General features: G+C 42.1%; 2 protein-coding genes and 1 long non-coding RNA gene across 13 annotated transcripts; 2 read left to right on the forward strand and 1 right to left on the reverse strand.

Annotated features, from left to right (window-relative positions):
- Positions 1-2,914: 2,914 nt before the first annotated feature.
- On the reverse strand, positions 2,915-33,270 carry FOXK2 (forkhead box K2). 2 transcript variants are annotated; one of them, XM_082213188.1, is made up of 9 exons: positions 32,837-33,270; positions 17,507-17,701; positions 11,526-11,673; positions 9,787-9,933; positions 8,372-8,565; positions 6,646-6,821; positions 5,641-5,937; positions 5,255-5,449; positions 2,915-4,391 (listed from the first exon to the last, which is right to left on the reverse strand). In XM_082213188.1, the coding sequence occupies exons 1-9, from the start codon at positions 33,244-33,246 to the stop codon at positions 4,195-4,197; spliced, it is 1,959 nt and encodes a 652-aa protein (XP_082069314.1). In that variant the 5' UTR covers positions 33,247-33,270; the 3' UTR covers positions 2,915-4,194. The 2 variants fall into 2 exon arrangements, with proteins under 2 accessions (XP_082069314.1, XP_082069313.1); XM_082213187.1 differs by having other exon boundaries at positions 5,240-5,449; positions 32,837-33,267.
- A 6,820-nt stretch (positions 33,271-40,090) lies between these two features.
- On the forward strand, positions 40,091-45,128 carry LOC309526881. The gene is made up of 2 exons (XR_014217008.1): positions 40,091-41,337; positions 44,876-45,128. It is a non-coding gene; the product is annotated as an uncharacterized lncRNA (long non-coding RNA).
- A 2,324-nt stretch (positions 45,129-47,452) lies between these two features.
- On the forward strand, positions 47,453-107,572 carry WIZ (WIZ zinc finger). 10 transcript variants are annotated; one of them, XM_082213168.1, is made up of 13 exons: positions 47,453-47,594; positions 58,563-59,023; positions 80,384-80,444; positions 82,409-84,957; positions 85,201-85,566; positions 95,653-95,820; positions 97,212-97,718; positions 100,413-100,895; positions 102,448-102,975; positions 103,570-104,079; positions 104,768-105,223; positions 105,675-105,867; positions 106,136-107,572. In XM_082213168.1, exons 2-13 carry the CDS (start codon positions 58,645-58,647, stop codon positions 106,290-106,292), a joined length of 6,357 nt encoding a protein of 2,118 aa, XP_082069294.1. In that variant the 5' UTR covers positions 47,453-47,594; positions 58,563-58,644; the 3' UTR covers positions 106,293-107,572. The 10 variants fall into 10 exon arrangements, with proteins under 10 accessions (XP_082069294.1, XP_082069295.1, XP_082069293.1 ...); XM_082213169.1 differs by lacking the exon at positions 47,453-47,594 and adding an exon at positions 47,689-47,732; XM_082213167.1 differs by lacking the exon at positions 47,453-47,594 and adding an exon at positions 48,201-48,401.
- The last annotated feature ends 1,965 nt before the right edge of the window (positions 107,573-109,537 follow it).

Below are 109,537 nucleotides of genomic sequence, written 5' to 3' on the forward strand. Positions count from 1 at the left end.
GAGTAGGATGCACGTAATCTATGGCGCTAATAGATTGTATTCAAGAATGTTGCTGAGATTTTTAATTAGTGGACCAGTGAAGGGAAACGTGTTTGTTGAGTCTAAGTGGACAGTCTGTATAAGGTAGTTTTCTCTTTCCTATCTGTGTCTCTGGCCAAATTCTTTGACACCAACTTCCAATTCTTATCATTCCCCTTTGTTCTAGGGGTACCCTTTTATCATATAGTTTTTAAACAGTAATGTTATCTTTAAAAAACAGGATAATAAGGGGGGGAAACACTTTGAAAAGTGTTGTTTCTTTGCTGAAATCCATCACTGCAAGTCCCTTGCAAATCTCATAAAACTCAGGTAGAGAAGTAATGTTTGCTGAATTTTTCAAGGAGGATAGGTATGCTGAAGCAAAATAACAGGAAGTTCAGTTCCATCACCCACAGGTTGAAGTAAGGTAACATTTTTAAAAAATCCCAGTAGTTATTATTAACACTAGTTTGTCAATTGTAACAGCATTTACTTCACACACATTTAAGACTTAAAAATGCTCAGTCTTCTGTATTTCACCTTCCATGACCCTCACTGTTATGCATATTGTCTATAAGGATAGTGTGTGTATACACACACACACACACACACGCCTACCTCTGCCAACCCTAGGATAATATTATCTACCAAAGTAGACTTGTTTGAAAGCTTATAATGTAATATACTTTTGCTCCACCATCCTATGAATGTTCAGGAAAAGAAACTTAAATGTAACATTTGTGTGCATGCAAGTCTCCTTTCTCACTAATGCCATATTCCCACTTGACAGATTAACCTTCTCCTGTCACTGTTAAAATGAGTTGAGAGGTCTGCTCCCACAGCACATGAAACAAGATTGGATGAACCTTCATCTCCAGTAGGGGCATGTCTGACTGGTTTTGAAAGAAATGCCGATTAGACTACAGTGGTACCCCAAGTTAAGTACTTAATTCGTTCCGGAGGTCTGTTCTCAACCTGAAACTGTTCTTAACCTGAAGCACCACTTTAGCTAATGGGGCCTCCTGCTGCTGCTGCCGCCGCGCCGCCGGAGCACAATTTCTGTTCTCATCCTGAAGCAAAGTTCTTAACCCGAGGTACCATTTCTGGGTTAGCGGAGTCTGTAACCTGAAGCGTCTGTAACCCGAGGTACCACTGTACTTACAAACACAAGTACAACCCAGAACAGCTATTAATAGTTAAATGCATATGCCATTTCTCTGCACCTGAGCCTTGGCCATGGAAAACACTAGCTAAAATCACAATAATTCATGCATAAAGGAAAGTCAAATTCTGATGAAAAATAAGCAATGCTCAGTGCAGAAACAACTTTTAGCAACTGTAGTAATGGTAGTATAATCCAAACACTAGTAGGTACATCGGCTAAGTACAACATCGATACGGTAAGAGACTGTGCCATGCTGTTCAGAAATGACCCAGAGCTCCTTTTCTGTGCAACACCATTGGGGAAATATATAAACCCAGATGTTGATATAACTAGCAGGCATTTGCTCATGTGACTCAAATTGCTCGGGGGGGGGAATAGTCTGATTTTGTATTAGCTACTTCATCCAGGCAATTGGCCACTTGGTCCAAGTGCCTTTGGAAACCTAAAATGGACTTGTATGAAATTTTCTTCTGCAAATGACATCAGCACTGGTCTCAAGTAGCAGTCACACAAGGAGACAGCTGCAATGTCAGAGACTCGTAATACACACTTCCATGAAATCCTAGTATTTTTGTGCAATTACTTGTTTACAAAGGCGACTGAAGTAAAAGCTTCACGTATTACATATAATAAGGGAAAGTGAGTAAGACAAGCAAAGATAGCAGACAGGATACCACTAGCAGACAGGGTAAGGAAGAATTTCTGTATTTGGTAATATTTTATGTTATTACTTCCGATGCCTATCCTACTCATGCCCTCCTGTTTCACTTGTCTCAGCCCTGGCAATTGGCATTTTGACACTTTAAAGTTATATCTAAGCTTTCCCCAGTGCTCAAATAGCATAGCATTACTTAACCAAGTTTATGGAATGGAAATGCAAGCGTTTCTAGAGTACCCTGCCCTTGGAAGAAGGGGTAGGTCAACAGCAGGTAAGTTCAAAGATTCTTATATTGAAGGCTATCATTCTATGCGCCCTTACCTGGAACCATGGCATTCTGACAGATGTGCATAGGACGGCAATGTAAATCTTGCTCCAAGATTCCTACACTGACTATATTGGGTGCATAAGAAAACTTCCAAGTGTGAATAAATTTTGACTGACTTAAGAATTTCACCAGATTTTTTTATTCAAAAACTTGCAGCAGTTTGCCTAATACTCATGAAATAGTAGGTTTATAACCAAATGTTTTGCCAATAATTCAGTTTAATTATTTCTAAATTAAGTGACCACAGCACAAAAAGTAGAATGCTGCAGTTACATAAATTCTTTTGCTTTACCCAGCTTATAGTGGCTGTTATAAATCCAGCTAGTGTACAGCATTTTTTCATAATCTTTTAATATGTATTATCCAGATTGACACTGTGACAGCTCTACTGTGTGGGTTAACATGATACTTGGTACAGATTTCTCATATTTGGTCTTCAGATAAACAGTTTTCAAAAACTGACTAAATATAAGCCATTCCAAGCCATTTCAGTCCATCATGAAAATACAGATTCTTCTCAAAATGAAAAAATATATATAAATAATGGTATTGCCAAAAAAGGGCAAATCAAAGGTTCAAGCCAGTCTTTACCTTTAACTCACCTTAATATGAAGGGACAAGACAGCATGTGAATGAAAGACAAAAAACAGTCTTAGCTTTTAGTTCAGTTCTGAAATGTAAGGTGGATTCTACAATCACAACTCTGAGAAGTATCCTTTAAAATGTTCAACTGCAGAACACACACTTTAAAAAAAACCACATTTATTATAGTATGGTAGCCACTGTTAGAAAACCTCAACAGCTACTCTTAATGCAGACCCCAGAAGGTCTGTGCAGGACATCAAAAGTTAAAGATAAACTCATCAGATTAATTTCTACTGGTGGGCGCTTATGCTGAAAAATATTGGATATACCTCTGACAAGTTTTTTTTCTCTTTTTAAAAGGACTTGTGATAAAGAATTTTCTCTTTTCTAAATGAAGAACAGTCTGCCATTTTAAACATACACAATATTAAGCGAGACTCTTGTTTTACTTTAGACTGGAAAAATAAGCCAGGGACAATCAAAGTCAACACAAAGTAACAAACAGCAAAAGGTAGCAAGAAAGAGAAACAGATAAGTGCAGCTCTGGTCAAATTCATCGTAGCAGTTCTTTAACGTCAGTTAACGGCTCATTTACACTGTATTTCTAATCAGTAACATGCAAGCCCAAAGAAGCATTTGATCACTACACAAGGTAATAAAATCTGATTAAATTTTATCAGGCAACTGCTAAAATATGAAAATTTGCAGATGTAACAAAGTAGCTTTATCTGAACTTTAACAGGACAAAATTAAATCATTCCATTGGTTAAAAAACCCTACATTCAGTTTTACCAAACAAAATTTCACATGAAAAGTACTGTGTGATTCCAAAGTTTCTGGAGTAGAAATGGAGTGATTTGAAATGTCAAAGACCCCATTATTTTGAAAATAAAATGAAAGTACACATCAAAAATTTCTAATTCCACATGTGAACAACAAAATACTGCATATCTACCAACAACTGCATTGGGTAGGTCATTATGAAAGGCTAGCTGCCAAGATGTAGGAAATGGCTCCTTGCCTCTGTTCCCTTTGAGGAATATACAATCGTTTGAAATCCAGTCACATGAAGTACTTATCATGCTGTGATATACTGAGATACTCAATCCTTAAAGTAATCAATCCAATAGAGCTTTTTAAAGTTGCAGACTTCCAACTTTTGTATCTCTCCTTATCTATAAAGAGTCACTTCAGAACGGCAAGGAGGAGTGGGGGGAAAGGGGTCACAGCCTCTGGAACAAGATGTTGGACAGTTTGGTTTCGATTTTTAAATTAAGGAGTTCTAAGGCCACCTGTGTTTTTTTTTCTCAGTGCTGAAAGTTGAAGTCACAGGGCCCCTTTCCCCACCATGTGAGAACATGTTCAATAGTTTAGGTGTTTCAATGTCTCCTTTTGGCACCACGGAGCATCATTCTAAAAAGAAATATTCCTCTTAAGTTCCTAGTTCTGGCTGCCTTGTTCACTCACTGCCACAGGTGGAGTTTCCACATTCACAGCTATGACTATGCTCTCTCCATCCTCCGTTTTGATACGTTTCAACTCTTGCTGATCAGACTGGTCTCCGTTCTGACGTTTTGTTGGAAGAGAAGCTGATGCAGATGCATGGGTTGCTAACATGTGTAGGGGACTTGCAGCAGCTGAAAATAAAAGAATGGAGATACATTAAACGCAGGCAAAGCAAGAGGAAGCCCAATTCCACGAATGGCTTTAGTATTACATGAAAGCTTGATGCGGCACACATTCGAGAACGACCCTAGGATGTTCTTGCATGGGTGAAAATATCTGCAGTGGCTGACCTCATGGCTAAAGAGGAAGAAAAACATTATTGTGATAAAGGGAACTTACTGCCAGAAAGTGTGAATAGGATAGCAGTCTATATTCTACCGGGAGCAGATGGTCCCAAAGGATTGTGAAACGACCAAGAAAAAAGCATGAGTAAATAACTATAATATATTGTAAAGAACTGCTTTTTCAAAGTTCAGGACAGCATGTGGGGGGAGAGAAAGAAATAAAACAACACCAAGATCATTGAGTATCTAAAGCTTAATTAAACCATGAATCAAACCAATGTGGGGATCGAAAGAGTTACTTTAGGCATGCCCAAAGCCTTGAGCATAACTAGTGGTGGTTCCCGACTCTCCCACAGAAGAATTCCCTAACTTTCAACAGAAACATCCTTTTGATTTTAAAAGCAGACTGCTATCTGGGATGGGAAGCTATTCCTCCAGAAATACTAATGCACAGCACAGTTACACAGGTCTTTGTATCACAGATCAGTTCCTAACTTAACGTGAAAGGGAAAGGATGTAGACTAAAAAACAAACAAAAAACCCCTTAATTTTCCAAGGTAGTAGTTACCTCAAAATAAGCTAAAGAATTAAGCACAAATCTGTAACAATTTTGAGAATCAAGAATCCACAGATACTGGACATCACTGTGACAAAAGAAAATTTGTGACACTAAAGACACCACTCCAAATGCTTACCAGTGTTGGCCTGACCTTGAATTGCTGTGGTGATGGGTACTATATGTGTTCCATTCTGAGTTACAGTTTTTATTGGTAGCTGGTGTTGACCTAGAGGTGTCTGTTGCACTAGAGTAACCGTCTGTAAAGGTGCCGTCTGAGATGTCTGAATGATCCGACTAGCAGCTCCTATGGTTGTATGGCTAACGGCAGGTATAGGCTCCACTTTAACTGGGGTGGGAATAAAAATAAAAATCTGTTAGAATGAGTTTGGAAGCACTGAATAATTCATGCTTAAAGCATCAAAATTAGCACTTCTTAAGAGAAATCAGTATTATGTAGTTGTTTTCACTACTTGCAACAAATACAAAAAAATATTTGGACTGTATTACTTCCAAGGGGAACCGGAACCAAATTCTCACCTTTCGTTTCATTGTGGTCTCCATTCTCTTGAGGTTCTCCCTTAGGTTGGGCCACCATCGCTGCCTGTGTGACCACGGCTTGTCCAGCTACAGTGAAAGTATTTGCTGGTGCTAATCCAGTCACATTTGTGACAGACACAGCTGGGATCTGATGAACAACATGAACTGTCTGTACTACAGGCTGCTGGGATGTTGATGTTGTCACAGGAGTTGCAACAGTGTATGTGACAGGTTTCATAGTTTGTGGTAGCTGCCTCTGTACAGTAATTAAAACAGGCTGGCTAGATAAGGGTGAGCCTATCAAAAAAAGGCAGGGGAGGAAATTAGTTAAATCATCTGCTTTCCAAAAGTCTATGAACATATTGTTTACTTGAATTTTTAAAAAAGCCTACTCCTTCCTTCAACAGTTTCTTCAGCTATCCTAAGAGTAAATCCAGTTAGTTCAGTATTACTGACACTGTTTTCAGCAGTAAAAAAGTAAAAAAAAAACCGTTGCTGTGCCACAAGGAGAGGGTTGCAACTACTGGCAACACTAATAGTTAACATAACTACATTTCAAAATAAAAACAAAAAAATGGAAGTGTTGTAGATCCGTAGTTCAGTGGCTTGAACACATTTTGCAGGAGGTCACCAATGTAATCTCTGTGCTCCTATGAAACAATTTGGTTTGCTTTCCCCTTTGGAGACCTCCTAACACAGCATTGGGGAAATTCAGAAGTTGTTAGACTCCCAACTTCCATCAACCCCACCCAGCACCTTCAATTGTCATAATTTCAGCATGACAATTCCATTCAACCCCAACTCATAAATCTTAAAAGTATTTGGAAAAGGGGGTTCTATTAGCCCTTCACAAAGGATAGAGTACTTATATTTTTAATTTTCATTCATAATTTCTTTCTGCAAACAAACTTGGCTTTTGAAGTGAAGCCTACATTATACTTTCCATTAGTTTGGTACAGTTTTAATATGCATATTAAATACATGAACACTATATGAATATTTCACCTGGGGCACTCTGTGCAAATCGTGCTTCTTGTATTACTGCTAATTTTGGCTGGATAGTACTCGGCTCAGGTTCCATTGGGACAGGTGACCCTTCCCTTGACAGGCTCTCTGGGGTCTGCACACCACTCGAGTGAGCAGATAACACTCCAGAGTGATTAGGGGAAGCTGGGGCACTTCTGCAAATGAAGAACAAAAGCAGCCACTTTCAGATTGAGAATTGACAGCTACGATGAGTAGTCAGCCTCAAAAACCATTTAATACATATACTTTCCACAAGGAGGAGCTCTTTGACTGAGAAGTACTACCAATTCCTGACTTCGCAGACTTTTGCAGAGGTAATTCAAAAGCAGACTATGGTTGCTATAGTAGCACAGAACAAGGAGTAGGATGTGGGGGGCATTGAAACAAATGTCAATAAAAATGAATGAGTTATTCAGCATGCCTTAATTTAGAGGTTCAGTGTGCTGAAGCCCCTGTGTGGGCACCAAAGCAGACACTGGCAGGCACACAGGCACCCTAGACGATCAAAAGTTATGGAATTCCCTAACTCAAATACCTTGATCTTTGTTACTCTGTCATATACGTTCTCCTTGGATTTCCCTACTTCTCTAACACACAGGATCTGCTTTAAATATTTTTAGATACATCATTTTTGAGACAATACCTAAAAAATGAATGGAACTGTTAAAAAATTATATTTCTGTGATTTCCATCTTGGTTTAAGCAGCACCAGAGTATTCTCTCTATTAGGAAACTACTAACTATTCATGTTCTATTCGGAAATGCATGCCTAGCCACTATGAATTTTAGTTAAATGATGGAACACATGAAGCTCTTAAGGAAAACTTTCAAAATCTGTGCTTAAGTTTCTGCCCCCTGCGCCACCAATACAATCCCTGTGGAACAAGGGAAGATTTTGGGGGGAGGGGTGAAAGAAGTCCCATTGTACAAGCAGAATTCATTGGACAATTGGGGGAGCACGGCTGGGTGTCACCCATTTAAAATATTATATAATGTATTATACACACCCAGATTTAAGCAGAGTGGGTTAGGTCCAAAAGGTAAATGGATACTTCTCCAGAAGGCTCAAGCCATGGGGCAAGCCAATGGTTTAAAAAAATGCAATCAAAAGAGCTGCTTGCCATGTAGAGCTGATTGCTAGCTAGCTACTACAGAAGAGTGAACAGATTGAAGGGAAAGAAGAGTGTGCCCTTGCTGGGCATTATCCCTGAGCAGCAACTGTGGAGCAAGAGGGCAGCTTGGCAGGTGTTATGTTAATAATGCAAACTGACAACATTCAATGTGTGAAAGTCGATTCTTGTGACACTACATTACCTGCACTGTGTGAATCTAGCCCTCCACAGCTATTGTTTTGAGGTAACTGCAATGCACTCGAAAGGGCTACAACTGAGAAGGAACAACATTACTAGCCAGCCTAAACTTTGGGGGGGGGATTTCAAGCCCCCAAAATGGCAACAGATCCTTAGTATGAAGCAAAACCCACCAAGTCTCCTCAAGAAGAAATTTTAATGGCTCCTTAGTGCAGTCAATTACAATGAACACCCGTTCTCTATTTAGGAAAAGTCCTTTATAATTGTTATACATCTAGCTCTAACAACATTGCGATCACTTAGGACTGCGGTTACCCTATGCCCAGCAGAACGAGTCACACTTAAGGTGAAGCCTCTGAAAGTGTATTTTTAAACCCCCAACTTTGATTCCTTACCTAGAAGAGAGAGGTCCCAGTGGGGTTCTAAAGCAAGGTACTCCTCTCGGCCGCCTTTTCCTAAAAGCCTGCTCTATTAATTTGCTTTCAGAGGCAGGGTCTATCCTCCAGAAGGAGCCTTTGCCTGGTTCTTCCTGGGAACGTGGTACTTTGATGAAATAACGATTCAGAGAGAGATTGTGACGAATTGAATTCTATGGAATATAAAAATATATATACAAATCATCCATCTCTTCAGCATCAAGCAGGAATATGGCCTAATGCAAAGGTTTCCGCTCCTTGTGAAACCAGTCTCCAGTCACCACATATTCATTTGACAGCAGTCACCCTTCCATCATAACCAACTTTTTCAGCAGTGGAACTATCACTAATATAGCCCCACATATTTAGTTCTTGCAGTTTCTCCCTCTTTAACACATGGTTTTGCCTTTTCCTGGTGCTTCAACTGTATTTTTACCTTCTGTCACCTGAAATACTTCAAATTTTGCTTAGTACAGCAGTTTTAAATTTTACATGCTGAAAAGTCATTTGACATTCTGGTGGCCTTCCCTGACTTGATCTTTCAAGCTCTTCACATTACACTCCTAGGATGTACTGAACAATGCCTTCTAGTTTCTTAATAACCAAAACATGAATTTTCCTTTTAAAAAGCTTGGAAATATTCAGGCAACATATGCTGTTCAGGCATGAACAAATACACGAGGATGGCCAAGGATTTTGGTAATAAAGAATTCTCCTCAAACTTCACTGTTTCTCTCCCATTCCATGTCCTCTTTTTTCCTCCTCCTTAAAAATTCCTGCCTCTTTTCCTCTCCCATCCCCTGGAATATACTGGAATATCCCAAGTTTTGCAACCTAACAATAGCTGCCTACAGACTACATTATAAAAACTAAAGCACATGTTCAAGTTGGTTTTATTAGATGAAGAGGATAAGTAATCCAGTTTGGGGGTTTCTGGAAATAGCATTTGGAGAAGCTGGCACAGAATTTGTGACTCCTACTTAAACCGCTTTGAGGTTTTTTACAATCAAGCGATGTATAAATTTTATGAAATACATACATACATACATACATACATACATACATACATAACATTCATCTACCAGACATTTAGGGATTTCTCATTTCTCAATTACAATTTTGAAAAACCCTCATCCATTACTACAAATACATCCCTTACTAACCTTTCTATGCGGAAAAGGGTCATGGGAAAAGGGTTAGTTTTACTGAAAGAACCAGTGTACCATTTTAGGTTACTGAAACAGCTAATCATTTTCAAAGCTCCAAAAACCTATTTCACAAAGTTAAACATATAACCAGGGCAGGAGGGGGGCTGTGAAGTCCGTGTCTGAAGTAGTAACTAAACTAAGTTGTTTTCTGTTTATTTTACTTAAAACAATACTAGTTATGTTTACCTGCCAGCCCTTGTCTGCTGTCCTGTAGTAAGGATAGTTTTTAGTTATGTGCGTATAAATTCCATTTAGTGTAAGTTGCTTATCAGGTGCCATCGTAATTGCTTGTACTATTAGTTGTGCATAGGAATAAGGTGGCTTTGAGTCATCCTATAAAAGAAGATGAAAATGAATACAGTAAAGTTTTCTACAGCATCTTATCCATTCAGTAACGTAAGAAATACATCAGTTGTGTATTACAATAAAGCTTGAAAATATCAGACAATTCTGGAATAGATTTGCATTGGGAGATATTATGTGTTTGAGAGTTGGGACTGATGTTAATCACAAGTGGAACTTGAGTCAACAGTGTGATACAAAAAAGGCTAATGTGAATATATGCTACATTAATAGTTTCCATAGTTTCCAAGTCATGGAAAGTAATCATTCCATATTATTCTGCACTATTATTATTCAATCTCAAGTGGAACACCATATCCATATTAATAACAAAACTGGAAGATACACTGGAAGTCAGCCCCCCACTCAACGTAGGATAAAACTACATTATAGCATAGCTGACAGCTGACCATCAAGTCTCTGCTTAAAAACCTCCTGCAAATAAAAGCCCTCTTCAGACAGTTATATTCCATGATCAGATAGTGCTCGCCAGTAGAAAGTTTCTGCAATGTTTAGCAGACTGCATTCTACTTCCCTGCAGTTTCCATCGATCGTTTGCAGTATTGCCCTCTACAGCAACAGAGAACAGGTCTGCCCCATCTTCTGCATGACGGTCCTTCAAATATTGAAAACTGCTATCTTCTCTTTTCTTGGCTAAACAGATCCAGCTCTTTCAAGCATTCCTCATAGGATGGTTTCCAGACCTCAAAATTCCATTAGCGTGCAAACACTCAAGCTTGTCAATACAGCACCCACAACTTTAAACTACATTACTATGGTGTACTGAGATGTTTTTAAAACGAACAAAATATGAATGAATGAATGATCCAGTACAGAAGTGCTCAGAACAGTGACTTCCCATGATATATAGACATATTGGAATGAGTTCAGAGGAAGGCAACAAATACAGCTGCTGCTTTGGAAAACAAGTCCTATTATTATAAAGAAAGGTTGAAAGAACTTGGCATGATTAGACTGGAAAAGAGAGGACTGAGGGGTAACAAGATAGCACTCATTCAGATACCTGAATGGCTGTCACACAGAAGAGGACAATGACTTGCTCTCTATTGCTCCAAGAGGGCAGATCTAGGAGGGGTAGTGGGCTTTTCTTCACTGAAGGTCTCCAAGCAAAAGCTAGACAGCCATCTGTTGAGGATGTTCTAGCTCTGGATTTCTTGCATCAAGCAGAGAGTTGGACTACATTGCCTACATTGCCTTTGACTCTGTGGTTGCATATTTGATGCCTCTCCTTTTTGAAACTAACTTTTATAGGCTTTAGCATTTTCAATATTCCAACACACAGAATGGATATAATTTGAAAGATATTTTAGAAAATCACTTGACAACAAAAAAGAAAATTGTGAAAGTATAATCTTCTAGCTTTATGATACTTTCACAGCATTCTGTAGCATCCAAACTAAATACAGCACAGATATACAGGATACATGTTGTTTTCTATTTCAAACTACTAAACCACATATAGTTATTATTGCTACTTTTGCTTTTTCCAACCAATACATTTCCATTAGTGTAACACAGAACTCAAGAATCAATGTTACAATATTGATTCCAATCAAGCTTACCTTTGGGCTATCTCCACCAGATGCTTCTTTGTCATTTTCTGACTGTGAATTGTCAGCCACTAGATGTAGGTCAGATGGTATTACACGGCCCATTTTGTACCCTGAAGAACCTGCACCACGAGGGCTAGATGGGCAGGAATTTGCAGCACTGTAGAATAGGAAGAGTATATCCATTACAGAGTATATCCACCCACAAATTAAAAATATCAAACACCCCTGGTTACAAAATAAATCATGCAGTTAAGAACCTCAATCATTTCCACAATAACCCTTATAAGTCTCTCAGCATTGTGAATTTTAGTAGTTATGGGGGAAGGGATCACTGGGATCCCTATCAACCACTATTTTATGAATGTGATGTTTCTCTAACGGAATTGAACTTACATGTAAACATTTTTAGAAAACTGTTCTTCAGAGTCTAGTGCTTTACTTGTGTCTACAACAGTATATATGAAAATGGATGGACAAGCCTTAAACAAGGATGTGGCATCTCAAAATGTAGAACTACACAAGTAGGACAAGAAACTGCTCAGTTGAAACACATGGAGTACAACATTCAATGTGGTGAGACAAAGAGCCTTGACAAAGCCTGGGTAAAAAGATCACACTGTCAAATCCAGTTTCTTTTATAGAACATAGTGCTTGGAAAAAGATATGGAGGCTAAATTTGCCAATTCACTGACGCCTTGATGAAAATACTCCATGTAAACAGTGGTTACATCACAAATCTGAATGCTCTTTTTGAGGGGAAAAGAGAGGGGTCACTCACCAATGAAGGCAGTAGTGAGTGACATATGGAAAGAAGCAGGCTTTACTTTCCTGTTACTATTAGATTAGGAAAATGTTAACATCTTGGCAGAAGTCTCACATGCTCTCAATATAGAGAAAACAATCCCTCTTAAGGTCAAGAAATGTTTGATTCTACCTAGTTTTTCAAAAAATGTGGTGCTGCCCTCTAGCAAGTGTGAAGAGCAGCCAGCCTTCGTTTCAACTTGGAAGCTGCGAGGTCTTCAAGCAACATCTTCCAACAGCACATGGGAGGCTTGACAGGTTGAGGGAGGGAGGTAATTTTTGTTTTAGCGGTAAAGTGGTCCAAATGCTGGTTTTTAATGCCACAGCTGCATCCTCCTGCATGACTGCAAGACTGTAAAGAGACAGAAGAGTCTCCAGGCTGCAATCTGGCAATCTTGCTAGATGCCAGGATTGCTTGTTAAATATGGAAGTGGTTGCATATAGGTGCCAACTGTCACATATTAGTTTGGAATAGATATCTGTACGCGTAGGCAAATCTCTCACATGTGTCCAGTGACTACAGTCAGATCAAATGAGGAACTACATTCAGGATGGTAACTTTAGGAATGCAAATAATTGTTTTAGGTGCATATCCCTATCTTCAGTAGATTAGATTTGAGGTAGCTGAGGACACACCAGTAATGCACACCAGTTACAAAAGAAACGCTACAATGATCTAAATCCTCTTCAGGATATATTGGGCAATGGTGAGAAGGGCAGTAAACCAATCCAAAAGATTTCAAAAAAGGATGATATAAGTAAACATATAATTTGTTTATTCTTCACAATGAACAATACCAAAAACTTTGTTAGATCAGATAATACAACAGAGACAAAAGATCAACCTGTGGAGAAAAGGGAACCAACTGACTCCTGAGCTACGGTTGTTAAGAAGAAGAAGAAGAAGAAGAAGAGTTTGGGTTTGATATCCTGCCTTTCACTCCCTTTAAGGAGTCTCAAAGCGGCTAACATTCTCCTTTCCCTTCCTCCCCCCCAACAAACACTCTGTGAGGTGAGTGGGGCTGAGAGACTTCAAAGAAGTGTGACAAGCCCAAGGTCATCCAGCAGCTGCATGTGGAGGAGCGGAGACGCGAACCCAGTTCCCCAGATTACGAGACTACCGCTCTTAAACACTACACCACACTGGCTCTCGAAGTCTGTTTTGCTGCATGCCCACAATAGTACTGGCTTATAGGCCTGTTTCAGCATTTCAAACTGAATACCTATCAACTTTATTTGTGGAAGTTTTCAGAATGAACTTAATTTTTTTAAAGCATTCAAAATGTTGACTATATAGCTTCTAAAATGTACAACTGATAAACAAATCAGCTTTAGAAAAGCACCTGCATGACAAAGACACACCCACCCCTGAACAGGATCACTATCCAGACAACAATCAACTATTGCCAACCCAGCTATTAGATGGAGAATAAGCCCACATAATGGCTCCATCTTCCATTTAATTTTCAGCAAACACTATGGTGAGATCCAAACACACTATCTACATGTGTGAGTGGAAAGAGCTTCCTTTCATGTGCAGGGGGAAAGGCAGTATCTCCGTTGACAACAGTCCCTCGTGAGATTCTGCTCCAAAGGATCTTCAGCCTTTGGATGGGATTTTCTGGGTGGAGGCTGACACTTAATGTTGTGGAAAGCTTAAAAGTTCCTGTGTGGAAAAGGAGCAGGGATTTATATATATTTTGACCCTTGCCTACAGGTTCTCAATAGGGCCTCCACCCAATTAAAAGGAAATTAACAGCATGCGATTTTAAATTAATTAAATTTGTCTATGACAACAAATAGTTTTGAAGAGAACAAAAGGTCATTTGATGATACATGTGCATGTCATAGAAGATAATGTCTTAGAATATTACAGTAATTCTTTTTATGTTAAACAAAGAAAATGAATGCTTTTTCTAAGATGGTGCCTGCCATGTGTAGGTGGTTTTTTTAAAAAAGTACTTATATATAATTATTATTTTTACATGTGCTGCCCATTTAATAAGGGCACATTTTAGTCAGCCAATTTAAACTTACCTTCGACAATTTAGCTTAGTTTTTAATATAGATCTTATCTGGTAATATAGTTGGAGTCAATAATTTATGCAGCTCCAATCAGTACTGTGAAGATGCTGTAAGGAGGAATCTTAAAAGCCTGATTTACCCTTGATCTCTCATAATTAATGCATTTTGAGTCTTTAAACACAGAAGTATGGTATCAACATTGGGGGGAAAGTTCCATGAAAAATATTTGCATCTCTGGGTCTTCCTTTTACCTTGTTCATATAAATGTGCAGGGTAACACACAGAAGTTCTAGTCAGTTCTCCCTTGAGAAAGATTATATGGTCACAATTGCTTCTCTTGAGATATGTTGTTTATGTTTTGTTCTGATAGGAAAGAATTTGCATGGACGAATGTTTGTTTTGATACCAAGAATCAAGCAATGTGATTTTATATTTATGTGCCTCAGAAGCTGCTGGACATGCTTTATTTTGACAAAGCAACTGGAATAAAATGTGTAATGTATTATAATTTCCCCAAAATAACACATGCACAAAAATGTAATTTAAAATAAAACTCCAGGGTGCCTGTAAGCAGCCACACTGTGTGATTCTCATTTTAGCTACAGAACCTCACTGCCACTCCAGCTCCCCATGACCTCCAGGAGTAGCTTTTTCGGAGGCAGGGCAGTGATGAGAGATTGTGGTAAGAAGAGGAGTTGGGAACACACACCAAAGTCACAGCATGTGCACAGAATGCTGCATGGACAATTCTTTAGATTTCAGCATTTATAATGTAGTGCCTTTCCTAAAAAAATTTCAAAACAGCCGTGACTATTATTTTTAGTGCTGTAAAGCTGAAAAGCCTTGTAATGTTTTCGAAGTTATTTTGAATACTATTTTTAATGCTATAAAGTTGGAAAGTCCTCCCTCTCCTCCCTACAATCTGCTCTGGAGGATTGGGAAGAAACCCAGAAAAGGTATGTGGGGTGCACAGGAGCACATGGGGAAAGGCAAGGCAGGGGAAATTCTACTGCATGAACAGGGATGATCCTTTAAAGTCAATGACTTCATTGGATACAGCCCACATACTCTAGGCAACACAAAGACAACTGTAATAGATCTACAGAAGCATTTTGATTCAATACTTGTTATGTAGACACGGCAGTCTGAGTTAAAATCAACCACACACATTTTTCACTGAACATACTACTACACACAAATCATGATTCCAAAGTCTCAGCTCAAGTCACAGTTCTGCCACCTTTGTGGTGCAAAACCAACTTAAATATTCTTAAATGTACTCTGCACATTCTAGCTGCTTAAAATATTTTGCAAATGACATCCAAATTGCCTTTGCATCCTTGGTAAAAATGATTTAGTTAAATTGCAATTAGAAATGCCTGTATACCCAACTTTTCTCCCCAAAAGAGATCAATTCTTTGCAAGTGTTCCAAGTGAACGCTCACAAAGGATCAAGACCATACAAGCGATCACTTTCAGCTCTTGCAAGGAACCAGAGTCCTCTGCCATCTCATCCCCTTCTCCTGCTTTAGGGTCTCAAAACTTACCCAGGGCAGGGATGTGGCAGACATTTTCCCACATCCCAACCCAACCTCCAACTGGAGAAGGCACTGAGGGTCAGGGACACTGAGAAATCCCACAGAACAAAAACAAGAAGGACATGCAAGCTGGAACTAATACTTTTCTTAATCTAATACTTTTGATTTTAGTATTTTCTTTTTGAAAGTGTTACCATAAAACACAGCATTGCATTGCATCCAACTAAGTCACTGCTTAAACAGAATGACACAGTGGAATTTCCCTTCCGTTCCTCCCCCATGTGCTTCCCCCTCAAATCTCCAGAGTAGATTTGGGGGTACAGGGAAGACGGAGAAGTTCAGTTGTATTGTTTGACTCATGCAATTGCTTAACTGAATTCATAATAAAGATGGCTTATTAGAGAGATGGTACATGTTGTTAAGTGACTTTGAGCATGCCCACCACCCATATAAAACCAGCTATTAGGTTACTACATAGTCAACATTTATCATGGTTCTTAAACTCAATCTAATGTTCCCAGGAATCCCAGCAGGTATGAATCATTGGTTCACAAAATGTTCCAAGTCTGACAATTTCTAAACACTCACATATTGAAAGCCAAACTAGACACAACAGCAGCAGACCTCTCCTTTTACATGCAGATTTCCCCCAATCATGTAGTTTAGGAGCAAAGGGGGCATGTGAGTGGGAACTGCAGAACCTTCCTTCCACTTCCACCGTTAAAACTCCCTGCTCTCAACCATTCCAATTGTTCTCTCAGCCAGGCTCCAGTAGCAGAAGCAAGCCTGGCTGGGAGAAAAAGCACTGGAGGGTAGTGGCTGCAGGAAGTTAAGTGATCCTGGAAGGTATTCAGACCACTCATCTGTCAGCACCCACACTCTTGTTAGCGTCTTCCTAATCCATCAAACTAGCAGCACCAAAAGTAAAGGTGCTGGAGACTGGCCCAGGCCACAGTGGTTTAGATCTGGCACCCTTGAACCAGAAATACTTGGCTTGGATCCTCCAGAGCCTAAAACTCAAAAGCCTGAACCCACCCAAGGAAGTAACTCTCTTCATGACAGGAACCCGAATCACCATGTTGGCCCACCCATCACTACAGGCAGTTAGCCCAGAGAAAAGTGTTATGAGTGGAGAAGGAAGAATGCTAGGCTTCAAGCTAAGAGTTCTGCTGCTTTAAGGTCTTCTACACCTTAAGGAAGAGAAAGTGCTATGGAAGCTGTTCTGCAGACATAAAAGGATTTAGTTCAATCCTAGCTTTTGTAGTTAGTTTGCTCACTTGGAGCTTTCCATGGTACTCTCTTGCCCCATGGGCGTACTATCAAGGTAAGCAAAGGGCATCCTCTCTTACCTACTTTATATATAATTGGGGCAAACCCACAATGAAAAATATGTGTCTGAAACCATCACCTCTAGTTTGGCCTTGAGTGATCCATAGTACTGTAAATTCAAGTAAGACCAGCACAATTAGGTGGCTGAAGAGAACGTGCAAGTCTACAGTTTATTCCCAAGTTGAGCTGAGCTCCAGGTTTTATTGCACAAATGAAAACATCAAGTGATGTATTACTTCGTATTAAATTCTGTGGTCCTATATTAATTGTGCATGCAGCATCACAATGTCTAAATACCTGATGGTTCCTGTGGGAGAAGGGAGAGGGCTGATCAGGTGAGCCATGTTGTCTGGAATGTTTATTGTTAGGGGAGAGATCTGGGGTTGCACAGGTTTCACTGGGGACTGCGGGGACTCCTGTTTTTCTCTTTTTTCATTGGATAAAGCTGTAAATGTTATCTTGATGTTTGTGCTGGGAAACCTGAATGTACATCTGCAAAATAAAAACAAAATGCACTTATTAATTGGAAGAGTATAAATTTTTATTTGCATAATTTCATCAGTATTACTTTACTCTAATAAAATGTTAATTGTAAAGTGTTATTTCAGGTTACAAAATGAGCAATTACTATTTGCAGTTTTTAAAAAGTCTTAACACAGAGAACTGAACACACATATAAAGACCAAAACTAGCATTCACAGAAATAGCATAGTATCATGAAAAGCTAGGTTTGAATCAAAAGCCTTAGTCCTACACACTGACCTAAAATTGGTTAGGAAACGATCCATACTTCATAAAAGGGCATACATTAAAAACCTCAAGAACTCTTCTTTTTCTTTCTTTTTTTAGGTTGCTGTCCTTTTCTCTAGTTTCTGGAGAAAATTTCAAAATGCAGTACATAGCGTCTTGGGGTGTGTATGTTATATTCTGGGTGGAGGGGTAGTGTGTAAAACTGAAATCACATCTAGTCAGAACAACTCCCTAGAACCACTTCTACATGAAAAATCTTACCTGCCGGAGCCAGTGTAAGATCTCACAGGGTCACGTGAGATATTACAAAAGCATCCATAGCCCACACAAGAGTTTCCCAGAGTCTAAGGTTGAGAAATTAAAAGCTTTTTCCATGCAGGAAAATTCAGCAAGCAAACAGCTTTTAAACTCTCCGCCTCACATGCATTTAATTTGTGTGATATCAGCTGGCCAGCTGCCAAGCGCATAGAACTGTGATTGTGCAAGTTAAATGTGTGCAAGTTGTGATCCTACAGTATGGCAGGGTTCCAACCAACTTGTTCAGCTGAGATAACTCTGACAACCAGGGGCTGCTTCAAACAGTTGAATGTCATGGGGTGGAGGAAGAAATAACCGTATAGAAATGCTGTGTTCTTTATTCCTGATACATTTTGAAATCTGCTCTTTCAGGGACATAGGCCTAGTTTGTTAAAGCTATAATTAATTGTTATCCACATTAGTCAATAATATAAATACATACACATTCACACAAAATAGCTTTCTTATCTGAATATTTCAAAGGATATCTCCAATATATATTACACAGTTACAAAGGTACAGAAATCAGAAACCAAAACAATCCAGTGATTGGAACACCTACGAAGGTAACAAATAATGAAAAGCATACCCCACCCCACCCAAAAATCTCCTTCTCATAGTACTAGAACTCTGGGTTACTCAGTGAATCACGGTAGGTTCAAGATGGATGACAGTGCTTTTCACAGTGCTTAAGTACGGCAATGGTAATACTGTGTCAGATGGCTTTAAAAGGGAATTAAGACAAAATCGTGGAAGTGAAGTCTATAAAAAGATATTAGCTATATTTTCCTAGTGCTGCAACAATAAAGCTGCTAGCACATTTGCAAAACCAGCAGGGTTGTGAATGGTTTCAAATGGGATGGGGGACCATGTGTTGAGATTCCTGCATTGCAGGGGGTTGGGCTAGATGACCCTCAGGGTCACTTCCAACTCTACAATTCTATGATTCTATGACAAGCAAACGGACTCAGGTTCAGAGGCACTATACCAGATGTTGAGGACAGGCAGCAGGGAAGGGTAGCCCTAACTGAAGCCCTAACTGTGAGCTTCCTAGAAACATCTGGCCTCTGGAAGCAGAATGCTGGACTAGATGGAGAGTTGGAGTGATTCAACAGAGTTCTTATTTAGGCTAAAAATAAGATGGACAACCAACTCCTCCATAGACTGGACCAAATTTCCTCCCTACACTATATGTATTTATTTTTACAAGCATTGACACCCCACAAGTTTAGCTTATACCAATTTTTCAATAAAAATAATTTCAGGCCAACAGCAACTAACACCAATTGAAGCCACTTCTGGAAAACATACTTCACTTGCAATTACAAATCCTACCATACTTTGCAACATTAAACCATATAAAATTTAAACCTCCAAGGCTACCAAAGAAAAGAGCTCTAAAGAAACCAAACACAGCATCCTTGCACAGACTGAAAGGAACCCTGAAAGAAATCTGCCTGCAGGCAGTAGTTACTGTAGAAACCAAGCTCTTCATCGTTTTCCTCCAAGCAGAAGACACAAAAGAGCTGGAAAGCAGGGATCGATGGGAAGCAGCTTATAAAGCTGCTTGTCACATCAGCTGCAGGAAAACCAGACACTAATTCATTAAAACTACCCATGTAATGCCTCTGGAATTTGAGGCTCCATCGTCTGCGAGTACAAAAGAAACTCTGCCTATGGAAATGCTGCACTTTTAAGTATTTGGCATCTTTCAACACAAAAGCTAAACACGGGCTGGTTGTGTGGTCTCTAAATTTCATCTTCAACCTTAAGAACATGAATGAATATAATTTGTCTGGAAGAAGACTGCATGTCTACACTTGCTTCAGATTTATAAATGGCTGTTTCAGCATCTTAAACAACTTACGCCACTTTGAAGTAATAGCACAGTTGCTTCAAAATCAAGCCAACTTTTCCCCTTTCAGTTTATTATTATTTCCTGCTGTTAAATTAATTCATATTGTAAGCAGAAAAGGATTTTCTATTCTATAACCACTGTAAGTATCTATGTTTCCATGTGAGAAGGTCAACAAACAAAAAGCTGTGCCCTTCTATTAGACACTTACCTAACTTTTCATTCATATGCAAGCAGGTAGGTGTCTCTTTGGTGTAGTAACATTTAGCCCACATCACACCATTCAACAGCATACATCTCAAGCAGCCACTTGTAAGTTTTGACTAAATTTCTGGATAAACACTTTTTTCTGTCAGAAAAGTTCTCATAATACCAAAAAGAAGACAACAAGCCAGATGTTTTTAGGAGTATGAAGGGTGCATATAACTTGGCAGCTTCACCTGAACACAAAATTAAGGCTATATACTGAGATAATGTGGCTGTGTTTACTGTGATTTGGAGAGTACATTATTTATATCCCACCTTTTTCCATGCATGACATACATACAAAGCAGTCATTATTCAAAAAGTCATCTAAGAGAAGATTTTTTTCCTTTTGGTATCTGTATTTTATCTTTTAAAAAAATAGTGATCAGCCACTATTTCTTGCCAAAGGCATCTCAAAGCAACATACAACCAACCAACCAACCAACCAACCAACCACCCATACAGATACGTTAAAATGAAGAAGAAGGAAATACTATTATATACTACCCTAATTTTCAAGCAGTGAGAGATTCCAGGCAGGGGTTCCATGCACTTACCCAAGGCTTGGTTTCCTGGAAATAAGAGACAGCAGAGACTGTGGTGTCTTTAGGGTATTTGGTTTATTTACACATATATGCAACCTGAACATAAGCTGGAGAGGCTTACAGCATTAAGAACACCCCAAAATGTATTGTTTCTCCCATAGTCACAGGCTTGGATTCTAGCAGAAATCAAGCATGTCTCTCTCCCAGCTTCTGCTGCTGCCAGGTTCTGCCCGTATTGGACGTAAATTGCTTTTATGTATCTGCTGGTGCTTTAAATTGTTTATATATATGCGGTTTTAATTGCTTTTATTATAAAAGTTTTATAATAAAAGTTTTATACATGTAACTGTTCTGGTGTGTTTTATACAAGCAATTGCTCCACATGTTTTTATTGTACAGTATTGTAAATTGCTTTGGGGTGTGTCATGGGAAGTGTTCACAAATGAAATAAAAAATAATTACAAAATAATGAACACATCAGATTTCAAATGGTCTCCCATCCAGGCACCAGCCAGATCCAGACCTGCTTAGTTTTGGATGCCTGCCTTGAGCGCCTTTCAATTAGTGATTGAAAGATCAGTCTTTTTCCAGTCAGTATCACTTTCATATGTATTCAATCATAAGTCCATTCTTTTTTTTAAAAAAAAAAAACTGCACTAAAATCCATTGACAATATGCATTTTGTGTGTATTTTTCTGAACCAAAACTGCACTGCAAAATATGGCAAAGTATGCAATGTTCTGATTCATGTATCGGTGAAAGAATGGCAAATTAGGCTGGTTCACTCTGAAATGCAGACCAAACATAATTCTCCCCATCCAACTTCCAATGCATGTATAAAATGGGAACATAAGAAGCCAAAGGCTGGTAGGCTCATCTGTTGTAACTCTTGATGCTAATTCCATCTAGCCCAATGTTTTATTTAGACATGCTTACTGTAGCTTCTGAAGGGAACAATAAAATTAAAAATCTGGACTATACTTCAAAATACTGTGATTCTATAATGTGACTATATTGAGCAATTCTTATGCAAGGCATTTTGAGAGCCTTTTCTTACTACAAAACGGGATATATCAAATCAAACAAACACACTGTTCAATTCATGGAATTGTACATTGTATGCACTCTTACTTCTGAAGGAGGAGGAATCTATGAATGATGCAAGCTGCTGCAGTGGCCAACATAACAACAAAGCAGTGTTGTTTTCAGCAATATACAGCACAGGTTATGGCCTAATTAATCTGTAACCTTTTAGTTCCACACTCTCCTAGACAAGCCCAGTCAGCATATGGTCCAACAAGATCAGCATATCACTTAAACTTAACAACCCATGAAGCAGTGCACCTAAGCATTCTTCAGATTAACTATTAAGAGCATCTACTTTTCAACAGTTTTCTAAGCACATCATTTTTGACATTTTCCTGTAGATTTGCTACTTTGACATACTATACTTAAAAACTGCCCCACTGAAATCTGATTAATGCCTGACAATAAGAGCAGACAAACCACTCATTTTCAATAGCCTCTCAAGTCCTATGCCAGTGTCTCCCAAACCTTGAGCTTATGCCACCTTCGTGAGCTTATTCTGTATTCTACCCTCACCCCAAATCCAGCATTATTAAGTCTGTTCCACAGCTGGGTGTGCAGAGATCCCTGCAGTCATGTACATGCAACTTGCTGGTGTTCACAAAAATCTGTGGACTGTGGAACTAACTGATTACTAGCATTAGAAAAGATAGCAAGCCACATCTGATACTTCCTAAAACAGGAGCAGGCAATGTGGTGCCCTCCAAAAGTTTTGGACTCCAACTCCCATCAGCCACAGCTACATGGCACAAACGGTAAGAGATTATGGCTACTGTAGTCTACAATATCTAGAAGGCACCACACTGGCTAGCTCTGTCCTAAAACCATATATAGGAGAACACCATTAGAACAAAGCAGGTCATTAAAGCAGTCAGAGGGGAAGCAGCCATCCTCACAAATCCAGGGAGAATCCTCTAAAAGCTCTTCTAGCATTAATAATATTAATGCTACTACTACTACTACTACTAATAATAATAATAATAATTTGTATCCTGCCCATCTGACTGGGTTGCCCCACTCTGGGCGCCTTCCATCTAATATAAAAACACAATAAAACATCAAACATAAAAATCCACCCATGTCTTGACACCTTTTCCAGGCCAAGCCCGCATTGGGAGAATCACTGCTTTATGAGGCAGATAATATCAACCAAAGCACAGGAATCTGCTTCCTTCCCTGCTAGACCTCCACACCAGCAGATGTGCTGCTAGTGTGGCAATGGCAAAATGCAGCTGTCTGGAAGTGTGGCTGGCAAAGGATAAAGTCCTACCTTGCTGAAATGGCAGCTTTGAACCTCTAAGATGGTACAAAGACTTACATTCAGTACCTCAAACTGCTGTCTATACAAAGGATTGGTGTGCAAGAATCTAAGCACTTATGGTTAATGTTAACCAAGCATATAGTACAGTCAATGAGCCAAGCTTTAGGCTGCCCCAGAAAAGGGGGTTGTATGTATCTAACTTATTTATGTTAGAGAGGTACAAGGTACTCACTGGAGAACTATCCAAGGTTTAACATGAGAATCCAAGTAGAAAATGTAAAATTACTTCGCAAAAAAAATCGAAATTTCAAGTAAACAGTGCTTCATTTATCTTAATGACAACTTGTTGAAACAAATGAGGAAATCAATTGTTATTTTTTTAAAGAAAAAAATCAGTGACACCATCTACATTCTGTTACGAAATACAGATGGACATCTTATGTAGGGTTCAGTTCCAAGAGATTATAGTTAAGATTCACCAAAATTTGTCTGGGTTCAGACAAAGCCTAATAAGCTAATAAAAGCAAACAATCAGGGACAGCACCATAAAAATCCAGACACAGTAGGCAAATAAACAAAATTAAAATGATATTTAAACACTCAGGAAAACAAAAGGGCCTTTGCTCCAATTGAAGATAGGCACAAGTCAAGCTTCCCTGGAGGTGTGATTCATTGAACAGGGCACAAAAGTAACCCATTCTCCAGTTGCCACCTACTGCATCAGTGACAGCAGAACTACCCCAAAAAGGACCTTAATGATGACCTTAAGGCATGAGCATGCTCATATTGAATAAAGGTAAGCATCAGTACTTTGACTCATGTCCAGTAAGGACAGGGAACCAGATATATGTCTCAGCATCAACAAGGTTTCAGCCCCAACACCTGGTTTTCAGTTAGCACTCTCATAGCAGTATTTTGCTCTAACAGCAGTTTCTGAATTCTCTTCAAAGTCAATGTTATGTATAATGCATTGTGATAGTCTAACCAGGAGGTTGCCAGGCATAGTTAACTGAGCTAGATTCCCTCTGTACAGGAAGAATTCAAACTTGTGTAAGGCACTCTGTGCCCCTGCCTCTCCAGTTACAAAGCTGGATGGAGGACCAGAACACAAACCTGCTCTTTCAGAAGAAGAGAAAGTTCACCCAGAACAGTTTCTACATCACTAAACTGGACAAATGAATCACCTACCAACAGCACCTCCATCTTCTCTAGACTGAGGACCATATTAGTTGTGATAGTTTCAGCCAGCACAACGAGTACCAGTAAAGCAATGAGGCTCCCCACCCCCCTCTGCAAGACCCCAAAACCAGCTCTTGGGGGTCAGGAGAACAACAAATGGGGGGAATTGTTCCACTTGGCAAACAACATTGAATTCCTCCGAGATTGTTTATTGACTCTCATTCAGTCTATAATCAAACCCAGATGCTGATCTGGTACTTACATTGCCTTCCTTGAATCAGCTGAAAATGAAAGTAGTGCTGGGTTTCACTCACTTATTGATGGCACTTAATATATAAAACAGCATGTGGGACAAGATGGAACCCTGCAGGACCCTATAACATAAATGTCATTGAACCAAGCTGTAGCACCTCAGCCCCACTTTCTAGAACTAGCTGTTCAGATAGGAAAAGAAACACCATAACATTGTATCCCAAATTTCCAAACTGACAGTCTGAAAAAAGAAATTGATTTCTTTTTAAAAACATAAACATAACAGTTTTTCTGGAGGAAAGAAATGTAAATGTGGCTTCATTGAACTCAGTGGGACTTTGTTTCTGAATCAAGATGCTTAGGATCATGCTACATAGTTTCTTGGATTATTGAAACAAGCTTAAACAGACTTGCATTCCACAAAGCAAACTGCTCTTTGAATTTGCAAAATTCAGTATGTGATCATCAGAATGTTGTTGCTTTCACACAACTGAAACTATAGATTTCAAGACATACAGAAGCAAACACGTTAGGGAGAAGTCCGCAAAGTATGGTCTGAAGACATGTGAGGCCAGTACCTAGCTGAAGCTAAGGTCAGTGCCTGCATGGAAGTTTGGTGATATATAAATGCAAATAGGGAAATAAAAAATGTGTCTACATTTTTGTTATAGTATTCACAGAGTTGATAGCAAGTAGCAATACCTACCTTTACCTTTATAGCATGCTATCTATAAATAGAAACCCAGGACTGCATAAGGAATGTTGAGATAAGATGCAGATTCAACAGCTTCTCCTTTCAAAATCACCCCAAAACCAGAATCACTATTTTCTTCTTTGGAGGGAAACTACAATGACTACAAAAATAGCTTAATAATTATTATCTCTTCATTCACTATGCAGTCTGTGTGTCATCTACTGATTATTATGTGAATGTCAATGTCTACTCCTCCCATGCAATGCTGCAAGTCATTCCAAGACAGAGAGGCAAGCCCAGCAAAACTAAAGTCAACAGGTATATCCCCACCAATCTAAAGAGTAACTGGAGAGAAAAATTAATTTGATGGAAAGAGAAAAGAAGTATGCTGCCACTATATTATCACTCATGCTTGTTTACAAGCTCTGTTTACAAAGTTTCTGTTTACCAGAAACAACACAAACACATCCATGAAAGTGTCTGCAAAACTAAGTGGGACTATAGTTGCCAATGCTATTTATTGTATTTAACAGAAAATTTCTGCTCATGCTATGTGACATAGTGCAATGGGCAGAGCTACAGTGAAGGCTGCCATCATGTAACCTCTCCTATAATTTTCAGGATCCAGCTACAAGCATCAACAAAAATCCAAGTTCCTCCTTTTAGTAACACTTCCTGCTGCTGCTTTTGTTGCCCCAATTTTGTTTTATGACACCGATCCAGCATTAGTAGCCTCAGTCATTACCCACAATAGATTAAGTAAGGTGATCGATCGTCTGTAGCTTATCCTCCACCCTTGTATGTTAATAGGGTTGATGTGAACCCCAGCAGCACTTTGAAATATTTGCAAAACATCTTAGCAAAACCTGAATCACTTTACAATCCATGCTGCCTTCATCATGACTTAATTAACACTTTTATAGTGCAACCCTGTAACACTGGTTTCTTATTTATAATACTTTTTGAGTGGGTGGGACTCTGTTAGGCTACTGGGATACATTGGGTCCCTTCCATTACAATATTTACTATGTAATATTTCAACTAGGTATCTTTTGTTTTCTGTTTTATTTTCTTTCCTGTTAGAACTCAGTGCTTCACCAATGCATCTCTTTTGTTTTCTCCTCCAGGGCTCTCTGATAGCACAATAAGGAATTTAAATTAATATTGTGGGGTCCCAATTTACCATATGTCCTTGAAAATTGGAAGCTCATAATATTTGTTTATAGCTAGAAGCTGAAAATGAGTCTTCTGGATCCCGATAACAGATTGATATATTGTATAAGAAAGAAAGTAAATAGAGGTTTAAACTATACTGTGAATGAAAAACTAAATAAACCAAAAGGAAGAAAGACAGGGAGGCACCAGAACAGGAAACCAAGAAAAGAAAAGACCTCAAGATGCCCAATGCATTTTAAGTCAGAAGAGCTTTACCTTAGAACAACTAAAGCAGTTTCTTCTGAGGAACTGTTTAAAACTGTTTAAAAGAAACTTGTTCAGTTACCATTAGGAAAATACTCTTGAACTGAAATCCACTGAACTCAGATTGATTATAGCACACCCTTGAAGTCAAATCTACCGGTATTCTTCATATGCTTAGAAGTGTAAGTGGCATATGAAAGGGCACAGAAGTCAGTTATTGCAGTTTGTAGAATACATGCAATGGCAATGTATTAACCAGCAAGCATCTCCTATGAATTGTGCCAGATGGCAAATAGTAAAAGCATATTTTTTTTACTATTTAGTAACTACATTTTAGTTGATGCACAGCAGAAGTTATTCCATGGGATTCATAGTCTGTTACAAGTTTTTGATCTTGTTTATAGCAGTTGAACACCAATGCTGTTCTACACATGCTGTTCTGTCTTGGGAACAAAACTGATGCCTAGTGTTTTAAACAGAGTATTCACTAATGGGTTTAGATCAGATCTCTTGCCTTCTGTAAGTGTCTAATGTTCAAGAGCAAGAGGCTATCACCAGCTGTTTCTGTTTTCAGCATGATAAAGGTTTCTGTTCTCCTGTATTAGAAACTTATTGATGTACTACTCTTTGGGAATCCTACATTGTATTTGTAAAGAGTCAAGCTACACATTTATACTGGATTTTTGCAATTGATTTTTCTTTTTTAACTGAAATGTAGTTCTTTTTTAACTGAAATGTAAGTTCATTTTGTATAGAGTAGCATGTGTGTTCTTTCAAAGGGGTGTTTAAATCTTCCCTTTGTAATTTTCTCACAATACCCACTCCTAAACCCATCACTGCTGTTTATCCAATAGGAGTTGGGGCCCTGCAGCTTCATTTCATTTTTAAAAACATTTAATAAATCAGACATGGATTTCCCATTTAACAGGTGGTTTGACCCCAAGACAAGTAGTAAATTGAACCTTTCTTCAAATTCTTAAGCAATCCCTCCTAGAGGTTCTATGGCTTACTATATCACAAGATTAGAATTCTCTGTTCATACTACCTATGTTGAACCAAAACAAATCTTATCTCAGAAGGAACCAAATTTTAAAAATCTGCCACAGTATAGTAAGATTTATTAGTGATTCACTGGCAATTGTGCCTATTCCTTTTCTCAATGAACAGAATTTGGAAGCTAATAATTCATAAACCGACTCAGGTCAGTTTGTTTACATACAATATTGAACAGACATGCTAGTAAGGGCTAAATCAGCAGTTGTCTACAGTATAGAACTGGATTAAACAAAGCAGGGTAGAGACTCTTCATCTGAAAGAGGTACATCTTAAGCTAAGCATTTCTAAATATTATTGTTCTTGAAAGACTCCTTATTGTGAAAATATTATTGCTATTTGTATTTACTGCTTAAATGTATACGTTTGCATGTATTTAAAGTGATAACTACTCCTAAAGATAAGACACAACACATCACTGAGACTTCAAATAAATACCATCAAAACCAAGAAGCAATCATTGGCATCATTCTTTTATTCCAGAAATGTGTGTTTATTCTGAAGACATGTACTGTATAAGCACACAATATTTTAGAGACTGAAACATGGAACACCAGTTTCTTATTTCTACTAGAAGACTACACATAACAGTATATATAGTCTGACTTGGACCACAGCTTTGTAACCATCTGTAAATCCACTCCTAAGCACTAGGGAAGCCTCTGGAATAGTATTGCATCTGGACAGCAACAGGGAACTAACAAAAATTGAGGGGAAGCAGAAGTGCTGTCCGCCATGTTGCAACTTGAGATCCCAATCTCTATCTAATGTTAATTCTACAGCAATCAATAGATATCAATCATTCATGTTTATATTACTAATGCTCAAAGCAGTGATGGCCAACCTTTGGGGCACGTGTGTCTAAAAGTCCAGTTCACAGTATAAGAGAGTGCTACTCTATTACACACTAATGAATAGATGCAGTCCTCCTGGACTCCAATATAATTTTGATTCTAAACTACAGAGAAACTGTTGCAAAGAGGACGCTGGCTGGAATGCATATGGCATAATCACACTTGCAATCTTTCTGCTCCTGTCCAGGTGTGCAGATGTCTGCTACTTGAGCCACAGGTTGGCCACTTGAGCAATAAAGGATACAACTTTAAACAATTCATTTATAAATAGAAAAGTGATCAATGTGTATACGTATTAACTGCAAGGCCTCCACCTTAACTTTTGCTGTGCAGTCAACAACTACTTACCATACTTCTCAATACTTACACATTTTAGATATGTATATGGATTGAAAGAAGGCTTCCATCTTTCTATGTTTTAAATTATAGTTTCAAAACCTAGAATGAAGACACCCCAAGCTGTCTTTTAAAATTTTATTATTTCTAAGCTGACTTAACTGCTATGAAAAATTAATCTGAGCAAATTTTTTAAAAATATTTTAAGTGGCCAATACTGGGTTTCTAAGGTATCCAAACAGGAGGAGGGAAAACACCTGAATTTGCAATAGGGATTTGTCAGATTGGGGATTTGCCAGTATACAAACTGCTTCCTCAAAACACAAACACTAAGCAAGATAAACACCACGGCTTGTGTGTAAAACAACTACAGTTACAGTCTGAATCAAAATTTTCTGTTTAAGATAAACAAAACCTGCTATGTAACCACGATAAGGATACATGTAACTCATAGCTAACTATCTCCATTATCAATTTCTGCTAGTATTCCGGCAGATAGGACAATTCCAGGCTACTCATTGGTAGCATACACATTTGAAAATAAGTATTTTTACTATAAAGAGTAAAAGCAACTGAGTTAGCCCAATATGCTAACCAATATGTCACAAAATAGATTTTTACTATACCTTCTTTAGGGTGTGGGACAACCATAACATTAATTAAGGTCAAATCTCTGAGTGTCAGACCAAAAAGTCCCAAGAAAAAAGGAGGATTGGTGGAACAACAACAAAATAAAAACCCCCAAACATGGAATGTAACACAGAAGGTTAATGTGAATTTCAGATACGTAACACATGAAAAATATACAAGCTAACTTAAAGCTCCCTAGTTCACAATAAATTTACAATGTGTCACTTTAAACTGAATCTCAAAGCAGGATTGCTTGTCTACAAAGAGACTTCAAGTGCGTAGTACACTAATGTAAAACATTGCTTTGCACTGTGCACAAGTTGCAAAATGAGCTGTATGACTAGAAGTAACGAGAATTAAAATCCAGGAGTTATTTCTAAGTAAACATGGTAAGAAGCAAGCTACAAAACATAATTTGGAACTCTTGCACAGCTAAGCTATTCAAGCTCCATTTTCATAGTTTTTAAACCAATGATTATTAGATTTAAACAAGATCTATGTCATACAACTTTGTAAAAACCTTATTTCTTGGCAACAGAATTCAAGGTTTCTTTATATGCCTTCACATTATAAAAGGATTTGATTCTACAAGCTGAAACATGAGCTTAACTTTCCTACTGAAATGAAAATAAGTTTTGATCAAACCACCAATATTTGTAAGCACACTCTTTTTCAGCATCAAGATATAAAGACATTAAAAGCTGTTGAGCCTAAATGAAAGCTGGACTAACTACTCATAGCTAAACAGGCTTTTTCAAAGTCTAAGTAAACACCACTGATGAAACCCTGGCAAAGCTCCTAACTGACTTCAGTGGGGTGGAATTTCACTCCAGGTCCCTTGGTAAGCAGATCTCAAGATTACCTAAGCACTCATTCTGAAGTTAAACAAGATTAAGATCCCTTATTATTTACAATATTCTACAAGTCTGTCCAGTACCACATAAGAGACTTTCAATGTTTTATTGTTTTGCCTATTGCCCTCAATCCACTATGAGTAACAGAAAGATGCTAGAAAACTGCTTAAAAGTGATGAAATGATCAAACAAGGAAATTGCACACAGGCTGAGCTGTTCAAGATGAACATAACTAATCACACACCAGGTTACTGGACCAGACCTTGATTTTAATTCTAAGTCCATCTACTTGAAATTTTGACTGAAATCACCAAGGCTTGTATCCAATTAAATACATTTGGAATCAAGTTTATTGGGGTGGAGGGAGTTAAAGAAAGAAAGAAAGAAAGAAAGAAAGAAAGAAAGAAAGAAAGATGAAAATCTCAAATAAACTATTGACAATAAAATCAGCTGTAAATTCCACATAATTACACATTATAAGTTAATAACTAGTTATTTCACATAAATATAGCATTATCAGTGTGCTGCTTAAAACGGAATCAGTCTTAACATTTGCATATTATTTCAAAAATTATTTTGCAAATGGTAACTCAGTGTAGGTGATGAACTATGTTACACCATTCTCAGACACACCACAGATTGGAATGCTGTGACATGTCACTAACACAGCTAGCTACATCCTGAAATTAACATTTTAAACAGCATTTTTTTTCTTGCGGGTGATCTAACCATTTAATGACTTTGAACCTTCCCAACTTTGGGGGGGGGGGCTTGCTATTTATGCATATAATGCACTGAAGGAAATCATGACAACAATAACAGATGTAAACACAGAGCAGTCTTATTTCAAACCACGTGTTACCTGATTTCCTATATTCCTAGATTTGTAAGGTCTTCTGAAAACTATCACAACCCATTAAGCTACAAAATTAAATAAAGTATTCTCTCAAAATCATCACAATGAACAGACCAAGTTGACAAATGTAATGCTTAAGAGAATTTTCCTCACAAATGAATATTCAGATTCACAGTGACAAATCATCAGGTGTGGATTAGAGGAGAAAGTATCATTTCAAATTTTAAAATTAAAAGTTACCTGCTCCCATCACTCATTATAAAACTGATTTTTCTTTTACATTACAGTATATTAAGTACATGAAGCACAACCATGGTTAAAAACAATGTATTTGTGCCTTCCTAACAGATTCCTTTCAGTTTCAACAAAATAACTCAACAAGGCAAAGCAGACTATTTGCTTTGCTTTTCTGTATCGTTGCCAACAGTATGAATGGAAGTCACGGTTGACAGAGGTCAAACAAGTCATTTAACTGTATTGACAATACAGCATTATACACAGAAACATAACTAAGCAATGGTAAAAAGTATTGAAGTGCCTAAAAAGAGCTAACTTAAAATAAGTGTTGCTGGGGCTTTTTTTATTTAGAAAATTGGTTAACAAGCAGTATTATTTAAATACCTCCGAAAGCAATTGTTTCAAAAAGGGTGTTCCATTAATATTTCCTAATCGATATCATTTCAAAGCAGCACATTTCTAAACCATACCACACTTTCTGAATTATTATTATTATTTTTAAACCCCGGAGTGACATTTTAGCCACAAGGCTTTTGTATCACGAGGCATTCTTGTTCAGAGCACGGAATGGAGGTCTGTAGTGCTTCGTTTTCCCCTTGGAAGACACGGAGCCTCCTGTAGCATCGGGGGAAATACAAATCGATAAGATGACAGATGTGCGTGGCTTGAAAGGAGGTTCTCGCCCCGATCAACGTTGCGGGCAAAAGGGGTTATTTGGTCGAGGGCTGTGCAGCCTTTACGACTTAAGCCTCGAACCAACACGAGTTACATCCAAATAAATACACCGCCCGGTGGTGGAGGGGGTGGGGGCTGGGGTATATATATAAATCATCACGGCTCCAAAAAGCGCTAGGAAACCGGGCGAGCGACCACGCGCGATGCCCACGCCAGCCGGGCAGAAAAGAAACCGGGTTCAGGTGCGACTGCTGCTCCTTTGCTGCAGACACCCTTCAAGCCTCCTTGCCCGGGTGCCGCGGCCAGAAAGAGCCTTAAGGCGTGGTGCCGTCCCTCCCTTTCCTCCGGAGCGCCTGGCGGAGAGGCCGGAACCCGCCTCTCTCACGCCCCCCTGACTGACACACCGGGAACGGGGAAAGCGGGGGGGGGGGAGAAAGAGAGAGAAGAAAAGAAAAGGAGGTCACAGTGGCGCCGGAGCGCGTGTCCCTTCCACCCGTCCACTTCGCACGCACCGCCCGGTCGTCCCTCCCTCTCCGCTCCGCACTTACACACGGGGCAGCTGCAGCGGCGGCGCCCCCCGGCGCTGGAACACCCCGTCCACGAAGACGCCGTTCTTGCCGAGGCAGCGCAAATAGAAATCGCCCCCGCCGCCAGACGGTACAGGGGCGGCAGGGGTGGCGGCGGCGGCGGCAGCACCATCGGGCTGGGGCCCGGTCCCATCGGCGGCGGCGGCGGCGGCGGGGCCGGCAGCGCTGTTGGCGGCGGCCTGGGCGGGCGGGGCCGTGAAAATCTCGAGGTGCCTCCTGGAGATGAAGCTGGAGTGGCCCATGCTCACGTCCACCGAGCCTTGCGAGGAGTTGCGGCCGATGGTCACCGAGCGCTTCTTCATGAGGTATTCGAACTCGCGGCCCTCCAGCCGGGCCACGGCCGCCGCCGCCGCTGCCGTCCCCGCCGCCATCTTGGCCGAGACAGCGCGCGGGACCGAAGGGGGGCCCCCCTCCGTCAAGTCCCCCCCCCACCCTGCGCGCGCGCGTGCGCGCCCCCCGCCTCCCCCACACGCCGCCCGCCGGGCCGGCCCCAGACACCGACAGACACAAGCAGCGGAGTGCTACCGTGCAACGCACACTTTCACGCAGCCCCCCGCGTCCGCCCGACGGGCGGCCGGCTCGGCCAATGGGAGTGCTGCACGCCCATGGAGCTATTCCGCACATGCCAATCGCAACCGGCGCCGGGACCAAGCGCAAGGCAGCAAAGTAGATTGTGCCTCAGAACAGACAAGACAGCCAGGCAGGCGGCAGAAAAACGCGGAATGGATTATATATGGATATATGCACACTGTAAATGTTTTAATTGCTTTGAGCGGGCGGTGGGGAATCAGATGCCTGTTACTCCCTGCTCCGGGAACTGCTGTCCAGAAAGAGTGAATAGTATCTTACGCTTGTAAACAGATATATAAATTCTAGAGGCAACTCATATCATCTTCAGCACTGTACATACATAAGCATGCAAATCTGAAATAAGCAAAGGAGGCAACTTTCACTGTTTTCTTACTCAAGGGGGAAAGTCCCATTCATATATATTTATATTTTTGTAGCATTCAACTTCATATACACTACCCTGACAAATGGGATGCCTACACACAGTGTCATCTCCCCACCACCCACTGATTATTATTATTGTGGGAAAGATAAGGGCAGCATTTTGTGTGTCACCCTCAGCTCCATTACCATTCTGATAGTTCTCACTGGAGGCAAATAACCAAACAGATTACAGTATTTGTGTCTCATTCTACACCGACTACTTACAACATATTACCGTTCTTTTTCAACCTACTAGAGATCAATTCTATTTCAGGCTAGCTGTAGTGGAACGCATGATTGTCATGCAAAAAGGTCTGAAGTTCAAGCTAATGTGACCCTAGAATGCGCCAGAGATCAGGCACCTATCCCAGGTCACTCACTGCCTGCTGTAGCCGGAGGAGAAACTTACAAGAGAGAGAGAGAGAGGTTTTGATAAGGGTCTTAATAATGGCAGATGCATGTAGGTGGTGATTGTCCTTGAGCTTTGCTGATCCACTCCTAACCTTTTGAATGTTAAAATTTAAGACTAGCACCTTGGTGATGAGTTGTGTTCCTTATATACCTAACCGCCACTTTAGTCTCAAACTTGTAATGTTCTACATACCATTAATACCGAAGTTTTAAATAATTTTCTCACTGATTCGAACACTTTCTCTCTGCAGGTTGCCCAAGTGTAGCACATTTTCTGTCAATATTTTATTCAGCAAATAAAAATGCCTTTTGAACTAAATTTGCTTCTAAAATTTTTATATTTTGTAATGGGTTGTTTTAAAGGTTGTTTTAATGATTTTTAGCTTAACGCTTAGTTTTTTATATGAACCCTAAACCAAAATACTGAGGGTTGTTGGGGTTTTTTTTTTTTTGCAAAAATAAAAGAATCTATCTTCAAGAACATAGCTGTGCATTTTAATAGCTCTCCAACCTGACTGGATCTACAGAATGCATTAGTGGAACATTGGTAACACAATCCTAGCAATGCAATCATACACATGTTTACTCAGAAGTTAGTCTCAATGGGACATTCCCAGGCAAGCAAGTTTAATATTGCGACCTATTTCTACATAGGATTTGGATACATTATACCCTGTTGAATTCCATAGGTCCTAGGCAGGAGATCTCATTCTGAGTATTTCCAGGGCAGCAGTGTGATGTTGCAACCCTAGGCACACTTCCTTAGAATTGAAATCAATTTAACTTACTGAATTCAGATTGCCTTTACTTGCAAGGCCAATTAAAAGGAATAGAGTTGAACCTTCCCTTAATATTAAAAACAATTCAATTAAAAACAATTCAAAGTCATATTACTGAATTCCCAACACCTATCTCCTTTAGTATAATGGAAAGTATGTTTAATTGTGGGTTTAGCTCAAACTAAAAAGAAAATTATACAACTCTTGTGTATTCTAATACAGTCATACCTCGGGTTACAGACGCTTCAGGTTACGTTTTTTCGGGTTACGGACCCGAAGTGCCAAATAGCAACCCACACGTGCGCAGACGTGCCACTGCGGGTTGCGAACGTGCATCCCACACAGATCACGTTCGCAACCAGAGTGTCCACTGTATACAGTACAAGCAAACATTTCTACTTCCCTGACCAAATAATTTTCCATCCCCAGGCACACTGTTCTGGGGGTTCTCCTGATCCTCTGCAGCTGATTTGGGGTGGAGCACATCAGGAAATAAAAATAAAATAAAAAGCCCCTTTGCATTAGCAGAACTCCTTGCACTGGCACCCACTAGTGCAACTGTTTTGTTAAATCAGAGTCTAGAGATGCTGTGACTCAGTTCACCTGATTTTAGAATTTCATCAAGGTGTCTGAAGTGTCCCATGATTTCTGCAAACTGAACTGGAGCTCATAAAGTGCTCTCGCTCAATCCCAAAGACCAGTTTGAAATATTCTGAATAATGCTAGTATTCCCAAAAAGCCATTCAGATTTTAAAAGCCTCACAAAACAATCTGCTTTGGCGCTGTCATTGCACAATTATAAGTTAGTTGTATGATCTAAGGATTGCATTTGCAGGATTTAGGTTGCAGTGAGCGCTGGGATATTACATTATATTAGACAAGCTCACACCTAGGGAGAAACCTTCCTGCTCTGTTTTTATGTTCTAAGAAAGGAGGAACCACAGCTTAAAAGTATTTGTATGTGCAAGAGATTAGTCTCAAATATGTTTTAAAATGGGGCTTTTTATCAAACATGGGCCATGTTTGCCAATAATGGGATTCAAAGGGCTTTATCCTGATTTGTTTCCACAAAGTTTGCATGGAGGCTAGACTGTGTCTGGTCTTTATTGGACATTCCTTTTAATTTGTTTGCAAGGCAGATATATAACGCAGCAATCATCCTGATTTGCTTGTGAGGTACTTATTCATCTTCTCTGTAATCATTCATTCATCCATCCCACACTTTATGGTGCTTTCCCACTCACTTTCCTAACTGCAAAAAAGCCTCTCTCTGTATTTTTTTTAAGTTTATTTGTTGCAGTAGGGTGACAAAGCACATTGGATTAAATTGCACAAACCTAATTTTCTGATGTAGGCTTATATCCTTCCCACAAAATAGTGACAGTCTGGAGATACCAAAATATTATGGGGGACAGGAGCAGGAAAATAGAGCATATGAGACTTTATACTAAGTCAAACTACTTCTCTATCTAGTGCAATAAGGACTGGCAGCAGTCCTTCAGAGTCTTGGGCAAAGGCATTCCAGTCACCTTCACTACATGATCCTTTAACTGGAAATGCCCGTGATGCAGCACAGGATTTTCTGCATGCAAAAGCGTGCCCTCTGCCACAGAGTTGTGATCCTTGACCAACCCAGACTGTAATCATTTGGTATGTCTCTATATAAACTGTAGAATCTCTTATTGATTCACATAATGTACAACCAGTTTATTAATAAAATACATTACAGATTGTTATACGTATGTTCTCTGTCACATCCTTCGTTTCACAGTTATCTTTGTTGGGCAAATTCCAGTCCAGTAGTCTGAAAAAATCCTTGCCTGTTATTTTGTCCAACACAAATGTCTGCAGTTGGTTTACAAACCATGCTACCCACAATGCTCTGGGCGTCAAGCTGCTTATGGAGGTTGTAACACGCCGTGCAATAATCTCCGATTAACTAAATTATATAGTCTTGGCGCCCTGAATAATATACACAAGTCAGCTATTTTGCTTTCAGGAAGCCCCCTCCTTTGCTTCCTGTTCAATCTGCACTTTACACAGCCCCCTTCTGGGAGGAATTAACAAACCTCGATGCTGCAGCAAGACATGTGCTTTTGAGATGACATCATCCTCAGTGTCTGGGCAGTGACCTAGGCAGAGTGTGTTTGTAAATACAGAAAAGGGCCTTGGGGGTGGGGCAGGCAGAACAATTGGTACTGGAACATAGGGCTGTTAAATCAATGAAATGCCATTTCAGGGACTAGATTAGGCCATTTTGAGTTGACAAATGTTTCAAAGGCAAGACTTTGCATGATACAACTGAGCCAAGGGCAGGTTAAGGAACAGCCTCGACTTGAAATCCAGGCAATTTAAAATAATTGTTGAAGTCGTTTCATGTGCCGCCCCTATTATTAATATGGAAATTGCTGTATGTGCTCTACTAAGCAAAAGTTTCTTTAAAAAATTAAATACAACCGTGTCTCATTTTTTGCTTCTAATACATATGTGAAGAATAACGATTGATACACATCATCACAGTGACCTCAGGAATATCCTTATTTGTTCTGAAATAAACACAACCACCAGCACAATATGAAAACCCAGTTTACATAGCAGTTGTATTCAGTGAATGCTGTTTAAATGGTTAATGGGAATCACTGCTTTTTTCCGTTTTGCATAAGTAGCAGACAAGTCTGGGAGCACAGAAGTGGAAGAGAAACTGCAGCATTTTCTGAGATTTGATCATTGTGACTTTTCTGCTCTCTATATTAGCAGGAGTCATCTCCATCCCAATCTGCCTTTGACCTGAATAGGAGTGGCTTGTAATTTCCTTTAATCAGATCTGGGCTCCTGTGAATGTATAGAATAATAGTGTACTGCAATGTCAAAACTGAAATGTAATGGTGGCAGGCATTATTTGTTTAACCTTTTAACAGTTCACCACTCTGCTCTACAATTACATTAATTTAAATAAAATGCTATATTGTTTGCCTAGTTTTTAAAATGTCAGAAATTGAATAACTGCATGCTCTTGTTTCAGGGGCCGGATCTTTTAAGAGTTATCACCAGTCTTGAGGTTGCCTAGCTTTCTGCCAGTGTTGAAGTGGCACTGCTGGGGAAATACATCACCAGAGAAGGTAGACCCCAACTCTCAGGCAGAAGTGCCTGCCAGAGGGCAGAAATTGCTTTTTTAAATTGTGCTAGTTTAGAGTTCAGAAAGCACAAATATAATATTCAGTAGGAGATACCTTTGATGATTAAAGCAGATCCTTGAACAGTAGGTGAAAGAATAACTACATCTAGCAAGTATTTCAAGTGAACTTTTCGCTATGTACATTTTGTGAATTAAGCAGAGCTCCAAGTTTATACAGGCATATACAAAATGATCACATGCACATTCTATCTTCGTACGGATTGGTGAAGGCCTGCAGCTCTGGCAGAGGGCATGCTTTGTATGCAGAAAATCTTGGGCTGCATCATTGGCATCTCCAGTTAAAAGGATCATGTAGTGTAGGAGGAGATTACACTATCAAAGTGTGGCAAACAGACTTAAAGTGATGTGTAGATTGTTTAATTAGCCAAAGACCTGGGAGAGTAAAGGTAAAGGGACCCCTGACCATTAGATCCAGTTGTGGCCGACTCTGGGGTTGCGGCGCTCATTTCGCTTTATTGGCCGAGGGAGCCGGTGTACAGCTTCCGGGTCATGTGGCCAGCATGACTAAGCCGCTTCTGGCGAACCAGAGCAGCACACGGAAACGCCATTTACCTTCCCACCGGAGCGGTACCTATTTATCTACTTGCACTTTGACGTGCTTTCAAGCTGCTAAGTTGGCAGGAGCAGGGACCAAGCAACGGGAGCTCACCCCGTCGCAGGGATTCGAACCGCCGACCTTCTGATTGGCAAATCCTATGCTCTGTGGTTTAACCCACAGCGCCACAAGGAAGGTTTTTGCCTGATGCCTAAAGATATGTAACAAAAGTGCCGGGGAAGCCTACATGGGACAGCATTCCATAAGTGTGGAGCCACTGCTGAAAAGGCCTGTTCTTGTGTTGCCCTCCTCCAGATTTCTCACAGAGGAGGCACACAAAGAAGGGGTCTGGAAGCTAATTATTAGTCAGTGCAGTTGGGCCAGGATTAGTGTAATATGCCCAAACTGTCATGCCCAGTGATCAATCTGGCCACTGAATTCTGCACCAGCTGAAGTTTCTGAACCACCTTCAGAGGCAGCCCTACACATAATATGTTGCAGTAATCTAACCTAGAGGTTACCAGAGCATAGACGACAGAAGTTAGACTATCCATGTCCTTATTGAGGCACAGTAAGGCCACCGGCCAAAGCTGATGGAAGGCAGTCCACACAACCGAGGCCACCTGTGTCTCATGGATCCAGGAGTAACCCCAAGCTACATACCCGCTCCTTCAAAGGGAGTGTAACACCGTCAAGTGCAGACAAACTCCTACCTTCAGTCCTATCTGGATTGAGCTTCAGTTTGGTGGCTTTCATCTAGTCCGTTAGTGAGGCAAGACAACATTCCAGCACATCCGCTGCCATACCTGCAGATGCAAAGGAAAAGTAGAGCTGTATGTCATCAGCATATTGCTGACAAGGTACTCCAGAACTCCAGATGACCCCACTCATTGGATAATATGGGAAAGGATAAGTTACTATCAAAGACTGCAGGGCTCAGCTGGGGCCCCCTGTTACTGCCCAACAAACTTCCTGTGCTTGGGTCAGGTTAGGTGATCAAATGTACAGTACTGGAATTACTGTGGTTCAATGGAAGACCACAGGTTCTGCGTACAAAAGCCTAGGTTTAATCCCCAGCATCTTGTGGTAGAACTGGGAAAGGCTTCTGTCTGACACTCTGAAAAACTGCTGCGTAGTAGACAGTTTTGAGCGAGATGGATCTGTGGTCTGACTAGGTATAGGAGATAGCTTCCTATGTTCCAATCCCACCACATTTCCTACTCTTGAGGTTTGCCATACATCCTTCTTCTGAGCAATTTATTGTTGAGACAGACTACAGGCTGCTGCTTTGCATTTACCAGACTGCTCCTCTGTCTTCATTGACACTTGTCCCTCGTTGTTGTTGTTGTTATGCCACTCATCTGACTGGATTGCCCCAGCCACTTTGGATGGCTCTCAACCAAAAACAGTAAAAAGACAATAAAACATCAAACACTAAAAACGTCCCTGAACAGGGCTGCCTTCATATGTCTTTTAATAGATAGCTTCTTGGTCTGTTATCTGACTTGCCCACTCAAGTTAGAGCATGCCCTCTGTCTTAGAAATGAAGGCTCTAGTCATGGTTCCTTGCTTGTTCACCTGAGTGCCTTCCTTTCTCAAGCCACCTGAAGTCTTACCAAGCCCTCGATTACTCATACTCAGTGCCTGACAATGATTCAAAAAGAGCTACCACAGCTTCAGGCTTGAATTAACCTACTATTGTACCCACCAGCTGTGAGGATGGCTACCTGTGGCTTTTGAATTGGAAACACTACATTCTATAGCCACAGGCATTACCAAATGTAACTAAATTTTTGCCTCACTCCTGCCTGAAACTCCGGAGAATCACTGCCTGTCAATGTCAACAATACTGTGCTAGATGGACCAATTGCCTTACTTGGCTTACCACAGCTATTTCAAGTGTCCCATCTCAAGAGCACAGAGTCCATCACAGCAGAGTTAGGCACTAGATAATGTGTTTTAAATTTACAGTATCATTACAATCCACTCTACCACTATGATCTACCAGCCGATGGATCACGTAGCTTGCTAAATATGTAGTACCTGTGAGCATATTGGATTAGAAAGGGGTACATTGCTCCCATGTTATACTGGTGCTTCACATGGGATCTCTTTATATCATCAGTAACCTTGAGATGGCAAGGGAGCTTTCCCTGATCACAGTGTCCTTGACTCTCTTATCAGTGGATTTGCCCCAGAATTGTATGAAAAGAATTAAGGCATTAATTAATTAAGAAAACTAACATAAATAGGAGCAATTGGCCATGAAAATCAGTCTCAACTCTTCAGATACTATCAAACCCTGAGGTGACATTGTAGGATTAGGATATGAAAACTGAAAACAAAACAGCCGCACAGTATTTCCGTTTCAGGACAGGATATGTAAGTGTAAAGCCCTTTGGGCAGCCACTTGGTGGCAGCATAACTGTGTTTACACCTGCAAAGAGCTGTTGTTGCTGCACCAGCACTTGCACCTCCTCTCCAAGTCAGCATCCAATGGCTGTTTATCAGCTTTTTGATCATGTAGCAGAAAATATAGGACTGGGCTGTAACTTAAACAGAATGGACAGATGCTGAAAACCTTATCAGTCTTCTTCCCTTGGTTCTGTGCTTACTAATATTGCAGCAAATGAGACAATACTACGGCTATGCTTTCTCCCTTAGTGGTTTTCATATTTTTGAATGCCTTTTTTTTCTAGATCAAAACATTACTTTAAAAAGCAATAAAGAAGATGTAGTCAGTCTGTATGGTATCAGTAAGTTGATTACCGGGGCAAAGTTTTCAAGTTTATATAGGGTTGCAGGGGCAATATGTTCAGCCCCTTGATTTCATTAAGTTGTCCATATAATGTACACTACAGATAAGGAAGAAATAGCACTGTGGAATTTCAAGAGCCTCGTTAATGAACTTATGTGTGTGTGTAGTATGAGGCTTTGTCCCTAATGCCAATTCCTCTCTCTAATTAGGCTAACAGGTAGCTGTGCTCTCCTTCTGTCCTAATTCCAAATGCTCTGGAAAGGTGAGACAGAAGATACATGTGTTGCAGACTCAACCAGCCCACTCCTATGCATGTTTACTCAGAAATAATTCCCACCGAGTTCACCAGGACTTAGTCTTAAGCAAATGTGCACCTAATACATAAATTGACTTTCTGAAAATCCTGAGAGAGAAGTCTGTATTTGCGGGATGCGTATGTACCAATTATATTGAGAAATGTAGTATAGAGCAAAATTTAAACCACTGGATAGATATATCTAAAAATATAGGTTGCGAGGCTTTGCATCAGTCTGCACTGCAGAAGATGTTGGAAAGGTACATGACGTGAATCGCTTTTTTCAGGTTATTTCCAGTGTGATAGGCTTTTTTAAAAGTGCCACAAAGACCCTTTGTGTGCCTTAGGAGCTATTTAAATAGAGATGACAGAGGGTGACGTTTGAGGGGGAAATGGCATATTAAAAAGTTATATATCTGGAGCTTGATAGCATTAACAATATTGTTTTTAAATCTTCATAATAATGCATTATTTTTGAAACCAATGAAAATGTGTTAGGTGCTATATGTAAATAAAATACCCATGGTCCCTGCCACATGCTCCTGATCTAAAATTAAATAATTCAAATCTATATATAAATGTTATTGTTTAAAATGTTAACACAAGAAAATATTACGGGAAGGGTCAATTTCAGCTCAGAGTATTACTACTTGGTAAAGTATTTTTGAAATCTGAATGTAAACTCTTACCAGTCAGGACTATCACACCCTACAGTGCAATCTTATACATATCTACTCATATATAAATCTAACTTAGTTTCAATGGAGTTTACCGCCAAATAAGTAGGTATAGAATTGCAGTCTTAGCCAATTAACTATATGGCTTTTAATGAAGAAGTAATTAGATGGTTATGTTTACCAAACATTTACACATGACATCTAATTAAAAAGTAATACTGCATTTTTAAGGATTCTAAAAGATAATGACTATGCATTAGAAAATTTAAAGAAAATCTAATGACAAGTATTTTATGGAAGAATGCCTTTTTTTGACTATTTAATGAAATATAGAACAGTCGTACCTTGTTTTTCGAACAGCTTAGTTCTTGAACATTTTGGCTCCTAAACCCCACAGACTGTTCTGGTTTGTGAATTGTTTTTGGAAGCGGAACGTCTGACGGGGCTTCCATGGCTTCCGATTGGCTGCAGGAGCTTCCTGGAAGTCAAATGGACTTCCAGAACAGATTCTGTATGAATTCCAAGGTACGGCTGTATGATGAACTCACGAGCAGGATTTGAGCTATGAGCAACAGAAGTGATTAGATTAGAATATTGTGGTTATGATTTAATAGATAGAAGACGTGGGGGAGCAGAAGGGGAGAAACAACAACTTCATGGAAAATGGGGTGGGAAGTCGATAAAAATAAGAAAAACGAAGAAATTGTGTTTTGATTGTATATGTTAAAAATGTTGAAACTTAATGAAACATAATGGAAAGAATAGAAAACTTAAATTTAAAGATATTTTAAAAACATTACCTTACATTGTTTAGAGAAACTTTATTTATTTGATTAAATGCACAACATATTGAATGTACATCTTTTCCACCCGACAAGCCGTTAACTGCAGTTTATGTTCTAGAAAGGTTCAAGCTCCAGTGATTAAAGATTGCTTCTCTTTCTGCAACAATTTCTTATAAAGAGCTTTCATGGAGCTGTAACATTTTATATGACACGTGGAGGGAAAGGCTAATGATTATTGTTTGCTGGGTTGGATATAAGTTATATAACAACCGCAGACCGCACCACTTGCACTATGCAAGTCAAAATTATTGGATTAGTGCACATGAGAGCTGTCCTCAAGAAGCTCATTTGATCCATTTGGTCAGCAGACAAAGATGTTTAATGAGGTGTAGGGAAGTATACTTATCAGATAATTACTGACAGACTCTAGCTTTGACAAGATGCCAAGATCTGTACAATACACCCAGGCAGCAGCTTTAGATCACCCACCATCCTTTCTTAGAAAAATTGTGTCCTGGTGTTTGTCCACCAGCAATTTTTAAATTATGATATCTATGATAGTCATTGTATGTAAAATGTAGGGATCCCTTTGCCTATGCTAGCAGGCAGTCTGCATCTAGAGGTTCTGAGTTCAGATCACTGGATGTTGGAAGGAGATGAGGAAAAGAACATGAATGTTTCCTAATGATGAAGGCAATGTGCCTTATTATCGAAAAGGAAACACAGACCCTGGTAAGAGCGCTGATACCCCTGGAATCTTGCACTGTGTGTAACATTATGTTCATACTGGAAGAGCTTCAGAAGGAATATGCAATGCGAGACCAGAGGAGTGGACAATGTAAAAAGAAACATTAATTTTAATAACCATTACTAAAAGAACATCACCAAAAAAAGAGCAGGTTGTAGACTATTACATCATTGTCAGTTGAACAATAATAAGGTTATGCTTCAAAATGCATGCAATAGCAGTGTTTTTGAAGTGGAGGTTTCAGGCAGGAAGGAGGGTGAGGCTGAGTGAGTGCTCAGGTAATTGCAGTTAAGGGAGAATACAGTGGTACCTCAGGTTACATACGCTTCAGGTTACATACGCTTCAGGTTACAGACTCCGCTAACCCAGAAATAGTACCTCGGGTTAAGAACTTTGCTTCAGGATGAGAACAGAAATTGTGCTCTGGCGGCGCGGCAGCAGCAGGAGGCCCCCATTAGCTAAAGTGGTGCTTCAGGTTAAGAACAGTTTCAGGTTAAGAACAGACCGCCAGAACGAATTAAGTACTTAACCCAAGGTACCACTGTATAGAGAAAGAAAGCGTGGGGCAAGGTAAAAGCAGAAATTTTGAGTGCTGAGAACACATAATAAATCAGGGTAGATGAAACTCAATGATTAAAATGTTGATTTAAATCAGACTTGTTTAAAAATATCATGCTATAAATTTGAGCGCAAGCAAATTTTAAAACTAAAATTTAATTGCTCTCTTACCAGATTTATTAGCTTCACTCCAGGTAATGTTGAGCTGCAACCCTATACACACACTTACCTAGGGATACACAGTTGAATTCAGTGGTACTTATAGTATTTCTGAGTAGACATGCATGTGGTCTAAATCACATGAAAAGCAAAAGGGTTGTGATTTTCTTTCCATTGCTTTCAAAGGTCCTTAGTCATGACTGGCTATAGCTGGAGCAGAGTCTGTTTTTCTGTGTACATGAAGAAAGAGTTTGCTCCGTTCTCAGATTATGAATGTTTAACTGCTGCCTACCACCCACCCACACATTTGGCCATTTCCTTTCACCTTGTGAAGATAAACTGATTTTCTCCAGTAATTACCCACTTCCTTTTCTGGATGGTTCTGGGTCCTAATTTACCTCAACAGAATGCTATGCAATAAATGATTTTTTTAAAGTGTACCCGCTTTATTTGAATCTCTTTGAATCTTTATTAATATTTAAATGCATATGGTTATATATATCAGTAGTGTACAACTTCTTTGCCCCAAATGACCTCGCACAGCAGTGCAGAGGCACATCTCAGTGGTGGACAGCCCCCGCCCCCTTCCCACCTTGTGCATCATATTCACCACCAGAACTGCACTATCCCCAGCCTGCCAAACAGCTGCTCAGCAGGCTGGGGAAAATATTATATATATGGAAGCCCAATCATGGCACAGAGATAGCAACACTCAGCAGTAAAGGCTGCTTGGTCACCTATGCAAAACACACTTGAAGGCCCCCAAGGGCTGCATGTGGCCCCCAAGTGGTGAGTTGAGCACATGAGGTCTAAAGACTTATTTCATTGTCACAAAATGGGCAGATTAAAGCTGTTTTAGGTTTATTACAAATTATATAAATACTATAAAATACAATAAACTATTTATAGATACTGTACAGCTCCGGCCACTGTGGCCCTAACAGTTACTATTTAGTTCGTAACAGTGTGGAATGGGGATGTCAGTGGTATAAAGACAGCAGAGAGTCAGGCCAGTCAGTGACCTGTGGCTACAATTAACAGACTCCCTTACTGACTTATTTTGGCATTTGTCCTTGCACATTACTTTTAACTGAACCAAAGCACTGTACTATAGCCATGGAACTGCCTCTGAAGATGGTTTGGAAACTTCACTGGTGCAGAATTTGGCAGCCAGGTTGCTCACCAGGGCAAGAGGTTTGAGCATATTGCATCAATCCTGGCCCAACTGCACTGGGTGACAATTAGTTTCCAGGCCCAATTCAAAGCGCTGGTTTTGACCTATATTGTGAATCACCTTGTGATCTTTGGCTGAAGGGCAGTACAGAGATATAATAAATAATAATATCTTATTCTGACAAGTATCAGCTCTTCTAAGGTATCAAGCATCTATGAGGTCTTTTTAAGCACAGCAGCCTGGGAAGCAAGGTCACTTACATGATGCGAATATCAGTTTACTTTGCCAGTACCCACTGAGCGTCTTGGGCTTGCTGGTTGGAAGGTCAGCGATTTGAATCCGTATGACAGAGTGAGTTCCCGTTGCTCTGTCCCCGCTTCTGCCAACCTAGCAGTTTGAAAGCACACCAGTGCAAGTAGATAAATAGATATTGCTTTGGCAGGAAAGTAAAAGCGTTTCCATGTGTTACAGTGTTCCATTGCACCAGAAGCGGTTTAATCATGCTGGCCACAAGACCCGGAAAGCTGTCTGTGGACAAACACTGGCTCCCTCGGCTTGAAGCTTTGACTGGACTCAACTGTCCTTTACCTTAACACTTTGCCAGTGTTCTTTTCTTTTAATGACTTGCCAGACTGTCTGAGGGAACTTTATGATGACAATGCAACCCCATATTGTAAGGGCAATTTGGGTCTCTCCCCCACCCCCCTTTTCCTGATGCCGTCTTTCCAGTCCAATTACTGGAGACATTTTCAAGGAGAGAAGTCACAAAAAGTTCAGCGGGTGTAGGATTGTAGCGTCTCAAAGAATTCAGTGGGACTTCTGAGTAAACCTAAATAGTATTGCAGCGTGGGTTTCATGAGGATCATAGACAAAATAGGAGATTGGAATCATGGGCTAGATGTTTGGAAAATGCTGGATGGTGTAATAATGTTGGAGAAATGTACAGAGGGGAGATCTGCTGACTGGAACAAGCCCTGGTAATTTTATTATAGGAATCACAGTCTCTTGGTTGTGCAGGGTTTTCATCTGGCCAGGCTTGCTTTTTGTTCTGTTAATACTAAAGTTGTAATCCTATAATTACATAAGAAGCTGCTGGATCAGGCCAAATGCCCATTTAGTCCAGCATCCTGATTTCACAGTGCCTGTGTGAAGCCCGCAGGCATGCATACTTGGCAGTCAGTTCTGATGATCTTTTATTTTTATTCAATTATTTCTGGATTAAATGAAAGCAAAGTGAAACAAAATAATATATCCAAAATTAAGAGGGCGGCGTTAATGCACAGCTTCAAAGAATGAACGTCTAGTTCCTCTGGTTGTGGAGAGTAAATACGTTTTCATTATCAGTATTGTTGATTGGTGTTTACAAGGGTGGGGTGAGCTGTCCCGCCTTCACTTCGGAACACGGACGTTCGCCTGCGTGGCGAAACATCCACTCGCCCTGGATGCTTGGACGCCTGATGGGGCCGGATCGCTCGCTTTTAGGTTTGCCACCCAGCTAAACCTCACTCATATCAAAGGCTGAAGAACTTGTATGTATGGGTTCTTCTGGCGCCCTTTCGCTTTGATTTCGGGACGCTGAGGGGGTTAGCAATAGGACTCTCCGATAGGGAGCGCGCCTCCTTCCCGCCATGCGGGCTGGACCAAGTCAGAAGTAAGTGTATTCGAGGCTAGCGCTTCTGGACGTCGTGTGACAGGAGCCATGCGGGTTTCCGTCCTTCCTTCCTTTCTTCCTTCCTTCCTTCCCTCCCAGGGCGACTGCCCCAGCCGGTCTCCTCAGGCGTAACTCCAGGCAAGAAGCGCCAATACACCTGCCCACTGCCCTCTCTCCCTCCTCCCCAATGGCCACGGGCTTTTGGACATAACGTGGCCCGCCCCTGGTTCTCTTTTCCGGGGACAGGTGGCCACCAAGAGAGAAGCCACGTTGCCACAGTTCGGAGGGTATTCGCTTTGACCCTGGGCAAGTTGAGTCACCACAGCTGTCCCAGTGCCCCGGCCCGTTAGCTAGTTCAGACACCCCACCCCAGCCTGCCCCGCGCGCGCCTGGCCTCGGCGGCCCCATGACGTCATCCCGTGGGGGGGGGAGAGTTCGTTTTGCCTCTCCCAACATGGCGCCGCTGCCGTCGCGTTGCTAGAGACGCTCTGCGGTCGCGACTCGGAAGGAGGAGAGGAGAGGGGAGGGGGCGCGGCGGGAGCGGCGCAGGCAGCTGGGCTGGCCGGGTAGAGAAAGGGAGGGAGTTGGTGGGACGGAGCAGGGAGTGGTGGCGCGGGGGGTGAAGCTGAAAGAGAGCAGGAGGATTTAAAGGAGCCATGTCCCCGGCGCGGCGGCCTCGGCTGCTGCTGCTGAAGAGGCCGGAGCCGGGTGGAGGGCAGAAGAGGAGGGTGCAGCGGGGCTGCCGAGGGGGAACGAGAAAGCCCTGAGCACCCAGCGCGGGGCGGCGGCAGCACTGGGCGCAAGATGGTGAGTGCGCCCCGGCGAGGCTGGGAAAGGAGGACCTGACCGGAGGGGATGGAGCCAGGAGGGGACGAGGAGGCGGTGCCTAGGAGGAGGGCAAGTGACAGGGAAGGAGGGAGGAGGAGGAGGAGGAGGGAAGGAGCGCCCGTGAATGAGCCTTGCTGTCAGGGAGGTAAGTGACAGGTAGGCCACGAGCCGGGCGGGAGCTCCGCTTCTCTTCCCCCCTGGAGCGGAGCGGAGTGGGGAGGTCAAGTGGTGGGGAGTCCGAATGGGGCAGGTGGAAGGTGGCAGGTGCCGGGTCTCGAGGAGGCTTGGGCGGCGAGGCACACCCGAGGGGCTTGCAGGTGACTGGGTGGAGGCTCCCGGGAAGGCGGACAGGTGCCGGGGAAGGGGGAAGGTGTCCGTCGAAGGACTTCCGAGCGGCAGGCGGGTCACAGGTGTGCGTGGAGTGATGGGCATCCGGACCTGGCATCAGGTGATGAGACTGAGCGGGATGCTCATGAAGGGACACACACCCTCTGCGTGGGCGAGTGGGGTGGTGGTGCTTAGGGTGGGGGCATGAATGACACCCGAGGTTCTTCAGCAAGCCGGTAAGTCAGTGTTCCCTCTGGGAGGAGAGCAAATGAGCCTCGAGGTGGGTGGGACAAGAGAGGACACCTGCCTTTTGCTTGACCCAAAGATCCAAGAGTTTGGGGGCTTCATTGTAAAGAAGCCACAGTCTTCTCCTTGGCACAGTTCCTCTGTGTTGTCATGCGCTGTTACATGAAGTTATACTTGTGAGAGAAATGGATGTGCTTGAACTAGTGCAATACACGGAACTGCTGCACCCATTAGGATGAGGGCTCACAGACATAGGTCTACTTTGTGTCAGATTTCTGCCTCTTCTCCCCCTCTTTAAGTTGCTGTACTTAATTACCTGAGAGAGTGAGCCCCATTGCACTCTGTGGGACTTGCAACACAATCCTATACATGTCTACTAAGAAGTAAGTTTCCTATCCATTGATAGTGGCAATTTATTTGGTGCGTGCTCTCACATGGGCAATTTGCCAAAAGTTTGCTGCTGCAGCAAATCAAAGAATCAGTTAGAACAGTGCTTAAGACTATTATCCTAAACCTACTTACTTGGAAGAAAGACCAATAGAAATTATTTTGACTGTGCTGAGTAAGCATTGTTTCTATCAGGTTGTGAAATATGAAGCCTTGGACAATATTGGTGCACTTTAAAATGTTTTGAAGTTAATATGGGGTGAGGCATTTTTTGCTTAAATTATTATATTGCGTTTATCTTTATCATACCTGGATGTCTTCCTGTGTTAAGTTATTATGTCATTTGCAGACCTTAGTTTCTATATTTTCAGCTGGCACTGTCCTTTGGAAAGTAGTGGGATGCTGAAGGTGAAATAGAACAGGTAGTGCCAGAACTGTTTGAGAGTACTTGGATGCATCTTAACCTGTGTACAGTGAGAGTGAAAGGCATGCTTAGTGACGGAGATAGAAGAACTGCAAAATGAATATTTTTTGGGGGAGGTAGTATGTATTGTTGATTTTTGTCACCATTGGTGTTGGGATTTGGAGTGAGACCAAATGTATACGTCTCTTAATTACATGCAGGAAGCAGTAAAATGAGACTTAATAATCTGCAGCAAAGGATTGCTTTACTGAACATGGCCAGAAGAAAGGTTCAGTGCTGCCTGTTGGAATTTGGAAAAGTTATAACATTCAGGATGAACTATTTGAACCTTAAAATATATAGTCCACTGCATTACATGCGTTTGCCTATGTAGTTTTAGATGAGTTTCAGGGGTATGGCCATGTTAATTTGTGGCAGCAAAATCTATGAATAATCTTGTGGCAATTTAAAAGACTAACATCTATTATAGCATAAGCTTTTGTGGACTAGTCCACTTCATCTGACCAGTCTCTGATGAATATTCGTTGCCATTGATTAGTTCAATTAACCAATTAATACTTGTAGCTGTGATAGCTCAGGTCGGTAGAACATGAAACTCTTCATCTCAGCGTCAGAGGTTTGAGTCCCACATTGGACAAAAGATTCCTGCATGGCAGGGGGTTGGACTAGATGACCCTCATGATCCCTTCCAATTCTACAATTCTGTGATTCTATGATACCCATATAATGCTCAGCTAAAAGACACAGTGACCTGGTTTAAGCCAAACCATGACTTAATGTGATCATGTAGGAGTGTCGGCTTCCAGAGAAGATAATGTGACTGCCTTGCTGCTCTTCCAGTCTTCCTGCTGCTATGTTGAGCTAAGCCATGGTTTAGCTTAGTGTGATGTGCAAGTCAGGCCAGTGTATGAGGACTGCTGTAACCCTAAAGGAATGAAAACTCTTAAAAAGAACTAAAACAGGCCTTTACAGGGCATCCTATATGTAAAGGTTTGTCAGTGGTACCTTTTTAATTACTCCCAACAGACTGATAGTGAAGAGTGAGTCCAAGTCTCCCTTACTGCAGGCATGTAACTGTTTGCCTTTCTAGAAGTTACAGATTTAGGTCAAATAAGAGATGAAAAGTCCAGCTAGGGCTTAGAGTTTACTAAAGCTATCAGGTTCCTTTGCTCTGCTCCTAGCTTTCATGTTTCTTATAGAGACTCAGGCAGGAAAACAAGTAAGCTGTAGGGAGTCTTTTAGGAATAATGTGAGATGAGATGAGTGGTAACTGGAGAGAGATCTCTCTTGGTTGGGGAAGGCCCTCCACTTATGGAGTTCTCTGCCAAAGAGGTTTGTCTAATATGGATATTATTATTTCTGTTGGATAGTTTTGGCACTAATTGTTTTTAGTATATGGTTATTTTTATTGTTATAAACTTACTTGTGGGGGGAATAAACTGAAAAGCAGTACTGTATAGAAATATTAAAAGATAAGTACAGTGGTGCCCCGCAAGTCGAAAAACTTGCTAGACGAAAGGGTTTTCCGTTTTTGCGTTGCTTCGCTAGACGAATTTCCCTATGGGCTTGCTTCGCAAGACGAAAACGTCTTACGCTTTTTTAAAAAAGCCGCTTGAAGAGGCGCAGTTGCGACGGACCGTGCTTCGCAAGACGAAAAACATCGCAAGACGAAAAGACTCGCGGAATGAATTCTTTTCATCTTGCGAGGCACCACTGTAAATTGGTGGGGACAGGTAGAAGCAGAGTTTACTATTTGATTGCACACCTTGGAGAGTTGCTCATTGCCTCTCGTGGGTGGTAGATTGCTTGACTGGTGATGGAAAACGGGGCTTCTTTTGCCTGCTAGTGTTCCCTAGGCCTCTAACAGTTGCTTATTGGTTCCTCCATGATGTGTTACTGCAGAAATGTATATAATGGGAAGACCTGCTAAGTAATAGTTGGAGGCTCATATGTATGCATGCATTTGGCACTGTGGAATTAACTTCTTTTAAAAGGCTTGTTTTTATTAAAATTTAGAACTCGGTCTGCTTGCATGTTCAGGCAGTTGTTGATTAGCTATGCCTTGTGTATTTGAAGGCTTGTGATTGCAGCTGAAAGACTGAATGCATGGTTTTTTCATTGTGACCAAGTTATTAAAACGCTTCATAACATTTTACTGTAATGGTAGCTCTGTTAATTGGCTTATGATGAAGATGAAAACCACAGGAGGGGAGGATGCTTTTGTGCTTGAATCCTGCTTGTGAGTTTCCCACGGGCATCCAGTTGGCCACTGTAAGAATAGGATGCTGGACTATGTGGGCCCATTGGTCTGATTCAGCAGACTCTCCTAATGTTTTGAAGATGAATTTCTGAGCTGAAATGCAGCAAGGTATAGAACAATATAGGCAGGTTATTTAGCCTCTTCAGAAAAATAATATATGTGGAAGGGTTTCTGTGAACATGGCCCTATGTGTGGAGCCAGAGAAAGAGAGCCCAAAAAGCACTTCTATGTGTTAATTATCATACTTTCGGAGGGGAGAGACCACTGCTCCTGAAAAGATTCTTTGAAAACTCTTCTTGGATCTGTTAATAGTCTCTCTCTGCTCACCTTGCCTAAGCCACAATGGGAAAATTCAGATTGTAATTTCTCTGGGGTTGAGGCATATCTTCCCAGAGTAATGTCTGTAAAGATACTTGTACATGGATAGTGTTACTTATATAATTTTCTCAAATTCTTCATCAGATTGATTTTTCTCTTTCAAGTTGCATTGCTTCTATATACTGTACCAACAAAGTATCTTATCACTAAATTAAACTGTCTAGAGGTCACTTGTGACAGAAAGTGGTACATAAAGGCATTCAACAAGACATGACAACTGTGGTCTGCTACCCAGGAAGTTTTACACACAAACACACACACACAAAGTTTGGGCACTAGAAACAGAAATATCATTCCTAGGCTGCAATCTTGTGCACTCTAACTTGAGGAAAAATATAACAGGCCTAACTTCAGAGTAAACTTACATGCTACTGCAGTTTAGTTTCATTTAAATGGTTTTGATAATTGTACTGCTCCAGCACGTTTTGGTGGATCCAGACTATAATAATCTTAAAATTGTGAAACCTTTCTGTGGAACTAATCCCATTCTTTTTCATTTTTTGTGTCTGTGTTTTTCTACAGTATCTGTGGCAAATGATGAAGTTTCGGTATTATATTTCTGAACGTAACCCTATAAAAGGCTGCTGTGGCAATTTTGAGTGCCTGAACTGTGCTTTTAATAACTGCCACTTTAGAAAAATTAATTACTCAGTAACTGCCAAAATAATTTCCTCCTTGAGTAATTTGCTCTGCTTTCTCCTGGCAAAGGTGCACAACAGAAGGAATTCTGGCAGTGCATCAGTCCACCTTGGCCAGTATTTTCTGTGCAATGATAGTTATCAGAGGTAGCTTGTTGGTGGCATGGCCTGTTTAGTTCTTCAGCCTCAAAACCAGAAGAAGTACCTAATAGGGCAGGCAGTTTGAGAACCAAATTGCCTCTGATGATTATGATGATGATGCCGGGCAAAGTATTTATGTCTATAGACCTAATGTTATTGCTGCTCTTCTTCTGTAGCATCTTTGTGAACTAATATTGGGTTTACAAGGTCACTCCTGGCACATGCCACCGTGTGACAGATTGGGAAGACATGTTTCAGGGTGATTGTTGTGGCTCGTCTGGTGAACGTGTCATCCAGGAACAGCCTGTATGGAAGAAAGGTGCAACAAGTTTGTCACCTTGAGGAAAAAGACTTGCTAAGCTGTTGTCTCCTGTATTTTATCTTGCACCTCTCATGCACAAGCCACATGTGTTTACTTAGATTGCCATAGCCTCACTTATCACCACTTTTGGGCATCTATCTCCTCCTAGTGGTAACTACATTTGTTGTTCTGTTGCTTGCACTGGTTTGTGCACACTCTTCAGTGCTCACTGCTAAGTTACAGCACTTCTTGAGGTTCCAAATGGACATTCTGCATCTTGGCTCTAGATTCTAGCTAGTACAGTAGAAAGAGAACAAATCTGGGCTCTATTGAAGTAGCCAATAAGATAATAACATGATGCCATGTAAGGGCCTCTTATGTCTGCTCTGCTAAAATATTATTAAATGAAGATAGTTCTCTGACTGATGAATTCATTTTGTTTTGTAATTAGTTAGTTTTTTCTGATTTGGGGTTTAAGCTTTTGAAGCATACTGTGGTCAATTCTTTTCCATTGCTAAATTTCTGGCTTGAATTTTAACCTAAAGTTCTTTCACAGTTTCATTAAGTGTATTTTTTTTTGGGGGGGGGGCGCTCTCTAAGTATTGGGAAGCCTGAGAGAAAAAAAGTCTGTATAGAATTCTTAGCTGCCACTGTATGCACATGTATGTGAAAACCAATGTCTACTTAGAAATACAAATCCCATTTCAAAGGAGCTTGTTCCTAGATAAGTGAGTATAGGCTTTCAGCCTGAGGCCCATTTACCTGTAAGCAAGCCGCGACGGGGTAAGCTCCCGTTGTTCGGTCCCAGCTCCTGCCAACCTAGCAGTTCGAAAGCACGCATTGCAAGTAGATAAATAGGTAGCGCTCTGGTGAGAAGGTAAACGGCGTTTCCGTGAGCTGCTCTGGTTCGCCAGAAGCGGCTTAGTCATGCTGGCCACATGACCCGGAAGCTGTATGCTGGCTCCCTTGGCCAATAAAGCAAGATGAGCGCTGCAACCCCAGAGTTGCCCGCGACTGGACCTAACGGTCAGGGATCCCTTTACCTTTAGCTTTAAGTCACGGTGAACCCAATGGCTTGAATACAGAGGAGTTCCCTTCTGCTGGTAGGATCATCCTGTGATTAGGGTTCTGCTCATAAGACTCTCTTGCAGGTGGATGAGAGGTAACCTTTGCTGATTTCCCTCTGAACCCTCCACTGAAGGGTTGGGGAACTACCTGAAGGAAAATGGTAGTGGGAAAGATACAGACAGACCGACAGACCAACTTCGTACTGCCAGCAGAAGACATCCTGGATCAAAAGCCTTCTGTGCATGGAAGGGACACTTAGGGATTTGAGCTGATGGGTCCCATATAAGCATGAAATGGACTGGGCTGTTAACAGTAGATTCCCAAATACTGTGATTCATTGACATTGTCTTGTTTGTTATGTGCCCTTTACCTGAGGATTGTGTGTATGTGGTAGTATATTTCATATTAATTGCTGAGGAAAGTTGTGAGGTAATCCAGAGTGCAAAATAATGATTTTGAAATTAAAGTTTTATAGAGAGCAAGTTGTATGTTCATGGCATGTGTTCTCCCCAGTCAGTTTTAATGTAGAATGACATTGGAACTGATAAATTTGGACAAAAATAATTTGTGTCTCACTGGTAGCTAGTTTAACTGGTCAGGGTGTGGGGTAGTTGAAGAGATAATAGGACTCGTAAGAGGGGCCCAATGACAAGAGCATGTAGTGGATGTGCGTGAGAGATAATATATACACAGCCAGTTCTAGAAGAAAGGTGGTTTCTGTGCCAAGAATTAATTGGGATCTCTGAAACAAATAGGAGTTCTTGTTAATAAATATATAAATATATTTTAACTAATAGGACATATCTAAAATGCATTAATGAGTTCTGTATTTCTTGCTGTGTATGAAATTGGTTTCAGCATATTATTTTGTTCAGTGTGACAGTGCCAGTTTGAAGGAATTGCCTGAACCCACAATGAACTCCATTATGTCTTGCTTAAAAATTTGTTTTATGAGGGTTTAGCTCAGTTCTGTAGGCCTGAAACTAGAAAGAGCAGCGTTGATAAGAAATGGCATAGTAGCTAGCTGGAAAACAGAAGATTTCACATAATTCGATAACAAACAGTGTAAATCCTGTGTGTAGGCATAGTCATTATGAGTATACGGAGGAAGGTAAAGGAAAATTCCCAAGAGCACATCCCTTGAATTATGATATCCCAAAGGTGGATTGCATCAATATGTTGTGAATGCTGTTTAGGGAAGCTTTTAATGTTTGATGGATTACTGTATTTTAATATTTTGTTGGAAGCCGCCCAGAGTGGCTGGGGAAGCCCCGTCAGATGGGTGGGAAATAAATAAATAAATAAATAAATAAATAAATAAATAAATAAATAAATAAATAAATGTTCCATTTCTGTTGATGTTGATCTGAGTTGGCTTCATTGTTGCAGACCAGCCCACAATTCAGCAGATTCCTCTCTTTCCCATCACCCCATGATGGTAATGTCTTTTGCTTATTTATGTGGAATGCTTTGCCCTTGCATCTCATTACAGCTGTTGAACTGTGGATCCTATCAGGTGTCGTGTAAGGCACTGTTCTCTAAAGTGAGGTCCCCAGATGCTGTTGGACTACAACTCCCATCAGGGTTGGTGGGAGTTGTAGTCCAACAGTCAAGATAAAAGAAAACTGTTGTAAGGGAAGTAGGGTATCCCTATGGACCTGGTGAACATAAGTGTCATACAGTTACCCTTCCTTGTTTTCACTTGCACTCAATGCAACCATTCTCCTCTGAGGAGATGACTTGATTTGTGAGCATAAATTGCAGTGGTACAATTTAATGCTTTTGCTGCAGCACTATTAGTGCCTCAGGTTCCCATTCAGAAACATCTTTGCAATGGCTAAAATGTGGTTAAGACACATTTTTCATTAAGGATGTGGAGAAATCTATAGAGCTCATCCCACTGTTATTTTATAGTGAAGGTATGGACCTACTCTTAAATCCCAAATTAGATAATTCATTGTGGACAATCTTCCTGGCAAATTCCAGAGGGATAGTCATGCTAGTCAGTTGTAGGGGGAAAAAACCCTATGACTTTTTGATTGTGATAAGAACATTTAGAGATCAGCTGGATCAAGCCAAAGGACCACCTAGTCCAGCACTCTGGCCAAACACAGGGGCCTATTCTGGGAAGTGTAGACTCGGGATCTGAGTGCAGTAACACTCTCCCCACTGGTGGTTCACAACAAGTGACATTCAAAGCATACTGCCTCTTGGCAGTGGAGGTAGAACATGGCAGTTATTGGCTAATAGTTGCCAAATAAAGAGAAAGCCCAAAGCATGATATAATACCACTTATAAGTGGTGTGAGAAACCTGTAGGCTTCCACATGATGTTCAGGCGCCATCACGGCTAGTGGTCAGAAATGAGGAGACCTGTAGACAAACCACATTTAGAGGCCCACAGGTTTGCAATCCCTCACAAAGGTTATAGTGGCTTCAAGGCTGCTGAGTCAGGGACTGAGCTGGCACCGCAGGACTGATTCAGACTTGTTACTGGGTCATGGCCAGACCTGCCAGCCTTCCTGTCCAGTCTGGGCATGCTACAACCTACTACTACCTGTTTCACATGCTGCAGGTTGGCCACCCTCTGTCCTACAGTGAAGTTGAGGTTAATATGTTTTTCATGGGTGCTGGATGGCCATAACCTTGAACAGGTAAAATACTTCAGTTACCTAGGGCTCGCATTCCATCATACAGGATCTTGGAAGCACCATTGGCAAACCTCCCTTCAAAAGGCGGAGATTACAAAGCTAGCCATATATAGATTCTTCTTCACAAAGGGCAGCAAATATGTTCCAGCAGCCTTAAGGGTTTTCAACGCAAAGCCCGTTTCCCAACTCCTGTATGCAGCAAATGTCTGGCATAATGGGGACCTGCCAAAGCTAGATGGCTTTCAGGCAAAATTTATACGATCTCTGCTGCAGGTACCTAACTGTGTCCCTAACTCCGTACTTCTGTTGGAAGCTGGTGAATGCCCAATTTCAGCTAGAGCGTGGTGGGCTGCCCTAAAACATTGGCTCAGGATTTCAGTGTTTAATCTAGGGAAGGGTCTGTACCAACATTTGACCAATGAGGAATTTGCCAGCAAATGGCAGAAAACCATGGCTAAAAAAGCCACCTCTATTGGTCTGTCTCCCCCCCAACTGTTTTACCTGGGCTATGAAGGCGCCCAAAAGGTTTTAAAGCAAAGATTATGGGACAATGCACACAGTGACTTGAGATCTCAGTCACACGCAGTCTGTAGTCCGCTGGCAGCAGGAGTTCAATATGGGTATGTCTTTGAGTTAACATCTTACATCAAAAACCTAACAGTACCTAACTATCGAAGGCTTTTCACCAAAGCCAGACTGAATGTCTTCCCCTCTGCAGTGCTAGATGGTAGGTTGAGAGGAGTTCCCTACCAGGACAGACTTTGCTCGTGTGCTCAAGACATTGATTCCATAGATCATATTTTGTTACATTGTGCGAAGTATGAGCAGGCCAGGGCTGAACTGATACTACCCTTGCTGGTGCCTTTCCCGGGAAAGTCAGAGGCTCACTATGTCAGGTTCCTACTGGAAGACCGGACAAGGGATAGAACATTGGCAGTGGCAAAGTTTTTGTCAGTGGTTGCAAGAACAAATGAGCCCTATATTCCAAACAGGGTGCTTGATTGACCTGGAGGTAGACTGTATGAACTCTGTATTGGTTTGTAATGTTTTGTTGGGTCTCTGGACCGTAATAAAGATTGATGATGATGTTTTTCATTTTTCATATTTTTCATTTTCTTGTAGCATGCTAGTCTGTTGAAATAGGAATTGCTGTGCTCCACACCAGAAATGTGAGCTGTTCTTAGGCCTTAGCTACAATTTTTAAAGCATTTGTTATATAAATTCAGAAGCTGTTGAGTGTACTGCATCTTAACCAAAATGTCTGAAATGGGCTTGTGTGAAATTCAGTCTTTTGAACATTTTGTCACTTTTTTATTATAGGTTGTCTGGCAGTAATTGATGCAAATCCACCCAAAGCCTTGATGTTTGGTTTGTCAAATTGACACGGTGAAATCCACAAGGAATGGAGAAAGCTATTCCCACTACTTTATCAGAACAGCAGAAAGAGCACAAGGATGATGGAGAAAATACTGCGCCAATGTCCCTGGTGTCAAAAAAAGAGGATTTTGCTGCCCTTGAGTGCCCTCAAGGTGAAGAAAGAATAACTGCCTTTATTAAAGATGCAAAAACATCTCTGGAAAATGTGGCTTTGGTGGGGGCGTCAAAGGAAGGCGGGATTGTTCTCAAGAAGATGGTCCCTGGTTCTTCAGAGAAACTAGAAGCAACGAGTAGAGAGGGGAAAGTGACGGATGAGATGTGTAACCGTAAAGAGGAGCCCAGCTTTTTGACACCATTTACTCATCAACAGCCAGATGCTGCTTTGGAAGCCTGTAAAGTGACTGGTAAGTCCACTGCATTGTAATGACAGGCACTTTCTTAAAAAAACAACAAAGCAAAACAACTTTTATAGGTTTGTTTCTTTCAAAGTAGATAAAAGGTAGAGGCCAGGCAGGCCTCTGAGGTGAAAGTGAAGAAATATCAGCCTAGAGAATCGTCTGAAGCCACTGTGAGATGGTTTTGTTGCTGTGACTAATTGCATCCAAGTAGAAGACTGTGCACTTCCTTCAGTGCAATGTGTGAAGTGGCCTGTAATATGTTTGCTTGTGACATATAGGAAGAGGATGAAAATGGATCTCAAGAGTTCAGCAGCCTAGTTGTAACTTGTGAGTTCAGCACCACAGACAGGGGTCTGAATTTAAGTGGTGCATGGCAGAAAGCCGTAGCCCATTAACTGTTTTATGCAGACTAATACTCTGAAGTATTTATATCATAGGTTTGTCAAAGCTGTGACGCAAACCTTTGACTTCATATGCCAACTGTGCAAGTAAAAATGGCTGTTTTGCTGTTTAGCCATTTGGGCATGCATGTTTTAACTGATAGTCCTCTTTATGTCTATTTAAGGTAATAGCCTCTAGCACTGTGCAGTGGTACATTCCAAGGAAAACTGTTAAAAACAAATGTTTAAAAGAAGTACATACAACAGAAATTGTCCTTATCCTGTGTATGTAATTGAGACTGTGAGAAGGCTGCAACAGGTGCAATACTTCCTGCTCCTCCTGAGCTTTGCCACTTTCCTCTCTGCTACAAATGGCTGATTTGCCATTTTCCTCTGCTGCTGTTTGTGTTGTTCTTTGTTTATGAGACACGTGCACAACATAGGAATATGCTGAGGTGACATCGGACACTTCTGTAGTTCCACAGGAATGCAGGAGAATCTGCTCTCATTCCGACTGCATTCATTTTCTAAAAGAACTTAGACATTGGAAGCACTTACTTACGAAGAACAAACATACTGTACAGTAAGTAAACGTGACTCTGTAAACACAGCATTTCCCCCCAGAGAGTGCCATGAATTGCTGTTGTGACCCCAGTGCGGAATGTGTCAGAGGCATTCACTGAATGTTGTTACTGATGAGCAGCATAACGCCTTGACATCCACTGCGCCTGCTGTTTTGTGAATCATTGAGTTCGTTGGAGGTTGGGTACCCATCTGTACATTTGAAGTGCTTAAAAGAAAATCAAAACTCTGCTCAAATGTTCCTTGTATTGTATGCCAAGGAAAGCTGAATCCTACAGCTTGTATGAAATTCACAAATTTGGTGGTGTTGGTTTGTTTTGTTTCTGTTAGTCATGAAGGAGGACAGAGAAATATGTATAGCATAAAATAACAGCCTCACCTCAGCACTGTACAGTGGTACCTCTGGTTAAGAACTTAAATCGTTCCAGAGGTCCGTTCTTAACCTGAAACTGTTCTTAACCTGAGGTACCACTTTAGCTAATGGGGCCTCCCGCTGCTGCCACGCAGCCGGCGCGCAATTTCTGTTCTCATCCTGAGGTAAAATTCTTAACCCGAGGTGCTACTTCCGGGTTAGCGGAGTCTGTAACCTGAAGCGTTTGTAACCCAAAGCATCTGTAACCCGAGGTACCGCTGTATCTATTTTATTTTTTTTGTCTGTACTGTGGTTGCTCTTGGGGGTGGATTTTTTTGGGGGGGTTGCAGTCAGTCCTGTGGGTTAGGAGTGGGTCACCCCTGCACAAGACATTCTGTTTTTGATACTTCAGTTTTATATCATCTTCTTGTGCTATACAGCAGTATTACCTAGCGTGGACATGACTGATGCTGTGACCTGCTCTTTTCTCAACAACATACTGTGTTGCACCACTGGCATTTGTTTGTTAGGAGATTGCCATGTTCATAGGTTCCTTTCAGGGATAAATATTGTCAAGGTCCCGATGATAGTCAGTACTGCCATCAGTGGTGCAGTGGTAAATGATGAAGTGCATTCCCTTCACAACAATCCCTGTAACCAATGCTGATATCAATTCCAAGCTAGCTTTTTATTCGTAACACCCTCCAGTCTTATGACAATTTCTGCTGGACTTGGAAGGTTCCTTGCTATTTTATGACCTACCAGTTGGCTATAATGAAGGGATTTCAGGATTTTCCAAAATAAACATGGCAGCTTAACCCTTAGATGTTTGTGCTAATACAACCCACCTCTTTCTATGCTTAGTTTCTTAGTTTCTGAGAAGACTAGAGTGTATTTATTTGGCGTGCAGAGGATTGGCAGATAGTGCCCCAGGAGATGATATCGTCATCCCTGCTGTGACATAAGTGGCAGTGTTTTTGTCCTTGCTCCACTACACCACTGACTGCCATCCTGGTATTTCAGTTATAACAGATATCTGTCATGGATGGTATCTCAGTTATGACAGATGAGAATTAATCTCAACACATTAGATGAGTTGGGCATTGGAGAAGAAAACAGTAAGCCAGTTGTGCTTAAACAAAATATCAAGTATGATGTGAACCCTCCAGAATAACAGTTCTAGGAAGGAAATGGTCACTGGCAAAATAAGGCATCTTAACTACTGAGTGTTTGGTGGCCTGCAAGATGCAGGTTTGCCTGGTCATTATAGCTTTTGCTTTGACTGCTCAGTAAACCTGCTGGGCATGCTGTGGAGTTAACTGCTAGGGCTTTGAAGTAAGGCAAGAAACTTCAGCACTCCATACAGGTGACAGCATATGCACCGAGTTGGGTCACACAAAGGTGTGTAGCGTTCAGCCTTTAGTTCCATTACCTTTTATTTTTAGGCTTGACATATTTCAAAAAGTAAAGATCTTGTTACCTTTGCTGGTACCTTTCCCGAGAAAATCAGAGGCTCACTATGTCAGGTTCCTATTGGAAGACGGGACAAACGCTAGAACATTAGCAGTGGCAAAGTTTTTATCGGTGGTTGCAAGAACCAATGATCCCTATCTTTAAGTCTGAACAAAATGCTTGTTTAACCTGGAGGTAGGCTGTCTGAATTGTGCATTGCTTTGTAACGATTTGTTGGGTCTCTAGACCGTAATAAAGATTGATTTGATTTGAAAAATCTGGACTCCCCCCCCCCATACCCACCCTGGATTCCCTGCCTTCCCACTTCCCTCAGCAGGCACGTCTGGCCATTCCTTCACTTGCACATGAGCCTATGTTGCCTCCCTTTTACCTGCAGGAGACAGTGGGAGTTGTCGGGAGGAGTGCTCGCACCTTGTGGCTGGGTGGGCAGGCTCAGAGACGTAAACAGTGGGTCCAGGCCCCTGGGAAATGCACATAAGGTGCTGGCACTGCGGCCACAGCAAGAGCCCACTGCACTCAGGACACTGCGCCACTGCCGTCTAGTGCACCACCCACGCCTCAGAGAAGCAGTTCCCCGACAGGGCAGCCACGCACGGCAAAACAAGGGAGGCAGCAGGCAGTCCCAGCAGCAGCGGCACCATGGGCAGCTGGAGCCCTTGCTGTGTGCCCTGCAAAGAAACCCCAGGAAAAAACCCCAAAAAAATTGCCCCAGACGCCATTTTGGGCATCCGATTTCTGGGCATGTTCTGGGCATGTTTTCTGGGTGTATGGCAAACCTATTTATTTCCCCCTTTTCTCTCCAGTGATGGGCCTGGTCATTTTGTCCCCTGTTCTCTCAGTGTCTTTATTACCACCATCTCTGGATGAAGTAATTCTGTAGAATTGTAGCCTGCTTTCAGTAGGAGTTTCTAAGCTTTTGTTGAGAGGGTGTAGAAAAACCTGATCTTGTTGTCTCACTAGTATATTAAAACCAGCAAATATTTTGGGAACTGAGTAGCTCCTCTGGCAAATTGCCTTGCCCCTAAATATAGCCGTAATTAAAATTAATAAATTTACACGAATATGCATCTATATAATATGACTGTAGTCTCTGTTTCTTGAACGAAGCACTCAAAAAGATCGGTGGGTGGTGCATTGATTCTCAAAATTTAGAAACTCTTAAAAATGGCTATATAATTTCCAGAGCAATACTGTGGCTCTGAAGTCTTTACACAAGCAATCAATTTAGCTAGGAATTTTCCAGATAAAATAACTCACATGTCCTCCCTTGGGCTGTATGCATCATGTAAACATTTAGAAAAACACATCACAAGCCTGGCTGTTGTGTTGGGGACAGGAAATGTAGTGATTTTGAAAATCCTAATCCTACACTTTTCTGGACGGTTACATTCAACAGGACTGAGCAGTCACTCATCCCCCTCCTCATTTAAGCTTGTTTCTCACAGAAGCTCTCATTTAACTAAGACGGGCATACTCTAACTTTGACACAACTAGCTATTATCCAGTCACTGGAGTGAGCCTCTGCCCCTGCCCCACCATAGCACAGACCTCACTCTCTTCTCAGTCTCCACATCAACCAGTCCTGCCCCTGCGATTTCCACTTCTGCCAGAAAACTTGCAAAACTGCTGACCTGGATCTGGCTCCACTTGCAAGATTGGGTGGGAGACGAAGAAGGCCAGTGGGGAAAAGAGGTGTCTGCATCTTTCACCACTCATCTCCCAAGTAAAAGTGTTGCTGCCTGGGCCAGTGCTCCAACCACTGCCACATCTTCCTGCCTCTGCCCAATGCTTACAAACATGAAGCAACAGCTAATCAAGGGACAAAGTGGCATCACACGTAACTTGCAAGGAAGGAAAGAGTTGCCTAGGCAGTGTATTACAAATCCCAAGTGGCCTCGTGAAAACTAATCTACATCTCAGAAAGGAATCTTGCACATGCATTAGTTATAAGAAAATTTAGGACTTTGAGAGGGGGAACATAGTAATTTCCAAATGACTTTCATAATTATCAGCCAGTTTTCCAGCTTAGGTTCCCGTCTGTTTCGAACTGTGGTTTGCAAAAAATGAAAATCTGGCCTCTTTAAGAGGCATACAGATAGTTCGTATCTGATGCCAAGTATACGTGGGTATTTTTTTTTAAGGGGGCGGGCAGTATTGTGATGCTGCAGCAGCACAGAAAGATAGGGTTTTTACAATGAACACACAAGCTAGCATATTGCATATTCATGTTGTCGTTTCTTTCCTTTCATGCAAGTTTCTAGCCCTTAAGACTGCAAAGATAGGCTCGAAAATGTGTGTGAGCAATGTCTGAAATCTCTGGAGCCAGAGAGAGATTAACAGCACTTCCTGTGGACACAGAATGACTCTGCTATATATAGCTTCATGTCTCTCACCAGATATACCAGTGTCAGAATAAAACCCAAAACAAGAAAATAAATACAAATTTGTTCAGTTTGCATAGGCCGGGATTCAAAGAACAACTTTAGGGATGTGCCCAGTGGCATTTTTGTTTCCCCATCTCTTCTTTGAACAGGCATCCATGCCATACCACAAACTCTGGCAATTAAGCAGTATGTAAATACATATTTTTTAAAAAAAAAATATTGAAAGCCCCTTCATCTTCAGAAGGAATTTGTTATGATGTCATTGATAACAAAATGCCAGCCCATATTTTTCCCCACCCATGTAATCCAGATTTACCCTTTCTGAATAAATCCAACATTTACTTATTTTTAAATATTGCCAATAATCAACTTGTGATATTCCATGACCCATTTACAATATTAAGCCCCTGTCTGGAAGCACCATTATGAAGTACCCTTATGCCAATTTAGGCAGATTGGAGATTTCTACTGCATAGCTGTGGTCAATGAGAGTTTGTAATTAATAGTTGTTTTATAAAGATGGCAGGCAATATTCATCCTTAGACTAGCCTTATAACTAGCTTGAAAATGTATGGTCAGCTTCTGTTTAATTGACTCAGAAACTATAGTTGTCACTGGGCTTCTTGTCTATCCCCATATCCTTTAAAATGAAATCTCATCCTGTCTATAGTGGTTGATGCCATATGCATTTATTGGCAAGCCACTTTGTGAAGGCATTTTGCCTTGAAAAAGCAGGATGCAAATACCAAAATAAAATGGTTTCCCCCTTCCTGGTGTAGCACCACTACCTACCATAATTTTTAGTTGTGTTTAAACCCCAAAATATTGTTAGCAATAATGGACTTGTGCTTGGCATATCCTGACTGCAATATTCGTGTTCTATTTACTGTAGCATTTGATATCCTCTGACCACCTCCACCCTAGGTTGATTGAGAGTAAAGATTTTGGCTCAGCTTTACCTTTCTATAGACTCAAATGGTCATTCAGTTGAGTGACTACCTCTGCTCCAGTTAATTTCAGACAAATACTTGGAAACTACAAGATGGCGTGAGATGGCTCCCTCCAAGCTCATTTTGTAAAAGCTTTGGGAGTCATTTAAAACAGTTGTTATTATGTTGGCAGACAAATGTGAACAATACTGATCCAGGGTTGGATTGCACATTTTTCCCAAGTAACATAGGAAATGACTTGTAGAAACTGGTGGCAAATCTGCTCCTCCAAAACACGATCTCAGTGGGAGTAGGTGAAAGTAGAAGAGTCTCAGTTGCCATCTGATGGTGAGGGAGGTATTCAGGTTAGCTTGCTGAAGTGAAAAGAGTGGTCTTATAATATGTGTTCTGCTGCCTGAAAGAACTTTTTTTGCTTTTATCCTGATGTCACACTGAGTCTGCTTCAGATCTGCCAGCCTCTTAAAGACTCTGACTGTCAGCGCACAAAGGTCTCTTTCATAAACTCACAGCTCTTTCTTCTGAGCGGCTGTATCTGTAGCTTCCTTCTGTGAGGAACTTGCCATTATGTTTCTGAGTTTGTTATGCTTAAGTTTTAAATCTGACAAAGGATGTGCTCTTTGACTGTGGAGCAGCAGGAAATGGAGAGAGCTCTGGATGCCAAAAATCACCAAAATGTTCACTTGAAGTTGGTGACAAATGCAAGCATTCTCAGGGGTCCAGAATGTGAAGCAACTGCCCCCTAACATTTAGGCCACATCTTTGGATCCAATTCTGAAATCTTACAGGCTTTGTAAAACCAACAATGAGGGAGTTTGAGATCTGTGGGCTGAGACAGTGGGTAGAAGGGATGTTACTAATTATTTGTGCATCTGGTTGTTCAGTTTGCCTACACACTTACAGTACCCCATGTCTGGCACTATTGTGGTGGTGTTGTTTTCATTGGGGTCATATCAATGTCTCATAAGCACACCACACAAGCTCCTGGAAATGGACTTGTGGTTTTGACGTGCCTTGATTATGAATGGTTGGGAGCCCCACCAAAAGATGATAAAGCATTTAAGCTTGCAATTGATTAGTGCAGTGTTCCAAGCCCTAATGGTTTCTGTGTCGGCCAAGTTTGTGATCAGTGTGAGAAGATGAACAGTAGACCCATCAAGCTGGAATCTTAGTTCAGTAGGAATGACTGCATGATTGCAATAGCGTTCTATATTTATAATGCATGCAGCAGCACTCGTAACCGTGTTTTAACAGTTTGTGTTTAATGAGCTCCACTGAGATGTTATGGAGTGGATGGCTTCAGTCCTATGAAAGAATGGAAGGAGTTTGGGGAGTTGGAGCTTGATGACCCAGGGAGGGTCCCAGCAGGTTTGAGGAAGCAAAATTGTGCTTCCACAAAATGTCATAATACAAGGAAGGGGCCCGTGATCCAAAGAGTAAGCATCTGGATCCAGAGGAGATATCTACTGGGTTGACAAGGAAGCGTTCCTCCCCTGTGGTATCTGATGCCTCTCGTCAGACTTCTCCTATTGTGGAGCTGCCTTTGGTGCCGCCTCCTGTCAGTGAAAAGCTTCCCCCTTCTATGGAAATGACTGAGAATAATTCAGGTGCTGTGCTGGTGTCGACTCCTTTTCTGCCTCCATGGAGATGCCAGCACAGACAAGCGTTGAAGCCCCAACCCACTCATAGGAATCTGAGTGCCCATTTACTTACCCTGTCCCAGGACTGCAGCTGTTTGCTGTGCTAAGAACTGTGTTCACCTTGCTGTTCAAAAGGAAGATGCAAGGGGCACATTGCTTGTTGGCTCAAAGTCTTAGCTGGTGCTTAACCATGTCGCTATAATTTCCTTGCACCTGCTAAACCTTGTAACCAGTGCCTTGCCTATGTACCAATCTGATTGATGACTTTGGAAGAAACAGAGCTGGGAGTGTGATTTATTTGACTGTCACTTGTCAGTGCGGGCCAGGATGTTTTCTATTCGTTTCATGTTTATACATTTCATGTTTATACCACTTTATATTTTTATGAAAAAAACTCAAGGCGGCTAACAACGCATTAAAACATCAAAGTATACATTCAAGGCAACATAATTAATAGAAAACTAAAATATTATCTTAAAGATTTCAAAATAAAACATTGCAAAGGAGGTCAACTACAGAATGCCCATCTAACACAGCAAAGATAACAAAAAAAATCAAAAGAAAACATTACTAAAGGAAGCCAAGTATAAAATGTGCATTTAAAAATGCATAGTTAGCAAGAAAATTAAATATTTTCATAAGCATAGAACATATCTACTGGGCCGTGGCTGTGGAAGCTCAGGCTCAATGACCTGGATCTGCACTCAGAGACAGCCAAGATACCATCAAAATCACCGCAAGTCATGCTCGATCTCCTCATCCCTTTTATATCTGGCACATTTCTGATTAATACAAATATTTCTGATTTTCTGCAAGACTTATATTTTTAAAAATCCTTATGGTGATGCAACTACACCACTGGATGACCTTTTGGTAATAGCTTTTTTGCATGCATTTCATGACATTTAGAAAAATTATCTTGACCAAATTTTAGCTCTACTCATAGAAAAAAGTTAATTCAGCAGAGAGAAGAAATACCAACTTGTTCCCACCAGTATTTTTGAAGGCCAACACTTTCAGGAGACGCTAACTCAGAATGCCTTGACTTCTGACCTATAACACCAGGCAAATAGGTTTCTTCTGTAATTCCAGACATGCACATTCCAGAGATGTTGTGACCTGTTAAATCTTCAAATCTCAAGGCTTATCCAGTTTTTTGAGGTGAATTGAATGTGGTTTCTTACATTAGTTGTTGTATAGGATCCAGTTGCCCTCCCTCAAAGAGCGCTTCTGTGGGGAAATTATATTTTCCTGGTACTGCATTTTCTTTGTTCGGAAAATTCAATCTCTTTCTTTCTACCCCCACAAGACAGCTAGTGCTAAACTAGTGATAAACTGCCATTGAACAAGAATTGTAGACAGCTGTTGGATTGTGACCTTGACTTTACAAATGAATGTACCACGAGTTCATCTCATGCCTCCCCTCACTATTTTGTATACACTTTTAGTTTCATTTTGCTTTGTAAAAGTGCTTGCGTCAGCTTTTTGTTGAAGATTTTGTCCTGACTTTGTAGATTTTTGTTATGTCTGAGTGTTCCCCACTTCTAGGGCTGAAGTACACAGCCTGCAATTTAAAAACAAATCCCAATCCTGCCCCGACCTTGGCAAGGCTTCTTACCCTGCTGTAAGCCTGTTCCTCCCTTAGCCAATCTCCTCCATCCATTTTGCTTGGCCTATAAATGATGCCATTGTCTCAGCAAATGGCCAAATGTACCTAGAGCACATTTTGAATGATTATTTGGATATGTGTCTACTTTAATCACCTTTGCAAAATAGAGTCTGGCCTGAAGATGTCCAGATACGCTCAGAGAATAAGTACTTCATGCAAATGCTAAATATTCTTATTTGGTCAGAAATGTAGTGCCTTTGCCATCACTGTTACCCCCAGAAAAACCCTGCAATTTGGATTTTCTTTGTGGCCTGCAGCATTTCAGGTGCTTCTGTGGTCATAAGCATTTAAAAGGTAAAGGGACCCTTGACTGCTAGGTCCAGTCGCAGATGACTCTGGGGTTGTGGCGCTCATCTCGCTTTACTGGCCAAGGAAGCTGGTGTACAACTTCTGGGTCATGTGGCCAGCATGACTAAGCCCCTTCTGGTGAACCAGAGCAGCACACGGAAACCCCTACTTGCACTTTGACGTGCTTTCGAACTGCTAGGTTGGCAGGAGCAGGGACCGAGCAATGGGAGCTCACCCCGTCACGGGGATTCGAACCACTGACCTTCTGATCAGCAAGCCTTAGGCTCTGTGGTTTAGACCACAGTGCCACCCACGTCCTGAGCATTTAGATCATACTTAATCAGGGTAGTTGTCTATTCTTGCCTTCTGGCTTTTCTTTTTGCACTGTCCCTTAGGCAGGAAAGGTGTGCTGTTACAGCTGAAAACCTGAATTAACAAAAGTTGCTGACTGGATACTTGGCACCAAGCCTAGCTCGTGCTTTTGACAAACACCTGTCCCCATATTCCCATGTGGTGTGTGTGTGTGTTTTGGGGGGAAGAGACATTGTTGTGTTTATGATTTGTCAGTACAATTCTGAGTGCCTAATCAGTTTACTAATACCACTCTGAGGCTTCCCATGCTTGTGCACAGGAGAAGTACTGTCACAGACTTGAAGTAGCCCAAATATAAAAAAAATAATCTGGGGGGGCCCTCCAAAATAGCCCAGTAATAAGTCAGTAGCACAGAATGTTGAGAGACTGAGAGAGAGAGGGAAATTGAGAAAAGAAGAGTGAGGAATAGATTACCTATTTATTAAGCATTCACCCTTATTTGCTCATATAAAGCTGACCCAGCAGTTAAATCTGGGTTTTATTGAGCATTCATTCTGATTTGTTTGTGGTGCAGTTATACAACAATGAACATTCATCCTGCATTTAACCTGACTGCTTGAGGGATTTCTCCGTCATTTGAAACCTAAGCGCCAGACTGGTTTGATAGTGCTCTCATCAGAAGCATTCTTTATGGTTGGTCCTAATGGAAACCTGCAGTGTACCTACTACTCCAACAGCTTTCTGGTTCTGCAGAAGACCTCTGGACTCTTCTCTTTTTTTCCAATGATCCCTTTTAGACAACTAGACAAGTCTGCACATTAGAGAGTAGCAGGGAAGTTTCTCCAAGATGAGGAACCAGAAATAAATCAACCCTTGTACACATGACTCCACCACCCCCAGCCAAGCGAATGGAAAGTGACCTAATGTAAAGTATTCCTTTAAAACAGAAATAATGGACACACAAGATCCTAGTAATTATCTAAATTGTACATTCACTTGGTGGATAAAAGATGTAGGCCACAAATATCTGAAAGACCATTATGCGGTCATAAACTGTGTCTGGCGGAAATCCGGATGTATGGCAACCCATGTCGCTCAACAGCTTTCCCAAACGTTGTTCAGATTTTCACTTTTTGAAATACAGTGGTATCTCGGGTTAAGTACTTAATTCGTTCCTGAGGTCCGTACTTAACCTAAAACTGTTCTTAACCTGAAGCATCACTTTAGCTAATGGTGCCTCCTGCTGCTGCCGTGCCGCCGGAGCACAATTTCTGTTCTCATCCAGAAGCAAAGTTCTTAACCTGAAGCACTATTTCTGGGTTAGTGGAGTCTGTAACCTGAAGCATATGTTACCTGAAGTGTATGTAACCCAAGGTACCACTGTATTTTGTTTTGTGGGACACACCACTTTTGCTGAATTTATATTGTTCTGTTCTGGTTGGAATGGGTTTTCTTGTTTTTGTAATTGTAACAAATACAGTCATACCTCGGATTAAAGACGCTTCAGGTTAATTTTTTTCAGGTTGCGTTCTGCGGCGACCCAGAAGTACCGTAAAGGATTACTTACGGGTTTCGCCGATGCTCAGATTGATGTCATGTGCAGAAGCAGCGAATCGCGACCCGCAGACGCAGGATGCGTTCTGCTCAGGATGCAAACGGGGCTCCGGAACAGATCCCGTTTGCATCCAGAGGTACCACTGAATTGTTCTACCTCTACCCCACCTCCCGCAAAACTATGGTGAAGGATGGCTAAGAAATATTAGAAAACATTGAAAAACAAACCAACAAATGATACTTTCACTTGTTAGTGGATGATAAAAGGTAAAGGGACCCCTGACCATTAGGTCTAGTCGTGGCCGGCTCTGAGGTTGCAGCGCTCATCTTGCTTTATTGGCCGAGGGAGCCAGCATAAGCTTCCGGGTCATGTGGCCAGCATGACTAAGCCGCTTCTGGCGAACCAGAGCAGCGCACGGAAACACCATTTACCTTCCTGCTAGAGCGGTACCTATTGATCTACTTGCACTTCATGCTTTCGAACTGCTAGGTTGGCAGGAGCAGGGACCGAGCAACTGAAGCTCACCCCGTTGCGGGGATTCGAACCGCCGACCTTCTGATCAGCAAGTCCTAGGCTCTGTGGTTTAACCCACAGCGCCACCCGCCTCCCTAGTGGATGATATAAGCCCTTAATTAAATGGAAGTTAGTTTGCTTCATTAGATTTTCAGTGATGTGATCTGATGTTCTCCAAAGAACGCCACAGCAGTGCCACATCAAGCTGGTTTCTTTCAGCAAAAAAGTAATTGGTGCGACTCCAGCTAAACACCAAAGTCAGAACTTTTCTTCACAAGCAGCTTATTACATAATAAATGCACATTGTTGTTGTTTTTTCATTGCACACAGGTCCACATCTCTTCCCTCTAGTCTGTGTTTTTCCATCATGGAATGTCATATTATCCTAGCACTTGAAACACAATATTTTGCAAAGCCTCCCTTCAGATAGAACATTAATTCCTAGCATGATTGCTCTGTCGCTGTGGAAATGCTGCAGGCCTCTGTTGGGTCGTAGTTTTTGTGATGTTTAGAATGACAGATACTAACTTTTCTTTCTCCATGCCTGCATTATTTTTATTTTATTATGTATTTGCAAGAAGGCTTGTAAACATATTGCACAAAGGCTTTAGGAAGGGCCTTGAGGAAGTTCTTGAGTTTCATATCAAAGTTATTTTGGCATTCAGAGTACGCAGGCACCAGATCTGCAACTCAGCCATTCAGAGCTGCAGTGTGCCATTGATATGCTTATGTTTAATTTCCTCCGTTCTGTCAAATCCTGAGTTTAATTGAGGTCGGGACACTGTGAAGCACAGATACCTGTTGTAACCGGTGGCAAAATTGCAGTGACTGGTGGAATCAATAGCTATGGCTTCCAGCCAGATGGCCATAAGCCCATGCCATCTTATTGCCTAGCCAGGAGCTGTTCAGAGTACAGTGGTACCTCAGGTTACAGACGCTTCAGGTTACATATGCTTCAGGTTACAGACTCCGCTAACCCAGAAATAGTGCTTCAGGTTAAGAACTTTGCTTCTGGATGAGTACAGAAATTGTGCTTCGGCGGCGCGGCAGCAGCAGGAGGTCCCATTAGCTAAAGTGGTGCTTCAGGTTAAGAACAGTTTCAGGTTAAGTACGGACCTCCGGAATGAATTAAGTACTTAACCCGAGGTACCACTGTACTCCAGCATCAGGTGGTTGCATGGCAGCTGTGTATATTTGGGGTTTGCAAGGACTTTTGCCCTTTGTGGTGGCATGGAAGGGGAGTCACACCCATGCACAGTTTATCTGTGCATTGCACCCTAATTACCTCTCTAAGGTGCATTTACATTTAGATAAAAGGCTTGTGTTTACAGCAGTTTACAAGAAGTAATCAAAGGCATAAACCTATATTTTAATAATTGTAGAAATATCATACTTCCCTTGTCTTAAGCTTTGGCATATAACATCCATAGTCTTGTCCCTGCCTGTACGTCTTTAACCCTTGTTGTATTTTATTGTGTTTCGGTTTTTTTTGTTGTTTTTAACCATTTACCGGTAGTTGTTTACTGTTTGTAAGCCCCTTGAAGTAGTGGGTTAGAAGTTACCTTTGAATTAGGAATAGTGCAACTGCCCAACTGAAATGTAGCTGGAAGCACGCTTTAATTGGTCGTCTGGATAAATCAGAAGTGATGTTGCCAACTGCTTGCCCCTTATGTTAGGGATGGTTAAGTGCTCATATTCACTGCTGAGTGAAACATTGAGTAGTGTGACCCCCCCCCCATCCAATGGTGGATCCTACTCAGAGTAGGCTCATTAAAATTAATGGACCTGAGTTAGTCATGGTCATTAATTTCATGGTGTCTACTCTGAATAGTACTAGCATTGGATAAAACCCAATGAGTTTATATTTCAGGCTGAAGTTACTGTTGTGGAATCATCCTGTTAAATACAAGCAGAGATTCCCCATTGGGGAGACAGATAAATTCTGTGCCTGCTCGTGCTATTTATTTCTGAGGCTCATAATTCTGAATTAAGTCTCCCTGGTCCAATGTGCCATTCTTTGATTAGATAGAACATTACCTGCACATTTTCCTTTTTAGTAAGCCAATTGCAAAGAGCCTTGTCTTTATACCTTTACACCAGATCTTCTTGTGGCCTGTTTTGTTTAGTTTTAAAACACAGCACACCAGATGATCTGGACTCAGGAAAAGATAACCCATGTTACTAATTAACTCATTTTTTTTGCATTTACCTCCATCGTATTTTTGGACACAGTCATGTGTATTTAGGTGAATAGGGCTGTACACAGGGCCCCACAGACCAGAAATATTTCACTGAATCCATTACAGAGCTTTTCTATTGGCTAAACGTGGCTCTTTTTTTCTTTTACACAATAAACTGAGTTAGTGAATGTCAAATGACATACATGGGTTTGTGAACTGCCCTTTCTTTCTTTCTTTCTTTCTTTCTTTCTTTCTTTCTTTCTTTCTGCAACATTTGTTAAAAATGTGTTTGTTCTGGTGACATGTCCAGTATTATGCATTTGAAGTGTATCCCATTTCTATGACCCCATTTTTGAGACTGTAGTTTTCTAGGTTATCTATAATTGCTTGTGCTGTTGCTGGCTATATAAATATAGTATTTATCACATTTGAAGTCATGACACCTTTTTTCCTGATAACTAATAAAATTGTTTTACTTGCAGCATAATACTTGACTTTTCCTTGTGATTTATGGAAAAGGTTTTTTTTCATTAAGGCTAAATCTCTTGGAATGAATGGCATATTGTCAGATTGCACTTGAGGAAAGCCAATGTCCTGCAGAATTTATAAAAGCTTGGGGAGAAAGAGCGGGTGCCAAATGACTACTCTGAGTCCTTAATCTATCGTCTCCTCTGTTTTTATACGTAAAAAGGAAAAGACAGAATGCCGTCGCTATAGAGGCATTTTGTTATTACTAACAGCAACAAATGATATGGTGCAGCAGCAGATTCTCTTAAAGAAGATCATGCTGATATGCCCAGCAAATGATAGATTAAGCCGAACTAGATGTGACAGCAGCTGTTCTGTACGTTTAAACCTGGAACAGCTTCAGTCACATAGAAACAGGGGGTCCAGTCTTAAAAGGAGAAGGAGCAAGTGGCTGAAGGAGCTGTGGCTTCTCACCTCAAACACTTTTCTCTTAGCGAGGGCAACTTCTAATACCGGAAATTCTGCTGGGAGAAAAGTTCCCAAAGGGACAGTGCAGGGCGGTAAACTCTGTGTTTTGGTGGGGTGAGGATTCAGCAGTGTTCATTCACACACACCCCTCATCGCTTTTAAAACCAGATTCTCCCACCCACCCCTCTTTCCATGCCATTGGGCCTGTCCTGTATTCAAACACACAAAATTGTTGATGTCATCTAGTTTGATCTTCTGGGGTAGCTTTCCAAAGTTCCAGTTAGGCTTGGATGTGATCTCTCTGTTGCCATCCGCTCCGATATTTTATAATGTGAACAGTTTATAAATCTTTTAAAATAATAGAATATATCTTATGGAAGAAGGACAGTAAGGTAATATGCCAGTTCTTTTGAGCATTTAACCAGTGTTTTACATTTTATGCTTTTAACATATGTTATCCAAATATTTATTTATTTATTATGTTCAAGGCATAGTATTTCATGTATCTTCATGTAATAATAATGGTAATTCATGTCCAGTGTGTTTTGCATGAACCTCAATCCTGATCCTTCATGTATCAGTATTAAAGTTGGCTTTAGTAATTTTATTTTCAAAAAATATGCCTAAGAATCATAAAATTGTGGAGTTGGAAAGGGACTCTAGGGTCATCTAGTCCAACCCCCTGCAATGCAGGAACCTCAACACACGGTTGCCCGCCAGTTTGAAACCTTACTGGATCCTGCTTAGCTTTGTAAATCTGCTAGCAGTTTTATTGCTGCACCACTAGGAGGATGAATGAAGTATAAATCAGAGGAATACCCTCAACCCCACCCCCACCCCCACACTAGTCAGAGTAGCTATAATGGAGATAGAGTTATGTGTGTAAAGTGAGGAAATGTGCTTCTTGTGTTTGCAAAATGTACAGTGGTACCTCGGGATGCGAACGGGATCCGTTCCGGAGCCCCGTTCGCATCCAGAAGCAAACGTAACTAGTGACGGCACGTCTGCGCACGCACGCGTCACTTTTTGCCGCTTCTGCGCATGCGTGTGACGTAATTTTGAGCTTTTGCGCATGCACGAGCGGCAAAACCCAGAAGTAACGCGCTCCGTTACTTCTGGGTTGCTGTGGAGCGCAACTCGAACGCGCTCAACATGAAGCATATTCAACCCGAGGTATGACTGTATGTGAGAAATCTGAAGGAAGATATTAAATCAACTACGTATACTTAAAAGGAGTAAAGGGTTTAAACAATATATATTTCTAACAGGATCAATCATAATACATGTTTAAAGAAAATGGTAGGCTTGAAAGTGCATCCCAGCAACATTCATGTACTCTTAAACCACATCAGATTTTATGGTTATGAAATAAGTGTACAATTGGAGGGAGCCAAAGCAACTACTGGCCATTGAGAATAAGGTTTTGATTAAAATGTTGCATTATCAGGTTTGTAAGATCGTGATAATTTCCAGCTCCTTTGTGAAAATGGAGAATGCGAACCAGTTTTTTTTCCTGGGTGCTTAGAACCACATGAAATGAATGCAGGTTGATATAGTGTGAGCTGAACGGACAAAGTCCAAAGCAGTGCAGGCTGTTTTTCTTGGTTAGAGGAAGGTAAACTTGGAATTGTTTGATGCGTTAGTGTCTTTTGAAAAGAATATAAGGATTACCAATACAGTGGTACCTCGGGTTACATACGCTTCAGGTTACAGACTCCGCTAACCCAGAAATAGTGCTTCAGGTTAAGAACTTTGCTTCAGGATAAGAACAGAAATCGTGCTCCGGCAGTGCGGCGGCAGCAGCAGGAAGCCCCATTAGCTAAAGTAGTGCGTCAGGTTAAGAACAGTTTCAGGTTAAGAATGGACCTCCGGAACGAATTAAGTACTTAACCCGAGGTACAACTGTATTTTCTTAAGCCACACAGCTCTGGATCTTATGAACAGCTCAAGACTCTGAACCTGATGGGGGCCTGGCAGGGTGGTTTGTGCTAAGCACCAGAGCAGACTAGAGGAGAGGTCAGTTGGAGGACTGTAGCTGTTACTTGGTTCACAAAAAACAGTAAAGCATACACCAATATAATGGCAGATAAGATGGCAGATAAGTAGCACTTCTGCATCATTTTAAAAACTCGATTGCTATATCTATTCTTTCCTTGAAAAAATGCATCGGATTGTACTATTTAGATTATGAGGATGCTTTGCTAGCTTTGAAACTGTGGCTGTGATTAAAGGGAAAATCTGCTGCCTGCTGTGTGTGTGTGTGTGTGTGTGTGTGTGTGTGTGTGTGTGTGTTGTTTTTCTAAAAACCCACGACTCCCATTCTTGAATATTCAGAAGCAAAGTTTATTTTGGATTACCAGAGAGGTTAAAATGTTCACCTCCTAAGATCAAGACATTAAATTCCCTCATCTCTTGCTGTTTCCAAGAAATGAGGTCTTGCAGCACCAAGTACAGTTTTGTGCTCATCAGTAAGAAGATAAATCGTTCTGTTTTTCCTCTAAAGGAGATGGTTTCTAAAAATAGAAATGCTAGAGCTCTCATGAACAAAAGAATTCCTAAGATCCACCTCTGCCATTGTCCTTCTCTCTTTATCTGTACTTCTACTGCTTTTTCCTTAACAGCTCCATATTTTTAATACTTCAAAATTTACCTTTCTTTGTCTCTTTATAAAGATTGCAGTTCTCTCCAGCTTCTTTTCTCCCTTTCAAGTGAAACTAGCCTACTTGGTATCTTTTCCCCCTGAACAAACAGGACCCTTGCTGTTTGTCCACCAAGATATTAATTTCATTTTTTTGCTGCCTTGCAAAACACTCTAAAAAAATACGAAGAACTTTTGGACAGGCAGTGTTCTAAAACTTCAGAGGTGTTATCTCTTTTGGCCTGGATTTCCATCAGGTTTGTAACAGAAATCTGGAGATACTCCATGTCTTGGCTTGAAGATGGTGTATAATAGAGTCTTTCATTCTCTTTCACGGACGTATTGAAGCAGAGGCTTTTTGGAAAAGATACGCTTCCATCCAAGTTACGGCATGGCTGTGCATCTTGAATCAAAGTCTGACAGTGATGATAAATATATTATATGCACATTTGTTGCATGCATGTCCTGCTCGTGGGTTTCCCATGGACATTTGGTTAGCCACAGTGAGAAGAGAATGCTGAACTAAACAGGCTTTTAATGTGGTCCAAAAGAACTCTTTTTATGTCCTCAGACTAGTGGGAGAGCACTCGGTCTGTTCAGTCCAAACATAACCGTTTCTCCTGGGACAGGTTTTGGAAAAGTGTTCCATTCTGCAGTTGTTCAAAGTATTTCCATTTAAGTGTGGGAGATTCATCTCTGGATGCCACTGATTGCCTTGTACACACCTCCTTTCCAATTCTCAGATTAGTTTTGCTATTGGTTTGGGTTGTTTTTTTAAAAATCTTTGATCTCTGTTTTATCTGTATGTGCAGCTTCTTCTTTTTTTAAGGGAATAGCCCACATGAAGCATAACTGGCAAGGTTGAACTTTCTGTTTGACTTGCTGTTATGTGTTACATGTGTATACCAGGCAAGCTGAGAAGTTGGCCTGAAGGCAAACTCACACTGATAAAATGCTACATCTGTCTTCGGCCTGGATTGGCACGGGCAACTTTTCCTTCCTAGGATCTTTGCAAGTGAATATCACATTGAATTGTAAAGCTTGCCTACAGTTAGTACAAAATACAAAACCTGCTGTTTTATTTTCTTCTCTTTCATGTTCATTGCACTACAAATGCAAACAATGCCTGATATAACTGGGATCCCGTTGCATTTCCAGTCCATGAAGGCATTCAGGTGCAGGAAGGAATGTACAAAGACTCAGTCACAAAAATGGACGGTGCAGATTCAGGCTTTTTCAGTTTCAACCTGATACTCCTGTCCTGTGCTCTCCAGTAGCACTTGGTTGACCCTGTAAGCTCTGGCATTTTGCCAAATGTACCTCTTTCCTTTAGAGCCACATATTAACAATATTTTTATTTGTAGCAATGTATGTCAGCAAAAGGGATGCGGGTGGCGCTGTGGGTTGAACCACAGAGCCTAGGACTTGCCAATCAGAAGGTCAGCGGTTTGAATCCCCCGATGGGGTGAGCTCCCGTTGCTCGGTCCCTGCTCCTGCCAACCTAGCAGTTCGAAAGCACGTCAAAGTGCAAGTAGATAAATAGGTACCGCTCTGGTGGGAAGGTAAACGGCACTTCCGTGTGCTGCTCTGGTTCGCCAGAAGTGGCTTAGTCATGCTGGCCACATGACTTGGAAGCTGTCTGTGGACAAACGCCGGCTCCCTTGGCCTATAGAGCGAGATGAGTGCGCAACCCCAGAGTCAGTCACGACTGGACCTAATGGTCAGGGGTGCCTTTACCTTTACCTTTTTATTTGTAGCAATGTATGTCAGCAAGATGCCACCATTCCTTCCACCTGCTGGTACTCTCAAAACTGTAAATCCTCTGCTGCATTATGGCCAAACTCCAACTCTTTTTCTCCCCAGCACTTGTTCCCTGTCAAAATAAATAACAGTGTCAGAGAGCACCTTTTCTTAGAATTACAGCAGGGGTAGAAAGGGTTAAACTCCCAATCTGTGATCCCAGTAATCCCCCCCATGCTATTTGTTGAAAAACAAAACAAAGCCCTGTCCATTAAATGTGAAACACATATTCAACATCATGTGTAGTTTGGGCTTTAGTGTTATAACCCTAGTGCTTCTGAGTTCTGCATTTATTAAATTGGTTCTGTTTGCAGTATCATCTCCATTTTATTTGACTCACATCCAGGTATTGTTAAATTCTTATCATCAGTTGAAAGTTAGTGAAAACCCTGATGCTCCACCATTTGGGGACAAAATGGGCATGAAATATACATGCCAAGTTCGGTTCTTGAATCATGTTAAAACCACCTTTAGTTAGTACAGTATATGACTTCTGTAGTTCCTCTCCTTAAGCCATTTTATAAGCAGTCAGGTTCTGGCAAGGAAAGGACTCTTTGGGGAAAGAGCCATAGCTCAGCAGTAGAGCATCTGATTTACACGGTGAAGTTTCCAGGTTCAGCCCCTGGCACCTCTAAGTAAGGCTGGAAGAGACTCCTGCCTGAAATCCAGGAGAGCTGCTGCCAGTTAGTGTAGACAATAATAGGCTAAACATACCAATGGTATGACTTGGTATAAAGCGCCACTGTGGTTTCAGCAACACACAGTGCACTGTGGCTTCAGCAACACACAGTTTCCCACTGCAGAGCATCTTGCTGGGAATTTTGTAGAATTAAACCAGATTACATTGCACTTTGGCATAGAATTGGGTCCTAGAGCTGTGTATGGATTCTAACAAAAGAAAGGGTTCAGTGGAAGCTTTGGCCAGATATTGGTGGATGCTTCCTTTTGCCAACGTAACAGAAGATTGGGATGAATCAAGCCTGCATTCCACACAGAACTGGAAGTGCCTGAGTGTGGGCAAAGTTTGAAGCATTCATTGCAGACCTAGCAGGTCAAGATATACTATCATAATGTGTGCTTTAGCACACCCTCCATGTGTTACCAGGTGTCTCTCACACCCACTCCTGTTTTCTGCACAAAAGAAAGCCAACTTTCCAGTGTGGAAACACAAATTTCCAGTGTGGTGGCCCAGTTTGGCTCAAGAGGTGGTAGAGGTGGTTGGTGGGTAGGGTGACTTTAACTGTTTGTCCACAGCTATGATATCGATTCGGATCTGGCCATCTGCACCAGAAGTTTGTGTGGGGTGGGGAGGGGGAGAGAGAGAGAGAGACTCCCTTTTGCTTCACTTGAAATTATCTCACTTTGCAGAGGAAGCAAATTTGTATTTTGATACTAAGGCACTATAATGGGTGTTTGTTTTTTTACTACTTATAAGATGGATTCTTGGACATGCTTTATTTTACATCTATCTTGTTTCATTTTAAACTGCTTAACTGCTAGAATGATTATATATCAAATTGTTGGTGCTTGGGATTAAACAGTGTGGGTTAGAAATCCCATACTAATCCAAACCCGCCCTGAGGAAGGGACACAAACTGGGTGGGTTTAGCTGCTTGGAAAGCTTTATAGCTATAACATTACACGTTTTGTAAAGTACACTTGAAGCCCCGGTATGCTCACAAGTCAGGCATATGATGCTGCTTTTTCTCTCTTGCAGATGAGCCCAATCCTTCTCCTTGTGCTGTTGTCTCAAACACAACTCGCAAGAAGGAAGCCTGGTAAGTGTTGAAATTGCTAGAGGAAGAATTACAGGGCTTGGCATTTTTAATCTCTGTGGGCCAGTTCCCAAGGTCTTTCATTTGTATTGCAACATCAAGCTTAGTATAATACCATTCAATATAACATGTGTGCCTTCACTCATGTAATCCTTCCTGGAAAATTTCCCTGGGTTCTCGTTTTGAAGTGGGTCATAGTCAAGTCAGAGAAGCTTGCTGTTCAGGCCATTGGATCAATTGATAGAACATATACCTGCCACTTGATTATTGATCCTGGGACTATTCAACGCTGAGTGATGAGCAGTTGGTTATAAACATAACAAACAAACAAACTTGAAAATAAAATCTGATAAATCAGTGAGACTTGTTGCCTAGCAAAGGCACATAAGACTGCAGTGTGAGCTGAGTCTCTAGGCCTTTATGTTGCATGAAGCTTCAACCATTCATTATCAGATTTCTCTACTCTTCATTGTTCTTTGGGCTTGGCAGAGGATATGTTGGCTCAATTAAGTGCTCTTGTTTTCTTTCCCTGCCATCTGGGATGACCTTGGCCAAGGAAGATGTTGAAAGTACTTGCATTATGGAATTCCGATGAAGTGTATAGTTCATTTCAGACAAGTCTGTTTTTACTTTAGTCCAGAGAGAAAACAATCCAAACATAGCTTCTGCTGAAAGAAGTTAGCATCCAAAAGGCGCAAGGAGTCTAAAATGAATGAGTACAGAGATTCAGTGGTGTAAATTGAAAGTACAAAAAGTAAAACGATGATGGAACAATGGCTAGGAAGTGGGACAGCTTCAGATCCAAGTGGCATGTTACGTTAACCAAACATTTTTAAAATCATGGTTAGCGCTGGGCATTTTCTTCCCCCTGCCCCAGAAAATGTAGAAGTGTGAGCCTCTAATCTGGATCTGGACTGTGAAGCACCTCAAAAGTAGTGTTTACTGCAAGTAGTGCTTTTGGGCAGCCAATAGCAGATGGGGAGAACAGGTGTTTTGTTTTTTTCTGGCAGAAAAGGCATGGAGAAAAGAGAGTTAGAAAACAAACCTGCTGTACAGCTGCTTTTTCTTAAAAAAAAAAAAAAGAAAAAAGAATCTGGGAAGTGACAAGCATGTTTAACATAACTTGTAGTTTGGCCCTGTGACTTTGCTCCAGAACCATCATGGCAAATTTTATATCTCTTTAATGAGGTAAATGGTAGAAAACAACAGCAACAAAAAACACTGCTAATGAATATGGCTCATGACCCAATGGCAAGTACTACAGAGTCACTTAGCAAAATTAAGGCTGTTGCCAGTGCTGGAAATGAAAGGTTTCTTTTGGATAATTGAACAATAGTAGAAAATGGGCTTGTTATGAAGGGACAATGTAAGCTTTAGATAGCATTATCTAGTTAGAAAGATATACGAAGTCCTGTCTCTTTATGATGATAAAGTGACTAAAATTGGCTTTGAGGGGTACAAAAAATTAAAATTGTCACAGTCTCTGCATTCCGGTTTAAAATCTAAAGGCCATACTATGAAAAGAGAAAGATATATAATGAGGGTAAAATAGGAGAATTCAGAAAAAAGCCAATTTTAATACAAAAACTTTCTGGTTACATAGTAGCCAGATAGAATAGCTACTGAGGTGAAAGTGCTAAGAGAAGGGGATCCAAATGGCAGTAGCCACCAGCAAGTTGAGCTGATAGAGTAGGGCTTTGAGGTGTTGTGTTGCCTTTTGTGCAGAGGAATGATTCATCTGAGAATGTTGTTGTTTGAGTGATGGAAGTGCACAGGGAGATGTATACAGGCATTTGAAATGCACACCAGTTTTCCATGCAGCAGCAAAGGGAGGGCTGTGTAGAATGCATGATCTCAGCTGTGACTTAAGAGTCAATAAATAGTTAATGATTATAAATGCATATATTTTTTAGAGCAACAATTCAATCCATTTCCTTTAGCTGATTTTTGTTGACTGTTCTTTTCAGCACCAAGGCAGAAGACCGTTTAAAATCCAGGAAAGGCTGTTACAGAGCAAAATCTAGGGGCTCAGCAGATCAAAGAAGCACGACTGCCTTGTGGGATTGCTCTACACGGGAGACAATGGGTAGTGTCTCCAAAGAAGAAAGCACTTTAGAAAGACTCCCTGGTTTGAAGGATTTAGCAAGCTCCAAGGAAGCAGCACAGAAAAATAATTCTTATCCAAAGGAACCCACTTCTGCAATGGAACTTAACATTATAAAAACTGTGCAAAGGAATACGGATGATCTAGAAGGGGAGCTTGAGCCGTTAGACCCTGGCAAAGCAGCAGTGGAAACTTCACCACCCCCTCCTGGAGCACAGACTGTTAGTGGGGATGAAAGACACCATAGCAATGAACCAAAGCAGCTAGAAGCCTTCAGCAAAGAGCACTTAGACAAAAGGCAAGGGTTGGGAAAGAAGGGCTTTCGGAGGCTTGACTGGCTTTCTGAGCACAATGAGGGGCTAAGGCCTCCCTACAGAAATGTAAATAAGCCAACAGATGTAGCAACAAACCTGGCCGTTAGGGGACAGTCTGCACGAGAAGCTTCTTTGTTAGCTCTGCCAGTATTTAGAAAAATGCAAAATCCTCACGCAAGTAAAGCGAGGACTGTTGAGAGTGCACTCTCCCCCAGGAAGGGGCAGGCAATGGACTCCGATTTAGCCGAAGTAAGTTCTGCGAACACTGCTGAGTGGGCATTACAGATGTCGGGGCATCAGACAGCCACGGACCTTTCTGTCCGCAAACATGCTTGGACTGCTAATGCCGGAGATGTTTCGGAACGTGTTCCTCTGAGATCTGTGAAATCTCCTTCCTGCAGCACCTATGATGACACAAGACCCTATATGCGCAACGCCCTGGTGGAGGAGCAGGGGAAAGATGGCGCAGCGCAGGAAGAGGACCCAGCTGTGTACACATGCATTGAATGCAGCATCTATTTTAAGATGAAGGAACATTTGATGGACCATATGCTTCAGCATAACAGGGGACTAGGGCTGGATGAAAGCAGAGAGGGCATTGGAGGTCAGTGTCAGTTGACCTGTAGTGAATGTGGATGGGCTTTTGGGGACATTGGTTCTCTAGAGCAGCACAGGAGACTCCATCAGGAGTCCAGAGAAAAAATCATTGAGGAAATTCAGAAGCTCAATGAATTCCCAGATGAAGGCCGTGATGCCAGGCTCCAGTGCCCAAAGTGTGTGTTTGGAACCAACTCCTCTAAGGTGTTTGTCCAACATGCAAAGATGCATGTCAAGGAGAGGAAAGATCAAAGTTTGAAGAATGTGAACTTGTTTGGCAGTTCCGGTGGTAGTGATCCACGGGACCGCTCCATGCACAACATATATAGTAGACATTTCAGGCCAAATGATCATGTACCTCAAGTGGCGCATGCACACAGTAGCAACAAAGGTCTTAGCACTTGCATGCTTTGCAGCTTTCCAGCCCCAAATGAAAACATTTTAAAAGAACACATGAAATATGCTCATTCCCACTTGTCCTGGAACACGGAGTCTTTTGAAGCAGATGTAAACCAGCCTGGAACTAGTAGGGATGCCTACAGCCCTAGCAGGTCAGGCCGATTTCCAGAAACTGATTATTTGAGCAAAGCAGGCAGACATTTTCCCCAGTCCCACTGTGAAACCACGTCCCACTATGAATCCCTTCATGGCTTCACAGTGGGCCACCAGAGACTTAATAAAAGCAATGGCACTAATAAAAAAGAAATCCCAATGCCTGGGTTTCGGGCTAGGAAACGAGCTCCCTATAGCTCTTCACATAAGATCTTGTCTACTCTTACCTCAGCGAAAGCTTATTCTCCGCATGCCCTGAAACAAATAAGGAATAAAAGCACAGCACCGCCACTTGAGACTGAGAGAGAGAATGCCAAAAGCCACCCAGGTGGGCTGGAGGAACTCCAGCACAAATGGTTACCCATAAGCGATATTAGGAGTATGGAAGAAGAATTCCCTTTAGCAACAGAAATAGAGTTAGCAGAGAATAGATATTTCAGGCCTGTTGCTATTCCTCAATCTGCTTTGGACCTCAAAAGGAATTTCAGGGGCACTTTGAAGGCAACAGATTATCCAATAGCATCAGCGGGGCAGCAGCATCAGTTACGTCACATGGTCCCCATTGTTCTTGTTGATGAGATTAATATTTATCCCAGAAAGATGAAGCGGCCCAAGATGAAGATTCTCAAGAAAAAGATGTTGCCTCCTTCCCAAGAGTTTGGAATGGATGAATCCCTTCCCTTAGGCGTCTTCCTATTAGATTCCTCTTTAGAAAGCTCCTTAGAACTGGATGATCTTCTGGATGCAGATTCATTGATGCTGAAGAATGAGGAGAGGAAATGCCCGTACTGTCCTGACAGGTTCCACAATGGGATTGGCCTAGCCAATCACGTGCGGGGCCACCTGAACAGGGTGGGTGTGAGCTACAATGTCCGTCACTTCATCTCTGCAGAAGAAGTGAAAGCTATTGAGCAAAAATTTTCCTTCCAAAAGAAGAAGAAAAAAGGTAGTATGTATTCAATTTATAATTTTTTCAATTTTTCTAATATTTTTCATTCCTTGAAGATGGGTATGTATATTCCCATATTTTCCCTCTCAACAATAGATGTTACAGCATCTTTGCAATGTCTAGTTTTCATAGTTTGGTTTTTAAAAAAAAAAATCATGTGATCTAGTGGGGATTCTTTGAAAGCATTTATTGCCTGTTCTTTATGTTTTAATATGACACTGATTATTATCCCCTCTTTCACAGTTGCAAACTTTGATCCAAGTACTTTCAGTTTAATGAGATGTGAATTCTGTGGGGCTGGCTTTGACACACGTGCAGGATTATCCAGCCACGCCCGAGCTCACCTGAGGGATTTTGGAATCACTAACTGGGAGCTCACCATCTCACCAATTAACATTTTGAAGGAGCTACTAGCCAATTCATCAGAATACCCTATGCTTCAGTCTGCACTAGGAACAGATCCTTCATCGCCAAATCAGGAGAGAGAGATGCTTGGGTTTGGGCCCTGCAAAAGCACGACCCCCATATCTGAATGCAGCATTTCACAATCACCTTTCTCCCCGTTCCCTCCTTCCTGGGGAGATGAGCCCATGCAGCCCTTCAGAGATGGTAAGCAGAATTTCAGAATTTTACATGCATCCTGGAAACAGTACTTATATTAGTAAGCGTGCTACCTCCTTAACCCTGCCTGGTGATAACCTTTACAGAACAACCTGAAGGAAGTGATGGTGATTATTATGAACTATAGTGATAAGCAGAGGTAAAACACAGGATTCAGACATTTCCTAGGAGCCCATGGAGAGGAAGACATCTGGATGTTCCAGGGAGAGGATGGATTCTGATGTCCATCTTTCCTTCCATTAATGTGTTGAGTGTCTAATTGAGATGTCATGCAGTGGCCCAAGTCTTCCCAGAAGTCATAGACTGGTCTAAGTCCTACTTCAGGGAAGGCTTTTTGAGATAAAGGAGTGTATATATAAACACACACATGTCTCAATAAAAGACAAAGTGTGGGAGCAAAGAGAAGGAAACAAGTGTCAAAGCCTAAAACTGGTGTGTGGGTGGGAATGAGAAAAATATTGGGTGGAAGTGAAGATGAAAGAGGAACAGAGCAGAAAAAGTTTGAGTCAAAGAAGAATGTATAAAGGGGGGGGGGGTCGAAGAGAAAATAAATAATGATAGTTTGCTAAGTGAGAGGATTGATTCTATGGGAAGTGGATGTGTTAACCAGGACCACATAGGAATGCATATGAGTTGGGTAACATTTTTCTTCCTGACCTCCTAGGCAAATCACCAGACCAATTTTTTAAGCAGCCAGTCATAACTGGGTGCTCAGGTTTTGCATCCCTGATGAAAAAGTAAAGCAGATCAAAAGTAATGACTAATCTCTCTCCCATCTGTAGTAGGAAGTGTTCAGTTATTTTCTCCAGTCATAATATGAAGTGTGCCTCAAAATCTGATCTAAATCTAAAACAAATAGGAAAATACATCATGTTGCCATGTCATATCCTTACCATCTGGCTACATTTCAGGCCAGCCTGTTCTGACCTAAGTTGTCTCACTGTGACAACTTAGGTTCTTACTATTAGATTTTTGTCTGTACAGCTTGTCTTCTCTGGGCATGGTTCTGAGGTTTTCTCACTGGAAAAACTTTCATGGTGCAGAAAGAGACTGTAATAAAGTTGTCATGATGTTACTTAAACGATAAACCGCTTCACATACACAGTTCTACAAGGGTATAATTACTTTCAATCTCCATCCCATTCCTATTATTTTGTATTCTTTAAGCTTTATATAACCAGTATTAAACCATTTTCGGCCAGTAGTCTGAACTTCGTTCATTGGTTTGAAGAATTGATGGATACAGTTACATTGTAGGCGCATGGTAATTAGCAAGTGACATATTTGTGATCTGTAATACCAACTAAGGTAGAAAATAGATTTCTGCATAGTTTCTTCTATAGGACTTGGAATGTATTTCTGATCCCAAATCCCATCTTGTCTATGCTGTTTACTGAAGTCTAAAGAAAAAGGTGTGAGTGTGCATTGCCACTAAGTGGACTTGGTGTTAAGGAGCCGATACAAGTCCTCCTATCTGTGGAATGGCATTTAGCAAATGCAAGGAATGCCAAATGGCAGATTCAAAAGGAATTTTGCAGGCATTGCTACACTGTGAAATGAAGAAAAGTTGTATGTTTGGCTCCAGGAATGGTCTGTAGGCACATAATGCCTATCCACAGTTCTTGCCCTGTGAGCTGCCTGGATGAGAGACTGCTTGGAAGCCATAAGTAAGTCACCCTTTAGAAAAGGAGCAGGGTATAAATGCAATAAATAATCAATTAACATGTTTACTAGCCCTCAATATATCATTCATTATATACAAGCTGCCAGATGGACGTTTCTGCAAATAAATGTTTTTATCTAAAAAGCAGCGGATGGGAATAATGGTGTGCATTTCTAACTCTTATGAGGTAATCTATACTAAGAACTGTGAAAAATCAGCAGTTGGCTTTGCAAAGTGGAGACATCATGTAGCTAGAAAATTTGCCTAAACACACAAACAACTGTCAGAAACTGCATATGGTGTCATCAGCATGCACATACCTATTAATTTACCTATCAATTTACTTAACATTCTTGCAGTACTGAGGACAGCAATACAGCTTATAGGAAATTATGGTGGAGACTGTAACGGAAAGCTGACTGCAGAAAAGTATCATGCTGTGTTATGGGAAACCAAACATTCATGGATTTCTGTTGCTAGTCAAATGCATTAAGGTTAGCAGTGACATGAACAAAATCTTTGATGCCTTGTCGTTCTGGATGCATTCAGAAATGAAATAAAACAGCTTAATTGGCATTACTTACTCAGCTTTAAGTTCTAGTAAGAGAGAAGGGTACTGAAAGCAAGGTAGGGAACATGGACCAAAAAATGGATGGCTTCATAACCTTTTCCTGATTTGTGGAAGAAGGATTGCAGAATTCAGTGGTGCCAAGATCACTATGATATAAAAAGAAAAAGTAAAACCTCCAGCAACTTCCCTTGATGGAAGACTTGCAAATCTTCATCTCAAAAGGTGGTTGCATTTGTACATCATGAAAGGAACAAGTATTGGGTGCTAGACAAAGGTCAGGGGATTCTCAGATCTGTGTATGTCAAAGATGTGTGGCCCTTCAGATATTGCTGGACTATAACTCCCCTAATCCCTGACCTTAAAGGTAAAGGTAAAGGGACCCCTGACCATTAGGTCCAGTCGTGACCGACTCTGGGGTTGCTGCGCTCATCTCGCTTTACTCGCCGAGGGAGCCGGCGTACAGCTTCCGGGTCATGTGGCCAGCATGACTAAGCCGTTTCTGGCGAACCAGAGCAGCGCACGGAAACGCCATTTACCTTCCCGCCGGAGCGGTACCTATTTATCTTCTTGCACTTTGACGTGCTTTCGAACTGCTAGGTTCGCAGGAGCAGGGATCGAGCAACCGGAGCTCACCCCGTTGCGGGGATTCGAACCGCCAACCTTCTGATCGGCAAGTCCTAGGCTCTGTGGTTTAACCCACAGCGCCACCAGGGTCCCTATCCCTGACCTTAGGCTATGCTAATTGAGGATGATGTACAGTGGTACCCCGCAAGACGAATGCCTCGCAAGACGGGAAACCCGCAAGACGAAAGGGTTTTCTGTTTTGGAGGCGCTTCGCAAGACGAATTTCCCTATGGGCTTGCATCGCAAGACGAAAGCCCATAGGGAAATGCTGGCGGTCAGGAGCAAAGACTTTCGCCCACAGCCGGCCTTCAGAAGAGGACCTCTTCTGAAGGCCGGCGGGGGGCAAAAGTCTTTGCTCCCCCCCGCCTGCCTTCCCCCCGCCTGCCCCGGGCGATCTTAAAATGCTGGCGGGCGGGAGCGAAGCGTTCGCTGCCGACCCCCAGCATTTTAAAATCTCCCCGTGTCCCGGGAAGATTTTAAAATGCTGGGGGTCGGGAGCGAAGCGCTGCCGACCCCCAGCATTTTAAAATCTCCCCGTGTCCTGGGAAGATTTTAAAATGCTGGGGGTCGGCAGCGCTTCGCTCCCCACCCCCAGCATTTTAAAACGCTGTTCCGAAGTGGGGCGGGGGGGGCGGGAACACCTGGCCCCGCCGCCCCACTTCGGAAAGCTCTTCCGAAGTGGGGAGGGGGGGCGGGACACCTGGCCCCGCCGCCCCACTTCGGAAAGCTCTTCCGAAGTGGGGAGGGGGGTCGGGAACACCTGGCCCCGCCGCCCCACTTCGGAAAGCTCTTCCGAAGTGGGGAGGAGGGTCGGGAACACCTGGCCCCGCCGCCCCACTTCGGAAAGCTCTTCCGAAGTGGGGAGGGGGGTCAGGAACACCTGGCCCCGCCGCCCCACTTCGGAAAGCTGTTCCGAAGGGGGGGCGGGGACACCTGGCCCCGCCGCCCCACTTCGGAAAGCTCTTCCGAAGTGGGGAGGGGGGTCGGGAACACCTGGCCCCACCGCCCCACTTCGGAAAGCTCTTCCGAAGTGGGGAGGGGGGTCGGGAACACCTGGCCCCGCCGCCCCACTTCGGAAAGCTCTTCCGAAGTGGGGAGGGGGGTCGGGAACACCTGGCCCCGCCGCCCCACTTCAGAAAGCTGTTCCGAAGTGGGGAGGGGGGCGGGGACACCTGGCCCCGCCGCCCCACTTCGGAAAGCTGTTCCGAAGTGGGGCGGGGGGGCGGGGACACCTGGCCCCGCCGCCCCACTTCGGAAAGCTCTTCCGAAGTGGGGAGGGGGGTCGGGAACACCTGGCCCCGCCGCCCCACTTCGGAAAGCTGTTCCGAAGTGGGGCGGGGGGCGGGAACACCTTCTGAAGGCGGGCAGGGGGCGAAAGTCTTTGTCCCCCCCGCCTGCCTTCCCAGGGGCTTTTAAATAGCCCCGCACAGCGGAGAAGTCCTCCGCTGTCCCAGGGTTTTTTAAAATGCTGGGGGTGGGAAGAAAAGCCCTTGTCCCCCCCCCCAGCCTTCAGAAGAGGTCCGGGGACAGACTGTCCCCGGACCTGGTCTGAAGGTGGTTTCCCTAGGAACCCATTAATTGATTTTCAATGCATTCCTATGGGAAACCGTGCATCGCAAGACGAAAAAACCGCAAGACGAAGAGAATTGCGGAACGAATTAATTTCGTCTTGCGAGGCACCACTGTAAATTGGAATGCACAGCCTTAGGAGGGAAGGCCAAAGAAGGAGTGGCTGCAGCTCTGTCTCCTGTAAAAGCTGATTCCTCCCTCAAGAGTGAAGCTGTAATCAGAAATAAAAGCTGCCAGTCAGGAACATGGTCATCTGAGGACATATCTTTATATAAAACCTTCTGGTGCTTCTGCTTTCACTACTATAGGCAGTTGTGGAAGATGATCCTTTAAGAACAAGAACTATGTATCTCTGCTGCATACTGACAGCCAATATAGAAAGTAGTTTAGCCTAACCTGACTACAGTACAGAGAAAAATGGCAGCATTTTCAGGCAGCAGTTACATTATATACATGTAGCTTTATTATGTAAAATATGGAAATACAATGAGACTAAAGTGACTAGGAAGATGGAGTCTGATGTTAGTGAAGAAAGCAACTCTAGAATGTTTTGCTTCTCCTCATGAAAAATACTAGGAATTTATTTTCTTCTTCAGCTCAGTTTTCAGTAATATGTTGAACAGTTGGGTTTTCTGTAGGCAAAATGGAGATCTAGCTTGAAACCAATGCTAGCCTGCAATGAGAAAATTATAGCTCATCCTTTACAGATCATTATTTATCTTAATGCAAATGCCTTTTGCTTTAAAATATTATGAGTAGGACTCCACTGAACTTTATGCTCTCTCTAATTTATCTGTATCCATAAAATACAGACATCTCTATATTTTCAAGGCCTTACTAAGCCAAGCAACACCACAAAGAACAAAATATTTTTTTATTATTATTTAAGCAAGTAGCATTGGTTGATTAGATTTCTGGCAGGCTTTTATGTAATTTGGAAGTCTGGGGAAATCTCCCATTTGGATTAACCAATTCATTATAAATCTCGGGATAAAGTGTTCATTGGATTCCTAATACATGCCCAGAGTATATAAACCCTAGAAACATGGGGAACAATGTTCCTCTTCTTAAGAAGTGGTTTCTTGTGGGGTATTTTTGTTTGTTTGTAGATAGCGAAGGTTTTCAATTATAGACGTTGAGAAAGTTCAACATTAAGACACTTCTTTTTGGAAGCTAATTGTTCATAGGCTCATATTCATTTTGTTACCTTAGCAAAGAAAAAGAATGAATTTGTGATTTTAACCATTCTTTCCCTCCTCTTTGTGTGGCAAAAACACAGACCAGCATTGTGTCACTCTGTCTCTATCTCTGCATTTTTTGCCAACCACTGGAAGGTCATGTACAATGAAACTTAACTGCCATGCTTTCTTACTCCCCAACCCCCGGTGACCTAAACCCTTCATGGATATATTTTGAGGCATGTATTTCAGATATCGCCTAAATCTGCATACATAGATGGCTGGGTCTCTCTCTAACTCGTGCAAAGTCTGTAGATTCCAAAGAGGCATGGACCTTGTTTTGAGTGGCATGTGGGCTAAAAGCATCTTGGTCATTTTTTATTTTATCATCTGGACTTCCTATTCTTAATGCTGACCCTAAACTGTAGCATTCTGGTTTTAGATAATTTCATCTAACCGAAGCCAATTAATCGTTTTTACCTCTTTTTTCAGGGAGGGTATCAATTCTCACAATGAGATAATATATTTTCTAGAACTCTTGAGTTGTTACTATTGATAAAATCCCTTTCTTTGGCAACAGGAAGTGAATCAACAATTTTCATAGCTTGGTAAAATGTTGTAACAGTGCTGAAGACCCAAGAAAACTACAGAATACAAGGTTGGATCAGTGCTGTTAAAACATATATGGTCTATGAGCCCAGCCTGGCCCACAAAGTATATTCTGTCCATTCTACAGCTGCTAAAAGCATATGCCATTACAGAAGAAGGAAAGAGGACCCCTTCCTAACAGTTTTATTAAAATCAGTTGTCACTTTTTTATGCACCTAGTGCTGGTGAAGAAAATGCATTATTTGCCTGCTGAAAGGCAGTTCCTTTTTTTCTGTCCCTAGGCATTTGCTTAGTGATGAATTCAACCCCCAACTCACATTACTGGAGATGAAAAATATATGAATACAGTTACAGAGAAATGAAAATTTAAATATAGGAATAGAAAATTTAGATAAATGTGAAATAGGGCTTACACCCAGATAAGTGGGATTATGATTGCAACAAAAGAGAGGCGATATTTGCATTGCATTTCACTTTCAGAAAAATGGTCTTCTGATTGAAATATTTCTCTCCCTTATCTTACGGCTCAAAAGCAGCTTTGCTCATCCTGAACTGATGGAGAGGATGTTGGATTTTAAGCACACTTTAGTGCATATTTATTCTTTTTGGCATGGTTCATCTTTCTTAATCTTCAGAACAGAAGGGAAGATCTGTTTATTAGAATAGGTGCAACTGAAGCAAGGAATAAAAAACCAGGATGGAATTTACTGTCTTCTATTAAACTGTCAGCTTTCTTTGTATCTATGATCTGGGCCCCTCCATTACAAATGGGTTTGGACCTGAAAAAAGCCTAACTGCAATGCAAGGAAGTGTCCAAAGTGCCAAATCTGATTGGGATTTAAGGGAAGACAGTCTTCTTTAGGCAGTTGATCTTTATAAGTGGATCTGAAGGAAACCCTGTTTTCTCAGCCTTGAGATAAAAGGGGGCTTTTCATAAATTACAACTTATTTTAAAAATTACAACAGATACATAAATATGTTGTATTTCGATTAATCTGTTATCTTGCTTTGCTACCTACACAGGAGCAATTGCTGTTTAACTAGATTGAGGTTGCAACTGTGACAGCTATATCCTCCACCACTTCAGTGCACTTGAGTCATTTTGTAGTTTGGGGCTAGAAAACTGTGGCCATTCAATTAAGTGGTTTTCCAAATGAAGAAACAGGAAAAAAATGTTTTAAAAACTGTTCCTTAAAGATTCAGAGTGTTTTTATACACCTCACGTTGCTTGTCTGCTGTGAAGCTCTTTATCTCTCTTTCAGCAGTATTATTCTGAAGGTGTTCTGGCCACAGAGTGCATCTTCTTCTCTCGGTTTTTTGCTTTCCCCACCTGCCCGCTCGCAAACTGGCCCCCTTTCCTTTTCTGCCTCCTCCGTCCTAGCTGTGGCCAGGAGAGTTAGGTGCTCTACTGCTCTCGTCTGCTGGAGCCTTAAGCGCGCGGCTTCCATCCTTGCTGGCTTTCCCTTAATCTGCCGTTCGATGGTGGAGTAGTTTTGCCTGGGCCCGTACCCTGATCGCTTCGTGCTTTTCGCTGCATCTCTCTGAGCCTGTGGATTCCTCCTGGTTCGGCTGGGCCGGCTTCTCTTGGGTGGACTCGGCGCTCGACTATTCCACCTGATCGCACTCAGTTGGAGTCTCGGCGCTCCGCCGCCCCGCCTGGCTGCCGCCCCGCATGTGCCGGACCCAAGATGGCGGCCTCCACCCCCTCGCAGCCCAAAGCGACAAAAGCGGTGGCGGCGCCGCGGCCCCGAGAGGATGAAGCGAGCACGGGTCCTCCGCCCGAGGCCGGTAAGTCCCCGGAAGGCGAGGAGGAAGACCTGTCCGTTAGGCAGGAGGGCCGATCGGGAGGTGTCATGCTGGAGACCTGCTTTTCCTTCCTCGCCCCCCCCCCTCGCCCGCCGCCTCCGGGGCAGCCCGGTCTGCGCCCTCAGGGATCGCGGCGCCTGTCCCTTTCTGGGGGTGGCGTGAGGTCGGGTCGGGTCGGGTGGCTGGCAGGCGGCAGCGCCTTGCTTCTCCGAGCCGAGTCCGTGGTAGCTTTCCTGTCAAGGCCTGGTAGCCCGCGGCTCTCCTCCTCCTTCCCCGCCAACGGGGCGCCCGGGTATCTCGGCCGTGCCTTCCCCGCTGGTCAGCATCCTTTCGGCCGCCTCCCGTTTAGCCTCTGCAGCACCCGGAGCCACTGGCCAGCGCCTGTCACGTCTGGTCCGCGCCCTCCGGCAGCAGCTGGTAATCGAAAGTGAGACATTTTTTTAAAAAAAATTAATAAAGCATCTTTTGTCCGCTGCGAGAACGGGAATAATCCACACCGAGGCAAACCGGCTCTCGTTTCTTTTGACTTTCTAACCTCCCTTGTGGATACATATTATTAAAGTGAATTTTGAAAATCCTGAAAAGAATGTTACTGACTCTCGTCTAAAGCCCAAAGTAAGACCAAGAATGGGTTGTATTGCAGTATGAGAAATATGCATACCTAAAACATAGGTTGGAAATTATTTATTTTTTAATGCAATAAGTTATCTCGTGTCTGTTTTGGCTATCCAGCACTCTGAAGGTCGGAATGGCTGGCTTCTGTCTTTTAATCTCGCCAGTCTAGTAATATAAACAATAGAAAACAGTAATTCTGCTTTAACCTGTGTTTCTGATTGCCTACTTTGTTGTATACTTAAACTATTTTGAAGAATCAAAAAAAAAATTGTAGCTGATATTATCTCTGAAGTATAGTGAATTTGTCCAGAAAACAACAGTTGGGATCAGTCTTACTTAGGCGAAGATTCCCTATTCTGCTTATCTTCCCCATCCCTATTTTTTTTGCAGTTTGAGCCTATGTGTGTCTATTCAGAAGTAAGTTATTTATTTATATTTACATATAGTATTACAATTATATTCTGCCATTTTTCCAAGGAGCTCAGGATGGCATACATGGTTCTTTCTCTCTCCACTTTATAAGGCTAGTTTAGGTAGGCCAGGCTGAAAGAGTGTGACTGGCCCAAAATCACTGGGTAAGCTTCGTGGCTGAGTGGAAATTTGAATCAGAGCCTCCACAGTTTTATTTGGACACCACATGCTGATTCTCTGTAAAAATAGCTCTTCCCAGGGTAAGGGTGTTAGGATTGAACCTTCAGAAATTCTCATTGTCTGTTTTGGGCTAAATGACTTTTTGTAATGCTACTGTAGTTCTTTTCACAGTACTGTATCTGTTGTTGGATCAGAAGAGATTAGTTTACACTTGACTCCTTGTCGGAAACAGTTTTATATAATGTTATGTCACTGTCTTGCTCTGGCAAAAAATGTTTCCCTGTATTGAAAATATTTATACCCATTTTCTTTTGCTTGTAAATACTGGTTTCTTCATCAATACAATTTCCCCCTGCATCTGTTCTGGGTTCTTGTGTGTATAACTACTGTAAATGCCACTCAGTGTGGTGCTTTGTCCTGCGACTGAAAAACCCTGCAACTAGAAAATAACTAATTGGTGGTTTAGCTGATCTGTGACTATTGTTATTGTATTAATTTAAGGAATTTGCTTAGCTCATCCAACAGACAGCGAGTAACCAATGTTTTCTGTCTTCTTATCTAGCAAGACAGACTTGTTTATTATAATCATGCCTTAAAATGATAAAACCATTAAAGGCAATTAGTGTTAGTTCATTTTTTAGTGAATTAGTCAAATTGTAATCCTTGACACACTTAATCTGGAAAAAAGTCTCATTGAACTCTGCAAGACTTAATCATTTGCAGGAATTAATCGTTTTTTGCTTTTCTTAACTGGCACTATGAGGCAAATGTAGCTTGTATGGTGCTTAATCTCTTCGCATTATTAATTTTCCAGCTCAAATCCCATATTCTCTTTTATATTTTGGTAGTTATGGCTTCTGAGGAAGAAGAAGAGATGGTCACTGCAGAGATGGGGTCACCAGCCCTCCAGAAGAAAAGTTCTCTGGCTGGGTCATTAGACCATATTCCTAACAGAATAGGAAGCTCACTGTCTCCTGAACCTTCTAGCAATAAGGCAGATTCCCAGGATTCCAAAAGTGAGTCTGTCTTCTGTTGAGGTTGCTGCTGAGCCTTGTCCATGGTGTATGTGATGGTGACAGTCCCATTAGGTGGCTTTAATGCAGATCTGAACCCTTTGATTATCACTTGTTTTACAGAGTGGTGTCACTGCTTATAATTTACACTGTCTCTTGGTGAAATAATTTGAAAGGTTTCATGACTAACAAAAGTATTGTTCACATGAAAAAACAGCAAAAAGAATTCAGTGTGTTTCAAAAGTTTGCAATGTTTGTGTTAAATACTGAGAGTTTAATAAAATGTTTCTTTTTCAATATGTGGTGAATACAGTATACAGTATTTTCCATTTTATTTTTTTTGCTTTATGTGAAAGTACATTGTGAGGAACAGCAATGAGCTTACCAAATAGCTAATTAATGAACATATTCAAATATGATCTACCAACATTATGTACCATTATTGATTTGGGGGTTGGGGTATTTATCCCATTGCCTGTTACAGTGTACAGCCAAATAGCCATTTTGTGGTTTTTCTTCATTTTAAAGGAAATGTAGAATATATGCTGTGAGGGATCCTAACTTTCTGAGTTAATATTGTAATGCTTTTGAAACCAAGAAGAGATAAATATTTCTGATTTCAGCTTTAAAATGATCACAAGTAGCCACTTGGTATAAATATTATTTAAAGCATTTTTACCCTACTTTGTGGCTGAAAAGGCTCACAGCTTACAGTCTAAAAGACACAATACCAAAGGAAAAATGAATGAGGAAGGAAGAGAAAAATGAGGAAATTCAGGCATCAATTCTTAAGGTTACATTGTAGCTCTTATAATGACCAGCTGAGATGGAAACAATTCAGGGAGAAGAGGGGTCTGATAAAGCTGGTATCTCAGCAGACAATCAAATGGCCCTCCTATATTTATCTCTGCTACAGTCTGATGGAATAGACTTCATTGTTTTTGACTGTATTTGGGTAGGAGAATCAGGCCGTGATACTTGAAATGTTACTGAAAATAAGAATTATAATGTTTTGTGAACAAGGAGACTAAAGGGGATATTTATAGTGTGGCTTTCACCAACTTAGAATAAGGCGCATGTCATCAATTTTGTGTGAGAACACAGGTCAAAGTGATGGTTGCAGGGCGGACTAGTAGTTGTGATGCTGATTTTTGCAGAAGGAATTTGACCATCAAGTACCATTTTTTACTAAAGCTTAGTGAAGTCATCTGTTGCAAAATAAAGAGCCAGTCTATTTAGCGAGTCCAATGCTAAACTGATGATACCTGGCTTGTTTATGGAGCAGGGTCCAAATCAAGATAACGTGGTGTGCGCTTGTGCTCTACTGACTGGTAGCAAAGGCAGTGTGGGGTTAAGCTTAACCTTGTCTCAATAAGTCACTCTCCTCTTTCCAGCACCAAACCTCACAACATGTGAGGTCTGTGGCGTCTGCTTCGAGACCCGCAAGGGCCTGTCCAGCCATGCCCGTTCTCACTTACGTCAGCTCGGTGTGGCTGAGTCTGAGAGCAGTGGAGCCCCCATCGACTTACTCTATGAACTGATGAAGCAGAAGGGCAAAGTGGACAGTGGCCCCATCTCTCCAAGTCTTAGCAAAAAATCTGCTTCTCCCAAAGAAGGGACTGCAGGGTCCTCACAGCCGACACTGCTGCCTCCCAACAAAGCTACGGAACGGCCGCAAGAGGCACCTATAAACAAAGCAATCAAATGCCCTCCAGGTTTCACCCCCAAGAATGTTGCCCAGCCAGGATCTCCCATACTCAAGAAAGTGACACCTGCTCTGCCTGGTTCTCCTCTGCCAAAGACCCCCGAAGACAAAAGCCCCAAGCTACCGCTGAGCCCTCTGCAGAGTTCTCCTAAAGCACAGTGGTCACAACCGGAGGAAGAAGGCCCCTTAAACCTAAGTGAGTCTGTTTGATGCTGATCCTGCTTGTGAACAGGAGAGCTGGCTTGCAGTTTGCTGCTGCAGGGAGCTCTTGTGTTTCACATTACCTTGTAGCGTGAACCAGTGTAGGGCTGCCCACCCCAAGGCACATTTTACACCTATGGGCTCTGCACAGGCTGCTTGCTTCATTCGCACATACGGCATCTTGCATACACCACAATAAAGGAAGGGCATAGAGGACTTATTGCATAAGTTTGATCTCCTGCAAAAGTGTCCCTTCCTATTTCTAGAACAACTGGTGAACTTTCACTGTGATCCTTTAGTGTTGTCCCGAAGGGTTTCTTCCCTTCTCTGAGCTGGGTGAGCAGGAGTTTTTAAAAATTATTATTCCTAGGCACCTTTTTAGTAAATCTCTTTTCCTCAACTGGCTCTTCCCCGAAACCCATCTCTAAGAGGGTCAGTCACATTTATTTTATTCATTGGATGGGCCACAAAGCCTTCCCATGTGTCTTTTTGATTTGTGCCTGGAGATTTTTAAACTCACTAGTGAAAGTAGGGATGTTTATCTCTTGAAGGGAGAACAACTATAGACACTATATGTTTCTTTCCAAAGCTCTGAGTGAAACTTTTTTCAGAAGAAAAGACTGAGAGACCCTCTGAGATCTTCTGCATAGCTGTTCATTTAAAACCAAAATTCTTAGCAATCTTTCAGAATAAAGAGTGAGGAATTTAGTGCTCTCAGGACCTAATTAAAAGCAATTTCTGCTGCATCTGAGCCATTGCTTCCCCTGTTGTACATTATCTGTTTGCCCTTCTTCTCAGGGCCTATAGTAAGGCTTGTGGACTTGCAGCTGATGTTGGAGTTTGGAGACTAACATAATCTGTGCTTCTTTTGGGCTATAATATTCAACAGTGTTTTCTATTAAAGCTGGCAGAACTGGCACAAGCCACCCAGTATCCCTGCTTCAGTCTTGTACAGTGTTCTCTTGCATTGGAAGGAAATAATAGAAAATCAGCACTACTTCTGCCATTTCAGTCCTTTTTAAAAGCCGTTTTGCAGCTGTTGCTGGCGAAGGAGTAGTGAGTTCTCACTTGGTGTGATGAGGCAGAGGTAAGGAGAATCGTAAAGAGAGGGGAATTTTCTGGTGCGCTTGGCTCAAGGTACCAAGGCCAGTCCTATCTGGGGGTGGGGAAAGCTAACAGTGCACAAGGTGTGGTATCGTCTATTGATCCAGCAGCAACAAAGTCTTCAGCATTAGTTGTAAGGAAGTGTTGGATGACATCCTGACCTGTCCACCCCACAACTGAGTTCCTGCTTCTTTCATGAGGGAACCTTCAATTTAAAAGCCCCTTTTCCAAGTCCCGTTTGCCTTCTTCTCTAACTGCATTGTCATGGGCCGCAGATTCTTAACATAATATTGTGGTGTCAGTTGAGCACTGGAGTTCTTAGATATGTTGTGATTCTTCCTCAAGCATACAATTGAAAAACAGTTGCTGAGAAAGTCAACACCATTTATACAGCTGCTTCCCATTCCCATTTTGAGGTGTAATCCATTCCTAAACATAACTCTTTGCCCCAGGCATTGATATTTTACCTGCACTTCATATTTTTGAAATTGCTGTGAGAACCTTTGCTTTTATTGTTCTTTGCTTTTATTGTTTTTTGCTTTTAGGCTCTGCCTTGGCTGATAAGATTTTGAACTGTTTCATCCGGTCAGTTGTATATGAAAGTGGAGGTTTATAACCAACAAACTTTGCAATTTTCTAGATAGCTTACATGACTTCTTTGAGCATTCCTGGGAATTTGAATTTGCTTGTGATGGAAATTGGCATAAATCTGCATGAACTAAAATAAATTCTTAAAGTGGCAGTTCTGCCCTCATTGAGTAATAACAGCTGTCAATTCTGGGTTCAACCCATTTCTTCCTAATGGCTTATACCACATGCTGCTGGACTTTGTAAGAGTCATAGCACTGAAAACATCACTGCTGTCCATCTTTATTTTGAAATCAAACCCAAAGCTTAATAGTGGATCGAAGAAGCCTCATGGACCTTACAGGCATGAGAAACAATTACAGTTTGGAAAGTGTTGTATTTAACATTGTGCCATTGTTGGGGATGAGCATTTACATTAAGATTCTTCAGTCTGAAGGATTGAAATGGTAGGCAAAAATGCAAATGCTTTGGACCTCTTAAATTGACGGTTTAATTTTTTAAGTCACTCTTTCTGATTGCCACATTGCTTTTCCAGCATGAACCCAGCTGGCAGCCTGAAGTGTTGCTCAGTCTGGGACTAGGGCTGTCTGACACTCTGCAGTTTTTGACATTGCTGTTTTCAAAAGTTACTGGTGTCTGAAATGCCTGATGGTTTAAGCTGAGATGGAAAAGGCTTCAGCATCATGTTTTCAGGAAAGAGAGTGTTTGAAAACTTGACCTGGGCCACTAAAAGGAAATCTGGTTAAATGCAAGTCTTTTGAGAGAATTTCTGCTTAACTGTTAAGCCAGCATCAGTGGGTACAGGTGAATAACTTGGCTTTCCTTTAGGGCTGCTTGCTAAATCCTACTAGGAAACCACTTTACCATTTCTGGAGTGAGAAATGGGGTCTTTAGAACAAAAAAAGGAACAAGATCCTTTTCAGGTTGTAACGGGTACTTGAGACACATCAGTTGTGTGATCGTATCTATTGTGATCAATGTGTTCTTTTTTCCGCAGCTGTAGATAGTGACTCGGGCAGAGAAATTGACTGCCAGTTATGTGGTGCCTGGTTTGAAACCAGAAAAGGGCTGTCGAGTCACGCTAGAGCCCACCTGAGACACCTGGGAGTGAGCGATCCAGATGCTAAAGGATCTCCTATTGATGTTTTAAATGATCTCATCAAAAGCGAAGACTTCAAAGGCCGCCCTCCCTCTCTCCTCCATAGCGAGAGAGAAACATTAGGGGAGACTGGGAGCTCTGATGGACCCAGCCCAAAGAGCACAGCTACAGCAGCGCCTGCCACAGGCATGAAACAAGCACACGCACCAAGGCCTTTGGGCAAACAGCCATCTGTACTCTCACCTCACTCCCCTCCACCATCCAAGAAGTTGAAGCCACATGGCCACAGGCTGTCAGCTGCGGCCAGCCTGCAAAGGAAACAGGGTCTTTCTTCCAGTGCGTACTGGGCAGCAGATGCTGAGATGGCTCCACTCAATCTCTGTAGGTTCTATCAGCACTGGCTCCTGTCCCCTCCTCTTCCTCTCCCCCTTCCTAGTCTTGTTTATGTGACATGGAGCTGTACGCTTAGAAATCCAGGCCCCTTGCCATTTCCTGCCACCATGTCCAGTAAGCAGCAAAGGGTTGGGGAAGCAAGCATTTTGGCCCACATGCTTTTCTTGCAAAGCTTTTTCTGAAATGTATAATGCAGCTTTCTCAGCTGGCCTGTGCGTGTGCTGAAGTTAACTCTTCCCTGTCCGGGTATTTTCTTCACGGTTAGATCTTGCTCCAAATGGATGGCATCTCCCTGTCCCAGATAGGAGAAAGCTATATGGTTGCTCTTCAGTTAAGAGTATCACAAGACAAGTGTGGATTCAATCTGATCTGCTGCAGATGGAAGGGGAATTAATTAAGCAGTTTGAAGGGAAGAGTGTGCAATCTTACATAGCCTGAGCCCTTTGGTGGCCATTGGTTTGAAATTGACTGCTGCATTTTTTACAGCACTCATTGGCTTTGTTTAGCGTCAGCAAAATGCTCAGTACTGATGTGTTTCTCCATGGCATTTAATGTCTTAGCAGTTACAGAGCAAGGAAGAAGATTGCTTCTGCCAATTACAATTTTACCAGGGCTTTAAAGTGGCACTGCGACCCATTTCAGAGATGGAGGTTACAACTGCCTCAAGGTGGTGGGATTCCAGCTATTTCCCTCCCTCAGTGCAGGGAGAGTAGATGAGACCAGTCAAAGTGTGATCTGCATACTGCTGGCTTTAAAGCTGTTAAATAGCCATGGGCACCCCATATGGAATGGTGTGTTTCACCCCTTTGCACTAGCTGTCCTGCATTACCTAAAGGAGGCTGCATGGCTCAAGCTTACGGTGGCAAATACAGAGCACTTGGTGGTTCTTCCCCTGACACACATTGGGAAATGAGTCTTCTCTGAACTTCCTGACAGGGAGAATTAAGGCATTGAATTCTGGGACGGGAAAAGGTATTCAGCATTTCTCATTGTGGGATTTCCTATTCAGCTGTACAGCAAATGTACTTTCATCCCGATGGGTGGCCCTTCGTTTTGAAGGAGACAGTGGGATCATGGAGAAGAAACTGGCCTTCATGCCCGATTCCTTGCACGCACATGATCATCTTCCTTTGAAAGCTTGATCAGGGTGCGAAGGAAAGCACACAGCTTCTGGTATACCTCCTCGCTAATCTCATGACATAGGACCAGCCATTCTCAGCATTTTTTATAATTTGTCAGCACCTGCTCTTCACTGTCTCCTGTCATGTATCCAGTGTCCCCTGCTCTGACCACATCCTACCCCAGCTTTCATGCTTCACAGGAATTGTTGGTGGTTTGTTTTTTTTAATTTTTTTCCCCCTTTGGCCAATCTTGTTAAGGTATCAGCTTTGTCTTGTGTGAATTCCTTGTGCTATGTGCCTGCTTCATACTGCCTTGTAAGGGAATAACCTAGTTGGTGTCCACGTCACATCCTGCTCCCTGCCCAATCCCTTTTTCAGCCTCTGTAATGGCCTGTCTCTCCTCTCCTCTTTCTCCTCAGCCTCTGGAGCAGAACCTGTGCGGGATATCAGGTGTGAGTTCTGCGGTGAATATTTTGAGAACCGGAAAGGGCTCTCCAGCCATGCCAGGTCGCACCTCCGCCAGATGGGGGTAACTGAGTGGTATGTGAATGGCTCTCCCATCGACACCCTCCGAGAAATCCTAAAAAGGCGAGCTCAGCCTCGGACCAGTACCTCCAACTCCCCAGCACAGGGTCAGAAATCACTTGCTCTGTCTGTTCTTGGAGGCTCCCTGGAGTCACGCGGTCCAGGGGAGAGCCATGTGCCTCCCATGCCTAAGAAGGCACAGCAGCCAGGGAGCCCTTTGGGGCACTCTCCTACCTCTTCTCCCCCAACTGCTAGAAAAATCTTCCCTGGGCTTTCTTCTCCCTCTTTGCACAAGAAACTGAAACAAGATCAGCTGCGTATGGAAATCAAGCGGGAAATGATGTCTGGGGGACTTCATAATGATTCACATCTATCTGATAGAGCTTGGTCACCGCGAGAGGAGATGTCCCCACTCAATCTCTGTAAGTGTTAGCAACAGGGGCTGTATGCATAAGCCTTTGGTGATGGGCAAAAATGCATGTTGGAATGGGTGTGAAAGTGAAGAATTGGGAATTAGGGCTACATGATTTTTTTCCTCAGTAAACAGGGTGCTGCTGCCTAGTAATCAAGATCTCAGGTAGCATCAGCTTTATGCTCATGCATTCCTGCCTGAGATTCTGAGAGCTTGTAACCATGTTGTATGGATTCCTTGTAAGATTGTAATTAGCAATTGGCCTTAGTACAGTGAGAAACTTTCTGCGTTTCCTGATTGGCAAAATAAATGCAAATATTCAGATACTCCTGTCTCCAAATGTGCAGTCACTCTAGACCTAACAGAGTGTTGAGAAGCATGCTAGCTTCAGGCATGGAGGACCCAGACCTGGAACCTGTTCAGCCTTTAAATTAAATGGGTGGCTTATCAGATATAAGTGAGATAAGTAGTTCATTTTGTCTGTCTTGTTTTGAAAAGCACTGCAGAAATAAATAAGAAGGTTGTGAGAGGTGCATGACTGGTTGCTAATTACTTGCCTTTGAGTGTAAAGCATTCTCTGTGCATGTTGATTTGTCTTTTGCAGCCTCTCGTGCTGACCCCGTGCGGGATATTCGGTGTGAGTTTTGTGGTGAGTTTTTTGAGAACCGGAAGGGGCTCTCCAGCCATGCCAGATCTCACTTGCGCCAGATGGGAGTAACTGAGTGGTCAGTCAATGGCTCCCCCATCGACACGCTACGGGAAATCATAAAGAAAAAGAACAAGCCGTGCTTGATCAAGAAAGAGCCAAACACAATGAGCATTGAGCTTCCGCAGCCCATGGGGGAGGATGGAGCTGATCCTAAATCCCCTGGGAAAATGCTGCAGCCCATGGCCTTGTCCCCGCTGGGCGGGAGGACTGGGAAACCACACCTTGGTCGGGAGGTTAGTCTATCACCACTCAAGTCACCAGAGGGCTTCTTGGCACCACTCTCCACTAAGCGCCCGCTGCCAGATGAGCGGCTGAGCGGCCACAGTGAAGTGAAGCAGAAAACCTACATCCAGACGGAATTGCCATTCAAAGCCAAGCATGTGCATGACAAGCCCACTCATACATGTAAGTGCAACCCCAGAATGGGGGAAGGGATAAGGTTGGGATCCTGATAAACCTCGGTATTCTATTTCAGGGCTTTCCCTTATGAAATTGAGTTGCTTTCAGGCTTGTTGGGGGTGGGAGGGTAGAAGCAACAGTGTAAATATGGACCTTATATAAAAGGTATTCCACTACAGCCTTTAGAAAAACCTTTTGATGCGAGGCAGCGTCCTGATAGGTAGGGGTTTTTTTAACATGTAGTGGGCTTAGAGTTAGCCAACAACCCTGGTGTAGTACGTTGCCTCTTCTCCTTCCCTGGTATCAGCTAGCCTTTATGCATCCTCTGGCTGGTAGAGAGTTATTTCATTATCTTTAGGGATTCAAACATTGGGCAAATCAGTAAATGGTGTAAACTTCCATGTCTTCGGCCATATGGCCAAAGTGGGCAAAGGTATGCATCTTGCCTATTTATGGGCAAAGGATTCTGGGGTTTGGTTTACTTGACTTGTGGGCTACAGGTGATGGCAGTGCTTAGAAGTTTCAAAGTGGGCTTTTCGGGCTGTTGGTATCGATCCCTGAGGATCCTTTGTGGGGAAATAAGAGTAGTGCCATGGAGCAAATAAGTCCTGGTACTCCACACTTGAACTGTTACTGCTTAAGTCCTTTACTGAAGGTTTTGCTCAGTCTAGCTCCCTGCCATTTCTGCTCCCAGCCACCGAAGCCTGCTGTGAACTGTGTGGCCTCTACTTTGAGAACCGCAAGGCGCTGGCCAGCCATGCTCGTGCGCACCTCAGGCAGTTTGGAGTGACTGAATGGTGTGTGAACGGCTCCCCAATCGAGACTTTGAGTGAGTGGATCAAGCATCGTCCCCAGAAAGCCGGAGCCTATCGCAGCTACATTCAAGGCGGGCGGCCCTTCACCAAAAAGTTCCGCAATGCATCTCACGTGCGCGACAACGATGCTTCTGGGAAGAGGGCTCCCCTGAGCCTGCAGGCAGGCAGCCCTCCACTGGCAAACAGAAGCCTCGGTGGGGAGATAGTGCCCAGTGAGCCTAGCAAAGCTGTGGATGGTGGCAGTGGCAGTGGCGGCAATGGTGGTGATCGACCTGCAGTCACGTCACCTCTGTCGCTGGTAAAGATGGAGGAGCATCAGCAGCATAACATAAACAGTGAGTCATTTCTTTTTCAACACAGGGCCCATCTGGGTACAAGGCTTTCTGGGCAGTCGGGAGGCCTTCTTGAGGCGGCGGCTGTATCTTCCTGGGGGGTAGGAGTGGTGGCAGTGAATGTTCAGGCACCCATCTAATTTCTCAGTGTTCCCAAATCATTCATTGGCCCCAGTGCTTTGGGTAGCTTCAGCTAAGGGCCTCAGAGAAATTCCTCAACGGACTGGCATGTAAAGATCTTAGTCATGGGGAGATGCTTAGCATGACAATGCTATTCCTGTAGCTTCCCCACTCTCCCGCATGACTTCTAGACTTTCTCCTGCCCCACCTTTCTTTTTTTCATAAAAATGTTTTCACAAAGTTCCTTTTTCATTCCAAATACAGCGCAGCCAATGCTGTTTCTATATCCCAGCATCCTTTCTGAAACAAATTCCCCCCCCCCCCCGTTTACTAGAGTTTGAACGGAGGCAGGCCAAGCCCGTTGAGGCTCCTCCACCTCGAGAAGAGGAGATTGCCGACCTGCAGCAGAAGGTTGAAGAGGTCCGCCAGCCGCCTCCCAGAGTGAGACCTGTGCCCTCCTTGGTTCCTAGGCCACCGCAGACCTCCCTGGTGAAGTTTGTGGGCAACATCTACACGCTGAAGTGCAGGTTTGTGCCATTGTTCCGTTTTGCTAATCCCCTTTTCTGCAGTGAAATTTGAATGGCTTTATAGTGTGGGCAGTTTGCTCTTAAACCTGTTATAGGCAACAATCTTCTTGTAGCAGGCCTCTTAGAGGCAGGGCAAGAGATGGGCAGGAAACCTCAATTCCCACACACCCCTTCCCCACATTCTACTTTTGGAGGGTTTCCCCATGCGCTTCGAGATGAGCCAATTTTCAGCTTGGTCCAAATAGACTTTTGTGTTCTCTTTGTGCAGGTTCTGCGAAGTGGAGTTCCAGGGCCCCCTCTCCATCCAAGAGGAGTGGGTGCGGCACCTCCAGCGCCACATCTTGGAGACTAACTTCTCCAAGGCCGATGCTTTGCGAAGTGGGACCGATGTGCCTGCAGCACCACCTGTAGCCGAGGCCCAGTAGCAAAGCTTGTAGGAAGCACCAGCATTCCAGGGTTTCTCTCTTACCTTTCCAAATGAACAAGATTAATGGTTATCAGAATGGGGGGTGAAAGCAGTATTTGACACCCCCCACCCCATGCTCCACAGCTTTGCCCGCCTGTAGACTTAACTTGGATTTTGGGTGGGGCGGAGAGTTCGCAGGAACAGTCCCAGAGTTTGAGCACTAAATTAACAATGCTGTTTTTAATGGAGATGCTCCTTATTGATGGAAATGGTATTCCAAACTGGAGCTCGCTTTTATCTGCACAAAAGTAAAACGGAAATTTTCTTGTCCTTCAAGTGAATACAGGTTTCTCCAAAGACACACACTTGTTACAGGGAGGAAACATGGACTTGCTCTGTTGCAGTTCAGGCTGTGAGAGATGTGATGGTGAGAATTGTGAATATGAGGTTCTAGTGAAAGTTGTGAACATGAGGATTTGTTTGAGGTCAGACACAAGCAAGTTGGGAGGGTAGACACAGAGCACTTTGTTCTGTGGGGAAAGCTGTTGATTCTGTATGTGACTCTAGAGTTAATGTATGTTTGACTCCTTAGGTGACAAGTCTTTAGTTTCTGTAGACGTTGGATCCTGTTGTGCATGTTCACGTTCCCTAACTGTGTAATGGAGGGCCTCAGTCCCACCTGCATTGAAGGGGAAATCATGGACTCTTTGACCCATATACATTTCCCCTTTCCATAACTTCCCAATGTCACCTGGTTATCCCCATCTGTTTCATGTGGGACCCTGTAGGGAATTCAGCTCTGCCACATTATGGCAATGAGAGTTTGGCAAAGGACTATGGCTTTTTCCTGTCTTTAGCCTTGGGCTGAAGAAAGGGTAATGATGTCCCATAGATAACCTCTGCCTGAAATCAGGGATGACACGTCCTTCTGGACAAGCAAGTCCTTTCCAAGGGTACCTGAAGAGTTTGGACTTCTTGCGGGTGGAGGGGCCTCTATGTTTCTCCTTTTTTAGCAAGAACTTGGTGCAGTTCCCAAACCAGCAACAGTAGGTCCTACTGGAATTTCTGCTTTCCTGTTATTTCTCACTGTTGCTGTCCTCGTCTCTCTTCATAGAACCTCAACTTTTTAAACTCTAGTTTTGTGTAGAAATAACAAGCATTCATTTTTATTTGGATCCCAGGCTGAGCAGAGTCTGGAGGCAAATTACCTTTTAACTTTTTCAATGGGCATATTCTGGTTATTACTGTACCTAGGAATATGTATATTAGATTAAACCTGTTCTGGAAACAAAAGGAGAATCCTGAGTGTGTGCTTTTCTGGTTGTATACTTACGTGGAAGGTGGAGAATGTGTTGTGGTTTCTATAGAGAGGTGTCCCAAGAGCTGCCAGTGGGTGTGGAAGCTGTTTCCTGGAGAAACCTTAGGCTCTATCACTCCAGGATAAAGCTTTTTTAAAAAATTGCTTTAATTTTCCCGATGTTGAATGTATTTCCCACATCTCACCTCGTCTCTGGCAATACAGTCTGAGACCCAACCCATACAGGACTTACGTAGAACAGGTACTGAAATCCTTGTATCAAAGTGTGCCATCACTGTTGCGGGCGCCTATTCTGTCCTGTACAACTTCTTCCTCTGTTTCTGATTTTTAAAACAATTTCTTTTTATTTGCTTTGGTCTCCCATAGCAGGCTGAGCAGCAGTCATGTTATGAAACCAAAGTCACAACCCTAAGCTTTTTTTTATTCAGCACCTATAATACAGAAGAATGTCCCAGCACAAGACAGTGTAACTGCATCACCATTTGTCGCACTGGGTTCCTCTTAGACCAAAGCAGGGGTTTAAACCTTGATTTCAGTCCAGGCATTCAGTATAAAGGTATGTGGAAATCCTGCAGCACAGAATGATGCATTGGTGAGCAAATTCCTCACCGTATATAACTGGGCCAGTTTCCAGAGCAGGGACTAATATGACAATATAGTTCCAAATATTACATAACTCCCTGTGCTAAGAGCTGCCTTCCCAAAACTGTGTGTGGAGGGTGTTATTACACCTGTCACTACTTTAAATTAAGGGGTAGCAATAGCACCATAGCTTTCCAGCTAGCTTCATTCTGACTGTCCTGAAAAATGGAAGGAGAAGTGAGTAGTGTCTTGCATGCAACCATCCCTATTGCTTTCTTTTAATCAAAGGCCATGAAGGATGCATGCATGGTTGATTCTGCCTTGTTTCCATTCCCTCTCCCGTCTGAGATGTGTTCTTCCTTAGCATCATATCTGATTGAAAAGTATTCCATAAGAGTGGTAGCAGGGAAATGCTGCTTGGCAGCTACCATGTGCCAAATACTATCCATGTTCCCCCTGTCTATTAACTTACCAGGAAAGCATTACACCTCTGCTTTTCATTGTACAGTGGTTTCACTTCTAAGTTCATTAAAGGCAACTGAAAGCACCTAGCTTAAATAATTGGCTGCTTGGTTCAAATCAATATGTATAATCCAGCTCTCCCCTTAGGATTGTCAGAGTGCTGCTGTGCCCTTGGTCACCCCAACAGACAGATTCGCCTCTAAGGCAGTCTAGTGACAGTGTCCATTAGCCATCTTGTCTCCTGACCAGGCTGCGTAGTACACCTGTCTCATCCACCCCCTCCTGATCTGAGATACCGTCCCTCCTGCATACAACTACTGATCCTAAATATTGTGAAATTTATTCAGAGTTCCCTCTATGATTGGACCTTTGTGTGTTAAGTTCATGTCTCATCTCAAGTCACTTAGCCTTCCTTCAAGTTCTTCATTGTCATTCACTTCCAACTCTGAGCCTACCTTCAGCATTGTAGCCTCAGGCCTCCCTGTTCCTCAGATTTCTTGTATCTTGGGACTTCTGCTACCACCTGTCCCCAAGGGAGGTTCTACTCTCCTCCAAACTGACAACATCCCCCTTCCTCACAGAAGTAGCAATGCAAGCTGTTTGGTTCCTTGAACAACTTGAATTGTATGCTGCCACATTAACCCAACCAATTAATGCCAGAGGTTTCACTGTCTAAAGCACAATACAATCAGTTTGGTTAAGCAGTTGCAGTATTTTTAATCTACTGATAGGTTCCCCAGTAAATTGGTTAGCAGACTGTAAGGGGAAAAGCGATACTTTTAATAATTAGCTTAGAACTGCAGGCAGCAAGCACCATTTTATAAGAAGCATTCTCCCTTATGACCAGAAAGAATGCTTCTTTTAAGATGTTTGATATCATGTATGTGTGCATCATCTTTAAA

The sequence above is a fragment of the Podarcis vaucheri genome (genome assembly GCF_965113315.1).
Source record: "Podarcis vaucheri genome assembly, chromosome: 2".
Lineage (NCBI taxonomy): Eukaryota > Metazoa > Chordata > Lepidosauria > Squamata > Lacertidae > Podarcis > Podarcis vaucheri.

What these genes read in the sequence shown, in the direction of transcription:
- FOXK2 (XM_082213187.1), bottom strand. Translation starts at nt 33,246, where the DNA reads ATGGCGGCGGGGACGGCAGCGGCGGCGGCGGCCGTGGCCCGGCTGGAG. An exon ending in CTGGTGGAGATAGCCCAAAG is followed by an intron (nt 9,934 to 11,525) that starts GTAAGCTTGATT and finishes CTTCTTTTATAG; the next exon opens with GATGACTCAAAGCCACCTTA. An exon ending in CTGGGACCTCTCTCTTCTAG is followed by an intron (nt 6,822 to 8,371) that starts GTAAGGAATCAA and finishes CTTCATTTGCAG; the next exon opens with AAGTGCCCCAGCTTCCCCTA.
- WIZ (XM_082213168.1), top strand. Translation starts at nt 58,645, where the DNA reads ATGGAGAAAGCTATTCCCACTACTTTATCAGAACAGCAGAAAGAGCAC. An exon ending in ACTCGCAAGAAGGAAGCCTG is followed by an intron (nt 80,445 to 82,408) that starts GTAAGTGTTGAA and finishes TGTTCTTTTCAG; the next exon opens with CACCAAGGCAGAAGACCGTT. An exon ending in GATGGCTCCACTCAATCTCT is followed by an intron (nt 100,896 to 102,447) that starts GTAGGTTCTATC and finishes CTTTCTCCTCAG; the next exon opens with CCTCTGGAGCAGAACCTGTG.